General features: G+C 39.6%; 2 protein-coding genes across 14 annotated transcripts; both read right to left on the bottom strand.

Annotated features, from left to right (window-relative positions):
• Window positions 1-13,646: 13,646 nt before the first annotated feature.
• TCAIM (T cell activation inhibitor, mitochondrial) lies at window positions 13,647-52,741 on the bottom strand. Of its 5 annotated transcripts, none has more exons than XM_055557676.1 (11): window positions 52,405-52,741; window positions 43,266-43,338; window positions 37,810-37,945; window positions 35,126-35,279; window positions 29,647-29,899; window positions 24,863-24,985; window positions 23,443-23,540; window positions 23,088-23,179; window positions 19,508-19,740; window positions 18,794-18,925; window positions 13,647-15,649 (listed from the first exon to the last, which is right to left on the bottom strand). In XM_055557676.1, the coding sequence occupies exons 2-11, from the start codon at window positions 43,292-43,294 to the stop codon at window positions 15,409-15,411; spliced, it is 1,491 nt and encodes a 496-aa protein (XP_055413651.1). In that variant the 5' UTR covers window positions 43,295-43,338; window positions 52,405-52,741; the 3' UTR covers window positions 13,647-15,408. The 5 variants fall into 5 exon arrangements, with proteins under 5 accessions (XP_055413651.1, XP_055413650.1, XP_055413653.1 ...); XM_055557675.1 differs by having other exon boundaries at window positions 52,437-52,741; XM_055557678.1 differs by lacking the exon at window positions 52,405-52,741 and adding an exon at window positions 51,935-52,220.
• Window positions 52,742-54,268: 1,527 nt separating this feature from the next.
• Window positions 54,269-115,163, bottom strand: TOPAZ1 (testis and ovary specific TOPAZ 1). Of its 9 annotated transcripts, none has more exons than XM_055558243.1 (21): window positions 114,832-115,150; window positions 113,562-113,623; window positions 111,184-112,679; window positions 100,467-100,528; window positions 99,635-99,762; window positions 92,714-92,778; window positions 90,692-90,834; window positions 89,091-89,176; window positions 88,231-88,356; window positions 85,694-85,757; window positions 79,270-79,421; window positions 78,973-79,065; window positions 76,510-76,625; window positions 73,129-73,195; window positions 71,818-71,992; window positions 70,998-71,098; window positions 67,926-68,091; window positions 61,693-61,857; window positions 59,814-60,017; window positions 57,484-57,667; window positions 54,269-54,569 (listed from the first exon to the last, which is right to left on the bottom strand). In XM_055558243.1, exons 1-21 carry the CDS (start codon window positions 115,034-115,036, stop codon window positions 54,350-54,352), a joined length of 4,080 nt encoding a protein of 1,359 aa, XP_055414218.1. In that variant the 5' UTR covers window positions 115,037-115,150; the 3' UTR covers window positions 54,269-54,349. The 9 variants fall into 9 exon arrangements, with proteins under 9 accessions (XP_055414218.1, XP_055414220.1, XP_055414216.1 ...); XM_055558245.1 differs by having other exon boundaries at window positions 111,184-111,343; window positions 114,832-114,892; XM_055558241.1 differs by having other exon boundaries at window positions 111,184-113,623; window positions 114,832-115,163.
• Window positions 115,164-130,849: the final 15,686 nt, after the last annotated feature.

The raw sequence follows: 130,849 nt of genomic DNA, 5'->3' as shown, positions 1-130,849 counted from the left end.
TTTCCATAGTGGCTGTACCAACTTACTTTCCCATGAACAATATATGAGATTCTTTCTTTCCTACATTTTCTCCAACACATTTCTTTTTCTTTTTGACTGCACCTCGCAGTGTGCAGAACTTCCCTGACCAGAGATCAAACCTGCACTCCTTGCAGTGGAAGCAAAGAGTCTTAAGCATCTATTTTTCTGTTAATACATGCTGTTTTGATTACTAGCCTTGTAGTAAAATCTGACATCAGTGACTGCGACAGCCTGCGTCTTGGTTCTTGTTTCTCAGGACTGCTTTGGCTCTCTGGATCCTTTGTGGTTTCATACAGATTTTAGGATTTTTTACTTCTACCTCTGTGAAAAATATCATTGGGATTTTGATAGGGATTGCACTGAATCTGTAGATTTCTTTAGGTAATATGGACATTTTAACAATGTTACTTCTTCCAATCAATGAGCATGAAATATTTTTCCATTTCTTTGTGTCTTCAATTTCTTTCAACAGTCTCTTAGAGTTCTCAGTTTTTTACTCCTTGGTTAAATTTATTCCTGAAAGTGAAAGTGAAGTCGCTCAGTCCTGTCCGACTCTTTGCGACCCCATGGACTGTAGCCTACCAGGCTTCTCAGTCCATGGGATTTTCCAGGCAAGAGTACTGGAGTGGGTTGCCATTTTTATTTTATTCTTTTTGTTGTGATTGTAAATGAAATTGCTTTCTTAATGTGTCTTTTTGCTGATTCATTGTTACTGTACAAAAATGCAACAGATTTTTATATGTTAATTTGTACCTAGCAACTTTACTGTATTTTTTTTTAATGCTTTATTTATTTATGGCTGCGGTGGGTGTCTATTGCTGCATGTAGGCTTTTTCTAGTTGTGGGGAGTGGGGGTTACTCTCTATTGTCGTATGTGGGCTTTGCACTGTGGTGGCTTCCCTTGTTGCAGATCAGGGTCTCTAGAGCTAGCAGGCTTCAGTAGTCGTGGCATACAGGCTCAGTTGCCCCTCGGCATGTGGAATCTTCCCAGACCAGGGATTGAACCCGTGTCCCTTGGATTGGAAGGTGGATTCTTAACCACTGGACTGCCAGGGAAGGCCTTGTATTTGTTTATTTTTTTAGTAGGTTTTTTTTTTTTTTTTTGTCTGTATGGAGTCTTTAGTGTTTTCTGTATACAAAAATGGTATCAGCAAATAGTGAAAGTTTTACTTGTTTCTTTTCAATTTGAGTGCCTTTTCCTTCTTTTTCCTTGCCTAATTTCCCTGGCTAGGACTCCCAATGCCACGTTGAATAAGAATGGGGAGAGTAGGGCCCTTGTCTTATTCCTGATCTTAGAGGGATAGTTCTCAGGTTTTCACCATTGAATATGATATTTGATGTGATTTTAGTTTTCTTAAGTTTACTGAATAACTTTTTGTGTCCTAACACATGGTCTATTCTTAAGAATGTTCCATATACACTTGAGAAGAACGTATTCTGCAGCTTTTGGGTGGAATGTTTTCTATATAGTTTTAGGTCTGTTTGGTTCCATGTTTCACTTAAGGCCAGTGTTTCCCTGTTGATTTTCTGTCTGAAGTATCTATCCATTGATGTAAGTGAGGTGTAGAAGTCCCTTAAAATTACTGTGTTGCTGTCAATTTCTCCTTTCCTCCCTTTAAACAATTATATTAATTGCTTCATATTTTTTGGTGTTTCCAGGTTATGTACCTATATGTTAATACATGTCGTGCCTTTTTGATGAATCATTCCTTTTATCATTATATTTGTCTCTTGTTAACCTTTTATGGTTTGAAGTCTGTTTTGTCTGATATGAGTATGGCCACACTTTTTCTTTTGGCTGCCATTTGCTTGGAGTATCCCATCCTTTCACATTGAGCCTACATTTGTCTCTAGAGCTGAGTTTCTTGGGAGCACCATATAATGGGATCTTGTGTTTTAACCCATCTAGCCACCCTGTCTTTTGGTTGGTGAATTTAATTCACCTAAAATTTAGGATAATTACTGATATATGAAGACTTATGACTGCCATTTTATCTTTTGTTTTTTGGTTGCTTTATATTTCTGTTGTTTCTTCTCCCTTGTGTTTCTGTCTCCAACTCTCTGAAAGATTCCATATGCAATTGGTATGGCGGCTGCTGCTGCTGCTAAGTCGCTTCAGTCGTGTCCGACTCTGTGCGACCCCAGAGACGGCAGCCCACCAGGCTCCCCCGTCCCTGGGATTCTCCAGGCAAGAACACTGGAGTGGGTTGCCATTTCCTTCTCCAATGCGTGAAAGTGAAAAGTGAAAGTGAAGTCGCTCAGGCGTGTCCGACTCTTAGGGACCCCATGGACTGCAGCCCACCAGGCCCCTCCATCCATGGGATTTTCCAGGCAAGAGGACTGGAGTGGGGTGCCATCGCCTTCTCCGATTGGTGTGGCAGAGGCCACTAAATGTTCCCTATGGTTTGGATTCCTTTCATTTTCAATAGTAGAAGGCTTATCTCTTTATAGGACCACTGAAATGAAAGACTCTAGGTCCCAGCCTTTTTTCAGTGTATATCCTCATCATTTTCCTAATAATCATATATATTTTTTTGAAACAGGAAACACGTAGTAGCACAAAGACTAACACACAGGACATTATTTTTTTAATTATCTAAAATAATTATATGTATATAAAACGATAAAAAGAATTGAAGAAAGCCTACAAAACTAGATTTTGAGACATTTTAAAGATCAAACCAGGTCATGATTTGTGTCCGGCTGGAGGCCTCTGAGGATCCTGTGGAGCATCCTGTGAGTAAGGCTAACCACCTGGAAGATGACTTTCTCGGGGCTGAAGGATGTCAGCTTTAGGGACAAATCATGAAAGTAGGAAAGCCTCTGCGCTGGGACAGTGCCTTGTGGGGAGGGGAGCGTAGCAGGCAGTGGCTGGGGGGGCAGTATGGATGGCCTGCAAAGTGGAGGAGGGCCTGTATCTGGCAGCGATGCAGGTCTGTTGAGAGTAGCAGGCACCTGGTCAGCACCTGGAGAGTAGCCAGGGCTCTTTGGGCCACTTTTTCTTGGAGAGGCAGAAGCGGGGGATGCTACTGGACCCCATGTCTGTGTAGGGACAATAGGTGGGCCTCTGGGACAGGGGGGAACCACATCCCCAGCCCCACATCCAGATGGGGGTTCACATGTCAGGTTCAGCAGACAAGCAGAAGACAGTGCTGGCGGATCTGTCTTCCACATGGGGTAGGTGACTTGTGCTGTGACTTCATTTACCCACATAAATGTGGGCAGAGGCCTGTTCTTTGACCCCACCTGACTTCTAGACATCTACAGGAGGGGAGAGAAAACCTCAGTGAGTTCTCCATCAGTGGGCAATGGAGGCATCCACCCCTCACACAGCAAGGAACCCCATGGTCCCTGGGCTTCAATGAACTAACCCCATACCCTGTGGGGGTACAGCTTTTCAGAAGCTTTGCCAGAAACAAGAGAGGTCTCCTAAACTGTCCAAAATTCATTTTTAGGTTTGATCAGACCTTCAGTCCAATGTGTCTCCACTCCTGGTCTAAATAACTGACACCCTTGTTTGCCAAAGGCTATTTCCTATGCATTTGTAAGTTCTATTTCTTTTAGGAGGTATGAAGTGACCATCCTTCCTGGTGAAATCTGAAAGCCCCTACCTTCTAGGTTGGAGTATGTTTCAAGATCTGAGCAGCTATTCAGCTGTTCGATGCTGGGTGAAAAAGGTGGGTCCGATTGAGGGGCAGTGAGAAGACTTCAGGCCTGGGACTGGAATGCTACGTGCGTTCCAAGGCCATGTTCAGTGGGTCTGAGGGAAGGAGGACTTCCAAGGAAAGGACCAGGAGGAGGAGTGGCTGAAGTCTGGTTATCCCCTCCCTGCCCCACGGCCATCTTCTTTTATTCTCTGGCGCCGGCAGCTGGCCTTTATGACATCAAGGTCTTCAGCCAGTCACAGCGCTCGCCCTGTCCTGACACCATGGACCCTCCAAGGCAATTTGTGGAGGAAAGCACCTTTGCGACCAGTGTAGATATGTACCTCTCTGCTTTTGCCGCTGAAAGTGCCTGGGCAAGGGCAATTGTTTTAGTCCTGTGAACTTTAATTTCTGGGAAATTTAATTTTGAGGGGCGGTCTTTATTTTTAAGGGTGAATTTATTTCTGCAATCTTTAAAAACATGAACATTTTGTAAAGATGTCTTTTTGAAAAAAAAAAAGAAAACTAGATCTATGCAAGGGAATTGCGAACAACAGGATTTAAGTGTATGCTGAAAGGACTGGGAGCAGAATAGTTTGGTGACAAAAAAGGAACCTCTACTAATGTAGTCATTTAAAAAGACTCTATTAGGGTTGTCCAGATAAATGGAGCCAACATATGTGTGTACGTGTGTGTGTGTATGTAGAGAGAGAGAGAGTGTGTATAAGGAACTGGCTTACATTATTATGAAGGCTGAGAAGTCCAGACTCAGGCGAGCTGGTACTGCACTCCAGTCTAAGATGGAGGCCAAAGGCATGAGAAGACTGGTATTACAGGCTGAAGACAGTCACGAGAGCTTTTTTTTCCCTTCAGGTCTTCAATGGATTGGATGAAGCCTACTTTCCACTAAGTTATAGAATGGAATATAATGGATACAGATTTAACTAATGAAACCAGTATGAGAAATATAGGAAGTTTGAATCATGAGAAATCTAATTTTGGTCTTAGACAAACCAAAATATTGTGTTAACATGTTTTTAAATGATAAATTAATGAAGACTGAATCATACCAGATTTTCTTTTAAATTGATTTTAAATTATTTTAAATTATTTTTCTTTTAAATAGATTTTCTTTTAAATTCTTATTATCTCATAATAGTTACAAAGGCTATTAAGTATATATACTTCCCCCCCCCCCACTAGATTACTGGTTTATTATAGAAGGATATAACCCAGGAACAGCCAGATGGAAGAGGCTCACAGGGTAGCATCCATGCCCCGTCTGAGTGATCAATGTGCCAGCATTTCTACGTGTCCACCAGCCCGGAAACTCCCAAGTATACTTTCTAATGTTTATAAGTAGAAATACTTTAGTAACATTTCTTTCCTTTTTCTTAGACAATTTTGGCTTCATCCAACCTAAATGTTCATAGAATATATATATATATATATATATATATATATATATATATATATATATATATAAAATATCCAAATGTGTTTTTTTGATGAGTAAATCCTTCACATATTCAGGAGAGGGAAAAGAGATAAAATGTGACAGGAAAAAATAAGAGGGAATTGACTTTAGACAGCTAATTGTTCTTCTCTGTAAGGAAAGAGGAAAAGTTTAGACATGCACATATACAACAAAAGAGTGTCTGATTCTGACATAATTTGGTCCTTGAATTTTTTTTTTTCTCCTTCATAGGGCATGTGGGATCTTCGTTTCCTGACCAGGGATCAAACCCATGCCCCAATATTGGGAGCTCAGTGTCTTAACCATTGGACTGCCAGGAAGCCCCTGGTCCTTGAAAATTATATTTAGCCAAAAGATATTTAAAGCCAGCACTTATTAATGCCTGATGTATGGAAGGGAAGGAAGCGATGTGTCCTGCTTGAAACAAAATGATATGTTGCTCCGGCAAACAAGACACCATGGGGAACAGGTCTAGTTCTCAGGGAGCTGAGGCCATGGAGAGAGTTTGGGTCCAAGGGTGAGCCACGAGTAGGGAGTAGATCTGAGAAATTTCTAGCCTGGCATCCACTACGCTAAACATGAACTAACCCTGCCAGGGGAGGACATGCCCCTTGTCTATAGGCTTATATCCTAGAGAAAACAGATGCTGCTTTGAGGAGCCATGCAGTGGAGCTGGCACAAGTTGGCAACTATGGGAAAGGGAAGGGCAGGTGTCAGGGACACCTCTAGGTTGGGATTCCAGGTGCTATGACAGAGGGGACCAGAGAAGGGGTGAGGTGTGTGTATGGCTTTGCTGGAAAGAGTTGAGGTTACTAGGTAGAATCTGGACTGGGATAGGATGGGAAGCACTTGACACAATAATCAGGTTGCTAGGAGCCCCCAGTCTTCTATGGCCCTTTCTCTCTGAAGCTCCTTCCATAGACGACTCCCTCCAGCACCTTCTGACAGGTGAGCTTCAAATCTTTCCCAGCTTTTAGTCCCCTAGTTCCTGGCCAGCCCCTACCTATTCAACCCATGGTGTGCCCTTGCTACAAGCAACCCTGACTCTGGGAATTCTGCCCAGTGTGCTGACTTCTCCATGGCCTTGTGGACCACTGGGGAAGGTGGAGAAACCCTCTCTGCCTGAGAGCAAATCAGAGCTTCATACAGGATGTAGGTGTCAGGATCTTGAAAGCTCGCTGACGTTCTCAGTAGTGTAACTTGATGTGTCTCAGGGGTGGCAGTCCCTGTCCATTCCAACGAAAGTAAAGCAATTATCAGTATTGACAAGGAAAGTGAGAGGAGTCCCCAGACTGGCCAAGAGGCCCACACCAAGGCAGGCTTACCCTGAGCTCAGAAAGAACCAGCTGGGAAGCCTCTCTTGCAGTGTTCCTGGAAAAGGGTTCCCATGGTGAGTTTGTTTCTACAGTAACAAATGACCACAAATGTAGCTGCTTGGAACAAGAGCCATTTACTATCTCACAGAGCCTGAGACTGGCAAGTGTTGCTTGTTTCTCTGCCTAGGGTCTCAGAAGACTGCCTTCAAGGCTTTGTCTGTCTTTGGCTCTTACCTGGAGACTGAGGAAAATCTACTTCTAGGCTCATTTGTTTTGTTGACAGAATTGATTTCCTTCTCATGGTTTTCACTTGGTCCCTGCCATCATCAAGCCAGCAATGGCAGTAGAACCATTCTCATACTTAGTCTGTCTTCTGCTTCTTCTGTTCTCTCTCTCTCTGACCCCAGTGAGAAAAAGTTCTCTATTTTTCAGAGCCCAAGTGATTAGATTGGGGCACCCAGGTGATACAGGATAGTATGCCCTAGATTTAGGTCCATAATTTTAATTACATCTGCAAAGTTCCCTTGGCCATACAATAAAACATAATCGCAGGTTCTGGTGATTAGGGCAAGGACATCTTTAGGGGGCCTTTCCACTGACTACACATGGTCATGTGTTTGTAAAATTTGTAAGTGATTTTTTTTTTGTCTTTTGTAAAAGGTCCAGCATTCTCCATTCTCTTGTTAATCTAAGACAGTGTTTTTGAAGCTATCATTCTTTAATCATTGTTGCTTCCTTTATAAAATAAGTTTCAGGAATGGCAACGAGCATTTTCTTAAAGATTATGGGGGAACCCAATTGCATAGAAAATATCAGAGACCATGGCACACAACCATTGACATTATGAAACTATTACTATTCATTCACACACACACACACGCATTCACACAAACATATACACACAAGTATATTTGAACTAGATAAAGATGTAAAGTATACTTAAAAAAAAAAAGATTTATTTTTACTTATTTCTTTTTGACTGCACTGGGTCTTCCTTGCTGCAGGCTTTCTCTGGTTGCAGTGACTGGGGTTTACTCTTCACTGCAGTGCATGGGCTTCTCATTGCCGGGACTTCTCTTGGTGCAGAGCACAAGCTCAGTAGTTGTGGCTTGCAGGTTTAGTTGCCCCGCAGCATATGGGATCTTCCAGGACCAAGGATTGAACCGGTGTCCCCTGAATTGGCAGGTGGATTCTTAACCACTGCACCAGGAAAGCCCCCAAAGTATACTTTTTAGTATACTTCATTAAAATTTTAAAATTTGAAAAGCTAATTAAGAAACAAAAGAACCTATAAAAGTCCCTGTGGTCCAGTGGTTAGGGCTCTATGCTTTCATTGCTGGGCAGGAGTTCAATCCTTGGTCTGGGGATTAAGATCCCATAAGACCCACGGGTACTACCAAAAAAAAAAAAAAAAGGTCCTAGAATTCATTGGAGCCGCCAGGTAGGTCTATTCTTGGTCCTGGAAGGATTTCTGGAGCATACTGGATGACAGAGGGCTAGCACAGGTGGTTTATAGAAGCCCAGTGGCTGATGGTTCCCTTTGATGCCGTAGGTGGAGCCCTCCGTCCTCAGTATGGAAGACTGAGGACGCTCCCGTGTTGTCTCCATTTTCTCCTTTGTAGCTATGTCAAAGAGTCAATTTGGACACGGGAAGAAAACTCTAGATACATTTTTCTGGATAAACGAGGTAACTGGAGAAATCACCTACCCCCAGCAGAAGACAGACGCACCCGCAACGTCGCCAGCTCCTCTCCAGAAGCCAGGAGAGGGACCCAGATCTCAGCGCGGGACCGTGCAGGGTGCTCCTCCCAGCACCCAGGGCGCGGCCGGCACACTTGCGCAGAAGGCCGCCCCTCCACCCCCTCCTAAAGCTGCACTGAAAGACGTTGGCTCCCGAAACTCCTTCCCAGCTCCGCCGCCCTTTCTCCTGACCAAAGATGGAGCCCTGAGCCCCTCGCCGTTCTCTGCAGTTCCTGTCACCATCTCACCGCCAGGAGGCGCTCGGCCACCGTTCAGCCCCCTTGGGCCAGCCCTTCTGCCGCAAACCTCTGCCTTTCCTCCCAGCCCTTCAGCCCTCTGGGGCTTCACCTGCAAGCTGAAAAACATCCTTACTGGGAATAACCGATTTTCCTTTTGAGCCTGAGCAAATACGCCTGACCACGCCCTCTAAGCACCTTGCTTCTATTGTCGCCTGGCACCAGTACTCCTTCACGCCATAAAAGACCAGCCTGCCTCCCCTAGAAGCACTAAGGAGTTCTTATAAGAATATGCCCAGTGCTTTCAAACCCCATATAAATTTAACTTTGATTTTGACACTTTTTTTTTTTTTTTTTTTTTAAGAACTTCCTTTACCTCTCAAGACATCTTGGTATTTTTAACTCTGGGATTCAAGAATTTGGTTCTACTCTCAGCTGCAGAGTAATATGCCTAGTTCCCAGTCAGAGCCTGAAGGATCCCGGCCTTGGCTGAGATAGGAACAAGCTGGGCTTAGTGGGACTCGAAGGCCTGGTGTCTTTGGGCACAATCTAGGGCCACTGGGGCTTTGGGGCTGCATTGAGGACCAGCCTGGGCTCTAATCAGAAAGGGGTTAAAACTGGATCTGGGTGGTGGGGGGCAGCCTGGGGCCAGGGAGACTTTGGGCAAAGAGCCTCCCCAGTTGGAATAGGGGCTGGGCGAAGCTCTGGTGGGACAGTGGGCAGCCTCTGGGCCCTCGCAGGAGTGGAGTGACTCCTGCCTACTGACGTGATCATGCTGGGCAGGAGGTGGTAAATGGAGGCTCTGAAACACCTTGTCCCAGCCTGAGGACCCCAGGAAACCCCAGTTCTCTGGGCTGGAGAAGAAAGGCCTGGGATCCAGCCTCGATCCTCTGGCCAATGACCCTCTGATACCGCCAGGACCCCACCTCTCTTGCCCTCAGTTTCCCTTCCCTGTGATGTGGGAGTGAGCCAGCCTGTCTGCACGTCTGCTCAACTGCACAGTCTGTGACTGTGTCCCCAGAAACCAGGACTGGGTGAGGCCCCAGGACACAAGGCTTGGAGGTCAGGTCTCAGGTGGGGTCAGCTGATGCCAAGGGCATGGCTGAGCATGGCAGAGGGCAGGGGCCATGAGCTCCACAGGGTTGGGGGGGATGACCAATGTACACTCTCCAGGATCCCTGATGGATGGCCTTGACAAAGACCTCATTGTCATGGTTAGGGGTGCTGGCCTTTCAGGCAGAGTTGTGGCCAGGCCCCTAGTCCTGACTTTGCAGGAGCTTCTTAGCCTCGCTCTATCTAGCCCCTAAGAGTCCCAGCAAGTATCCTAGGGATGCCCAGAGAGGTTCAAGCTCAGCCTGGGACACGGATCAGGGCTCAGTCTATACCAGCAGAGTCCCCAGGGGAACAGTGACTATTACTCATCCTGTGGACAAACCACCCAGAGCCCTTGGAGCATATAGCATGGCTTGGTCTTTTGCTTCATGACCTAGCAGGGCCTCTTCTGCTGACCGTGTTCATGTGACAAAAGCTTGGCAGAAATTTCCTGTCCAGGTTGGTCTGACTGTCCATAGGGTGTCTAATCTGGAAAGTTAGCCAGCAGTGAGTGTAACCGTTATCCCCACACCTCTTCAAGCAAGGGCCCTACAATTAACAAGACCACATACTTCACCCAAGGTCTGCACTGTGGGCTAGTGTGTGTGTGTGCACATGTGCACACACGTACATTAGGGGACATGAAATGGGGGAAGGAAAAATAGAGATCTGTGGGTGGAGCAGTTCACTGGAGGTCCAGTGGTTAGGACTCCGCACTTCCACAGCAGGGGGTCAGGTTCCATCCCTGGTCAGGGAACTAAGATTCAGCAACATGACCAAAAAAAAAAAAAAAGATTTGTGGGTGGTTCTCAAGTCAGAGTGGAGTGAGGATCACAGAGCTGTGAAGGCAGGGGCTTCTAGTTTCTATTTCCTTGTTACAGTGATCTGCATTTCTACTGATGGCTTTTCTTAATTCCTTCAGTATTTTTATGACCTCTATGACCTCCTTTTTGATCTCGGGGTCTCTTGAGATCAGAGAGGTCTCTTTCATCATTTGGTCTTTCAGGGAAATTCTCTTGTTCTTTTAATCAGTTCTTAGTTTCTTCCTTTTCCTTCCTACTTGTCTGTGAATTTAGAAATACCAGTTATCTACTCTGGTCTTGAAGGGCTGTTTTTATGTGGGCCCGTCCCTGCGTAGCCTGTGTGAGTCTAATATTTTTGGCGTGAGCGCTGTTTTTAGTATGTCTGCCTGTCGCATCTTTCCTCAGTGTGTGCTAGCCATTATCCCCCGGATAGGAGGTGTGGTTGTGGTTGGTGGTACAATGACTGGAGCCTGCCCTGGATGTGGAGTGGGGCCTCCTTTTTGCTCTCACAGCCCTGTCCGGGAGCAGGATCTGCTTCCTACTTGTTAGGACAGAGGCCTCCAGGTCCGGTTCTAAGCTGTGGTGTGAGGGAGGTGGGGCTGGAATGCTCCTGCTGGGAGTGTGTGATCAGTCATGTCCGACTCTTTGCGACCCCATGGACTATAGCCCACCAGGCTTCTCCGGCCATGGAATTTCCCAGGCAAGACTACTGGAGTGGGTTGCCATTCCCTTCTCCAAGGATCTATCTTCCGGACCCAGGGATCGAACCCCGGTCTCCCGCCCTGCAGGCAGACTCTCTAACCGTCTGAGCCTGCCGAGAGAGGAGCTGCTGAATACTCCTCTGCAGGATGTGTCTACTGGGAAGTGTCTCCACAGTGTCGCCCATCATCCGTTGTGCCCGCTCACAAAGTACACTGTTGTTGGCACTGCCCTCAGCCCCGCCTCATTTGTGGGACTGCCCGTTCTCACTCATGGGAACACTAACAGTTGGCCCAGGTGTTTCTCAGGCACTGTGGTTGCAGAACTGCAGGTGCAGATGTGCTCGAGTCTGGCACCGGACCTGCTGGAGTCAGACACCTGGACCTGCTGTGGGAGCTATGGAATAAGCCCAGAACCTGCTCGCCTCTGTGTGTGTGCCCGCAAAGCCCACGGCTGCTAGTGTGGGACCTGCCCCAGCATGGGAGCACCAGGAATGTCCCACAGCCGCTGTGCCTACAAAGACAAACAGCCCCTGGGAACTGGCTCAGATTTCAGCCCCTCCTCCACGTGTGGGCAGCCTGCTGGCTCGAGTGCTCCCAGAGCTGCTGGCAGCAGAGCTGTGTCCACTGAGCACACGGAGCGTGAGGCTGATGTGGGGACGCGCCCCTCTCTTCGCGCGTGTGTTAACAGCGAGGCTTTTATGGCAGACTCGGGCTCTGTCCTCTGCACCCCGAATTGTGGCCCAGACCACGTTCTAGTGTCAGCAGGCAGCAAACCTCAGTCCTCTCCCCGGGTCTGTCTGCAGAAAACGGAGTTTCTGCACCTCAGCCCCCTTGTGCAACAGTAGATGAGTGACTTGGGTTGGGGAGTGCAGAGTTGGCCAGGACTGCCTGCTGATCGGTCTCTCTGTCCTGCCTGCCACATGCTGGCTGTTCTGCTCTCTTCTAAGACTCAAATTTTGCAGTCCCAACTGATCTCCCTGCCAGTGAAGGGGCTTCCCAGAGTGAGGGAACCTTTCCTCTTCCACAGCTTTCTCCTAGGGGTGCAAGTCCTGTCCTTTCTTCCCCCTTCGTTCATCCTACTTGTCTTGGAGGTGCAGATAAAGCAAGTTCCCAGGGCCACTGTCTCCATGGGTGGTGTCGTGTGTCTCTGTCACACCTTCTGACGCCTTCCTGCTGTTCATCCTGCTCACCCGGAAACCCTGCCTTATGCCTGCTGACACCTGGTCTAGGCCAGTGCCTGAGGTGGTGACAGAAAGAAAAACTGACCTCCACCCAAAGACTCTGAGGGTGAAATCCAATGGCTCCTTCCCGCATGGCCATGCCCTGTGCTGAGCCAGTTCCCCCGGCATGAGCTGCTATGGTGGACTTTGGGGCAGGGGTATACAGATGTTGCTTCCAGAATGACACTGTAGCCACTGGTAGGGCCCAGTGCACGGCCTGGCCCAGCTAGAGCAGGGACAGTGGGGCTGCCTGAGCAGTCTGGACTGAGGGGCAAGGCCAAGGCCACTGCCAAGGTCACTCAGGAGGAGCAGAGGGGCACCACCTCTCCTGGTCCTCACAATGGTCGCCCAGGGCCGGGTAAAGTCAGCCCTGACCCCCCACTGACCTGTGTGCACCATTGTGGCCAGGACTGACACGACTGACCCCAAGGCTGTCCACCCTCACAGGACCATCGTATTGCTGGATGTGTGGGGGTCCTGCCAACGCCTGGTACTGACCTGGGGGTGGACGCTCCCAGAGCTGGGGGTGCTCCCGCACGCGTGGACGCCTCACAGCCCTTGGGGTGCCTGGGTTCTAATCCCACGTCTCCTGCCTGCTGCAGACAGAAGGGCCTGGTGCCAAGTCTTCACCCTATAGTTTCCCCATATGAAACACGTCAGCTTAGAGAAAAAAGCCCCTAAAGTGCTCTTTAACAGGGAAGGGTTTGGAGTGACCAGTAGAACCAGGTTGCAGTAGCTGGGATGTAGGGGGGAAGAGGGTCCCCTCGTGTCAACTCAGGTCTGCTCTGGCCACTTCCTCCTCTTCCAACTGCTAAGGAGCAAGAGGCACCTGGGCTGGTGGCCAAGGACCATCCAAGGGAGAGCTCTTTTCCAGGGTCAGACTCACTCAGGGTGAGGAGGAGCTCCAAGAACATGCCCTGGGCCTCCTTTCACAGATGGGGACACTGAGGCCAAGGGTTTGCAGTTTCTAAAGGTAAGCTGGCTCCTGAGGCAGCCATGGTTCCTCTTGCCCAACTGTCCACGCCTCAAGGGCCACAGCCCTCTCATGACTCGGGGAAGCTGCCTGGAGGAGGAGGATTTGAGGAGAGAGGAAGAAGCAGGGCCTCGGGAGACTTGTCCTGTGGACAGTAGTCATGCCTCTGGATGAACACTTCCCTGATGGGACGGCCCGGGCAGAGGGTGCACCCCTGGATGAGCTCAGGGCTCAGGTCCCTATGGAGAGCTGAGGATTCAAGGTTAGAGGGGTCTGATCCTGTCCTAGCTTTCAGTGGCGGGAGAGAATTTTCCAGAACTTTTTTGTTAGATTGGGAGAGGAAGTCAAACAGGCATAAACAGGCAACGATTTTTTGGTAAATTCCTTTATGTTGAAATAGTTGCAAACCATTAATGAATAATGAGAAAGCAATGATCTGGTTAACGTATTATTTATTATATAACACTTCTGAGACAAAGTGCAATTCAAAACATATTACTGAGGATTCTGTATTAGTTGATCTTAGAAATGGCATAATCTGAACTTGTTTTTCCAATTTTTTTTTTTTTTTTTTGGCCATGCAGTTTGCTAGATCTTAGCTCCCCAACCAGGGATCGAACCTGTGCCCTCAGTGGTGAAAGCACTGAGCCCCAACCACTGTGCCACCACTGAAGCCCCTCCAGTAAATCTTCCTGTGTAACCTCTGAAGAATGTTTCACTCCTATTGTTTGGTTCTGGAAAACTTTCATAGGCAGCAACATTTTTACATTAGAAAAAAAATAAGTACAGTTGTTAAGCACAGGTTAAAAGGGGTGGTATGCACAAACTATACTAAATACAAATCAATACTTATTCAAACACACATTTGTACTTTAACCGTTCAAATAATCAATTTTAGATAAATTTAAAACATGCTTCTAGAATCGATTTTAACATCTCTTTGCCTTTCTAATACTCTATGGAAAATTTCCTTTATTTCTTGGCAGCAGGAGCCTCAAAAATGGGTGTTACAGACCTGGATTCACCTTGTCCTTTTGAGAAATAAGCAGAAGAGGTTTGGGATCTGGTAAAAAAACATATTATCCTAAGGGAAATATCTGCAGAGGAGCCCTGTGTCTACAGAGCTTGGGGCTGGGTTATCGGTTCAGCGAAGTCCACGCAACTGTGGACAGGAGGTAACTCGGGCGTTTCAATCTGTGTTCCAGCCACTGGAAGACCAGGGTTGAGAGGGTGACAGATCCTGAGTGGTCTAAATCATTTTAAACTGGACCCTACTTGGTGGAACTCTTTGAGAAACAAGGATTTTTCTGGGTAGTGTCTGTCCATGAAAACAAATAAATCACCTCATTCAATGATTCAAAAAAATTCACTGTCTCTTGGTTACAGGCTGCCGACAGTTACAGTATCTTAACGGGTAGGAAAACTTTATTTTTAACAAACTTTTTATTTTGTATTGGGGTACAGCCGATTAACAATGTTGTGATAGTGTCAGGAGAACAGAGAAGGGACTCAGTCATACATATACATGTACCTGTTGAAAACTTTAAATCCTCTGTCACTGGATGTGCTTTAACAAACTGCTGCAGATGGCTTATGATAACGGCAATATCATATATTCATTCAACAACTTTTTCCCATCTACTCTGTCTTTAGGCAAAATTTGGTTCATGAATTTGTGCTACCCATGTCACCTGTTTTGGACTCAAGAGGGTGCATAATTGGCTACAAAGTCAGGTATGTGTATTGATACCATGTGATATAATCATTAAGTTGCACGTTGAATTGCTGCATGTGGAAATGAGTTCCACGACTTCAGAGCTATACTGAATGAGACCTGTTTATACTTACCAGTGTTCACTCATATAAAAAAAAAAAGAATATATATATATATCTCTTTCATGGAGGTAGAATCCTCCATTTTCATACCACTACAAATATGTTCTTTCTAACATCTTTTCTGCCAATCAGATAAACACTATCTGGGGGGGAATAAGAAACCATTGGCAGGTAAAACCTTTTAAAAACAAATTTCCTAATAGAAATTAATTTAAAAAGTCTACTTCCAAAGCAGCAATTAGAAACTCTGTTCCTGTAACATGTAAATAATACTGTTATATCAAGTTGTGGATTTTAAATAAGTATAACAGTTTCTTATCTCTTTAAAAAATAATAATAGATTTCTGTATTATTTAATGGCTTCTCCATTCTTCCAATTCCAAGGAATACAAAGGTCTCCATCCTGCATGACAGAGTAGAAATGTGAAACGCAAAGGTGCATCCCTTGTAGGTAAGGCAGTGATTGTTCTAGAAGTCTCCTACAGCAATCCACCATTTGTATACTAGAAACGCTGGACTCTTTGTAAAACTTTTCCAGAGAGAATTTCTTCGTGGAAGCCTGCATCAATTCATTTTCAATGACTTTCAACCTGTTATGTCAAAAACAAAACATACAATTGCTACAAGCTATAACCAAATAAAACAACATAAAATGTAGAACCCATTTTTCGTATATTGGGCTGTTAGTTTCTACTCTCAACACTGAAAATGGTCCTCCCATTTTTTTTTTTTTTTTGAATATTTACTTATTTGACTGCACTGGGTCTCAGCTGTGGCATGTGGGATCTTGTTCCCCAACCAGGGATTGAACCTGGGCCCCTGCATTGAGGGCACACAGTCTCAGCCAGTGGACACCGGGGAATTCCCATTTCTTAAAAAAAATCTTTGGAGTATACTTGATTTACAACGTTGTGTTTGCAGTAGCTATAGGGCAACTAAACTGAGTTATACATACACTTGTATACTCTTTTTTGGATAATTTCCCCATATGGCTTATGACAAAGAGTGTTGAGTATTGTGCTCTACATTAGGTCCTGGTTGATTATATAAATTAGTGTGTATATCTTAATCCTAACCACCTAATTTATCCTCTCCCTTCAGTTCAGTTCAGTCGCTCAGTCGTGTCCAACTCTTTGGGACCCCATGAATCGCAGCACACCAGGCCTCCCTGTCCATCACCAACTCCCGGAGTTCACTCAAACTCATGTCCATTGAGTCGGTGATGCCATCCAGCCATCTCATCCTCTGTCGTCCCCTTCTCCTCCTGCCCACAATCCCTCCCAGCATCAGTCTTTTCCAATGAGTCAACTCTTTGCATGAGGTGGCCAAAGTATTGGAGCTTCAGCATCAGTCTTTCCAAAGAACACCCAGGACTGGTCTCCTTTAGGATGGACTGGTTGGGTCTCCTTGCAGTCCAAGGGACTCTCAAGAGTCTTCTCCAACCCCACAGTTCAAAAGCATCAATTCTTCAGCGCTCAGCTTTCTTCACAGTCCAACTCTCACATCCATACATAACCACTGGAAAAACCATAGCCTTGACTAGACGGACCTTTGTTGGCAAAGTAATGTCTCTGCTTTTCAATATGCTATCTAGGTTGGTCATAACTTTCCTTCCAAGGAGTAAGCATCTTTTAAGTTCATGGCTGCAATCACCATCTACAGTGATTTTGGAGCCCCAAAAAATAAAGTCTGACACTGTTTCCACTGTTTCCCCATCTATTTCCCATGAAGTGATGGGACCAGATGCCATGATCTTAGTTTCCTAAATGTTGAGCTTTAAGCCAACTTTTTCTCTCTCCTCTTTCACTTTCATCAAGAGGCTTTTGAGTTCCTCTTCACTTTCTGCCATAAGGGTGGTGTCATCTGCATATCTGAGGTTATTGATATTTCTCCCGGCAATCTTGATTCCAGCTTGTGCTTCTTCCAGCCCAGCGTTTCTCATGATGTACTCTGCATAAAAGTTAAATAAGCAGGGTAACAATATACAGCCTTGACGTACTCCTTTTCCTTTCCCCTTTTGCCATAACTTTATATTCGAGGTCTATGAGTCTGTTTTGCAAATTACTTTATTTGTATCAATTTTTAGATTCCACCTGATTATCAGATTCCACCTGATAGCCTATGATACTTGTCTTTGTCTCTCTGACTTACTTCACTTTCTCTGATCATCTCTAGGTCATCCATGTTGCTGCAGATGGCATTTTTTCATTTTCTTTTATGCCTGAGTAATATTCCATTGCTACATGTACTGCATCTTCTTTATCCATTCCTCTATTGATGGGACATTTTGGTGGCCTCCATGTTTTGGCTATTGTAAACAGTGCTGCAATGAACGCTGGGGTGCATTCATTCCTTTTTGAAGGATGGTTTTCTCTGGATATGTAGGTTTCTTCTGGGTGATTCCAGGAGTGGCACTGTTGGATCATATGCTAGCTCTAGTTTTATTTTTTAAAGAACCTCCATACTGTTCTCCACAGCGGCTGTTACCAATTTCCATTCCCACCAATGGTGGGTGGAGGAGGTTTCCTTTTACTCCACATTCTCTCCAGCATTTATGGTTTGTAGGTTTTTTGATGATGGCCATTCTGACAGGTGCGAGGAGATACCTTGTAGTTTTGATTTGCTTTTCTCTAGTATTTCGCGATGTTCAGCATCTTTTCATGTACTTTTTTCTTAAATAGTTTGAGACTGGCTTCTTGAAAGTCTGCCCTGTTTTGCCATCTGTTTCAACTACCTACTGCAGGACATTTCTTGCAGGCAGGTGTCATTTACAGCCCTGCAGGCCCTGTGCATATTAAGTGTCCATCAGCACTGGCTGGAAGCTGTTGTTATGAGAAGTGGCCACACAAGGCCGCAGCATTTTTCACGCCCAATTCTGCTTCCTCGGGCAACCAGAGCCCTAGAAGTTGTGTTTCTAGGCTCTAAATTGGAGTGGAAAGTGCCTGAACCAACACGGAAGGGCTTGTGTCCCATTACTTTTTTCCCTTACCTATCACTCTCCGAACAAATCTTACCCCCGGCAAATCGCTGATGCTGAGGCCGTTGTCCTGTGTAGGTGGAGCGACTCTAAGGAAGGCGCTTGGAAGTGGAAGCCCTACCACCAGGCAACATGGAGACGGTGACTTTCCAAAGCTCTTCCAGCACAGAGCCGTCCAGCATTCGTGGGCAACAATAGGCTTAGTGTGGGTGGAGGAGGGCCAGCCTGGATCTGAAGGTTGAGGTCCCATGCACTAAGGACGAGGCCCTGCAGATCCTGGGAAGGGCTCATTTGCATACCCATCCTCCCACCTCCCCCAGCCAGGAACAGTCCACCCTGGGGACCCACGGCTGCTCAGGCCCATGGGATGTGACAGCAGCGTAGCCCATCAGGATAGAGGGGTCGAGGATGGGCATTTGTATTTTTCTTACCATGGAATTCGTATTTTCTACTGGAGTATAGTTTATTTACAATGTGTTTCTATTATGTCACACAAGTTGATTCAGTTTTACATACACATACACCTTATTCTTTTTTGGGTTCTTTTCCCATATACGTTATTACTGAGTGTTGAGTAGGGTTCCCAGTGCTGTACAGTAGGTGTGTGTTAATGATCTATTTCATATGTATACTAATGTATACGTTAACTCCAGCCCCCTAATTTATCCCTCCACCCCACCTTTCTGAATACCTAAATATTTTAAAATGTTAGACGAGATTAGAATGGTAAGACAGGAAGAGGGCTAAGAGTACTCACTCTTCTTTCTTCTTCATGTTCTCTCTTGCCTGCTGGGCTCTGGTGAGAATAAACCACTGGAGGTTTGCTGGATCACAAAGGACTGGGATGTTAAAATGCCCGAGTTCATGCAAGCTTGGGGCATATCTGTCACTGTAATAAAGTATACATAAAAGGAAAAATCAACCATCTCTCCATCCCCTAAGTTCCATCTCTGAAGGAACGGTTTTATTAGTCTGATTAATGGAAAAAGAATTCATTAAGAAAATCCACCTTAAAGGTAGAGCAAAACTGCCTTGAAGTTTTGCTGTCCCCAAAGAGACACATTTTATCAGGATGACCATATCCTTCCTGCGGCCTTTCTCATCTGTAAGATGGGGGCAGAAACCCACTCCATGGTGAGGTTCCGAGAGCTAAAGAGAGAGAATGCATTTAAGTTCCAAGCACAGTGCCGGAAATGCACACTGCTGATTTCACATTGGTTTAATCCTATAGTTTTCCACAGGACTGACTTGCCCTGTAAGTGGCAATGTATTTACAGAATGTTCAAGAAACTCAATCTTTCTAATCCTCTCATATTGACTTTTCTCATGTGTAAAAAGTGTTGCCAATGGAGGTAGTAACATTCCTTTCTTTAACTCCTAAGAATCACACACGGAAATACAAAACAATTTCATCCAATACATATACAAGTGGTATGAGTAAATGAATGAAGTAATTGTTTTAGATACTAACCTGTTAAGGATCATTTGTAAACCACGCAGACTTCGAGGGTGAAAAGGTATTCGACTTTTCAAGAGTCTATTATAGAACACGTCAAGAAGAGAGTAATATTCTTCAAGTGTCAACACTGGCTGTAATTCTTCAATATAAACAACTTGGATGCCACCGAGAAGATAGCTTATTTGGTCCTCCAAATGTGTCAGCCTCCTCTGCAGGTCAAAATAACTCGGTAATCTTTCAAAAAGCTACAGTATTTAAAAAAGGAAAAGGAAGGAATATTTAGTTTTGTTACTTTAAGAGTCCAAATTTAGGACTCCAATCAATGGTATGAGAAATTCTAACATGAAAATTTTTTTCTTATAGGGAAAGTTCAAGTAAGTGATAAAAAGACTATGGAATGCTGTAAATATTAATATTCAAAACAAACCACTGTAAATCTTAGGGACTTTTAGATAGGAACTGAAGGGATTGCAAAAGAAAATAAATACGTTCCAAATAAAAATAAGTCCTAAGTACTAATATGTAAATATTCAGGTAGAAATCTTAGTTTATACAAATTAAATGGTATAATGAAGGTATAATGAAATAAAGTCTATGTATTTCAACTCCAAGTCTATTTCTTCAGAATTTACTTTAGTTCAACTGAATTCACTTTGAATGAAGCATCTGTAAGTGAATTAAAGCACTAAAATGGGCCCTTGGAGTGTAGAGATTAAGAGTTTGTGCCCCTGTTTGTCAGGGGCTCATTGTCAGGGTGCAGGGAAACAAAACAGGAATCAGAATTCAGCGTAACAAATGCCACATCAGGGTGAAGGGACAGTTAAGCAAAGGTTCCTAAGGACATCTGACGTGACCGATAAAAGATAAAGAGGATTTAGAGAAGGTCAGATGCATTGCTAATTACTGGAGAAATGCAAGTCCTAACTATTACAACGAGGCATCACCTTACACCGGTCAGCATGGCCACCATCAGAAAGTCTACAAATAACAAGTGCTGGAGACGGTGTGCAGAGAAGGGAACCCTCCTACACTGTTGGTGCGAATGTAACTTGGTGCCGCCACTATGGAAAACATCATGGAAATTCCTTCAAAAACTATAAAAAAGATACATGTACCCCAATGTTCACAGCAGCACTATTTACGACAGCCAAGACACAGAAACAACCTAAATGTCTCCTGACAGATGAATGGATAGAGAAGATGTGGTACATATATACACACAATGGGATATTACTTGGCCACAGTAAAGAATGAAATAATGCCATTTGCAGCAACAAGGATGGAGCTAGAGATGATTATACTAAGCGAAGTAAGACAAAGACAAATACTACAAATACCATATGGTATCACTTATATATGGGATCAATAATATGATGGAAATAAACTTTTTTATGAAGCAGAAACAGACCCTCAGACATAGAAGACAAACAAGAGTCTGTCTAAGGAAAAGGAGGTGGGGTGGGAGGATAAATTAGCAGTTTGGGGTTAGTATGATAAACCGCTGTATAAAATATCAACAAGGTCCTACTGTTTAGCACAGGGAACTATATTCAGTATGCTGTAATAAACCATAATGAGAAAGAATAGGAAAAAGAATACATATATGTATATATGACTGAATCACTTTCCTGTATGCCAGAAATGAACACAATGTTGTAAATCAAATGTATTTCAATTAAAAAAAAAAAAGAGCAGAGAAGGTCAGTTGCATGTGGGAAAGTTTCAGAAGAAAAAAGCCTGTGCAAACTTGGAAGCATCACAAGGGTCCCCTCGGCTGCACTTCCATAGCCACCAACACCTCTGCTCCCTGCACTCCTGACCCCTGGCAACAACTGATCTGTTCTTTAGTTTTATTGTTTGAAGAATGTTATATAAATGGAATCATACAGCATGTAATCCTGTGAGATTGACTTTTTTCATATCGCACAATGGCCCTGAGATCCACCCAAGATCCTGACTGTATCTTGCGTAAGAGGAAGAGGGCAGCAGCCAAACCACATGGTAAGCATGTGTTTATTAGTATTGTAAGAAACTGCCAGACTCGTTTCCAGAGTGCCTGGGCCATTTCACATTCTCAACAGGAATGGATGAGGGATCGTTTCTCTGCATCCCTGCCAGCATGTGGTGGTCATTATTTTTCACTTTGGCCATTCTGACAGTGTGCAGTGGTACTTCGTTGTAGTTTTGATTTGCATCTCTCTGTGGCTCTTTATGAGCTTATTTGTCATGTGTATGTCCTCTTCTGTGACATGCGTGTTCATGTCTTCAGCCCCTTTTCTAACTGAATTATGTTTTATTTTTTTATCTGTTGAGTTTTGAGAGTTCTTTGTATATTTAGATACAAAGGGTTAGGGTTAGACTTTGTCAGATAGGTGGTTTGCAAATACCTTCTGTCAGATATGTGATACGAACAGATATTTCACACAATGGCAGATGTACATGAAAAGATGCTCACTGCCATTCATCATGAGAGAAATGTAAAAACCAACAATGAAATAAGACCACACACCTCTTAGAATGGCTAAAAATAAAAAGATGACCATAGCAGGGACTTCCCTGGTAGTCCAGGGCCTGGGACTCCATCCTTCCAATGTAGGGACTTCCCTGGTGGTCCAGGGCCTGAGACTCCATGCTTCTAATGTAGGGGGCATGGGTTTGATCCCTGGTCAGAGAACTAAGATCCTACATGCCATGCAGTGAGATTAAAATAAATAAATAAAAAGATCACCAAAGGAAGTATTGGCAGTTTCTTGAAAAGTTAAAATACCCCAACACATCTGGCCGTTCCACTTTTAGGTTATTTACCCAATAGAAAAGGAAATATATGTTCATTTAAACTTTGTAGATAAATGTTTATAGCAGCTTTATTTTTAAGTGGCCAAATGCTGACATAACCCAATATCCATCAATAAGTGAAAGGAAAAACAAACTGGTATATATCCACCGGACAGAATACTTTGGGGAAATAAAAAAAATAATTCTTGATACATGCAATAGCATGAATGAATCTCAAAATAATTATGCCGACTGAAAGAAATCAGATCCTCCCCAACATACTCTGTGATTCTACTCAGATACAAGTCTAGAAATGTAAACTAACCTATAGTCACAGAAAGCAGACCAGTGGCTGCTTTGGGAGGAGGTGGTGGGATGGAGGAGAGTGTTTACACAGGGACACGCACATAATTTTGTGGGTAATGGATGTATTCACGCTCTTGATTATGGTAATGGTTTCACAGGTATTTACATACGTCATGTCTCATCAAATTATACCCACCAAATATGTACAGCCTATTGTGTCAATTATATACAGTAAATCTGTTAAAAAGAAAACCAAAAAGCCCAATAGAATGTAGGCCTTTAGGCTGTGCTTTAGAAAAGACTGTAAAATTTTCCAAATAAAAATGGACTTAAAAATCAGTCATCTAAGAATTTAAACTACTAAATATAAGACATCTGCTCTGCAAACAGCTGAAACTATGATTCAAAGTTTTTTTTAGTTTGCTGACATATTAGCAGTTTTCTGAAACAAAAGTATGTTGAAGACAAATCTTTTTTTGTTTGTTTGTTTTGCTTTTAAGCTTTTTCTTACTTTTGTCCAGTGGTGATGGACATCCATTGTTCCTAGCATCACATGGCCCACTGCACTCATCCCGGACCGGTCTGTAAATATTACTGTACATCCTGATGATAAAACACAAACCCTTTGGTCACTGTCCAGAGAGGCTTCATTTTTTTAGCACTGTGCAAATAATTACTTACATTTCATGTATCAATTCAGGAGTAAACTTGGTAGAAGTTACTGTTTCATTCAAAGGAGGAGACCTAACAATTCAGCTGAGATCAAGTCACATCTACAAAGACTTTCAACAGTTTTCCTCTAGAATTTACAGATTTGTATAGCTGTTAAGGGATATGGATTTCAGAAGTGAATGGAAATTGTTTACCTTTTGCATTTTTAAGGGTTTCCAAGTTCTGCTGGGCTAAGCGGCCTAAACTGTGTAGTTGGCTGCAGCGGTGGGCGATGCCCCAGCTCCTCTGCCACCTGGTCCAACAGAGCACACAGGCCCGTTATCACCCGTGTCCCCCCAGAGGGAGGCGCATACTCACCCCCACCTGCCTGACTCCTGTGAAAGCTCCAAGTGTAAACACTTTCCTTATAAATCTGAGTTATCTTCAACAATTACAATTTAAATATAGAAGAATATATAAGTACTATGTGATTCTGCAAGCACAGGATAAAGGTGCTATTACTGTATCCAAATAGTCATTTGGTTCAATATAAGAAAACAGTTCTCATAGTGAAGGTTGAAAGCAAAACAGGCTGCAGCAAAATGGTCATAGAAGTTGAAGCACCAAGCCAGACGACAATACCGCAGGGAGTCCCATGAATGAATCACACCACCCTCTCCTTAGGGCTGTAGCTGTTAAATCTATTTCATAATAAACTTCAGCAAATAATTACTAAGTTTGTGAAAACTTTTTAAAAAGTCATATGGTGATTATAGTTAATAAAAATACTGTAATGCATTTTGAAAATTGCTTAAAGAGTAGATCTTAAAAGTTCTCATCACAAGAAAAAAATTTTCCTAGCTATGTATGATGACAGATGTCAACTAGACTTATTGTGGTCATCGTTTTATAATGACTATGAATAATGAATTATTATGTAAAACACTTTGAACTAGTATAACGCTATATATCAACTATATCTCAACTAAAAAAATTTTAAAAAGTCATGCTATATAACATAGAACCAAAGAATACAACATTTTTTTTTCTTTCCCTTTTTTTTTTTTTAGTTGTTCAGTCAGATGTGTCCAACTCTTTGTGACCCTATAGACTGTAACCCACCAGGCCCCTCTGTCCATGGAATTCTCCAGGCAAAAATACTGAAGTGGGTTTCCATTTCCTTCTCCAGGGGATCTCCCCTCCCCAGGGATCAAACCTGTATTTCCTGTGTCTCCTGCATTGCAGGTGGATTCCTTACCTGCTGAGCCATCAAGGAAGTCCTCCTTTTCTCTTTTTAAACTCAAATACCAAATTTATATGATGGAGAAATACTGATTTTTTTATACATTATATGCATATGGAAAAGTATATTTTTCTTATAAGCCCATTATGTTATTATGCTAAAACAAATTATTATGCTAAAAATGTCAGTATCTAAGCCTTACTTCACCTTTTTAAATAAGAAATTCATAATGGTTTTCTTAGATAAACATTTGATTAGTTTCATAAAAAGATAATTGAAAATTTAGTGAACAGAATAATTAAAGATGCAAATATTTAACGGTCAGAAACCTTTACCAATAGGTAACACATGTTTATTTTAATCTATAAATCACGTTTTCTCATCTTCATTACCTGATATCTGACAGCTGCAATTGATGAGACAGTTCATCTTTTAAACGATCCAGTTCTTTTCTAAGTGGCAAACTATTCTTCAGCTTTTTAACAGCACTTTCCCCATTGTTATCTAACCAGGATCTAGAAAGAAAAAAAAAACAGAGATGTACACTTTGCAATACTAACTATAATGCAAACATTTCTACTATTGAAAGATGTGTTCATTACCTTAAAGCAGTCCCAATGTTAAAGTGAGTTTCCCATCAAACGTTTACCAAGTTATAAGTACTCCTGCCAAGTCTACTTTTAGAGTAAACTCCTACTTCTAAAACAGGCTTCTTGGAGAACTGCCAGTACCTGTTAATCATATTTTAGTTATGACAACTTCCTTAGCCTATCAAAAAATTAAACTTTCATTACAACAAGCTTGTTACTAGATTTTCAGAGATGGGATGATTTTTTAAAAATCAAAGATGCTTCAAGGACTTCTCTGGTGGTCCAGGGGTTAAGACTCCATGCTTCCAAAGCAGGGGGTGCAGGTTTGATCCCTTGCTGGGGAACTTAAATCCTGCATGTGCCAACCCCCTTTCCCCCAAAAGGCTGAATATTTAGGAATTCCCTGGTGATCAAGTGGTTGGGACTCTGTGCTTCTGCTGCAGGGGGCATGGGTTTGATCCTGGGTTTGGGGATTAAGATACTGCATGCCCTGCAGTGTGGCCAAAAAATAAAGACTAATAATTTTTAAAAAAGCATTAAAAATAAATAAGTTAAAAAAAATTAAACCTCCATTATGTTTATCACACTTTTCAGAAGGCTCCACTAGGCCTTCACTTACATCAGTCATCTCCACACGAGGGCAGGACTATCCCCTTCTCCAACTAGAGCAAATGATGTGGTCGCGCAGCTAGACGGTGAAAAAGTCAACTCAGAAGACATACCGAATGGCACTGGTGCCATTTAAAAGGCACTATTTCCTGATGAAGGAACTTGCGAAGGTTACTCTATGGATTCTAACTGGGTAGATCCAGCTTCTTCCTTGGTTTTCATCCTGTCTATTAGCACCCTGAGTTCTCTCTGCTCACCGCAGACCCTGCCCCCTGCCCACCTCTCTGTCCAAAGGCTCCCACTGCTCAGACCTTACCAGTCAGTGCCCACCTCCTCCTCCCAAGTGGGTCAGCTGGCCCCTTAGTTTCTTCCCACCCAACTGAGCGGCCTGCTCAATTCTCACCTCTCCCAACCTTGATCTTTCTCCTATCATGGGCTCAGCAGAAAGATATTCTCTTAAATCTGCATTTCTGAGAACATTTACCTCAGTAAGTTAAAAGAGAAAATGAACATCAAAGTCTGCCTAGGGATTAGAGGGGGACAGCTTTCAGAACAGAGCTGCAGGCAGCCGAGGTGGCCTTGTGCAGAACAGCACGCTCCACCCGCTCCCCGCTCTCAGGCTGTCTCTCCCTCAGTGTTATAACGGCCACAGCACAGGCATGCTGGCTCTGGCGCAGGGTTTCTCTTTCTCAAGGGAGGTCTGCACAAACAGGGCCTGGGTTGTGCCTGGGAGTGCAAGAGTGGCCGTGGTAGAATAGCAAGCAGACTCCAGGACCAGAGGAATATTTTGGGTGGAGGTGGAGTGGGCCCTGGGTACAGCTGAGAAAGAGAACGCTCCAGGGAGGCTGGGGGAAGATGGTCTAAAGTGCCCCACCCTCAGGACATCTGACACCCCACTGGACACCTGTCAGTGAGTCCAGGTGTTATGATAATGGTGTAGAAAGGCTCATTTGTCCATCTCAAAAATGCCTGCCAAGTAAACTTTTTTTGGGTTCTTTTTAATAGTCACTTTAAAGGTTTTAGATGTTGTGATCTACAATATTTAAAAACTAATCAAGTTGAGGGGATTCCCTGGTGGTCCAGTGGTTAGGACTCCACACAGGGCACAGGTTTGATCCCTAGTTGGGGAACTAAGATCCTGAAAGACATGTGGTGTGGCCAAAAAAAAAAGTCAAGTTGAAACTCTCAGAACCAGACAAATATTTATCCTGAAGGCCTAACAGTATAAGGAAGACACATCTAGCAAGGAGTAGAGAGATAAGCAACTAGAAGAGAATATATGAGCTTCTATGAGAACAAAGCAAGAATGAATTACTTCTGCCTGGAAGGTTCTACAGAGCAGGTGTAAGTGACCTGGAACCTGAGAGATGGATCAGGTTTTCCCAGGCAGATTAGTGAGAGGGAAGGGCGTGCCCACCAGGCTAGTACACAGGAACTGTGAGATGAACCAGATCACACAATGCTTGGGGGTGGGGTGGGGCGTGAATGAGACTGGAGAGGGATGTGTGTGTGTGCGTGTGTGTGACAGAGAGAGAGAGAGAGATCATAAAATGTCTTGCACACTGGGATAAGGAACTGGGACCTTGCACTCTTAAGTAAAGGTGTCCTACGTTGTTGTTTTTTTTTGGCCGCTGCAGGGATCTTAGTTCCTGGACAGAGGTGAACTTGGACCCCGCAGTGGAAGTGCAGAGTCCTCATCACGGGACCGCCAGGGGAGTCTCTACATTCCACATATTTTTGATTCACTAATTGTGCACAGTTGTTAATAATTCTTCCTACTCCCCTTTTAAGAATATTGGTAAAGACTTTGTCATTTCTGCATGGTGTGTGAGAAATAAGAAAAGTAAAAATATCTTACTTTATGTCATGATTATTAGCTATTACAATTTTTCCATTTTCCCTCATTTATTAAGTAATACATATTAATTTACTTTAAATTAGGTAAGAAAAAGGATGATTTGTAGACAAATGAATTATCAAGCAAATACCATGTTTCCTTTTGGGACCAAATGTCTTAAAATGTGGACTGAAATAGAATCTTATGATTATATATTCATGACCTGATTTTTTGAATTCTTACATTTAATGTATAAAATTTAAGTGGCCTAGTTTAACAATTTTTGTGTTTTGCTTCTAAACCCTGAGACAAAAATGAAGGTTCTACAGTTGGCATTTATCTATCTATGTAGGCATTAGGTCTATGTGATAGCTTCAGGTGAACCACGAAGGGACTCAGCCATACATATACATGCAGTCATTCTTCCCCATTAAATCAGTTTTAAGGGGACTGCAAGGTCTGTTATAAGCAAGACTAAAACATGTTAAAACATGTAATGCTGTATCATTAATTTCATTTGCCAAAACTAAGAAAAGCTATATAGCTAATAATGGGGTTTACTTCATTGTCTGACAAGATACATAGCAGTGGACACTGCATTTTGTCAATAAATTAGAATGTTAAATTTCCACCAACTTCAATTTCTAAAACAATGGTTTACTCAATTTATGTTATCTTCTTTGAGAGGAGACAAGTCAAAATGACATGATTTGAGCTAGTGCTGGTAATTATTGGGCTTTCCTGGTGGCGCAGATGGTAAAGAATCCATGACAGCATCAATTAAAAAAAAAGTACACCTATGGAGAAAATCAAGAATTCATAGTAACACAACTCATCTACACTCAGGAATTTTCCTTTAAGACAATGTTTCTCCTACTAAAACAGCAGATACTTTTATTAAGTCAACACTAGTGAAATTAACAGAGGCACTGTTCAAAAAAAAAAACACCCCCCAAAAAACAGGCCCTTTACATTCATTGCTGAGCCACTTCTACTGCTATCATCTGTATTAAGCTACTTTACATTTCCATATTAAACCTTGAGTTCTCCATACTGCGCCTACAGCACTTTACAGTCACACTTATTTAACGGTTCTTTAATTCAGTGTTAATAAAAATGCTGGATAGGTTTTATGAATCTGTGAAGCAGATTAGTATTAGAGAGAGAGATGATTAAAACATAGTCCCTACTCTTAAAAACTCTATCTATTAATAGTATAATATAATATAACGTAAGAGCGTCTTTTATTAAAGACTCAAGAATTTTACTGGATGAACTACATACAAGGAAGGAAATCGTACTTGGCTTGGACAAGGAACCAGTAAAAGAGCAGTTATCTTGGGGAACTGGCTTTTCCCAGTTCCAATCTTTTTTCATTAGTTTGCCAGCTGACTAACTCTGAGTTCAGGGTCCCTGGAACAGTCTTTTCACAATGGTTACACATGTAGCACCAGGCCAAAACTGTACCCTATGAAACACTCAACTGAACCACAGGCTAACTGCTTCTCTGAATTTCTTTAATAGGTTATCTTAAGCCTCTTGACTTAACGGTGCAACAAATCTTATTCTTGCTCTTTTGCCCTGACTTATCCAATCCCACTTTTTTCTATACTGAAAGGTATAGGTAACACATTCCCAAGCTTTGGTTCATCTGGACACACTGTGAGGAATACCCTCTTAAGGGCGTAAGCAGAGCAATACCCTCTTAACGGTGTAAGCAGAAGCCTCATGGGCTGGAATCCAGTGCATGTAAGGCTGAGACACTCTCTTCTAGCTCACACTCAAAACAAAACAATTTTCAGTGTTTGGTATCAAAAGGCCAAAAAAAAAATCAAATACCATTAGAAGTATTCTGGCCACTTTGAGTAGGAAGTATGAAATATCTTTTTTGTAATGGTTACTGGGTTAACTATATTGATTGCATTACTTTTCCTGGAAAATTAAACTTTTATTTTTATTTTTTCAATTAAAATTTTTTTCTTTTGGATTCACCACACAGCATGCAGGATCTCAGTTCCCCAAGCAGGGATTGCATCTGTGCCCCCTGCAGTGAAAGCTCAGAGCCTTAACCAGTGGATCACCAGGACCTTAGACTATAATTTTAAACAAAAACAACAGGTAAGTAAAAACTCTTACATACGTTAGGGTTGTTTCTGTTCTCCAGACTTGCTCGAGGTCTTCATCAGGGTCCTTGAATCCAGTAAAGGAGTAGTAAGACTTGTCCCATTTGATGGGCCTGTCAGATGTCCTTTTGGCCTCTTTGAGAGGCTGGGAATGCACGTTAGTATTCAAGCTTTGGACATGTTCAATAGATAAACTACAGGAGTTGAGAATATACAATACTGTGCTTAGCAGATCTCTGGTGTGCAAAGTAAATTTGACTGCTCGAAATCCTAGAGAATATAATTCCCCCAAACAGTTAATACAGATGATTATTTGCTTTACTTTAAAAACATTTTTTTATACAACATTTATAGAATCAAAATCTTTTAAAACACTCCATTACCAATTAAAATTCACCCTATTGAAAAATCATCTGTAAATGGAAAATGATGTCCCTTCTTCAGAACTGTACCATACTATCTTGATCTTTATGAAGTTCTCTGTCAGCTCCCTTTTCTAGTTTGGCACCAGTGACCCCGGGCCAAGAAGAGGATTGAGAATATTTTTCAATGCTGTTCATAAATTGTATCTCTACAGTCTAAGGAATGGGAAAGTTCTATAAGCAAGTGTCCACCAAAGAGAGTCTCCAGGGCTAAGGCCCAGGGGAAGGGCAGAGGCAGGGGAGGCTGCCCAGGGACAGTGGTTCATGAAGGGGGCCAATCCAGTCTCAGTGGTCACAGAAACTCATCTCAAATTTTCTCTATGATTAAAGAGTATGTGCTTATACTCCCCTATCCCCATCTTGTGACTCAGTATTTTCAGAAGTGACTCAAAATTCCCTAATTTTTTAAAAGTCAGCACTTCACAATCTGATTTTAATACAGGTAGCCACTGTGCTCAGACTAGTAATCTAACTTGTTAAGTCAACAACAGGAAATCTACTGGATTCCCTCGCTACTTATTGGTTATTAAACTTGGCAGTAGTTGAAAGTGTATCACTTTTCAATCAACATTCGCATCGGGTACCATTATTATCTCCTTTGAAATGTGAAGAAGCACAGGCTCAAGGGGTTAAGAATAGTGAGTGAGGGTTTACATCTGAGCTGACACCATGCCAAGCATTTTCCCCACTATAAATAATGTGCTGAACCCTTTTTCTTTAAAATTTTTTAAAAATTGGTTTTAAAAATTATATAAGTATTATATAAGTACATCCTTATTGTAAAATGATACATATAAAGTAAAAGTCTCCTGTTGACAGGCACACAATTTTACTAAATACAATCCTAGTCAAGTACACACTGCCTTATATGGTAGCTACTAGGCATAGGTGGCTATTTAAAATTAAATTGATGAAAATGAAGTTAAATTTAAAATTCAGTTCCTGGTCACACTAGCTCCACTTCAAGTGCTCAGGAGCCACACAGGGCCAGGGTCGCTGTACCAGACACGCGCACACACACACACACGAGTGACACGGGGCCGTGCCGCTGTACCAGACACGCGCACACGCACACACACACACACGAGTGACACGGGGCCAGTGCCGCTGTACCAGACACGTGCGCACACACACACACACACACACGAGTGACACGGGGCCAGTGCCGCTGTACCAGACACGCGCACACACACACACACGCACGAGTGACACGGGGCCAGTGCCGCTGTACCAGACACGTGCGCACACACACACACGAGTGACACGGGGCCGTGCCGCTGTACCAGACACGCGCGCACACACACACACGAGTGACACGGGGCCGTGCCGCTGTACCAGACACGCGCACACACACACACGACTGACACGGGGCCAGTGCCGCTGTACCAGACACGCGCACACACACACACACACACACGAGTGACACGGGGCCGTGCCGCTGTACCAGACACGCGCACACACACACACACACGAGTGACACGGGGCCAGTGCCGCTGTACCAGACACGCGCGCACACACACACACGAGTGACACGGGGCCGTGCCGCTGTACCAGACACGCGCGCGCACACACACACACACGAGTGACACGGGGCCAGTGCCGCTGTACCAGACACGCGCACACACACACACACACACACGAGTGACACGGGGCCAGTGCCGCTGTACCAGACACGCGCACACACACACACACGAGTGACACGGGGCCGTGCCGCTGTACCAGACACGCGCACACACACACACGAGTGACACGGGGCCAGTGCCGCTGTACCAGACACGTGCACACACACACACACACACGAGTGACACGGGGCCAGTGCCGCTGTACCAGACACGCGCACACACACACACACGAGTGACACAGGGCCGTGCCGCTGTACCAGACACGCGCACACACACACACGAGTGACACGGGGCCAGTGCCTCTGTACCAGACACGTGCACACACACACACACACACGAGTGACACGGGGCCAGTGCCGCTGTACCAGACACGCGCACACACACACACACACGAGTGACACGGGGCCAGTGCCGCTGTACCAGACACGCGCACACACACACACACACACGAGTGACACGGGGCTGTGCCGCTGTACCAGACACGCGCGCACACACACACACACACGAGTGACACGGGGCCAGTGCCGCTGTACCAGACACGCGCGCACACACACACACACACGAGTGACACGGGGCCAGTGCCGCTGTACCAGACATGCGCACACACACACACACACACACGAGTGACACGGGGCCGTGCCGCTGTACCAGACACGCGCGCGCACACACACACACACGAGTGACACGGGGCCAGTGCCGCTGTACCAGACACGCACACACACACACACACGACTGACACGGGGCCAGGGCCGCTGTACCAGACACGCGCGCGCACGCGCACACACACACACACACACACGAGTGACACGGGGCCAGTGCCGCTGTACCAGACACGCGCACACACACACACACACACGAGTGACACGGGGCCAGTGCCGCTGTACCAGACACGCACGCACACACACACACGAGTGACATCACTGCAGAAGGTTCTCTGACACAGCACTGCTCTAGGCCTTTCCTCTGTGCTTTGTGTGCATGTTACACATGACATACACACTTATGTCTTTGCACACACACCCCCCTATGGCATGAACTGCTCCACTTAAACATATAAACTCAGCTGTGTCTGACTCTTTGAAACCCCATAGATGGTAGCCTGAAGGTTCCTCTGTCCATGGAATTCTCTAGGCAAGATACTGCAGTGGGTTGCCATTCCCTTCTCCAGGAGATCTTTCTGAGCCAGGGATCAAACCCAGGTCTCCTGAATTGCAGGCAGATTCTTTACTGTCTAATCTACCAGGGAAGCCCCATATAAACTACACCATTCTGCATGTATTACTTTGAACTTACTTCTGTTATATAACCTGGGGGACTCCTCCATATCTGTATGTATATGTCAACCTCTTTCGTTTTAGTAGTGCTATGCTAATCCACATAATGAATGTAGCATAATTTATTTTACACTTCTGAAACTGATGGGCATAAAAATTGTTCTTAATTATTCACCACTCCATTCAAGGCTGAAATGTGCTTTTTTCGTGCCTTTGCCACTGATGACAGTCATCACAATCTAGATTGTTCTCAGAGATACCTATTCTGCCTGCCACACAGATTTACAGAGTCTAGAACATGCAAACTAAGAGTTTTTAGTTGAATCATTGATGGTAATGTGAGAGAAATACTGGTAGAATTATTCTAGGCGGTGAAAGAGGAAAGGGAAATCCAAATTCCTGCAGTTGAGGTTCGGAAGAAATAGTTTATCCTCAGAAGAGATGAGTCAAGGAATAAATCTCAACTTCTCTCCTAATTTATCAACTCCATTAATCACTTAATTCAATGTAAGAGCTGCTACATAGTTTGGAATGCCTGTGCCAGACTGCATGCATCCTTTATTGGGAATATTATCTAATTAACTCAGTTTACATTGATTACTAAGGCTAAACATTTTTACATGCTTATTGGCTACTTGTTGTTCAGTCACTTAGTTGTGTCCGACTCTTTGCAACCCCATGGACTACTGTAGCCCACAAGGCTCCTCTATCCATGGGATTTCCCAGGCAAGAATATTGGAGTGGGTTGCCATTTCTTTCTCCAGGGGATCTTCCCAACCCAGGGATGGAACCCTCATCTCCTGCTTGGCAGGTGGATTCTCTGCCACTGAGCCATTTGGGAAGACCCATTGGCTATTTATGGGTATTATTTCTTGAAGTGCCTAGACACTGTTTGCCAATCTTTGTAACTGAGCTACTCTTTTCTTTCTGACACCTAAAAACTCCTTATATACTTACATTATCTTTTTCTCACTTATGCTACATTTTCTCTCATCTCTTAATTATTTTTCACAATCTATTTTTATTTAGTAAATGGTTCAAAGTTAACCATTAACTGCAAGTAGAGGATTTTTCTCTTTACTTAGCCAAAGCTGACTACAGCTATTTGTTTTAGCATTAATTCACAGAAAACTCTTAGTAAATCTTTAAATTGTTTTAAAGTTCATTCCAAAAAAGTTATTTCCTCAAGAATGACAAAAAGGATGGATGTTTAGAGAAGAATGGACCCACATTTACCCTTAGTTTTAAGTATTACTGGGACTTCTCTGGTGGTTCAGAAGGTAAAGATTCTGCCTACTGTGCAGGAGACCTGGGTTCAATCCCTGGGTGGGGAAGATCCCCTGGAGCAGGAAATGACAAACCACGCCAGTATTCTTGCCTGAGAAATCCCATGGATAGAGGAGCTTGGTGGGCTAGAGTCCATGGGTCGAAAAGAGCTGGACATGCAAAGCAGTGGCAAAGGACCAAACAGAACGCTGTATGTTAAGACTGATCAGATTTTAGAAATAGTATGAGGCTGGGGTTAGAGAGCTCAAAGACCCTTATTCTGTCTCCATGGTCCTGGGGCATTACTAAGTTACAGTTGGGCAAACACTAGGTACCTTACAGGGTACTCTGAGGACTAGATGAGAAAAGGTAAGCTATACTTTAAAAAATGTATAAATTATCATATACACATTTAATACTTAAAACCAGCACTGAAATAGGAAGGGGACAAACAGAAACATTTTCGGTTTCTAGTCAAAAAAGTTTAAACATTAAAAGAGGCTCATCCATATATACACTGCCATATACAAAACGGCCAGTGGGAAGCCGCGCATAGCACAGGGAGCTCAGCTCTGTGCTCCGTGATGACTTAGAGCAGTGGGATGGGGATGGGGTGGGCAGAGTTCAAGGGGGAGGGGGTGTCTGTGTACATATAACTTGTTCACTCTGTTGTACAGCAGAAACTAATACAACATTGTAAAGCAACTATCCTTAAGGGAAAAAAAAAGAGGCTCATCAAACAGAAGTAGCCAGGAATAAAATCTAACTCCAGGAAAACACCTGATTAAATGATATTACTTTCTACAACAAGGCTTCACTCCAAAGGTCTTCTAGCAACTTTTAGACAGGTTGAACTCATACCAAATGAAGCCTGCAAGGGTGCGAGGGACACATGAGAAATAAGAAATGTACCCGAAGCGCTGAAGTGTTCCTGGCCGTCAGAGGGATTCTGATCTGTTTCTCTTACATAAAACACAAGCTGGGTTGGTTTCAAAGACTTGAAGCCTGGTTTCTGAAGGTTTTCTAAGTAGGCACTTAATCTCTTAAGGGAATTTTCATTGACTTCCTGGAAAGAAAAAATTGAGACATTTATGTACAAAATAGACAAGGAAACATCAGAAATTATATCCCAACCTTTTAAACACACTACTGAGTGTATTAAAGAATTTAGTATTAAAAATTTCATAGCTCCTCGGTACAGGATAAAATTGAATCCATACTTCACAACATGTAACTCCACACAGAAGAGATGAAAAAAAAAAAATGTAGCTACAAAGGTATTAGAAGAAAACATGGCTGAGTTCCTTTATAAATGAGATGTAGAAAAAGCCTGCTGCTGCTGCTAAGTCACTTCAGTCATGTCCGACTCTGTGCGACCCCATAGACGGCAGCCCACCAGGCTCCCCCGTCCCTGGGATTCTTGAGGCAAGAACACTGGAGTGGGTTGCCATTTCCTTCTTCAATGCATGAAAGTGAAAAGTGAAAGTGAAGTCGATCAGTCGTGTCCAACTCTTAGCGGCCCCATGGACTGCAGCCCACCAGGCTCCTCTGTCCATGGGATTTTCCAGGCAAGAATACTGCAGTGGGGTGCCATTGCCTTCTCCTAGAAAAAGTCTAACTATGACTAAATATCTCAAGTAATAAATGATTTATAAATCCAATTACATAATTAAAACAATATAGTACAAGGGACTATATTCAATATCTTGTGATAAACCATAATGAAAAAGAATATAAAATACATATATATGTATAACCGAATCATTGTGCTATATAGCAGAAATCAACACACTGTAAATCAACTATACTTCAATTTTAAAACAAGCTTAAAAAAAGAACACATAAAAAACCACACACACACACAAACAATTCTATAGACATAAACTGACTCTCAGCTATATTGTGTTGGGGGGTGTGATGATTTACTAACTAGAAGGATTTACAGAGCTCAGAAAAGCTGTTATACTCATGGTTACACTTTATTACAGCAAAAGGATACAGATTAAAATCAGCAAAGGGAAAATGTGTGTAGGGTGGAGTCCAGGAGGGACCAAGTGCAAGGTTCCAGTTGTTCTCTCCCAAGGACGTTGTACAGACAGTGCTTAAGCTCCCAGCAAGGACATGTGACAACATCAGAAGCACTGCCAACCACAAAAGCTCATTCAAGCCTTGGGGGCCAGGGCTTTTACTGGGGCACTATGTGCCCATGTGACTGACCTTAGTTATTTGTCTCCAGCCTCCCCACAGGGTCTCAGGCATGAGAAATTATGCCTTTTACCATAACCCACATTGTTAGGATAAACTGTCTGGTGTGGCCCAAGGCTTTGGGCACCCAGAAATATTCTTATCAGGCAAGGATATCCCGGGGCTCAGAGCTCATCTCCCAGGAGGCAGTGAAGAGCCAGGACTGAAGCCAGGCATTTCTTTGTAACCCAAGCCTGCCGAGTTTACGTTTTACGGCACATAAAAGTTTTAGTTAAAAAAAAAAAGTATATTGGTAGAGGATGGAAATCATCACCTAGTACTAAGCTTAATTTTTCCACACACGTTGAATTTAAAAACTGTAAATTGTGAAACATTAAACTGTATTCATGTATGACATTCCCAATAATTTGTATTACTTTATTACATCTCCAAGGTAGTAGTTATTTTGCTGTTGATTCAATTTACTAATTAGTTAAAAAGGATCTAATTTCTAACAACCAATATAACAACCATCATAATCAGAGTATTTTCCTAAAGCAAAGAAGTAAAACTGATTTATCTTCCATGGTAAGTAGAAAAAGGCAATACAGTATGGTTCTAATTTTCAAGAGTTTTAAATTCCTTTTCATGTTAAACCAGTTATCAGTGTAAGGAAGATAAAAGGAACCAATGAGATAATTTCAAAGCATTTGGTTCTGTAATATTTTATCTAATGTTAAAAAATACTAGTGTTCCTAATTAAGTTTATCATGAGTTATTTTTCACATCAGTTTGTGTTCCTTGAGCACACATGAGCTGATGGCACAGGGAAGTGGACCAACAGCAGGCAACTATTCAGCCACTGAAAAACCTTCCTTATATCAACCTTAAAAAAGGGACTGATTGTAGTAACAGAGGCCAGAAGTGGTCTTTCTGACCCTCAATTTTACTTTCAAAACTGGTACAGAACACATGATTACTCACATACAGAGTTTACACAGTATCTTTTTTTTTTTTAGATTTTTTTAATGTGGACCATTTTTAAAGTCTTTATTCAATCTGTTACAATATTGTTTCTACTTTTATGTTTTGGTTTCTTGGTTGTGAGGCATGTGGGATCTAAGATCCCCCACCAGGGATCAAACCCACACCCTCTGCATTAGAAGGTGAAGTCTTAACCCCTGGACTACCAGGGAAGTTCCTAAATGGTATCTTTATTGTCTGCCAGAAACATGACAGCTTTCATAAAAAAACAATAGTCTAAGTTTCAGTTTCCAGTGCCTACAGTTCAAAGCACTGATTATACCACTATGACAAAACAAACCCAATTTATAGAACACTCTGTATTACACTGTAGCAAAGGTAAATAAATAAACGTAGACTGAACGTTAAACATAAAGAAAAATATTTACCCTTTCCCTGGGGTGCTGTCCAAAGAAATCTGGATGTACAGCAAAATAAAATGGCCTCAAGGCATTGACTGCTTCAGCTCCTGATAAAGCTCTTGATAACAGAAAGCAGTATGGAAGTATCTTTCCTGGACATAACCTTTTTAAAAGATATGGATTTATTACTCACTGGATCACTGACATAGACACAAATCCCCCATGAATAAAGTAACAGTAACAATAAGATTACTATGTATGGAAAATATCATAGAAACAATATAGAAACCAGAGTGTAAAACTTTGTGGTTTTCTGAAATCTACAGAAGAGTAGATTTCATTGAGTGCTACATGATTTCTATAAACATTGGTTATAAATTTCTCTGATGTAATATCATAATATTTAATAATAATAAAACTTCCTCTCAAAAGCCTACCTTGAAATGTAAACTGGCTTTACTGCAAATGACAACAATTTTCAGTATCATTTTTCTTTTTCAGATTTAAAAAAAGCCCCGATATCCAAAAGAATAATCTTTATTTTAAAGTGAAAATAGTTTGAGAATTGTAATGCTTCATAAGAGATATAAAATATCTTTTAGTTCATTTCATCATTACCAGCATGCTAAAAATTTTCCAGTTAGATACCTTGACATCTTACTCTCAAATTTTGGCATAACTCACCTGGGAGTGTTTTTAAAAAAAAATAGTTTTAAATTCAAGTGAGATTATTTGCAATTTCTGGGAAGCACTTTCATGACTACTATTTTTGAATGTAATAATTTACGTTTTTCACTCTATAATGGGCTGTGAAGTGAAGTGAAATGAAAGTTGCTCAGTTATGTCTGACTCTTTGCAACCCCAGGGACTGTAGCCTGCCAGGCTCCTCTGTCCATGGGATTTTCCAGGCAAGACTACTGGAGTGGGTTGCCATTCTCTTCTCCAGGGGATCTTCCCAACCCAGGGATTGAACTCAGATCTCCCGCACTGCAGACGGATTCTTTACCATCTGAGTCACTAGGGAAGTCCCAGTGGGCTGTGAAGAAATCTCTAAATACTGTGCCCATTTTGGTCTGCTACATTAGGTGCACTGAGTCTTTGGGGAAGTTTTCTACTTTTACAGTAATTGAGGGACTTCCCTGGTGGTCCAGTGGCTAGGACTTAGCATAGACCTCAATGCAAGGGGTCCGGGTTTGTTCCCTGATCAGGGAAGTAGATCCCACATGCACAACTAAGATTCCGTGTGCAGCAAGGAAGACCTGGCACAGCCAAATAAATATATATTTTCAAAAAATAAAATGCTATTATAGAATCATTTCTGGAGATTAAAAAAAAAAATCTGAGCACCACCATCATATTTTCAGATTACCTTTCTTTTTTCCAACCTGTACTTGAACCTTCTATAAATTAACATACAGGCTGTGTATTAAGGATTATATAACAGGAGTTTGGACAGTAAAGGAAAAGCTGAAACTCCTCAATAGGAGGCAGGATAAGTAAATGTTAGCGACAGCTCCATTTCCTCTCTATCTGAGTTTAAGCCCCCATTTCCAAATGTGTGATGGACACTTTAGCTATCCTGCCAGCCTCTCAAATTTTACATGTCTTAAAAAACGGAGCCGAGGTCACTACTTTTCTTCTAAACTCAGCTTGGATACAAAAGGCAAGGAAGCAGTTGGACAGTGCCATCCAGGATTACATTCTTTATTTCTGTTACTGAGGTCCTCTTTTCTTCCTGTTGCCAGTGCAGAACCTCTCAGATCTACTGTTGCCTGAATCAGCTCACCATTCCCACCTCATTTTTAGTCCTGAAGTCTTACTTCTCACTTTACAGTGTCCTTTGAAACCATTCCTTCTTTCCAGCAATGATCACCACAAAACTGGACTGCACTGCCTCCGAATCAGTATTCTCCTGTTTCTTTTCCCTAACCATGCTGTATACAGGTTAATTTTCCTAAAATCCCACTATCCTTGGATTCCTTACTTAAACACCTTTGATGGTGTTTCAACTCCTGCAGAGTAAAATCCACTCCTTAGTCTGGTATTTATAACTTCCAATCTATCTTTCCAACTTGATCTTCAAGCACCCCTGACAGAAACCCTCAGTTTCAGCCCCACTGGTGATCTGCCTTGTCCTTCCCTTTCTTCTCATGATTTCTAAGCTCTCAGACATCCTCTCTGCTCCCCACTTCTGTCTGTCCAAATTGTACTTACTCATTCACTAATTACTGCAGTCCTAGCGATGTGCCAAGAGGCAACGTGCCCAGTCCCCCAGAACCTTCCCTCTTGTATCCTCATTATAAAGTCTTTCCCTCTTCTAAGCTTTAATAAAACAAACTGTGTGCCCCAAATACGTGGAACAGAATACCATAAAGTAGAAATGATATATTTTCATCCTCCTCAACTACCATGGCATCCTTGAGGGCAGGAAAAACATTTCACAGGTATTTACTGTTGTTCGTTATGCTAGTTTGGGTCTGCTGAAAAGCAGAAGTCAAGACAGAAGTAGACATGCAAGAGAATGACTGGGAAAGAAAGGAAGTAGGGAGACTTTTCAGACCATGGTTCAGGCCAGACACCTACAGAAGGAGAAAGGGAAGGGACGAACCTTGGGGAGGATGTCTGGGGCTGCTGTCCAGTCTCAAGAAGGGTTCAGTCCGGCCAGTGGGAAGTCTTCCAGCCAGTTACCCACTGGGGGCATCCTGTGTCCTGCTGGAGTGAGCCTGACTTGATATTCCTCTTCCTCTCAGCCACTGATGGCCTCAGGGCAAACGCTGAGGTAGACCCAGAGGGGCAGGAGAGCGCAGAGGCTCCCACTACAGGGTCTGGCTAATGTATAGTAAATGACTGTGCAGCAGGTATTTAACGCAAGGAAATAAGAGCAAGAAAAACCAGAGACACGCTGGGCTGGAAGAAGCACAAGCTGGAATCAAGAGCGCCGGGAGAAATATCAATAACCTCAGATATGCAGATGATACCACCCTTATGGCAGAAAGTGAAGAAGAACCAAAGAGCCTCTTGATGAAAGTGAAAGAGGAGAGTGAAAAAGTTGGCGTAAAGCTCAACATTCAGAAAACTAAGATCATGGCATCCGGTCCCATCACTTCATGGGAAATAGATGGCAAAACAGTGGAAACAGTGGCTGACTTTATTTTTCTGGGCTCCAAAATCACTGCAGATGGTGATTGCAGCCATGAAATTAAAAGATGCTTACTCCTTGGAAGGAAAGTTATGACCAACCTAGACAGCATATTAAAAACCAGAGATATTACTTTACCAGTAAAGGTCTGTTTAGTCAAGGGTAAGGTTTTTCCAGTAGTCATGTATATATGTGAGAGTTGGACTATAAAGAAAGCTGAGTGCAGAAGAATTGATGCTTTTGAACTGTGGTGTTGGAGAAGACTCTTGAGAGTCCCTTGGACCGCAAGGAGATCCAACCAGTCCATCCTAAAGGAGATCAGTCCTGGGTGTTCATTGGAAGGACTGATGCTGAAGCTGAAACTCCAATACTTTGGCTACCTGATGTGAAGAGGTGACTCATTTGAAAAGACCCTGATGCTGGGAAAGATTGAGGGCAGGAGGAGAAGGGGATGACAGAGGATAAGATGGTTGGATGGCATCACCGACTCAATGGACATGGGTTTAGGTAAACTCTAGGAGTTGGTGATGGACAGGGAGGCCTGGCGTGCTACGGTTCATGGGGTCACAAAGAGTGGGACACAACTGAGCAACTGAACTGAACTGAACTGAAAGCAATATTGTGTTGCTTTATTTTGTGTGTGTGTTGCTTTAGATTGAGCAAAACTGGTACATGAAACTTCTTTTGTAAAGGCCCAGAGAGGAAATATTTTAGGCTTTCAGGGCCATCTGGTTTGTGATGCAACTCTGCAACTCCACTGCTGTAGTAGGAAACGAGCCACAAGCAAGAAATAAGGAGGTGGCTGGGGGCGAATGAAGCTTCAATTACACACACACAGACTGTACAGTCAACTTAGTTGTGAAATCAATTTAGTAATCCATGACCTACATGAAAAACATACAAAAAAACAACCCAGAAAATATATCTCAGAACAGAAAATATTCTGGGATATTATATATGGCAAGGTTAACTACTGTTATGAAACTTTTATTTTTATGGGTTAGAGTTAAAATATAGTTTTCTAAGGACTGAGATCAAAAAAGCCAGAAAACTGTGTCTCTATCCACGACAACTAGCGCTCACTGCCATCAGTGGCATGGGGGTGAAGGAGCGGGTATCACTGAAGGAAACAGCCCAGGAAGTGTTGTAAATCCCATCCTTCCAAGCTCCTACAGCCTCTCTTTGTATCAGAGCAAGAGGACACAGCACGTTAGCCTGGTTTTCTACAGCTGAACACTACCATCAGATACCACAACATACAGAATGTCTCAACATCTGCCCAACAACTTTTGGGGATGCTGTCCAGTATCTCACAGCTTCTTTTGTTTCTCTTTTCTTCTTCTTTTAAACCATTTATGTCATAAATTCAGTGAGAGAAAGTCTCCCTTTATTGGATAATCCTCATCATAAACTGATTTGGTGGGAACAGTCTGTTGCCCCTAAAGACACTGCTTTTAACCGTGACTATTGGCTGAGATAGTCACGTATCAACGCATAATTATTTAAAAGTGCTAATTAGTGCCAAATGTGTTTTAGTAATCTAAAACTTGACATGTCATTTTTTGGGGGGAGAGTGTGCCCTGAGGCATGTAGGATCTTAGTTCCCTGACCAGGGATTGAACTCATGTCTCCTGCATTCAAAGTGTGGAGTCTTAACCACTGAACCACCAGAGAAGTCCCCGACATTATTTTTATGGAACAGATCAAATTTTATTTTGGTTATATACTTTGAGCCAAATAAATTTACCTTTTTTGACTTGGCTACCAAGAAGCCAGAAATCTGATATTTGAATACTTGTCTAATCAGTTCTACTTTTTAAACAAATGATCTTTTTTCTCTAGAGGGCATCTGGTTTTCATTTTGGTTAACTGTATATGTGCCTATTACTATGCCAATTAAATTTTATTGAGCTCCTTAAATTCTTTCCTGAAATAGGTAGCATTTAGACTATACACATATAAATAGCAAATATAATAATCAAATGATCTTATTATACAATTTCAATATAAAGTGGTTTTCTTTATGACAGCAACAGACTTGGGGGCAACACAGTAAGATCTATTCCAAGGACAGACTATCTTCTTTTCTTCTTAAACTTTTCATACTGAACTGTTTTGAAAGATGGTATCTATTCTTTTCACCTTTTACTCTGAATAGATACTTGGGAGAAAGACATGGATGTTTACATGAATTTTCTTTTTCTTACTCCTGACCTCTACCATAATACAGACAAAATAGTTAGAATTTGATAAATTATAATAAATTGAAATTCAACACCTAACAGCTTCCACATACTCCCTCCACCTCCCAAATACTAATAACAGATTGAACCACAAAGCTTACCTCCTCACAGGTCTCAGGTGGCAAAACATTTCTGAATATATATGTAGGTCAAGTTCCAGGCATCCATTAATCACTTAAAAAGTTAAGCAGATACCAGTAATGAAAAAATGGAATTTGAAATTAAAAGCACATTACCATTTACATTAGCAACCCCCAAAATGAAATACTTAAATTATAAATCTAAAAAAATATGTAGAAGATGTATGAGGAAACTGTAAAACTCAGATTAAAAAAAATCAGAGAATGAAATGGAGAGATATTCCATGTTCATGGACAGCAAGACTCAATTTTGTCAAGATGTCAGTTCTTTCCAACTTGATTTACAGATTCAATGCAATCCCAATCAAAATCTCAGCAAATTATCATTTGGAAATAACATATAATAGTTTATATGTAGAATAAATAGAATAGCCAACTCAACACTGAAGAAGAAAAAAGTTGGAAGACTGACACTAGTGGACTTCAAGACTTACTGTAAAGTTATAGTAAGTAACTGGTGAAAGAATACACAAATAGATTAATGGGACAGTAAGAGAGCCCAGGAACAGATCTCAAAAGTATAGCCAACTGATCTTTGACAAAGGCACTACTATGGAGCAATGATAATCTTTTCAATAAATGGTACTGGGACAACTGGACATCAGCATGCAAAAATATTAATCCAGTCATACAACTTACACACTTCACAAAAATTAACTCAAGCTGGATCTCAAAGACCTAAATATAAAACACAAAACTACAAAATTCATAGACAAGCACCTAGGAGAACACCTAGATGACCTTAGGTATGTCAGTGACTTTTCAGATATAACACCAAAGGTTCAGTCTGTGAAGGAAAGAACTGATACGCTGAATTTCATTAAAATGAAATATTTTGCTCTGTGAAAGACAATGTAGAGGGAAAGAAAGGACAAACCACAGACTGGGAGAAAATATTTGCAAAGGATATACATATCTGACAAAGGACTGCTATCCAACATACACCAAAAATATCTTTAAAACTCAGCAACAGGAAAATGGACAACCTGTTAAAACATGGGCCAAAGATTTGAACAGATACCTCATGGAAGAAGATATACAGATGGCAAAAAAGCATATAAAAATACGTTTCACATCACAGGTCTTCAGGGAAATGCAAATTAAGACAACGATATACTACAACACACCTATTGGAATGGCCAAATCCAAAACACTGACAACAAATGCTGGTGAGGATGTGGAGCAACAGAAACTCTCATTCATTGCTGGCGGGAATGCAAAATGATATAGCCATGTTGGAAGGCAGTTTGGAAACTTCTTACAAAACTAAACAGACTCTTACCATATGATCCAGTAACCACACTCCTTAGTATTTATTCAAATGAACTGAAAACATGTCTACACACAAACCTGCACACGGATGTTTATTGCAGTTTTATTCATAATTGCCGGATCCTGGAAGCAACCAAGATATCCTTCAGTAGGTAAGCGGATAAACTGTAGTCCATCCAGCTAATTGAATATTACTCAGTACTGAAACAAAGGAGCTCTGAAGCTATGAGGAGACATGGAAGAAATTTAAATGCGTATACCTACGTGAAAGAAGCAACCTGGGAAGATTATACACTGTATGATTCCAACTATATGCCATTTTGGAAAAGGCAAAACTATGGTGATAGTAAAAAGATCAGTGGTTGGCAGGGAGGGAGGGATGAATAGGTGAAGTACACAGGATTTTTTGGGCAGTGGAAGTACTCTGTATAATACTACTACATGGTAGATATATATCATTATACATTTGCCCAAATCTATGAAATGTACAACACTAAGAGTGAACCCTAATGTAAACTGTGGACTCTGGGTGATTATCATGTGTCAATATAGGTTCATCGATTGTAATACATGTACAACTCAGTTGTGGGAGGCTATGTGTGTGTAGGGATGAAGTGGGAATCTGTACTTTGCTCACTTTTGTTGTGAACCTAATATTGCTCTAAAAAACAAACCTTTTTTTTTTTTTAAGTTTAAGCAGATAAAGGGGAAACATGATTTTAATCACATGAACTTTTCCAATAATTCAGAGCTTCAGCAAGAATTTCAACTATACTATTGTTCCCGTGTCAACTGATGGAGTGACTTTAAAAACTCTGAGCAGTCTCTTATTTAAGTCTTGAAATGACTTATTATTCATATGATAATTACCAGGTTAAAAAAAAGCCTTTCTCCTTTCTTCCCCTGGCTTATGAAGCTTGGAGCTTTCTACACTATTCCATTCTTAATAGCCATGTGGAGCAGAATATTCCCTCAAAACAAACCACCACATGGCTCAAGTCCTATTCTGTCAAAATCTTAAGCACTAAAATGGTTTAAAAATTTTCAGTTGATGTTTGGTAGAAACCAACACAATTCTGTAAAGCAATAGTCCTTCAATTAAAAAATAATAAATTAATTTAAAATAAAAAATGTTTTCATAATGCAGTTAATGTCTCTGAACCAACGGAATGTAATGAAGCATAAGTGCCACTAACAGAAGATGTAGTTTAAAGAAAAGTCAAGAATTACCCACTTAAAAAGTGTATTTGCAGACAACAGTCGATGCTTCCATTTATTTTCTGGTTGACTGGTGTGGCAAGACCCTTTTGGATACAGAATGTGTTTATAGGCATTCATTTAAATGTTTAAAAAGGTTTTACTTAACCATTCACCTTGCTATTTTGTTTGTAATAAATTCAGATACTAGAAATATTCCTACCATTTGGAAGATTTCTGAGATTAAATGGAGACATAATGAGGGAAGAAGAATCGTTTTTATTCAAGTTTCAGTGCTGTCCATGATGGACTGAATTCTTACCAAACGTCATCACAAAATTAACTGAACAGGACTTTGCTGGTGGTACAGTGGATAAGAATCTGCCTGCTGATGCAGGGGGCATAGGTTCAATCCCTGGTCTTGGAAGATGCCACAAGCCCTGAAACAACTAAGCCCTGTGCCACAACTACTGAGCCTGTGCAGCTAGAGCTCATGCTCCACAAGAGAGGCCACTGCAATGAGAAGCCTGTGCACAGCAGAGAAGAGCAGCCCCCGTGCCACAACTAGAAAGAACCTGTGCGCAGCAGTGACGGCCCAGTGCAACCGAAAATAAACAAGTAACTGAACAATCGCGACTTAGTTAAGAGAGAACAGGTACAAGGCTTAAAGTTTGCAAAGAAGAGACCAGAAGACTATACATATCCAACCCCAAACTGGCTCTCTCTAGGTGTAGGCTAGGAAGCCCTTTACTTTTTATATTTCCTAGTTTATTTACCATAAACATGCAAAGTATGCTCTTAAAATTAAAAACAAAAACAGTGCTGGCATACAAAATTAAACAACAAAAATGACAGGTGTGTTGTTCACTGAGTATTTAAGACAGGCCCCTGGCCCTGGGAAACCTGTCCAGTGATTGCCCTGGACTGGGGTCCCAGTGGAGTTCAAGAAGAAAAGAGTCCTTCACATTCACACATGACGATATTTCATTCTTCATATTAAGAACATTTATGCCACTTAACTGCAAAGATGATAAAATGAGCTAAAACTGTGGATAAGAAATGAGGAATAATACTCTAGAGGCATATGGTCACCCAAGAACACGAATGGGAAACAGATGAAAACACTAAGCAGCCACACTCTAACCACTATGCTTTTTCTTGAAAAGTCCTAAGTACTAAACAATGGAAAGCACATAGGCCTCCCGCTGCAACAACAACATGCCTGTTTTAACAGTCTGCGGCAGCAGTGTAAGTTCAAGAAATCACAATGCCTCCATCTGATGTGCAACATAGGTGATCCAAGTTATGCTCCACAGCCCACTTTCCAAAACAAGACAACAAAACAAACAAAACAGGGACTTCCCAGGGTCCAGTGGTTATGAATATGACTTCTAGGGGAAGGCAGGGGGCACAGAGAGAAAATGCCAAGTATCACATTAAGAATTTTAGATTCTGATGAGCTGTTGAAACGATAATTTATTGATTTCACTTGTTTCTATTTTAAAAGCAAAACACAATCTGGTTTTAACTGTGTTTTGTGGTTTACCACTAGAAAAATTTAAATTACATCTGGGGCTCATACTGTATTTTTATTGGATGGTGCTGATTTAGGCCAACTCAAGGCAAATTTAAGTGAACATGACGCTGCTGGGGAAGGCAGTCTGCACGATGGTTAGGGAGGCTGGAGTCTCCGAGCACGCATGCTCAGTTGTGTCCCTCTCTTTGCAGTCCCATGGACTGCAGCCTGCCAGGTTCCGTCCATGGAATTTTCCAGGCAAGAATACTGGAGTGGGGTGCTGACCTAGGGATCAAACCTGTGTCTCCTGCATTTCTTGCATTGGCAGGTGGATTCTTAACCACTAGCACCACCTGGGAAGCCCGGAGTCTCTGCAACCCATATTCAAATCCTGACTTCATCACTGACTAGCTGTGTGAGAACAGACAAGTTGTTTCACCTCCCTGAGTCTGCTCCTCATCTAATAAACAAGACAGATGATCTAAGAGCAGTCTGTTCTGCTACAAAAAAAAAAAAAAAGTTTCTTTAATGTGAATTAACGTAGCTTATGTGCATCTGGTCAGCAGAGGTAAGATGTTACATCACATGCATTTTCCCCACCATGTTAATGATTTGAGATCATCAGTGGTGGGCTTTCTGCTATTACAAAGAAAGTTTTAGCTATAAACAAAACCCTGAAAAAAAACCCCTGAAAATCCTCCAGTAGTTCCTTCCTTTCGTTTAAGAAGCAGATGGTTAGTCGCTTCAAGTACCTTTGCATTTTCCACTTCATCAAGCAACCTGGGGAGCTGCAATAGCACAAATGAAACAGCTAGAGATTCCCACGTCTTGTTTTTTGAGAGGTGTATATTTTTTCCGATGAACCTTGATTAGTATATTATCTTAAAGAATGTCTAGGTTTCCAGGAATGTGTTTATGTCATAGCAGAAACACCTGCATAACATGTACTGTCATGTCAAACTGAAATAGAAAAATTTTTTATTAACTGAGAGAATATTGTGAGCTAACACAATACTTTAGTCTGCTAGGCAGGAGTAGTTAAGTCAGAAACTTTATCTTCATTGTAGAAAATGTCAAGTCACAGAGAAAGACAAATACCATATAATATCACTTATATGTAGAATCTTAAAAAAAGACAAATGAACTTATTTACAAAACTGAAACAGACCCACAGACATAGAAAACAAACTTACAGTTAACAAGGGAGAAGTGGGGGGTAGAGATAAATTAGGAGTTGGGATTAACATATACACACTGCTGCTGCTGCTAAGTCGCTTCAGTCGTGTCCGACTCTGTGCAACCCCACAGACAGCAGCCCATCAGGCTCCCCCATCCCTGGGATTCTCCAGGCAAGAACACTGGAGTGGGTTGCCATTTCCTTCTCCAATGCACGAAAGTGAAAAGTGAAAGTGAAGTCGCTCAGTCGTGTCCAACTCTTAGTGACCCCATGGACTGCAGCCCACCAGGCTCCTCCGTCCATGGGATTTTCCAGGCAAGAGTACTGGAGTGGGGTGCCATCGCCTTCTCCGATATACACACTACCATATATAAAACAGATAAACAACAAGGACCCACTGTATGGCACAGGGAACCATACTTAGTATTTTTTAAACAACTTATAAATGAAAAGAATCTGAAAAAGAATCACTTTTCTGTACATCTGAAACACAACACTGTAAATCAACTATAGTTCAATTTTAAAAAGTCTATTCAATGACTAAATATTTTACTGAAATTTGTCTCCCTTTTATGAAAAGGAAAAATTACAATTCTAATACTAATAAATAAAAAATAATTGTAATAAATTACAATTCTAATACTACCAATAATAAGTTTAATACAAATGAAACAACAACAAATATATGTAGCATTGTTGAGCTTTATCTGATGCTCACTAGGCTGAAGTTATCTGTGCTGTGTATTTAAGAAAAAATGTTGAAAGACACATTTAAAATGCTGGAAAGCACTTGCTTAGTATAAAAATATAAGTTTGCATGTTAGTAGCATTTCTCTCTTCAAAATGCAAAGGAACTGATGGGGTAAAGTCAAGTGTATTGTGCTGTGGCAATTGCCTTTTCAATGAATGAACATGGCTTTTTAAAGACAGTGTTCCGCAACTAGGAGGTGCAGAGGCATTATGAGAGGGAACGTGACTTCTTTTCCTTTTGCCAACATTCCTTCCCTTCCCCAAAGGTGGCCATTCATATTTTTACAGGAAAAAGGCCATGTACATAAGAAAGATTTTTACTTAATAATTCTGATAGACACTCAACCAAACTACAATTCTAAGATGTTCATTTCCTATTTAATTTACTGGAAAAAATTATTTCCCATTAGCCCTCCTTTAAGAGCAGGCTCTGACAACTAAGTGATAGGGAAGGCGTGATCAGATCAGGACCCATTTTTTGAAAAAACAGGAAGAATAAGAAGGGAAGAAGAGGCTTTCCTGGTGGCTCAGATGGTAAAGCATCTGCCCACCATGCAGGAGACCTGGTTCTATCCCTGGGTCAGGAAGATCCCCTGGAGAAGAGAACGGCAACCCATTCCAGCATTCTTGCTTGGAAAATCCCACGCACAGAGGAGTTCATGGGGTCTCAAAGAATCGAACACAACTGAGTGGCTAACACACACAAGGGAAGAAAGAGAAGAAAAAGAAAACAGGGAATATCCTTTAGGGCAGTGGTTCTCCAAATTCAGGGTCAAGAATCACTGCCTTTAGGCATTCTATCATTTTACAGGATTGAGGGGTCTGTTAGGAAACTTTTAAGCTTTAATTCTTTAAATATACCTGTTCAGTACAATTTGAGGGAAAGTTTTTTATATGGTCAATTGTATGCTCAAAATCAAATGAAGATTCTAAGTTTTGCTTGACCTTGTTCTTTGTTTCCTGTATGGTTAACCTACTTCTTGAGATAAAAAAAAAAAAAAACAACTAAGTGGAAATAAGGTTATAGGCCAGCAGGTTGGTACACAGGGCTGGCTGCTTGCCTTTTTGCGTGGCATAGATCTTGGATCAGTTCTCATCTTTTCAAGACCAAACACCCAATTTTATCACTTCAGCCAGAAATAAACAGGCCCTGGGAAAATGAAACATAAGAGGCTGACAACTCCCATGATCCATTTTTAAATTTATTATGAGAAATATAATTGCTAAGAAGACTAGAAGATTCAGATCTACAGGACCAGCTACACAGAAAATCAAATCACTATCAGCTGACTGAAGGGCAGAGCTGGGCGCTCCCGTTTGCAAGTGAGAAATAAGTCCAGAAGGCGGAGGCACCCAGGTCAGCGGCAGGATTATGGTCTTCAAATTCATACCTGGGCCGATCTTGCACGCATTCCACCTGGCCCACTAGTCCTCCATTTGGAAAAGGCCTCAGGAATTTTCCAAAATGACTAAAACATCCCTCTCTCTTACCACACTTGGGAGAAACTCAGGGCCTTAATTACCTAGCTCATCAACAGGTATTTACCCAAACACTTATGTACCAGGCTCTATCTAAACACTGGGGATAGAAAAATACCAAGATAACTCCACCACTCCAAAAGTGTACAGTCTAGGAGAGAGGGAGGAATTGGAAAAACAGACATAAGCAGATGATTATAAAACACTGCAGTAAATGAAATGACATAGCAATGCACAAAGTGCCAAGGGGAATTCCCAGGGGCTACACTTAGAAAGGCGGGTTTCTGGAAAGCTTTTCCACTGAGCCTGCATCCTCTGCATGGTGGGAGGAAGACCAGGAAAGATGCAATTCAATTAGAAACCATAGTAAATGGCTGCTGTAATACACGTAATAGTGACAACACCAGCTTCTATGTCTATTTCATAACACGAGAATTTCTGATTTTAACCCAAATTCTGTGCTCTTTAAAGTGAGGCATTAAATCTGGGCAGTTTCAAATCAAATTGGGTAGAAATAGATTATCTAAATAGGTGGAAAAGTCAAATTATGGGTAGTTTAAAATTTTTGTTTAAATTACTTTTGACAGAAACCATGTTTGCCACATAGAAGTTTTAGTACTGATCTTTAGTCAGCATAATTTTTATTTGAAAGTCATTTCCTTTAACGAGGTTAATATCCTTAGGTTTACTCTCATTTAAACTGTGGCTTTCCTTAGTAACTATCTTCTACGGTTTTAAAAAGTAGTATGTTCTATCAAGGAGAGATAAAAGCAGGCAATTTTTCATCGCTCTTCAGTTTAATACTTCTTAGGGAAGGGGAAAAGCAAAGAAAAAGCAAAAGCAGGAAGCCTTTTAGATAAATTAATAAACTGTAGTAAAATATCTAGGTTTTTAAAGCTTTCCTTTCGTATATCTTATGCTCTGAGATTTGAATCATAACATTTTTCTATGATAAGTCAAAGACTTCGGGGAAATACGATAGCGGAAACAAAATATAAATCGTCTCAAGTTTCTCATTTCAAACAATTAACACAGATGCGACGCGTACGCTGGCCGCTGGCATTGCCTGAGTTCAAAAGTTAGCACGTCGAGCTAAGGTGACTCTGACTGCTGCTCAGCCGCCCCGCCCCGCCCCGCCACCCCGCTTCTGCCCCGAGCAGCCTGAAAGTACAAACGGAGTCCCTTCGGTCCTGCAGCTTACAGTTCTAGCAAGTCTCCTCCGCGAAGGCTTGCTCTGACCTGCTCCACTTCCACTAGGTATCAGGTGGAAGGACGGTCTCTCCTCCAGGACTGTGCGGGACGCGCTGGGCCACGCGGGGGCGCATGCGCACCGGGGCGTCAGCCCGCCCAACGAGCTCGCGCCTCTCCCGCCTGCTCTTGCCCCACCTGGCGACTGGCTCTGACAGGCTCCTACCCCCGGGGCTCTGTGAGCCCCCACCCCTGAAATCTCATCTGGGCGCGTACTGCTCTGCCAGTCCGTCAGCACCCTGCGCCGAGGCTCGCTCGAGAGGAGCCGGGGCTCGGGGACAGGCCGCAGGTCGCGCTCTCATTGGCTGAAGCGCGCCAGGCCTTCCTCTCTGGGGCGCCTGCGCGCAGCCCGGGACGCGGGTTAAAACCCTAGCGGTTCTCAGCCCCGCGGTGACGTCGGCGACCCGGTGATCGCTTGCCTTCCCGCAGCGTAGAAGCCCCCAGTCCCTCCGTTTTCTTACCTCCTGGCCTGGAGGGGGCTGTGCGCACTCACCGGAAAGCTTTAGGAGGCGCGAATGAGCGCTAACGGATATGAAGGACTAGGTGGTAGGGAGTCGGAAGGTGACTGGGCGGTAGGTAGCCAGGCTTGGCCCGAGGGTCGCCGGAGAGGGCAAGGAGGGAAGGGCGACCGAGCGCGCGCATGCGCTGGCTCTGCTCTCCGCCCCGGCCCGGGTCCCCTCAACCTGGGAGGGGAGGAGGCTGGCTTGGCGGATCAGTCCGCAGAGCGCGCGGGTCTGTCGCCTTAGGACGACTCTCACTTGACAGCTCCAGATTTAAAGGTCTTGCTGAGTATCCGTTGACTTCCTTTACACAAATACCAATGAAAACAATTTATTGTCTCCGATTTGCATTTTTTACTTTGGCCCCTTCGGTATCTAGATGTTTTGAAACCTTGAGCATTCTCCACCATCAGTTTGGGGTTTTTACTGTTAGCTGTATTTCGCTTCTATGGCTTTGGTTATTCCCATAAACTGCCACAGATGAAATAAAGCAAATACTATAACCGCTCTCCTCTTTCTCCTATCTTTTGGTACTGTTGACCGATGTAGGGGAAAAAAAACAAAAACCCAAGCCCTCCCTTTGTTTCAGCCCTAAGGGTTCTTGACTACTCATTCGTTAGAAACAATCTGGTCAATTTGTGGTCCGTTCCATCCAATCCCCTTTTCCCTAAAAGCTTAATTTACCATCTTCTGCATCTTCATCCTTTCAAGTCCAACCTTGCCACCAGCATTGAAATGGCTTCATATTTCTTTCTTTTCTCTGGGTTTTAGTTACCAGCTATACAAAAAACAAGTTTCTAACTGTCCACTTACTGTTCTTCACTTGTCCTCAAAAGTACTTCAAACTGATGGTAGTAATCTCCAAACCCAATTTATTTCCTAGGTGCTGAATTTCAGTGATGGCAATTAGTCACCCAGTTTGTTCATATTGGAAAACTGGGCTTCTTTCTGGTCATCTTCTGCCTCACTTCCCATATACCATTCACGAGGGTATTCATTCTACATTTTATCATAGTAAGGCATTTTGCTAAGTGCTAGGTTTTATCTTTTTTATTCTTGTGAGGTTATAGACTTATTTCAGTAATGCTGCCATTACATATTCTGGGAACTCCTTTAAGAAATACTTTCAGTCCCCCTAGTCACCACTTATTCTTTTTAAATCAGTCCCCTTACTCAAACATTTCTCTAAATGATTTAAATTATGGTTTGAAGTATCAAATCAAGGATTGAGGATGACTACCTTGGAGAATGACTGCTGCAGATTCTGCAGATGGCTTCAGAAAAGGAGTTTAAACTTCCTAAAGTAGTTTGAAAGGTACAATTCTTGTTTGGATATTTAAGTTCTGGCATATTTGTTTAAAATACTGTTGTCTTTAGTCATACCTAATGTACATAAATTACAAATCTTCAAGAAACAGTATTTTAAGATACACTGAAAGAAAATTTAGAGAATAAAATTTTTGGTATAACTCAGAAGGTATTCTGGAATTTTAGTGTTTTAAGTCATTTTCCAGTATTATTTTTACTACTCTAGAGTAAAAATGTAGAACAGGCTTTAGACACTGGACTGAGTGTTCACCAAATTTACTTCAGACCCCTAATGGTTGTTCTGAAAGCTCCAGACACCTGCTTGCATATTTGCTCCTTTATGTCTCCGTCTTATTAAATGCTGCACCATTCTTGAGTTTACCTAAAGAGAAGTCAAGAAGTAATTTCAAAAATCATTTGCAGTATGGGAAAACTTCTAAATTGCATACATCAATCAAAATTTTTAATGTCTGAACACTACTGACATACTACACATCAATAAAGAGCAAAAGCCGAATATAGTGAAAACTATCTATTTTTATTGCCTTTTATTTTCAACAATGATTACTTGAACTTAAAAAAAAAAAAGCCTTAATAACTAATGGTTATTGAAAAGCCAAACCTTTCCGGCCCACTTCATATTCTCTTTCAACCATTTCAGGGCAGAACAATGTTCCAAACTATAAACCTGTTCCTTATTAACATTGACGGTCATGTGCTTAATGAAAAGCTTTGGATCTGATATACGAGCAGCCATAATTAATCTTTCCACTGCAGCTTGATAATCATCCTTGCTCCGAGATTTGTTTTCTTCAGATCTACAAAGTGAACACTTCACAAAGTCAGAAACTCTAAAAGGAAGCTATACAGTTTCTTTAAAAGATAGTAATTTAAGTGTATTAGTTCTAAGCTGTGACAATCTTTTACTATATTCTATCAGTGGCTTTCATACTTGTTTGACTATGATGTACAGTAATAAAGACACTTTATATTGTGACCCAGTATAAACCTGCTACATAAAAACTTAAATAAAAGTTTTACAGAACAAGACTTACCCTTATGACCCTATATTCTATTCTAGTTTATTTTTTAAAATAAAATGGTTACAACCCCCTAAATTGATTTCACTACCCAAACAGGCTACAACCTGCAGTCTGGAAACAATGATCTAGAACACAACTTATTACTTCTCTCTTTGTCATTAATAACTGTATAATTAATTATTATAATGCATAAAGTAATATCAAATTTAATCAAGTTTGGAGATACTAACATTCCATGTTTTACCTTGATACAACTATTTTCAATTGTAAGTATATACTTAATATGAAGCTCACATTTGGTAACAGAAATAGTTGCTGTATGCCTTTACTCAATTTCCAGTTATTTTCTTCAGTCCTGATTAAAGGTATTTCACTAAAGTGCTATAATTTACTTTTTTTTCCAGAATTTACTTTTAAACTAACTTTTCTACCAGTCTCCAAATTAAAAAAAACTCATACATTATAGCTATTTCTCCTGTGGGATAGGGAGAAAGAGTATATAAAATAAGAGATACAGCTGTTACTAGGCATCACCTTTTCCTCTGTGTTCCCTGCATCCTGCCCTGGGCACACAGAGGGTCCGGCAGTAAAGCCCAAGTGTAAGTGTACCTGCATTAGCACCAAGTGTGACCCACACAGTGGGGGGAGTGAGGACTTCCACTTGGAACAGGAATCAGTGATCACAGGGAGCAAAGATTGGTCAGGCAGCTTCTAGTACATTCTAGCTTAGGATTAGTGTCTGAAATCTGGGCATATGCCAACTACGTGCAGTTTTTGACAGTATGAAGATGAATTAAATTCTCTCTCAGAGGTTAATGTAACAAAGCAGGGCTCAGTATGATAATAGAGAAAACAATATTGGTTTGGACAAAACAGAGGCTCTAGGCATGTCACTAGTTATGGACTGGTGTCACAAATACCATCCCCCTCTACATTCAGTAATGAATAGAGACTGCATATGTGTGGGGAATGGAAAGTTATGAGAAAACCAAACCCTCATTAGGATAATGGGGAATGCGAATAACTCATGCTACTGTAGTGCACAGTCATAAATACAAGGCCCTCAGAAAAGAGCTCTAGCAAAAAACTAATTTTAGTGAGTTTAAAATGTTTCAGGTCTCTTGCATTTCTGGAAATTTTGACAGCAGAGACTGATTATTCCCTTGTTCCAGATTTTAAGGATGTTTACTACAGTGAGCAACTTTGAAAGACAAAGATAGCTTCTCCTTTGGGAGCCAAAGACAGGTTTGCTTACAGCCTTACAAGGTGGAGACAGCCTTTCTACCTGAGGAGCAAAGGGGCAGGCATGCTGATAATCCATTAGAAAAGATCTGGGACCCTAAGTTCAGAATTCCTCTCCTGTAATGGAACTCACTTCATGTACAGGTATCTATGAGGGTTCGAGTGTGGGACTTGGGAACAAGAGGAAGAGATGCAAATCTGCAGATAATCCTGCTGCTTGCTGTGCCATGAGTGATCAAGTCCTGTCTCCAACCCACAAGTCTTGTGTCTTATGCCAGGACCTGTGAAACTGCGGCAGGCTCACTGATAGCCTGCAAATAGGTGAAATGTCAGAGTCTTCACAGATCTGGTCACAAAGGTCAAAAAGGGCACTGTAGCTTCCTCCTTGTTTTCTCCTGGACTACTCACTCTGAAAGAAGTTAGCTGTCATGCCATGAAGACACTTGAGGAACTTATGGAGGGGCCTGTGTGGTGAGGAGCTGAGGCTTCCTGCTGACAGGCATGAGTAAGCCAGCTGGGAGATGGATCCTCCCACCTCAGTGAAGTCATCAGGTGGCAGACTGCAGGTCCTGACCACATCCTGACTCCAGGATGTGAGAGACTCTGAGCCAGAACCATCTGGCTAAGGCCCCCCAACATTCCTGACCCACAGGAACTAAGATAATTTCTGCCATTTTAAGCCACTAAGTTTTGGGATAACATGCACTGTTAAGAGATAGCTAACAGAATATTCAGTCTGAAGATCTGGTTTCTAACACCAGTAAACTGAAGTAAAATTCTTGTTAAGATACTCTCAAACAGGAGCCCTGTGAGGCCCTTATCTTACAAGCTTCCTGGATAAAGCTGACAAGAAATTGGAATGGTGCACAACTACATCCTGGGACTTTGAACAAAATGATCGGAAAGGATGCCACTCTGGTCCAACAGCCACACAGTAATATTCATGCACTTCTTACAACATTTTAAAATATTGAAACTAGGCTGATGGCTTTATTTTCAACAGGATTCTTGATTGAATCTAATAAATGATCATGTATTTCCCTTTTGGACCTGGTTCTTACATCTTTTGTGTTGACCAAAAAAAAAAATAACTTTCAGGTACCTATCTGAAAACCACCAGTAAAGGACAAAGGTCCATATCTAAAAAAGACCCATTTCTTTGGCTATCTAACAAGATCTTTGAAACTGTTTAAATGTTTATTGAAAGGTACTTAATTTAGTTTTAAATCTCAAATCCTTTCTCAACATGTTACCAAAGTTTGGCAATACACACATGCATAAGTATATAAACATATATACACACACACACACACACACACACACACACACACACACACACATATGTAAATGCTTTATATATATACACAAATAGATAAAACGTTTACATCCTAGGGCAGGTGTAGGGATGACCTACTGTCAGGATGCAGTTAGAAATATTTCAACCAACCTTTTTAAAACTATCTGCAGCATCTGTGTAGAAGTTCCAGGACTCTGAATACTACTAGCATTAGATACCAGGAAGATTTCAATAGCTAAAAGCATTTCAATTTCAGACAAATAGGATGGAATCAGTAGAAGTTTTCGGTACAAATTTCCTTCCAATGGTGGGTAGCAACCCAGTGAAAGAGCACCTGAAAATCAAGTAATAGATCAAACTTTACTAAAACTCCAACAGGTGAAAACATAGGCTTCCAAAATATCTATAGGTGATAATTATTTTTGTTTCAGAATAAATCTTCATATTAGAGGCAGATTTATCACATTAAATTATATGGTAGTAAGCTTATCCTAGTACATTTGAGATCATTCTTTGTAAAATGTTTTTGAAATATTAAGTATGAAGCGAGAAATTTTCAAAACTGCCCATTTACTTTAAGCCATAGTCAATACAACATAATAAAATATTTCCACTAGATGTGATTATAAGTGTTTGTTAACCTGTGTGTGAAGATAAATCCAAAGAGAGTTCCATCGATATTTTAAATGTCAACAGTGTTGGGAAATGTGATGCTCTGAAGACCAACCAGTGACTATAAATTACTCATTTCATTTTATAACTCAGGTACATTAGGAAAAAAAACAACAAAAATACTCTTTATAACCTCACTTGTTTAAGTCCCTAAAGCTTCACTGCATATGAAAATCAGGCATAGCTGTGTTTACATAAGAGGAAAAGTACTAATAAGAAAAGTACTGAATTGTACTCAGGCATTAATTGCTTTAACACGCTGCTTAAAAAAATGTCTTTAAAAATAAATTATTACCAGGGTTGAAAGAATCTGGGGGGATGGGGGGTGAATCAATGCATATGGGGTTTCTTTTTGGCTTGATAAAAATGTTCTAAAATTGATTGTGGTGATGGTTGCACAATTCTGTATATACACTAAAATTACTGAATTGTACATGTTTAAATGGGTAAACTGTGTGGTATTTGAATTTTATCTTAATAAAGCTATTAATTAAAATTTTTTAATGGTTAAGTTTAGCTGTTTTAATACAAAATTTCATCTTCAGCTAAAAAACATAAAGATCATAGAAATCTCAGTTAAATGTTTCCAAGTTAATAATTTGTTTCTGTGGCATATATAAATGCCTTCTGATGGTACTTTCCCCAAATCAAACAGTTATTTGGAAAAAAGGAAAAAAATAATCTCATTAACATCAATTCTAAAAACTAAAATCAAGAAGTTATAGCTAATAGTAACTTATATACTTTGTGGTGTGATTTCTAGCATTCTGCAGAGAGAGTATGAGGAGTTGAAACATAACCACAAAATTGAAATGAGGTGTTATGAACAAACAGTTCCACCTTGCCTCTAGATTTCTGATCATCCTTTTAAAAAAATTCAGTTTTCAAAACTTTTTATTGTAACTGGCAATAAGAAATACATTTTACATAATGACCTAACACACATATAAGAATATCAAATAATATATGATCTTACTATCTGCAATGCATACTAATATTTTCTTTCACATCTCATTGGGGAAATAAAAGTTACCACTTGCTAAACTGATCCCAGCTGGCAACATGAGAAACATGTCCAGTTCCGAGAGGTTTCTGTTGGCGCCGATGGGGTGGCTGGGATGTTTGACATGTACGGCACAATAGTGACAGAGTAGGTACTCAAATGTTTTTTATACAGATGGTAGTGGTAGAATTGGACATTTATGACAAATCACTGCATGAAGGCATAAAAGAATTCCTTTGTAGATCACAGAATTGTTTTCTAATTAAAATACCTGTGAGGAGGTTGGGACTGGAGGAAGTATTCCTTTTCTAGGCTTACTTGTTAGAAAAGAACAACTGTTAACAGATGAACAAAGTTCTATTACTGAGAGCCATGTGAAAACCCATTACATATCATGTTGCACAGTAATGACAGCCTCTGTACTTCCTGTGTTCCTGTTTTAAAATATTCTAACCAAAAAGGTCAGGGATAAGTACACATTCCTGAAACTTCATTTTACCAACTGTTTTACTCCTATATATTTATAAAATATGCCAAACTGGTTCAAATTCTGTCATCTATTTCCTTTTCATAACCTCCAGTGGACATGCCAATATGCAAAGAAATAAAAATATAGTAATTAGAAATAAGGGACATAACAGGTTTCAAAAGAGCACAAATCTGTGTAGACCACTGTTTTTAAACATGTATAAACCGACCTTTTCATACATTTAATGTCACATTGTGAATATTATACATAGATGTCAGGTTAGAAAATCAAATTCAAAAGCAATATATCAAAATTAAAGTTTAAAATGTAACTTACTTTTGTAGTGGGCTCTGGCTTTGAGCCATAAACAACTCCTTCCTAAAGAAGTAATTAATCTTCTAAGAAAGGAAAAATCAATAGGGATGCTCTTTGAAATCATGAATTCTGCTACAGAGGATGACATACCAAGGCTGTTGCTTTCTATACAGGCATCTAGAAGTTTATTAAAAAGTAGGCTATACTGTGAGACCTCCACAGTTTCTGGAAAAAAAAAAAAATTGATAAAATGAAACTGATCTACTTTCATCTCTCAAACTTCTCTTCTACTCCCTTCGTTTCCTCTCTTCTCTCCTTGGCCCATTCCTACCTACTGTAGGAGACACAGTCACCAAAATGCAATCATCTTATACACTAAGTTAACAAAAAAAAGCATTCAACAAAAGCAAAATGGTGTGTCCACTTTGTAATGGAGGATGTGAAAGGAATGTGACCATAGAGGCTGCATTAACATCCCTGTCCATGGTTTCCCATGTGACTGCATCTGTACGGTTCTGTCTGCATTCTATCTATAGCGTGGACCTCAGACTTATATCTCCTGTTACTAAAAATAAAACAACCACTCACAAATATTCACTCTCAAATTAAAAAAAACAACAACCTTCCTTTCTTGGGTATGTCTACTCCTTTCTGCCTTTCATTCAGAAGAAAGTGAAGTCACCTTGGAGACTTCTAACTCTTTTATTCGCTAAATTCAATTAGGTAGGTCTATGTCTCAGCTGGTAAAGAATCTGCCTGCAATGCAGGAGACCTGGGTTCAACCCCTGGGCTGGAAGATCCCCTGGAGAAGGGTAAGGCTACCCACTCCAGTATTCTGGCCTAGAGAATTCCATGGACTGTTATAGTGCATGGGGTCACAAAGAGTTGGACATGACTGAGTGACTTTCACTTTCACGGTCTTTATCACTTTTGGATTTTTCAGTGGTCCAGGCCTTATCAGGAAATTTATCTTCCTACCTTATACCAGAGGAACTTTCCTAAAATACCAACTTCATTATGTCATTCCCTGACCCCAAAACTCAGGGGATCCCCAACTACACATAGAAAAGTAAATTCTTTTAGCCTGCCATTCAGGGTCTTCCAAAATCTGGCACAACTATCTGATCAATCTCACTATTATTACTTTGTTTCATTATTAAGATAACTGTATATCAAAAGCTAGTTCTACAGCAACCATTGTACCAGAGATACTAAAATAAAGAAAACCTCATTGACTTTAAGAACCTTACTATCTAGAGGGAGAAAAGGATAAGAATGTTAATGACAATACAGAATCTCAGTGGAATACATGGGAAAATGGAGACTGACAAAGCACTGAGAGGAGAGGTCAACGTTTTCATTAAAACATGAACCCATGCCCTGAACCCACTGCTCAGCTCATTCCTGGCCCAAAGCTTCTGCTGTTTCCCTTGACATGGACTCTCTCCTGCTACTGACCTATGACCTGCAAGCATTCAGCACTACCTGCCACTGCCCACGTGGGCATCTATTTCTTTGAACTTGTCATCTGCTGTATTTCCTCCATTTATTCCATGTTTTTCTATGTTACAATGGAGACTAAGTTCCATCTTTGTTACGTGATTAATTTACTTGTTTGCTGATGACTTGACAGAGGAAGGAAAAGGGGAATGATGAAATGCTGCTTTCAGGAACTGCTGACAGACAACCCAAAGATAAACATTTCTGTTTTTTTTTTTTTTTTTTTTTTTTTAACCATCAGGAAAGCATATTCAATTTGCAGAGAGCACATTTTACAAAAACAAATATCATTAAAAATATATGCTGGAATATAAAATTCAACCAAGACAGGTGGAGAACTGTTTCTTATTAAATACCAGATGGGCCAGAGATAATTAATCTAGACTTTGACAAAACATACCTTGAGAATTTTGAAAACCTGGTAGATTTTGCAAAACTTCAAATGTCTGTCTGTAAAGACTCTTCGCTAAGATTTCGTGTGCGATTGTACAGAGCAGATTATGCCGATTGAGCACATCCAGTCGATCGCAAGGCCATACTGGTGTATTAATGATCCACTCAGACTCTTACAAGAAGGAAAAGTACAAGTACTTTACACCATGAAAGTTACTTACCAGTATAATCACAACTAATGTTTTTAAATATCTTTTGGAGAAAGTGGCAAAACTGAAATATGCATACTCAGAAAGATAACCACAGCTCAGATTTATTAGAAACAATGTATATAGTGATGATTAGCATCCTAAGAAGATGCAAACTAATGACCACTGTTATTTTAATCTTTTTATTAATTCTTCATTTTTCTAAATGTACTAATCAGTTATTGATTCTGAAGTTAATGATTACTTTTATATGATGTTTAAGATTATAATGTGTATATGTTATACTGTAAAATATTATTTGTGTGGACAAATTGAACAATTTTACAGTAAAGAATACATAATTTAATTAGTTTTGGTATTCTTGGGGAACAGCTTTTCCCCACAATATCTGCCTATTTAAAATTTTTAAAATAAAATATTTGCTATGTACAAGTTAACATCTAACATATATAAATAATAAAAGCATAATAATAAAAAGAACACTTAGGTAGCCAACACATAGCTTAAAAAAAAAAAGAGAGTATTACCTATACTGAAGTTCCTTAATTTCTGCCAATTTTCACATTGAGAAAAACAATGGCAGACTGTAGTACAGAACACCGAGGTGCTAACATGGTAGAAATGTCAGTATTTTACTATTTACCTAATCCCTCAATCATTATACAGGTGATGGGACTCATAATGAAATGCTGTTATGTAACAGTCAAATCACATTTCTGCATTATTTTTCAACTGGACTAAGAACAGGAGTTATGCTTTTGTGCCCTTTCCAGCATGATAAATACAGAAAGTATTACAGAAATATTTGGTAATTCAAGTATACAATGCCGAAATAAAGCCTTAAGTATGGAGAAGAAAACTTTAAACCAGGAGCTTGTTTTAAAATTACTAGAGCCCACTTGACTGGAAGACTTGATTTATACTACCTACGAGGCAACATTTTACAAATATTCAGTTCAGTCGCTCAGTCGTGTCCGACTCTTTGTGATTCCATAAATCACAGCACGCCAGGCCTCCCTGTCCATCACCAACTCCTAGAGTTTACCCAAACTCATGTCCATCCAGCCATCTCATCCTCTGTCATCCCATTCTCCTCCTGCCCCCAATCCCTCCCAGCATCAGGGTCCCTTCCAGTGAGTCAACTCTTCGCATGAGGTGGCCAAAGTATTGGAGTTTCAGCTTCAGCATCAGTCCTTCCAATGAACACCCAGGACTGATCTCCTTTAGGATGGACTGGTTGCATCTCCTTGCGGTCCAAGGGACTCTCAAGTCTTCTCCAACACCACAGTTCAAAAACATCAATTCTTCAGCACTGAGCTTTCTTCACAGTCCAACTCTCACATCCATACATGACCGCTGGAAAAATCACAGCCTTGACTAGACGGACCTTTGTTGGCAAAGTAATGTCTCTGTTTTTGAATATGCTATCTAGGTTGGTCATAACTTTCCTTCCAAGGAGTAAGCAAATATTAGTGCTCTACTATTACGAATTCATTTACACAGATACTTTCATTAACCTACTTGTAAAGTGATTAAATCAATAATGAAGAGAAATACTGAAGAGACTAAGAACATGAACTAGTAATTCACAAAAGAGTTAAGTAAAAATGGAAACAAAAAGAAAAATAGTTAAATTCTGTAATAAGCAATTAAATGCAAAATCAAACAGTGACTATCACTTTTATCCTATCAAACTAGCAAAGAGATAGGAAAAATAATAATATTCAAAGGTGCCAAGGTTGTTTCATAACTTAAACGCTGGTAAGATGACTATAATTAGCAAATTTCTAAAGGTGTAGAGTGCTTCTGAATTCTAGTCACATATTTAAAACCTAGAATGGAATATTCAGAACAGCCAGATTAGGGTTTACCTAAACTAACATGCACCAGTTTGTCAGATAACTAAAAACCATGAAATTGGGGAGTAACATCTGTATTGTCAATGTACACCCATGGCCCTAACAGGACAGGCTGTATAGATGGTACCTATGCAATAGTTTTCTAAGGATTTTCTCACAAAGGGAAGCTTTCTAATAAACTCAAAATAATTTGTTGCAAATCTGAATGGCACTAAGGGCAAATATGCCAACATTTACCAAATAGCTTTAAACTGCCCTTACCTTTGCCCAGCAATTCCATCAGAATTTACCCCAAGGGCATAATAAAGATTTAGCAGGGATGTTTAGAAGGGATTATTGTTTATCATAGCAATTTAAAAACCAGCTAGTTCAAGAAAAGTGGATGCATGGACATATCTATATATCTGTGTTTATCTATATTTGTTCATAAGATGGAAAACTATGCAGCCCATTAAGTGATGTTGGAGAGGAACATTTCCTTTCACAGAAAAATGTCCAAGGAAAGACTTCTGCCTAAACAAAATGCAAGATACAAAAGAGTCTGTATAGCAACACTATGGTGTTATTTATAACATCGGATGGGTGGCTAAATAAGAATTTTTTTTATCATCAGTTTTGCTTATCTATCCCTTATTATTTCTCTATAATGACTAAGTATTACTTATATAAAGGCAATAAAAGAAAGAAAAAGAAAAAGTGAAGTTGCTCAGTCGTGTCTGACTCTTTGTGACCCCATGGACTGTAGTCTACCAGGCTCCTCAGTCCATGGAATTTTCCAGGCAAGAGTATTGGAGTGGGTTGCCATTTCCTTCTCCAAAGGATCTTCCCAAACCAGGGATTGAACCCTGTCTCCTGCACTGCAGGCAGACGCTTTACCGTCTGAGCCATCAGGGAAGCCCAATAAAGGCAATAAAAGTTACTTTAAAATTTAAGAGCAGTTTCTCAACAAATAGCATAACTTTTTCTAAGCAAAAATTTGTATTCTAGAATGTTAAAAGATACTTATTTTTCAGCCTCCAAACCTTGATTATAAAATTGTGGTTTTAACGGGTTTTTTTCCCCTTTTTTTAAATGCTGGTAAGGGTATAAGGCAAGGTAGGAATTTGTTGCTCATTTGCCAGGAAACAAGGTGCTGAGCAAGAGTTCAAAATGTGAGAGTGAACACATGAAAAGTCAAAACAATGGAGTACTTCTCACCAAAAAGTCTGCTGCACAATAAATAAAAACGTGTAAAATATTCTACAGTTCTCAAACGAAGTGTATGTAAACCCCTTCTTTAAAAAGTTTAGTAGGTAATAATTGCACATGTTTTTAAAAGGGAAAAATATGGGAAAAATATGTAAGCTAATCTGCTGCTCATCGCTGTCCTCCAAACATTCAATTCTTCTTCCCAGAAGCAACCACCATCAACAGTTTCTTATGCATCCTTCTGCAACTATTTTAAGGGTATAAAGCAAATATGAACATATCCATTAAATTTTTTTTTTTTACACAAATGGTAGCATACTGTGTACACCATTCAGGACATTCCTTTTTTTATTTGGTAATAAATCCTGGAGATCATTCCAGTGAGTGTGGCTCTAACTCATTCTACTCCATCATATGGCTGTTACACAGCTTCACTAACTGTTACATCCTTAATGAAAACTTAAGTTATCTGGAATTCTTTGTTATCATTGTTGATGGTAAAAAAAAAGAGATTTCATATAACTTACAGTGCATACCTTCAAATATAGAAATAAATGTGTTTGTAGGACAAATTCCTAGAAATGGAGTTAATAGATTAAAGGAAATATGCATTACTAAATTTTGACAGATATGTTGTCAAAAAGCCCCTAAAGACAATCTGTGTGAAGGTTCATTCCTTTATACCCTCACAAATAGCATATCACTAAACTCTAATCTTTGCTGGTCTGACAGGTGCTTAGGATTTTAATATTTATTTCTCAGTTATTACAAGTGAGATCAAGCCACTTGTATTTCCTTTCTTGACAACGGCCTGTTCACTGCAGAACTCTTTGAAGAACAAAAAAGTTCTGGCGACAACTTAACATACTTCTGTGGATCCTTTTTTAGAAGAAATAAAATTTTACTTATGAAAAATGACTTTCAATTGAAAAGGTCACTGCAAAAGAAAATCTTGTGTTGATAACTGACAGAATTTAAAAATATAATCTCAAAATTGAAACATCAAATTTGTAAAAATTCTAAATCTCCATAGCCCATTCCATACCCTTCCCACAAACTCTCCCAGAATCTCCAGTTAAAGACTGGTTTTGCCATAAACTTTTAGGCAGATGATCACCTATACCCATTTTTACCAACTATTTTACCCTTTCCATTTCTTAACACATTTTTTCTTTCTCATGGAGCTTGTGAACTCTGGCTTGCATTTTTCTACTTCCTCTTTTTATAAACATTCTATTTTGTATTTGTATATTTGTATTTTGTGTTGTACCCTTCTATTTTTGTTAATCTTTCTCCCAGGAAACTTCACTGGCTACATTTGTTAAGTTGAAGAAAACCTTTTCCAACAAGCTTTTGATCACAAAGTCTAATCACAACCTCTATATTCCATAAAATCTCAGCATTTGATAAATGCAGGTGTTTTATATATAGATAAATATGTACATATGCTAGTTTTGTGTCTAAGTGCAAAAGCTTTCAATTTTATTTATTTATGGGTTTATTCTGTCTTCTACCTAAACTCTGAGATTCTTGAGGTTTCTTCATTCTTTTTTTTTTTTTTTAAACAAGAGGGTTTATTTCTCTCTCGTGTATAAGAAGTGCAAAAGCTGGCACCAGCTCTGGTGTGCACAGCACTGAGTGGTTCATCAAGGACTTCATCTGCTTCATGTCATTAGATCCTTGTAAAAACGCTTGCTTGTGACACTCATCCCAGGTGCTCTTCCTTCCAAAGCACCAGCTTCTTTGTAGTAACTGTTTCCATTCTATGTTGCCGTTCCTGGTCACCAAATGGGCTTCTCTCCCCTCGTACCTTTTCTTAACGATCCAGACCCTTATTGGCTTCATTTACATATACAGCAACTCTGAACACTGGGGAAAATACGTCATAGACACAGGGTTAATATCCATAATACACTGAAAGTCCTGTGAACAAGAGCCAGGGATATCACTCTGGGACCCAGTGGGCTGCGATGAATTGGAAATTACCTCCAGTTGTCAGTCATCTTGTTATAGACTTGTGAATGGTGGCTTCCACGTTCCTGCGCCAAGAGTAGCTGTGTGTGGCATCATGGGTCCTTGTCACCACTCACTGGTCCTATGTTGCCACTGAATCGCACACCAGCCGCTCTCGCTTTCCTTCAGGTGGTTGCTCGCTCAGTCGTTCAGTCGTGTTCGACTGTTTGCGACCCCATGGACTGTGCAGCCCACCAGGCTCCTCTGTCCATGGAATTTTCCAGGCAAGAATACTGGAGTGGGTTGTCATTTCCTTCTCCATCTTCATTCTTATTTATCCCATTTTATCAAATAAAATCTGCTTGATGGTCTAAGTAGCCAAAGCTATATTAGATGCTGTGCTACTACTTTGCTCTCTAAATTACCTCATGCCCAACTGACCTTAGTTGCTTCTGCTGGCTTAACTGCATTGTAATTTCTGTTAGATGAATTGACTTACTAGGGAAAACAAGTTTTATTGTCTTGGTTTGGAGCCAGCTTGTTGGCACATGCAAAGATAGGGTTTACACAGATTGCAATCAGGATTTCCCTCTGTCAGCAGCTGAAGCTTGGGCTCTGAAGCTGGGCTTTCTGGGATTAAACCTGGCCTCCAGATCTTACTTGTTATGTCATTTTGGGCAAGCTGCTTATTGTTTCTAACAAGATTTTCTTATCAGTAACATGGGGATTATAATAATTTCAAACTCATAGGGTTTCCATGAAGGTTAACTGAGATAATCAGGTAAAGCATTTCTATGGTGCTGAGGCCAAAGTAACAACTAACTTCTCAACAAAGGTTCAAACAGTTTCTCTTTAAAGCTAGGTTAACATTCTCCTTTCATTTTACACAACAACCTTTCCTACCCACATGAACACTAGAGGCTTAGGCCAAATTATCACCCACCACTTAATATCAACTTGAGGTAATTACAAATCCAAGAATTTATAATAAGCTTACAAAATATTCCATGCTGGTATGTATCGAAACTTACCCCTTAATACCCAAATGGCACCATCTAGGCTTCCACTTTTTAGAAAAATTTCTGCTGCAATATTCACAATTTGACATCTTGATGCTAACTTCTCAGGCCCTATAAGTCCTTTTAAACTTGTAAAATGTATTTTTAATTCATATAGTTTATCTAAGACCTTCCTTCCCTAGAGTAAAAAAAAAAAGAACACTGATTGTTAATCATTTAGAATATTATAGAGATACAAAGTCACTGAAGATTATATAGAAGGTAATTATGCAATTTGAATCATTCGAGACTGATGGCTATCAAACTGCTTCAAGACGCTCTCCTTAAGCCCTTTCCAGCTCAGCCATGAAACGGAAAAGGAAGGGGAGCAAGCAGGACTTTGCCTCATTAACCACTGGGCATCCTTTCAGTGGATCTCCCTTCATCTGTTTTAGTCAGTGAGCTTCCTTTTTAAAGACCTCATTTGGCAAAAAGATTTCATGCCTTAAAGTGGAAAACTACCCATTATATGTTCTTGCTCTTCTTATGTTGATCACCCTGAGACCCAGGAGGGAGACTGAATGAAAAGATAACTTAATATAAAATTGAGAAAAAGAATGATAGTGGGGAAAAAAGGGGATAAGATTGTTGGCTTAAAATTGTTTTTCTGAGTCAATAGGCTAATAGTTTCACATAGTCTACATAAAGACTGTCTCTAGGGTAGACATTAGAAATTGGATATGTGTTATTATTTCTATTAGGGTCAGCAAAATTTTTCTATAAAAAGCCAGATAGAAAATGCTTTGGGCTTTGCAAGTCACATTTGGTCAGCTGCATATTCTTTTTGGTTGTTTTTAAATTTCTAAGCCTTTAAAAATGTAAGAAACATTCTTACATTTTTAAAGCTCATGAGTAGTATAAAAATAGGCTGTGGGCCAGATCTGGCTTTTAGTTTACAGACTCTTGTTTCATATTATATTATACGCTATTTTGAGTCAGGTCCATATTATGATGTCAAAGCACTTTCAATCTGACTGCATTAAATGAGTGCATTTTTCAAGGGATACCTTAAGTTTAATTCCAATGGTTTTACTTTATGTTCATAAAGGAAGCTTTATTAAAAATTTTCATTTACATTTCATTAAAAATTCAGCTAAGTAAGATAACAAATAAAATACTCATTCTGAATAAGATAGTGAACATTTAAAATTAAAATATAGGCACAAATTCACCAACCACTTATATCTTAAATAAAAACAACCAAATAAAATTAAAATATACTCTGAAATTAAAGCAGAATCATTCTGAGTTTTAAAAACAACTTCCCTACTAGGTAGTCCTCAAATTCTCAAGCATTAAATACCCAAGAAATTAATGCTATGATAGACCTTAAGCTAGACTGTGAGAAGGGGGACAAAGTACATTTTGTCCAGTCCAGGTGCTCTTGAAGAGCTTGGAAACTGGAGATCTTCTGTACAATGATTATTTTAAAATGTTCTTCTTTAAAAAAATTTTGAATTTTGTATATGTACATGAGTGACCATGTACATATTTAATGTCCTTAAATATTATTTCAATTGTGAAACAACCTCTTCATAAAAAAGAAGGAAGGGGGGAGGGAGATAGGAGGGAGGTTCAAAAGGGAGAGGATATATGTATACCTATGGCTGATTCATGTTGAGGTTTGACAGAAAACAACAAAATTCTATAAAGCAATTATCCGTCAATTAAAAAAACAAATTAAAAAAAAAAGAAATGGAAAAACTAGAGAATCGAAAGCGAGGAAACAACCTGCATTTGACTTCATAGAAATAAACCAGTATAAGAATTTTTTAAAAAAAGAAGGAATAAAAGTTATGTTTTAATAGTTGATTCAATAGCAACCTCACTCTCAACTATCCTACTCTCCATATCTCAGCACTTCTCTCCCTACTTTGGATTTTCCTGTCCTTTACTTCACTTTATTGAATCTCTCACTCTACCCGCACCTCAGGGAAGTATACCTCAGGTAGTACAATATGGTCTAGAGTTGCTATACTGCTTCTATGATGAGCTAAATCTCAAAGGTAGACATGAAGATACCAACAGTGTTCCAGGGAATCCTAGGAAGTAATTTTAAAGTAGTTCTATTAATTGTATCTTGGGCTCATCTTAAGAGAGGTCTTCAAAAACTGTAATAGTACCAATACTCAGGAGTTGGCAAAATATACTGAATTGACAGGTGCTTCAAGTAAAAATGATATTTAGCACAGCTTCTTAAGTATTCCCTATACTGAGATTCTTCTTAGTAGTCAGTCTCATGCCACCTCCTTTCCACATGTTCCTAATACACCACCTAAGTGAAGTGAAGTGAAAGTCGCTCAGTCGTGTCTGACTCTTTGCGACATCATGAACTATACAGTCCATAGAATTCTCCAGGCCAGAATACTGGAGTGGGTAGCCTTTCCTTCTCCAGGGGATCTTCCCCACCCAGGGATCGAACCCAGGTCTCCCGTATTGCAGGTGGATTCTTTACCAGCTAAGCCACAAGGGAAGCCCAAGAATACTGGAGAGGATAGCCTATCCCTTCTCCAGGGGATCTTCCCAACCCAGGAATTGAACTGGGGTCTCCTGTATTGCAGGTGGACTCTTTACTAATTGCTGCTGCTGCTGCTGCTAAGTCGCTTCAGTCGTGTCCAACTCTGTGCGACCCCGGAGACGGAAGCCCACCAGGCTCCCCTGTCCCTGGGATTCTCCAGGCAAGAACACTGGAGTGGATTGCCATTTCCTTCTCCAATGCATGAAAGTGAAAAGTGAAAGGGAAGTCTCTCAGTCGTGTCCAATTCTTCACGACCCCATGGACTGCAGCCTACCAGGCTCCTCTGTCCATGAGATTTTCCAGGCAAGAGTACTGGAGTGGGGTGCCATCGCCTTCTCTGCTTTACCAACTGAGCTATCAGGAAAACCCAAAATATCACCTAATAATTAATTTACTGTCTGAGGCTCAATTTGCCCCTGTAGTGATAATCAGCAAAATTTTAACATTCAGGGTTAACTTATATTCTATACAAAAATGTAAAATGAACACTCTACAGACCAAGCCCAAACAAAAATTTAGTGAAGTACCTTGGACCACTGCAACAGCTTGTGATAGAAGTACACAGCACTGATTCCGATTCTTCCCAGCAAAGTTTTATCTACTTCACTATTCTGCAGATCTTTGCTAACTGAAACACAAAGTAGATACACGGAAGAAAATGAAATAGTCACTTTGAATGATGGAAAAGGCAAATTTAATATGGAATTAGTGATACTACCACAAAGACCAGGTGTCAGCAAACTACAGCTCATGGGCCGAATCTGGCCCGTGGCCCGTTTCTGTATAGCCTGTGAGCTTCTAAGAACAGTTTTTATTTTTAAAGGGTTGTTTGAAAAGAACACTATGTGACACAGATCATATGCTGTGTGTGCAACACCTAAAATATTTACTATCTGCTCCTTTACAGAGTTTGCCAACCCTGATAGAGAATATAGCAGTGAAGGGCTCACACACACACACACAGAAAAGTCTCAAAAACACATGAATTTTATTGACTTGCAACAGTGAAGATAGTAACAATGATCTCAAAATTCAGATTCTCCACTATAATTTGCTAGCAATAGTTTTACCAATCTGAATGAAAAGAAAAATAAGAACATGAAACATGTGATATACTGACCTTTTATCACTTTTTTATCATTATAATCTAAATTAATAATAAATAGATGGAAAAATTTATAAAGAAGAAATAGTATCTAAATCCTGCAATATTAATTTATCTTCAACATGGAGACTATTAGGAGCTTTATATGTTTTGAACACTGTCCCAGTCAATCTATCAATCAGTAAGAAAGAACACTGTATCACCCTAACATGCAGTACTCTGACCAAAACAGCAACATTTACCTGTTTCAGCAAATTCACAAAATGGAACACCTGGTTGCTCTTCTTTACAGTCTTTTGTTAGTGTTTCAGCAATACAAGCACAAAACCTCTGGAAATCTGCAAATTTTTCACAGCTCATTTTTATGTTAAGGTATACATTTCCCAATTTGGTCCAGTCACCTTTTTCTTTACAATGCTATGAGAATTATTCAAAACAAAACAAAAAATGTAAGCTGTTATTTATGCAAACATATTATGGGGCAGGCACATGTAGGCATTACAGAAATTAATAAGACATGATCTCTGCAAATCTTATATAAGCTTCCTGGCAAGTGTTATAATAGCAGTAACATGTTACTGTACAATTTGCTTTTCTGACCATGGCAAAGCCTATAAAAGTTTCAGATGTCAACGTACACTTGTTTTAATTATTTAGTTCCTAATGTCCTTAATGACATCATCCCCAAACCTGGAATACACAGTGGAGATAGATTTTTGGAGAAGAGATGACTAGCAGCACGATTTGAGCTGCCTCCACAGTAATACATTATTTTATTACTGTTAGAGATTGCATTTTACGATTATTTGGCCATTTGTGATTTGGGGACCATACACAATTTTGGGCATTACACTTCTTCTACAAAAGGACCAAGAAAGTAAATTTCAGTAAACTTACTATGTTTCTATTATTTTCTAAAGTAAAAGTTTTCTATACCAACAAAATATACTGTTTCAAGGATATAAATATTAATTTAGACTAGATCAACAATTACTAGAATGAGTATAAAAATGATCTTCAATTAAAAAGTCAAGTCATCCTGAAAGTCCTCTATTTCTTATTCAGACTTTAAATGCTTGGAGAGCACACAGTGACCATGGCTTTGCCCTGTCAGGTCACATACTGTCCATTTAATATGATCACCCATGGATCATGACAAGAAAGCCAACTCACTCATGCACTGAAGGAGTCTACCTAGTTATAAGAATTAAAAGCCAAGCTATAGATTACTATAGCCTAACATACGTTAATTTTAAACTGAACAACTATGTCTAGAATGATTTTTAGAATAGGTCAAACTCTAGAAATTATGTTTGCAGTTGAAAGGATTAACTTGTAAGAAATTAAACTTCTTTTCCTTCTCTTCTCTGTGAAACAGCTGCATTTGTAAACCTTTTTCTAAAATTGGGTTACTATTCAAAGTTTCTTTGTTGTTACTGGTTTTCAGAGTTCCCAGCTATGTATTTAAAAGATAAGCATCAATGGCAACTCACTCCAGTATTCTTGCCACCAACCCTCCCCCAAAAATAAATAAATAAAAGATAAGCATGTACCTCTATTTCATTCAAGGCTGCCTCTAAGTCACATTTCCAGTTCTTTTTAAATTGCCTCATGTGTAACCTTTAACAACAGAAAAGGGCTAATTACGTTCACTCCCCCAAAGTCAATATTGCTCCTAATTCATTTGTTAACTTATACCTAAAAGACTGGAGAAAGAGAGAGTAATATGCTATAAAAATTCTTTAGTGCTAAATAAAATGGTAATTGCAGTTACCTTACTTAAACTATTTCCTCCTGAACCACAGGCAATGAGAAGGAAAAACAATTTCATATGAAACCGTACTTTCACCCAACTTGAAGACAGAGAATGTCAAAGCTTCAAAATAATTGTGAATACAAAGAGGAAAAAAAAAAAGGCAAAACCAATCCTAGCACTTGCTCTCTGCGGCTCTCACTCCACCCTCACTGCTCCAGAAGGACATGAGGCAAGCAAACACTAACCACAACAAACCAAAGCAAGCAAACCAAAAGTATCTGTAGGGGAGAACCATAGCAGGAAACTAGCAGAAGGACCTAACAGTGACTAAAAATTACCATTACAAAGTCCACACCAAGCTTGAAAATGCTAAGTAGAAAACGTGGGTAGATGAGAACATAAATGACACAGAAGGAATTTATAAGTGTGTGTGATCTGAACAAAGCAAATGTGAAATGCATAGATAGCTTCAGGGAGAGGGAAAAAAAAAAAAATGAAAGACGTAGGCTTTGGCAACTGGGAAGAGAAGAAAAGGTGCAAAGAGCAGGGTGCCAATAAACTAATAACACTGTAGAAGAGCCAACTAGGGGGTCAATTTTGGTAATTAGTCCCAATGTTTCATAAACTATTCCAGAGCATTAAAAAGGAAGGACAAGTTCCTAACTTTTATCCATTCATCTGCTGATGGTCACTTAGGTTGTTTCCGCTGTCTTGGCTATTATAAACGGTGTTCCATGAACACTGTGGTGCACATATCTTTTCAAATTAGAGGTTTCATCTTTTCTGGATTAATGCCCAGGGATAGCACTGCTGATCATATGGCAACTCTATTTTTGGCTTCTTAAGGAATCTCTACACTAGACTCCACAGTGGCTGCAAGAATTTCCATTCTCTCCAACAGCGTAGGGGGGCACCCTGTTCTTCACGCCCTCTCTAGCATTTATTGTTTGTAGACTTTCTGATGATGGCCATCGTGACTGGTGTGAGGTGGTACCTCACTGCAGATTTGCATGTCTCTGATGATCAGCAATATTGGACATCTTTTCATGTGGGCCATCTATATGTCTTCTTTGGAGAAATGGCTAATTAGGTCTTCTGTCATTTATTGACTGGGTGGGTTTTTTTTTTTTTTTTTGGTGTTTTTTTGGTATTGAGTTATATGATCTGTTTATATACTTTGGAAATTAAGCCCTTGTTGGATGCCTCATTCTACAAATATTTTCCCCCAGTCTGTAAGTTGTCTTTCATTTTGTTCATGGTTTCCTTTGTTGTACAAAAGTTTTTAAGTCTGATTAGGTCTCATTTGTTTATTTTTGTTTTTATTTCTTTTGCCTTGGAAGACTGGTCTAAGCAAATATTGCTACATTTTATGTCAGAAAATGTTTTGCCTATGTTTTCTTCAAAGATTTTTACAGTGTCATGTCTTATATTTAGGTCTTTGAATCTTTTTGAGTTTATTTTTGTACATTTTGTGAGGTAATGTTCTAACTTCACTGATTTACATGAAGCTGTCCAACTTTCTCAACACCACTTGCTGAAGAGACTGTCTTTTCTCCATTGAATATTCTTGACTCCTTCACTGAAGATTCTTTTGTGATTCTATATAAATTTTAGGATTATTTGTTCTAGTTCTGTGAAAAGTGTCATGGTTAACTTGATTGACAACGCATTAAATCTAGATTGCTTTGGGTAGTATGGCTATTTTAACAATATTAATTTTTCCAATCCAAGATTAGTAGTATTGTTTTAAATTGCAAAATATTGGGGACAACTTAAATACCCACACATTGACTGAATAACCAGAAGTACGTTCAAACAATGGAGTACGTTTGTCTTTATTAAAAAACAACAAATTTCTCTCCAAACTGATTTAGACTGATCTCCAGGATATACTGTTTGAGTGAAAAGAGCAAATTTGAAATTCGTTATATGCTACACTGTGTATAACAAAGAAGTTGGTATAAGAAAATATATAAATATCTGCTCATTATAAGAGGATAACCCCCAAAACTGAAAGATTGGTTACCTCTAGTATGTAGGTGGAAAAGGGGTGAAGAGGAGGGGGAAACAGAAATGGTAGAGTAGGGATAAGGGGGAGCAACATTTCTCATCGTATCTGTTTATACTGATGGTTACAACCAACAGTAGTATTTCACATACTTTCCCAAATCAAACAGACTACGATGTGGGATAACTGAAAATATACTACAAACAGTAATAAATCAATCTAAATGCTCTATAAATGAATAATCACACTGAATGGGTATGGGGGAAAAAAGGGAACGGATAAAACGGCACTAGAGCAAATTCACAGGGGCTCCTCAGGTAATTTTGATATTTTCACGACATCTGTCAGACACCCTCAAACTACTATTAATTTGTTTGGATCTAACCTCTTAATAAATGCTACTGTTAATGTATTTCTTTTGGCCTCTGGATACTAGTGTGGAAACTTCTGTATTAGAGGATTATGAGAAATGAAATAAATGTGGAAGTGCCTCTGAAGGAACTTTCTGGGCTTTCTCAAGGAGTTTTCTGGTTGGCATCATTTGCACTTTATCAAATCTGCCTTTGTTAAAATGTTATGGTTCATTTAAACACCTAAAATTTGTATACTTTTCTCTATGTATGTGACACTTTAATACAATTTTTATCAAAGTCATGGCTTTCCTTTTTCTCAATACAAGTATGTTATGCTACTACCCTTGTAATTATTATAGGTTTTTTTTTTTTTTTTTTTTTTTTTAAGGCCTTTTGAGGCTCATAAGCGAAACAGAGAAAGCAAACAAGTCAGAGAAAGAATGAAGTAGAGACCTTAAAATATTTTACCTAGTTAACATGACAAGAAGTGAGTGAAAGAGAAAGAAGGATTAAAGTAATTTGAATACATGTAAGAGAGTGCATTAAGTAGAATTAAGTAAGTTGTAAAACAGAGCAAGAGAGTCTTTACATTTGATCTGCCAGGTAGCGAGATGAAATCAGGTGATGAAAAAGATTTGGTGAGGCTGGCCAGGAGGGTTAGCTAGAGGCAGATGATGACAACGTGACCAGGCCATAGCCAAGAGGGCGAGAAGGACTTTGGTGGGCATATGAAGAATGATAAGTACTTTGTCTTCATCCTTTTTAAGTCCCCACCAAAATACATATATTTTAGTCCTAATTATAGTGGTTTTCTTACCTGGATTTCATTTCCAGAACTGCAGTTATTTCTTGCTTGGAAGCCTGTACTTGGTATAAAAGCTTAACAATATAGTTAAAGTGTTCTGGGTCAAGTACCATCCCAGCTTCAATGAGCTGTGGAAGAGGGTAAACAGTAGTCATTCTTTTAAAAATGTGAAACCAATGTGTGTGGGAAAAACTAAGAGACTGATGGAAGAAGTGAAACATGGAGACAGAATTAAAATTCATTAAAAAATCTGAAGCATATTTTTCTTCAAATATTTGAGAACCACCATAAGACACCTTACATCAAGAATTTAAAGCAAAAATGAAAATAATACTTCTGAATTTAAACTTGAACATTAGTCCTTTTCTTCAAGTTATGTCAACTACTTTATCAATAGAACCTCTTGCTTGGTACTAATTCTGTCTTTTATTAAGTATAGCACTGTTGTTATACTGTATACCTGATGATAAAATCCCTGAGACATAACAAGTTGAGGTTTTCTACAATGACTTTAGGTGATCAGTAATTTCTTCTTTTTTTTAAAAAAAAATTATCTATCTTCAATTTTACTGTGCTATATCAATAACTGACATACAGCAACTATATAAGTTTCAGGTATACAGCATAATGATTTGATTTACATATATCATGAAAAGATTACAATAATTTTAGTGAACATCTACCACCTCATATACACACAAAATAAAAGAAAAAGGAAAAAATTTTTCCTTGTGTTAAAAACTCTTAGGATTTACTCTCTTACCAACTTTCATATATAACATACAGCAGTGTTAATTATATTCATCATGTTGTATAATACATAGGGATTCCCTGTGGCTCAGTCAGTAAAGAATCTGCTTGCCATGCAGGAGACCCCGCTTTGATCCCTGGGTTGGGAAGTTCCCCTGGAGAAGGGAATGGCAACCCTCTCCAAAATTTGTGCCTTGAGAATTCCATGGACAGAGGAACCAAGTGGGCTGAAGTCCATGGGGTCACAAAGGGTCCGACACGACTGAGTGACACACACACAGTTCTTATTTCTCTTATAACTGGAAGTTTGTACCTTTTACCACCTTCGTCCAATTTCCAATTTCCTTTATGCTTCTGGTAACCAGAAACCTTATTTCCTTTTTTGCAAGTTTGTTTTTTGAAGTATAATTAACTTATAACACGATGTTAGTTACTGGTGCACAACATGGTGATTTGACATTTCTATACATTACAAAATGATAACCATGATAAGTTTAGTTACCATCTGTCACCATACAAAGATATTACATTATTACTAACTATACCATGCCATACATTTCATCCCTGTTACTCAATTCTTATGTAACTGGACGTTTGAGTAATTCCTGATTCAAAAAATTTCCAGGCAAGTAATTTTGTCAAGTTTTGTAATGTGAAACTAGAGGTATTCACTGAAATATCTGTTCATCTGCTAAAATGGTTCCAATGCTGCTTCCTAAAGAGAATGGGCGGGAAGTGGGGTGTTTTCCTGCTACAGGCCTACTCTGAAATGAAATGCTGAGTAGTACCAAATACTAAGAAATATTCAACAACAGTAAAAATTTTAATATACTTTAAAAAATGTAAAAAGAGATGTGGTTTTGATTCCTGTGTCTTCAGGATCCCCTGAAGCAGGAAATGGCCACCCTCTCCCGTATTCTTGCCTGGAGAATTCCATGGACAGAGGAGCCTGGTAGGCTACAGTCCATGGGGTCACAAAGAGTTGGACATGACTTAGTGACCACCACTTAGTAAACAACCACCACCACCATATTCTTATCCATCTACCATGTTTGGTAACAGTGTCCTATTTATACATCGATTTGTGTACTTATTTTTGTTATATATGACCTCAAATCTTTTTGAAAAAGAAAATTTTCTTCAATCATTCTTAAGAAGTAGAGATGAGGATGGTTCATGAATTTGTAAGAAGTCACCTGGCATGCTTGCTGCTGCTGCTAAGTCACTTCAGTCATGTCCGACTCTGTGCGACCCCATAGACAGCAGCCCACCAGGCTCCCCCGTCACTGGGATTCTCCAGGCAAGAACACTGGAGTGGGTTGCCATTTCCTTCTCCAATGCATGAAAGTGAAAAGTGAAAGTGAAGTTGCTCAGTCGTGTCCAACTCTTCGTGACCCCATGGACTGCAGCCTACCAGGCTCCTCTGTCCATGGGATTTTCCAGGCAAGAGTACTGGAGTGGGTTGCCATTGCCTTCTTCAACCTGGCATGCTTAGAACTATTCAATTAAGGGCAAGGCCTGTTAGTCACTGGAGTCTGTTACTAAGTCCTACTTCAGGAGAAAAAGAACATTTCTGAAAATATAATTCTTTGGTATAAAAAATGTGAGTTAAAGGCAACTTAAGAGTAAGCAGAAATAAAAAAAAAAAAAAGAGTAAGCAGAAATCACTATTTTATTGGTTATTCACTATTAGAGAATAAAATGGATAAAACAAAAAAATCATACCTTGCAAAAGATATTAATTAAAGCAGGTACAGCATTCCTTAATTTCATAGTTGCCACATACTCAAATATTTTTAGTAATATTTTCAGAGCAGGCTGGATAAAACAAAAATATTACACTCATTTTCATGTCTTACTTCAGTATACTTTAAGTTTCTCAAATTTGTTTATGCTGAAAAACACAAGTGTTCTCTAGAAGTATTTAACAAATAGGAATTTAACTGCTAAATTATACATATAAGAAATGTATCAGAGAAATTAACTTAAAATATTAGAAAAATGTATTTTCAGGTTACTTACCAGCATCTTAATCATTATGCAGAGGTTCATGACCTGAAATACTTCTTTCAATAAACAGTGTTTGAGTAAAGAACTTAGAAGGTCATTTAATACTTGTAAATCAAAGTGTATACCTGGAAGAAACTTTCTGTAGTACTCCATAAACATGCTTGCTGAAAATGATGAAATACATAATAAAGTCATTTGCTGCTTTTAAGATTCATCTCTCCTAAATTAGACAATTTTTCTATATTTAAAGATCAAGTAGCATTAACTCAATTTCTTAAAAGATACACTTCCAGTATCAGAAATATTTGATGAAAATACATTAAAGCAAAAGTTAAATGGCAACAACATGTCAACCAGGATGTTAGGTACTAGATTGGGATCTAACTCATGTGCTATCCACAAAAAATAGGACCAAACTGCCTCATACATCATGGTTTCAATATGAACTCTGAGGGAGCCACACTCTCAGGGGGACTTCAGGTAGTGGCCTGTTTAAGAGTGGAAGCAGACTATTTTGACAAATACCCCTTCTTTCTGTTTTAACCCCATCAACATGTTGACCCTGGGGATATTTTTAGTCTAGTTTATGATATGAACATTCTCCTAAAAATTATAACACTGATTGATTTTCACTGAAAAAGTGTTTCTTTAAAATTTATTTTTAAGAAATTATTTATTTTGGCTGTGCTGGGGCTGGGTCTTTGTTGCTGCATAGGCTTTTCTCTAGTTATGGCAAGTGGAGGTTACTATCCAGTTGTGGTGCGTGGGCTTCTCATTGCAGTGGCCTCTCTTATTGTGGAGCATGGGCTCTAGGTACCGAGGCTTCAGTAGTTGTGGCACATGGGCTCAGAAGTTGCAGTTCTTGGGCTCAAGAGCAGACTCAACAGTTCGGCTCATGCGCTTAGCTACTCTGTGGCGTGTGGGATCTTCCCAGACCACAGATCCAACCTGTGTCTCCTGCATTGGCAAGTGGATTCTTTACCACTGGGCCATCAGGGAAGCTCTGAAAAGTCATTTCTTAATGGACTCTTGCATTGCCTCACATTTTAGCTACTGTGAATAATGCTGCTATAAATATGGGTGTGCAAGTATCTTTCAAGACCCTGCTGTCAATTCTTTTGTGTATATACCAGGAGAAGAATTGCTGGATCATATGGTAATTCTATTTTTAATTTTTGGGACAACTGTCATACTGTTTTTCTACAGTACTGTACAATTTTACATTCCTTCCCATAGTGCATGAGGGTTTTAATTTCTCCACATCCTAACACTTTTTTCTTTTTTTGATAGCAGTCATTCTAATGGGTGTGAGGTGGTATCTCAATGTACTTTTGATATGCATTTCCATTAGGTCTGGTGATGTTGAGCATCATTTTACATGCTTATTGGCCATTTGTGTTTCTTCTTTGGAGAAATGTCTCTTCAAATACTTCGTCTATTTTTGAATCAGGTTTTGTTGTTGAGTTTTAAGGGTTCTCTATATATTCTGGATACTAATCCCTTATCAGATATATGATTTACAAATATTTTCTCCCATTCTGTGGGCTGCTGTTTCATCTTGCTGATACTGTCTTTTAACACACAAAATTTTCAAATTTTCATAAAGTTCAATTTATCTATTTTTTCTTTGTTGCCTCTGTCTTTGGTGTCATATCCAAGAAATCATTGCCAAATCCAATGATGTGATGTTTTTGTCCTCATGCTTTCTTCTCAGAGTTTTATTGTTGTAGGTCTTACATTAAGGTCTTCAATCCATTTGAACTAACTTTTGTATACAGTGTTAGTTAAGGGTTCAATTTTACTGTTTTGAATTGTGTATATTTAGTTTTCCCAGCATTATTTGCTGAAAAAAATCTATCTATTGCTGGTGAATGATCTAACATCCTTTTAAAAAACCATTTGATCATATATGTGAGGGTTTATGTCCAGGCTCTCTATTCAATTCCATTGATTTATATGTCTGCCTTTATGCTAGCACCACACTTTTGATTACTATAGCTCTGGAGTAAGTTTTCAAGTTACGAAGTATGAGTCCTCCAGCTTTTTCTTTTTCAAGATTATTTCAGGACTTCTTGAGATACCATATGGGTTTTTGGATGGGTTTTTCTATTTATACTGAGTTATTGGCATTTTGATAGAGATTGCATTGACTCTGCAGATCTCTTGGGAGTAATGACATTCTAATAATACTGAGTCTCCCAATCTATGACATGGGTTGTTGTTGTTTGGTTGCTTAGTTGTGTCTGACTCTTTGTGAACCCATGGATGCTTCCCTGTCCTTCACTTCTTCCTGGAGTTTGCTCAAACTCATGTCCACTGAATTGGTGATGCCATCCAACAATCTCATCCTGTGTCATCCCCTTCTGTTCCTGCCTTCTATTTTTCCCAGCATCAGGGTCTTTTCCAATGAGCTGGCTCTTCTCATCAGGTGGCAAAAGTACTGGACTTTTAGCTTCAGCATCAGTCCTTTCAATGAATATTCCAGTTTGATTTCCTTTAGGACTGACTGGTTTGATCTCCTTGCAATCCAACAGACTCTCAAGAGTCATCTGCAACACCACAGTTCAAAAGCATCAATTCTTTGACATTCAGCCTTCTTTATGGTCCAACTCTCACATATATACATGACTACTGGAAAAACCATAGCTTTGACTATACAGACCTTTGCTGGCAAAGTAATGTTTCTGCTTTTCAATATGCCATCTAGGTTTTGTCATAGTTTTTCTTCCAAGGAGCAAGTGTCTTTTAATTTCATGGCTGCAGTCAACCATCTGCAGTGATTTTGGAACCCAAGAAAATACAGTCTGTCAGTGTTTCCACAGTTTCCCCATCTATATGCCATAAAGTGATGGGACTGGATGCCATGATCTTAGTAATGACATTTTAATATTACGGAGTCTTCCAATCTGTGAACATGGGAGGTGTGTCTTTAATTTCTCTTTCAGCAATGTTGTGTAGATTTCATTGTACAAGTCTTTCACTTTCTTCGTTAAATTAGTTTTTAAGTATTTTATTCTTTCAAGTTATTGTAAATGCAATTGTTTTTGTAATTACCTTTTCAGGGTGCTCAATTTCAGTATATAGAAATGCAAATGATTTTTGCATGTTGACTTGGTCACTTATTAACCCTAACAGCTTTTCTCCCCTCAGAATCTTAAGTATTTTCTACATATAAGGTCATATCATCTGCACACAGGCCACTGACTTCTTCCTTTCTGAAATGGATGCCTTGTCTAATTGCTCTTGTGAGAACTTCCATCTCTGTGTTGAACTGAAGTGGTGAAAGCAGGCATCCTTGCCTTGTTCCTAATCTTAGGGGAAAAGCTTCCAGTTTTTTGCCACCGAGTATGGTAAAGTAATGATCAAAATTCTCCAAGCCAGGCTTCAGCAATATGTGAACTGTGAACTTCCAGATGTTCAAGCTGGTTTTAGAAAAGGCAGAGGAATCAGAGATCAAATTGCCAACATCCACTGGGTCATGGAAAAAGCAAGAGAGTTCCAGAAAAACATCTATTTCTGCTTTATTGACTATGCCAAAGCCTTTGACTGTGTGGATCACAATAAACTGTGGGAAATTCTGAAAGAGATGGGAATACCAGACCACCTGACCTGCCTCTTGAGAAACCTATATGCAGGTCAGGAAGCAACAGTTAGAAGTGGACATGGAACAACAGACTGGTTCCAAATAGGAAAAGGAGTACGTCAAGGCTGTATATTGTCCCCCTGCTTATTTAACTTATATGCAGAGTACATCATGAGAAATGCTGGGCTGGAAGAAGCACAAGCTGAAATCAAGATTGCCGGGAGACATATCAATAACTTCAGATATGCAGATGGCACCACCCTTATGGCAGAAAGTGAAGAGAAACTAAAAAGCCTCTTGATGAAAGTGAAAGAGGAGAGCGAAAAGGTTGGCTTAAAGCTCAACATTCAGAAAACGAAGATCATGGCATCTGGTCCCATCACTTCACGGGAAATAGATGGGGCAACAGTGGAAACAGTGTCAGACTTTATTTTTCTGGGCTCCAAAATCACTGCGGATGGTGACTGCAGCCATGAAATTAACAGAGGCTTACTCCTTGGAAGGAAACTTATGACCAACCTAGATAGTATATTCAAAAGCAGAGACATTACTTTGCCAACAAATGTCCGTCTAGTCAAGGCTGTGATTTTTCCAGTGGTCATGTATGGATGTGAGAGTTGGACTGTGAAGAAAGCTGAGCGCTGAAGAATTGATGCCTTTGAACTGTAGTGTTAGAGAAGACTCTTGAGAGTCCCTTGGACTGAAAGGAGATCCAACCAGTCCATTCTAAAGGAGATCAGTCCTGGGTGTTCATTGGAAGGACTGATGCTGAAGCTGAAACTCCAATACTTTGGCCACCTCATGCGAAGAGTTGACTCATTGGAAAAGACTCTGATGCTGGGAGGGATTGGGGGCAGGAGGAGAAGGGGACAACAGAGGATGAGATGGCTGGATGGTATCACCGACTCGATGGACATGAGTTGGAGTAAACTCCGGGAGTTGGTGATGGACAGGGAGGCCTGGCGTGCTGCGATTCATGGGGTTGCAAAGAGTCGGACATGACTGAGTGACTGAACTGAACTGAACTGACTGATGGTGTTTACTGTGAGGTTTTTCAGATGTGGCTTTTTAAATGTTGAGGTAGTTTCCTTTTATTCCTAGTCTGTTGAGTGTTTCTTTTTTTTAATCAATGAAAGGGTACTGAATTTTGTCAAATGCTTTTTCTGCATCAACTGAGATGATCATGTGTTTTTTTCCATTCATTCTGTTTATGTGGTTACTTGGACTGATTTTTGTATGTTAAACTACACTGTACTCTAAGAACAAATTCTACTTGGTCCTGGTCTATGATCCTTCCAATTCTGGTTGCTAGTTTTTGTTGAGGAATTTTATATCAATGTGTTCCCTCCTCTTCAATTTCTGGGAAAAGACTGAGAATTGATATTAGTTCTTTAAATGTTTGGTACAACTCAACAGTGAAGAGTTCCTTCTGGTATATGCCAAGCAGCAGTAGTTTTACACAATGGTTTTAATCAGACAACTTCTGGAAACAGGATTTTATGTGGAAATTCAAATATCAAACAGATAAAAATGAACCTATGGTTAAATAGTGTAATGGGGAGTCCCACCTTCTCAGTACTTCCCCCTTGTGAACTTGTCAACTTGACAAATATTAAAGCTTGGTTCCTTCCTTGTGGGACTCACAATATAGTAGGGGGAGATGGGAGCAGAGAATGGGATGAGGCTGTGGAGTCAGATAAGGGTGTAATGGAGGAGATAATCCTATTTTCTATGACTAGGCTTTGAAAGATGAATAGGTCTTTGCTATGGGGAAGTGGGATAAAAGAAAGGCATCCTAGGTAGAAGAGCAGCGCCTTTTCTATTATAGCAGAGCTTGGCCTGTTTACCATCTGAGCCACCAGGGAAGCTTCCCTGATAGCTCAGTTGGTAAAGAATCTGTCTGCAATGCAGGAGACCCTGGTTCGATTCCTGGGTACGGAAGATCCACTGGAGAAGGGATAAACTACCTCCTCCAGTATTTTTGGCCTTACCTTGTGGCTCAGCTGGTAAAGAATCCACCTGCAATGTGGAAGACCTGGGTTCGATCCCTGGGTTGGGAAAATCCCCTGAAGGGAAAGGCTACCCACTCCAGTATTCTGGCCTGGAGAAATTCCACGGACTGTACAGTCCATGGGGTCACAAAGACTCAGACACGACTGAGCAACTTTCATTTTGGCCTGTTTAGGGAACTGCAGAGAATGATTGATATGCATTAGCAATAAGCTGCTGCTGTGGCTGCTAAGTTGCTTCAGTCATGTCTGACTCTATGCAACCCCATAGACAGCAGCCTACCAGGCTTCTCTGTCCCTGGGATTCTCCAGGCAAGAATACTGGAGTGGGTTGCCATTTCCTTCTCCAATGCATGCATGCATGCTAAGTCGCTTCAGTCATGTCCGACTCTGTGCGACCCTATGAACAGCAGCCCACAAGGCTCTCTGTCCACAGGATTCTCTAGGCAAGAATACTGGAGTGGGTTGCCATTTCTTTCTCCTCAGCTTACAAGGGACATGTGTAAAAGGATGAAGATGTAGGGAAGATCCAGTTTCTGACAGATCCCTTCAGAAAGATTTTAAGCTAATTAATGACATCCTTTTTTCTGTCTTACACCTGTAAATAAAATTTATACATCATGAAAATACTAGTATGTAAGTGAATTACAATGTTACATGGATTAAAATTAACCAAAATGCCACACTTATTATTAACCCTTTCTAAGACCAACAGAACTAATCTAAGACACTCAGTTTTCATACTCAAAAGTATTGAATTTACTTTTAAACCATGAGGACAAAAGCACATTGTTTGAAACACTTGCATTAATGATTTTATAGTAATCATTCTATTATCTCATACCTGCACGTTGTAGCAAACACAGCTCATTGATACTTATATATTTCTTAAACACATCCATACAAACCTGTAAAAGTTATGAAAAATGTAAAATTACCTTTTCATATTTCACAAAAACTATACAAATTTCAGTCCTATCTTTTTGCTTATTCTATTTTTTTTAAGTCAATTTAAGGCAATGGAATAAAGAAGCTGATGTTAGGTTAACTAAGATGGGAAATGCATACTGAATTTGTTACAAAACCCTTATTCAGAGAAGCTGTTCAGAGAAAGAGTCAAGGAAACAAAGTCAAGATTAGAAATCAACTGGAGAAGGGAGGGATTCTTTTACTGGTATAAGGAAAAACACATTGACCAATGATTAGAAAATAGATCCTATAAAGAGACTCACTCATACACAATTAGCAGATTTATGACACAGTGATACTGTAACACAGTGGGGGAAAGGATGGTGTTTGGTCAACTGGAGATCCACATGGGAAAAAATATGTATCTAGACCTTCTTCTCACATCCTAAACAAAAATTAATTCTAGATAGCTTAGATTTCTAAATGTGAAAGATAAGACAACAGATTTTTTAAAGGAAAAACACAGAAGACCATCTTCATGATCATGTTGTTGTTTATTTGTTAAGTTGTGTCTGACTCTTTTGTGACCCCATGAACTGCAGCCTTCCAGGCTTGTGTCCACTGGATTTCCCAAGCAAGAATACTGGAGTGGGTTACCATTTCCTTTTCCAGGGGATCTTCCCAACCCAGGGACAGAACCTGGGTCTCCTGCATTGCAGGCAGATTCTTCACTACTGAGCCACCAGGGAAGCCCCTTCACGATCTAGAAAATTTTTTTCAGTAGTGTATAAAAAGTCTTGAGTTTAAGCAAGCTCCAGGAGTTGGTGATGGACGGGGAAGTCTGGTGTGCTGTGGTCCATGGGGTCACAAAGAGTCAGACATGACTGAGTGACTGAACTGAACTGATGTAAAAAGTCAACACCATAAAAGGAAAAAAAAAAAAAATTAAAAGGTAAGATTGGACTATATAAAGATTAATAATTTTATCTACCGAAAGACACTTCTAAAAGGGTAAAAAGGCTTGTTGGTGGGAATATAAATTGGTACAATCATTATGGAGAAAAATATGGAGGTTCCTTAAAAAACTAAACCCAGAACTACCAGATGCTCCAGCAACCCACTCCTGGGCATATATCTAGAGAAAACTATCACTCTAAAAGATACATGGATCCCAACATTCACTGCAGCTTTATTTACAATAGCTAAGACATGGAAACAACCTAAATGTCCACTGATAGAGGACTGGATAAAGAAGATGTGGTACATATATATAATGGAATATTATGCAGCCATAAAAAGGATGAAATAATGTCATCTACAGGAGGATGCATGCACTAGAGATAATGATCATACTAAGTGAAGTAATTCAGACACAGAATGACAAATATTATATCGCTTGTATGTGGAATCTGAAAAAATGGTACAAGTGAATTTATTTACAAAACAGGAAGGGGAGAAGATTGGGATTGACATATATTCACTAACTAACAAGGACCTCCTGTATAGCACAGGGAACTCTACTCAGTACTCTGTAATGACCTATATGTGAATAGAATCTAAAAAAGAGTGGTTATAAATATATATTACTGATTTATTTTGCTGTACACCTGAAACTAACACAATATTGCAAATCAACTATATTCCAATAAAAATTTAAAAACTAAAAAATTAAAGTATGAAAAGGCAACTTGCAAAGTAGAAAAAATTATTTGCAATACACATATTCAACAAAGAGCTTGTATTCAGAATATAAAAAGAATTCTTGAGATGGATAAGAAAAAGACATCCTCTAGAATACAGATGAAATATTTAGATACTTACAAGAAGGGAATATTCAAATACCCAACAAACATTCTGAAAAATGCTCAATTTCATCAATCATGAGGGAAAGCATCACTGCCCACACACTAGAATGGCTTAAAATGGCTGATAACACCAAGAGCTGGTGAAAATGTAAAGCACCCAGAACTCTCAGACCAAATTAAAAATGTAATTTGTTAAACCACTTTGGAAATTTATCTGGCAGTATCTAACTAAAGTTGAACATATGCAAACTCTATGACACAATAATTCCAGTTTCAAGTATAACCCATAAGAATGGCTATATATGTTCACCAAAAGACATGCACAACACTGATGGCATTACTACTGTATTTACCAAATTTAGAAGCCATCCATCAAAGTAGTATTTATCAACAAAATAAATTTTTCTATACTCTACAATGGTATAGTCAACATTATACAGTAATGAGAAAGAAACATCTACAATTAAGTAAAAAAATACAGATGAATTTCAAACATGTTGAACAAAAGAAGCTAGAAACAAAAGCATACGGAGTGTATGATTCCATTTACATAAAGCTCAAAATCAGGCAAAGCTCTTATATTAGGATTTGATGCAAATCTGAATTAAAACCATATGACTGAAATGGTTATTAAAACAATCTCTACTTCAGACTTAACACATTTTACCTTTTCATCCCCTTGCTCAGGCACGTGACCAAACTTGCACTGTGATCGCTCACAGCCACGTAACGTATTAAAATGAAATTTGCAATATCTGTGGGGTATCATCAACCCTAGTGGCTTCTGGAACACCTAGAAAATTAGGCAAATTCCCCTTCTGTGTTAATTGTAAAACACTTGCTGCAATCAAGTGAGAAAGCATTTGAAACAATCAGAGATGATAATATATGTCCAAAAAAAGTATCAAGATAAATTGTTTGCTAACGTGATTAAAAAATAATTCCAAACAATTTATATTTTAAAAAATTATGATACAATCAATTTAAAGTTATTTGTCTGAATTTCTGCAATTTCATTTAGTGTAAAACTTATAGTCCACCAGTTACTACTGTTTCACTATACATGGCTTTAAATGTTTATACTTTCCCTCCTTGTCATGTGCCTGCCCTTTTTAGTTTTATAAAAAGTTACTTCTACTTTTATATATGCTTATTTCAGATGCATTTGTTAGAACTGAAAATTTCCTTAGCTTTTTTAATTAACAGAAAAAAGGTAATGAGTGAAAGTTATTTACAACAAGCTTTTCCTATCAACTGCTTTTTATTAATAGCTTTCTCCTTCACCATAGAAAACTATTCATTCTATTATTTTCTGTTTTGGATATCCCATCCCTTCCCCGCTCCCCCAGTCTTAAACGTCTTATATTGTTTCTGAACATTCTCTAAATTGCTACTCATTTTCTGTTCCTTTTCACTAAAATCAACAAAATGTCCAGAACTGCTTAAATGATAATAAGGAAATAAAACCAGAAAGCCCCAAAGTATATGCTTATAAGATCATCATTATTTTTTAAGTAACGTACTTACCCCTACATTTTTTTCCCTCTTAAATATTTCACAAATTTCAGGATTCTGCAGCTTTAGGAGAGAATGTTTCCCTGGTAATCTGAAATCTAGAAATGATTAAGAATGACATTACATTCCAATATGTTATAACTTATGCCTTTCATAAAGTGAAATAGACTACTACTATATGTTTTAATATTTCACTTTGGACTTCTTTTGTTCAATTCACAGGCTGTTGCCAGTGGTATAGTTCTGTGAAATATACAATAATTTACATCTTAGGTGTTCCTTAAGGATGTCTAGATCTGAAATTAACATTTTAAATTCATTATAAGCTAAAGATACTTTCTTAAAAGCCTCACATAGCAGCATTGAGTACTATATTCAAATGATTGTTAAGTTAAACACATAATAAACTTTTTGTAGGGATGAAAACTACTGATAAACCTAGGTGTTATGGACTAAATTGTGTCTCTTCCAATTCATATGTTGAACCTTAACCCCCAATGTGCCTTTGTGGAAGTAATTAAAATTAAATGGGGTTATAAAAATGAGGCTGTGATCTGACAGAATCAGTGTCCTTACAGAGACATCAAGAGTGAGCTTTCCCTCTCTCTTTCCAAGCACATGCACCAAGCAAAGGCCGTGTAAGGACTTAGTGAAAAGGCTGCCGTCTGTAAGCCAGGAAGAGAGCCAGAAACTGAACCCTACCAGAAACTTGATCTTGGACTTCTAGCCTCCAGAACTGTGTGAAATGAGTATCTGTTGTTTAAGCCACCCAGTCTGTGGAATTTTGTTATGGCAGCCCAGGCTGACTACTATACCAGGCATCATTATTCCTTAATGTTAGTCTTTTAAAATGAGAATTATGACATTTAGAAATTATTTTTTCTAAAGATAACATAGAAATGTTTTTTATCTTAAGTCATCTCAATTTTTACTTTGGCTGCATCCAGATATAATTTGAGACAAGTTGAAGTTTTTGCTGTATAGCTTTGCAGTACGTTTTACTGGGACACCTGTAAAGCTTTTAAAAACGTGATAATCATGGGCTTGCTGCTACAGGACACAAAAGCAGGCAGCATGAGGGCAGAGATGGGAGGTATGGAAGAGTTAGGTGTGAACTACATACACAAGAGGATTTTATTGTTTCTAAATTAATTCTTCAATCTAGCTTATTTTGTTCACATACATCACTATGAATTATTAAAAATGACACAAAGTATAAAGTACATTCTAAATTTCTAAAACACTCAAATTATGAATATTTTAGGTATAAACTGTAATCTACCTGTACTGCCACTATTGTGTGAATACAGATAACCCAGAAGTTGTTTAATCAAAAGTACTAACTAAAGGTACACAAACCTTCTGATCTTAACACATCCTATGCTTGTTTCCACTTTCTTTTTATGGCCCCACCCTGCGGCTTGCAGGATCTTACTTCCCTGATCAGGGATCAAACCTGTGCCCCCTGCAGTGGAAGCACAAAGTCCTAACCACTGAACCATTAGGGAGTTTCCTCAATTATTTTCCTTAGCTTTTTTGTTTTGGGTGGAAAAATCTCCTGTATCATTTCTATATTGTCAAAAGTCAATAGAATTTTATTAAGAAAATTGTACCATTCATCCATGGATTCAGTAATGTGTCTTCCTGATGAGCATTAAGATTCAAAGGCGGCAATGGCACTGGTAAGCACAGAGGTTTGGAGACCAGTGCTGCTAAGTGACATTCACCAACCATAATCTCTGTATTTTTAGAATCGCTGTTGTGTGAGCAGAAAAACCAAAATCAGAATTTAAATTTATTCTAAAAACATTACAGTAATGAGAATCAAATAAGTAGAAACACATCCTAATGATATATATGTTCTACATACTATGCTATATACTACTATTATATACTATGATTCTTCAGTATTTTCAATAGGTTGTTCCTGCCTTAATTAGAAAACCAACACTTGTTAAATGGCTAGGGTATGGGGAGAAGTGGGGTGGTGGGGTTGAAACTATAGCAAAACATTTTTGATCACGCTAGCCAAAACGTTAGAGGAAGACCTAGATCAATGTCCAGATCCAGAAAAGACCATTCAATGATTCTAGTGACAGTGCAGTGAAACAAATGAATTAAAAGTTATTCTTCAGGACAAGTATATATGATAAATTCATACATGTACTTGAGATCTTCCTTTGAGAAGAAGGCATAAGAAATATATAGTTTGAGGCTTCTGATTTAAACAGCTTTGATTATATTCTAATTAGTGAGATCCTATATAACCAATTAAAGAAACCACTCTAATCTTGAGGTCACTTACCTAGAAAAATAAGTAACTTAAGCAGGCGGAAGGGTGCAAAGTACCTCAGAGCTAACAGATATAAATGAATTTACTTTCTCAGAGAAAGACTCATGTCCTTATTCAGATACTAAAACATTTTACTTTAAATACAATTCTAATAAGCCATAGGCGAGTAAAAATAGTAAGAGGGGACAATGCTTATACCAGTTGAAACCTAGTGGCATTGATAGAGTTTAATCATTTCAAACAAAATAAAAATTTCTGCTTCTCTCCCCAACTAGGGATATCCCTGAGATGTGCCATCTTCATAACTCTCCTCCAAATAAAACAAAATGAACCAGGTAACACAAAACAAAGAAATACGAATTATGGAATTTTATAGATGGAAAAGATTTTCTAGTAAACTTCTTTTATTCTGAGTAGATGATGAAATCCAGGGTAAGGTGGTCACTTGCCCAATATCACACGCCTGGTCATTATGGCAGAGCCAAGGTGATGACAAAACTCTGCAGGTTGCAACTCTTTAGCTTGTAAACATAATGTTTTTTATAGGAAAAAAAGTTGACCTTGTCACATTTTCTTTTTAAGATCTTCAAGCGGTAATGAATCATACTGTGCCAATCTAATTCTTACCTAGGCTTTTCTTTAACATAAAGATTCTCAGACTTGAGCATGTATCAGGGTTAGCTGGTGATCTTGCTGAAACACAGATTGATGGGCCCTATTTCTGGAGTTTCTGATTCAGTAGGTCAGGGATGGGAACCAATAATTCTCATTTCTGGCAAGTTCCCACACAACGCTGCTACTGTAAGGCTCACACTTGGAAAAACACTGTCTTAACACAAAAGAACTTGAACAGATTTGTCACCTGACCTGACTCTGCCTTGCCTCATAGCAAAGTGGGTGTGAGAGGTGAATCAAATGATCTCCCAGGTACCCTCCAAACCTAAATGTGGCATCTGTAATATGTCCCAGTGAGTGTACTGTACCTCTCAGTACTAATCACTGCAGACATGGAAGATACCCGCAAGCTGCAATGCTCATCTGATTTCAGCTATTCTTACCTTCATAACAATCACATCCACATCTTTTTTTTTTCTTTTATTGTATCACCATTCCTCATTCCTTTCTCAAAAAATAATTTACGGCTGAAAACAGTTAGTGACAGCTTTAAAGTAACTTATAATATCCTTGACTCTGTAAATACCTGACACGTTAAATAATACCCGCATACTGTTTATGACATAGTAGCCCAACTACATACAATGGAGAATGAAAAACAGGCTCAAGACACAAATTACATGGATGACTATTTTAACATTATGTAATTAAAAATTATGTTACAAACCTTCTGCAAACTTCAGAAATAGTTTCTTTTTCTTCTCGAATAGCTACCTTGTCTGAAAATCTACACTGCGGAGAGATTATGGTTAAAAAATGTAAGTGAATATCTCTACATTCTATACTAGGCTACGAGGCTTACCAGATCAGAATGTATTAGATATTAATTAAACAACTAGCTTATGGCCAAGCCAGGAAGTAATTCTACTCTACATTATTTAAAACACTGAACACTGACTTCAAAATTTCCAGTGTTCAGAAAAATATAAATCAACACATTTACCCTAGTTTTGATATCACCTTTAATTATGCAAACTACCATTTCTAATTATTTTGAACAATTATAGCCATGTTTCCTTTTATTTAGAAAGAACAGCTTTGAGTGATTTTTATTTATAGGTGGTATTTATGAACATAAATGTATTTTTCATTAGGAATATTTATATCTATTTAAAATGTTGGTATACTTAAAGCTCTTTACAATTACTATCTTGGGAATTGTGATCCTCTAATTATGAGAAAGTTATATATGCTCAAATACTAGGCTTTTGAAAAACAGACAACAAAATAAACCCCCCAAATCACCCATCATTTGGGTAGCCAGAGCTAACCACTTAATATCTTACTTTATATCTTTCTAGTCTTTCTAAAATTACACAAGAATATTTTATAATAACAGTACACATTATATATGCTATTATAACCTTTAGGAAGAACACTATAAAAATCAACTGAGAAACATGAAATATTAGGATATAACATGTTCCTGGATGAGAATGTTAAATGTAAAAAATGCTAATTCTCTCCAAATTAATTTATACACTTAAAAAATTACAACATGAGTTTAAAAGAAAAGAATATATATTTCTTTCTTAGAAAAAAAGAATATAAGAACAGCCAAAAATTTTTAGATTTATAAAACATTTTGATATCTTTTAAAGCAAACCTTCCTTACTGTTTTTATTTTTCAAGTAATTGACAGTATGGAATTGGTACAGACCTGAGCAATTAATGAAATAAAAGAGAAGGAGTCATTCTATACATAAAAACTGAAAATATTAAAGATGGCACTTGAAATTTGTGAGGAAATGATTCAATAAATAATAACAGAACAACTAACAGGTAGTTAAGTTGGATGGAAAATAAGCTTGGCACCAATTCACCATATTCCAAAATGCATTCAATAAATATTTAAATATAAAAAATACTGAAAGCATTGAAAATAAAAGATGAGTAGTTATGTAATTTGGAGGGTAGAGAAAGCCTAAGATAACACCAAAGGCAGAAACCATGAATTATGGATCAATAGGTCTGAATACAAACATTTAAAGTATTTTCATATGCTAAGATGACAAAATCAACTGTCAAAATAAGAATAGAAAGGTTACATTGTTTCTACATTCTTTCTTCCAAGATAAAATTTAGATTTATATTGATAAATTTAAATATAATAAATAACACCAAAAAATACTAGAAAAAGATACAGGTGAAAAATTTTAACTCCAAAACAGGGAAGTCTTTCTCTAAATACAACTTACAACTCAAATATCATAAAATAAAACTGATACATTGGACTAAATAAAAATAAAAAGCTCCTTCAAGGTAAAAAGTTCCTATACTAAGTCGAATACAAATGAAAAATAGGAAAAACTAGGGCAACATATGACAGAGAACCAATATGTTTAATATATGAAAATTTCTTACAAATAAAAAAAGATCAAAATCCGAAAAGAAAAATGGGCAAAGGACATAAAAGAAGTTCACAGAAGAAAATGTAAATGGCTTTTACACATACTAAAAGATGCTTAACTAGACTCATAAGAGGAAAGCAAATGAAAAGTCATTTGTAAAAATACACAGATGGACAAAAAATAAAAAAAAATTTTAATACTGAGTTGGTGAGTGTATGGGGAAGAAAACTGTCATTCCCATACAATGTTGATGGAAGCATAAATCAAAGCAATCTTTATGTAGGGCAATCTGAAAATTCTACTTCTAAGAATCAATCCAAAAATGCTTGCACATATGCAAAATGCCTTATGCTCAAGGATGCATAATGCAACAATGTTAAAATAGCAAAAAAATGGGAACAAACCAAGTGCCCATCAATAGTGGAACTTGTTGAACAGAGTATATCCATATAGTGGATAATTATATAATTGTAAAGAGAAAGCATCCTTACATATATGGAAAGGAAACACTCTCTATTATATAGTAAGTTTAAAAAAGATAAAGAATGGTATGCTATCGTTTGTATAAAATTAAAACGAATACACAATAGGTCCAGTTAGAGAAACGGCAAGTATCTCTTACTGGACTAATCCTTCTTCAGGTAACAACTATAAACCTTAGACAAGATATTAAAAAAAAAATGGATGCAGCCTGGATGGGATTGGGGGAGAATGGATACATGTATATGTATGGCTGAGTCCCTTAGCTGTTCACCTGAAACTACCACAACATTGTTAATGGCCTATATCCCACAATAAAATGAAAAGTTTAACATTTGAAACAAAAAATAAAAAGAATACACAATAGGTCCAGTTTAAGAAATGGCAAGTAAGTATCTCTTACTGGGCTAATCCTTCTTTAAGTAACAACTATAAACCCTAGAAAAAATACAAAAACAAACAAACAAACAAACTAACTAACTGCCTGAAGACACCGGAGAGATACGAAAAGCAGACACAGTCTGGAGAGAAAGAGGGAATGACACCGGGTAACAGTCCTGTTTTTATGACACTTGTTTTTATGAATTTATTCTTAAAGGGAGAACTCAGTTGTAACCATGTGGAAGGCTATAAATTTGCCCTTCTGAATGAAACAAAGAACCAGAAGACAGAGTTGAGGCAAAGTCAGAAACTGGGATGTGAGGTTGGGGACCCTGGAAAGGAGAGAGCCTAAGAGAGGAAGTCCCTAAATGTGCTTTAAATTTGGTCCAAACCTCCAGCTGACCCTTGAGCTATACCTTTGTAAGGCAGACTCCAAACAACCCAGGTGACACTAAAAGAACTGAAGAAACATTTCAACTGCCTACTACCCTGGGAAATAACCTGGAGGATGAGCCCACCAAAGTTGTTGAAGAAACCTAAGCATGCCATCACCAGAGAGCCCAGCAAGTGCAAACCTGGGAGCTTCTTTCAAAATACCAAATTACAGAGACGGAAAACATTAATGGTTGCTAAGCTTAACAGATGTTAGGGGTAGGGAGGGAGGTGTGACAAAGAGGTAGTATAAGGAGGGTTTTTGTAATGATGTAATTATCATCTTGATTGCACTACAGGCTACAAACATCTGCACACTTGATAAAATACACAGAACTGCACACCCTCATTATACTAACACCAAATTTCTGCTTCTGATACCGGGCGTTAAGATGAAATCATGCGGGGAAACTACTTTTGCAACTTCTTGTGAATTTACAATTGTTTCCAAATAAAAATTAAGGACACTAGCATTTTGACTATCTGGGGCTCAAAACTAGAATCACTAAGCAATTACCACCATGGTAAACCTAAAAATTGTTGTATATGGATTCTGAGTATAACTGATACATAAAAGTAAGAAAAAACAAGGCCTATAGGTGAAAAAGACATAAATATATACAGATATATAAGATCAATAAGGAAGCATTTCTAAAAATTCACAGAAAACCATACATAAAAGCAGAAAAAATGGTAATCTAGACCTATGCCCTATAAATCAACTTATTTACCCTCTAAAATTCCTAAAATGTAAGGTGATAGATAGTTAAAGTTTGTTAATCCCCAAATCTGGGGGCCAGATATCTTAGAGACAAATATTATTGACAGGGTCATGTATTTTCTAAAGGGTTGATACTTTGAAGCTTACCATGGTATCAGAAGGATAAAAGCATCATTTCTCTTCTCTTAAATCCAAAAAATAGCATCACTCTAGGAAGCAGCTAAATGCTTTTGTGGATTATTTTTAAAAGAGCTAATATTGAAAACAGTCTACATCTTTAAAATATTTAGCGTTAAGAACTCAGTGAATTCTGGCAAACATCTCTTAAAATCTATCCTTGCAGAAGAGAATGCATTAAGTCTTCTCTCTGCTTTAAGTAGAACAGGATACAAACTGTTTATTTTTTAATGTTTTAGAGCAAAGGTTGGCAAGCAATAGCCTGCAGGCTGCCTGTTTTTGTAAATAAAGATTTATTTGAATGCAGCAATTGACATTTGTTTTCATACTGTCTATGGCTTCTTTCTTGTTATAGCGACAGAGTTAAGTAGCTGTGACAGCAACCATAGGGATCACAAAGCCAGAGAAGTGTTACTATCTAGTCTAAATTTTAAAGTAAAGGTTTGCTGACCCCTGCTATAGAGTCAAGGGACTCTACTGTGTGACCCTGGATAAGATACTAAGTCTCAGTGTTTTCATCTGTGAAGGGAAATAATAGTACACATTTCATGTACAGTAAAGTATTAACTCAGTAAATCTGGGTTGTCCATATGTTATCTGTTAAAGGCTTGGCCCATGACCTGCCATGCAAGGTGGCCAAAACAAACAAAAACACATACAAGAAACAAAAACCTACAATCATTTGTATTATTATTCTCTATCAGCCACTGCTCTAGGCGTGAAAGATTCATTTGTGAGCAAAATGGACAAAAATCTTTGCCTTTACGGAGTTTCATTCTAGCAGGAGGAGACAGAGATAAACATAAATAAGTAAATGTAAAGGATGTTATATTATGACAAGTACAAGAAAGGGGGATATGAAATGTTGACAGCAAGGAGAACATTGCAATTTTAGACTGGACGGCCACGGGAGGTCTGAGAACATGAAATCTGAGTAAAGATGTGAAGGAAATAAGAAAGTCAGCTATATAGTTTTTATTTTTTTTAGGAGATAAAATGCCAAAATCAAAGGCCCTGAAGTGGGAGAAAGCCTGGTTTGTTCCAAGAACAGCAGGAGGCTAAGGGGGTCAGGGTGCAAGAGCTAAGGAGAGTAGGCAGATCAGAGAGGAATCAAGGTTGGGGAGGAGGAGGAGGGGACAGATAAAGGGTCAAGTAGGTCATAGTAAGGACTGTGGCTTTGAGCCTGAATATTAAAAGCCACTGGAAAATTTGAAGGGGAAGAGTAACATGATCTAACCTATGCTGTGTTGACAATAAACTATAAGATAATAATATTAGAAGCTGGAGAAATGTTAAGAGGCCCCTGCAGTAATTCAGGCAGGAGATGATACAAGGCTGGGCCTGGGTGTGATGTGGTGTGGGTGGGAGTGAAGAAAAGAGGACAATTTCCAGACATCATCTGAAGCTGAGGCCAGCAGGATTTCCTTACAGTCTGCATATGGAGTGAGAGAAAAAGAAAGGAAGAAAATCCAAGGTTTCAAGCCTAAGTGATTTATCAAGGATGGGGTTGCCATTAATAGAAAAGGGGAAAAATGACAGGAAAGGCTGGTGTGTGGCAGGGGAGGGGACATACAACAGGAGTTCAGTTTGGAACATGTTAGGTTTGAGAAGCCCAATTGGACATCCCAGTGGAAAAGTCAAGCAGGCAACTAGATACAAAGCTCTGCAGCTCAGAGAAGAAGTTCAAGCTGGAGATGTGAATTTGAGAGTCTTAGCACACAGGTGGCATTCAGTGCAATGAGGTTGCATGAGATCATCTAAGGAGCAAATCTAGACAGAATAAAGAACAGATTCCTGGTCTAGGTGCTGGGTTGCTCCAACATATAGAGGTCAGGGAGATTAGGAAAGACCAGCAAAACCAACTGGGAAGTTGCAGACAGAAATGACACCAGGCAGGTTATATTTATCCTGAAAGTCATGTGAAAAAAATGTTTCAACAAAAGTGTAATTAACTGCTAAATACTAGTGACAGTTTCAGTAAGATTAAGACTGAACTATGTCCATTAGATTCAGCAACGAGGAGGTGGCTGGGGAGTGTAAGAACGGTAGTTTTGGTGGAGGTGAAGGCGAGTATCTTTGGAACTGGAGGAAAAAGACTGGAGATGGTGAGTCTAGACAAGCTTTTGGAGAAACAGGATGACTGCTAAAAAGGAAAAAGGAACCTTGAAAGTGCTTTTTTTGTGGTTTTGTTTGAAGATGGGAGAAAAGAATGCTGATGTCAAACAGAATGATCCAGTAATGAAAGGAGAATTGCTGCAGCGTATTTTAAGAGAGAGAAGAGGTGGATTTTAGCACACAGGTGGAAGGAACAGCCTTGGCCTGTTCACCCATTGTAACAGGAAAAACCAGAGTTTTGGGAACAGATGCAGGTAGGTGGTCTAACATGTTGGTGGGAACTTAAGTTCCTTTCCAATTGTTTCAATTTTGTTGGTGAAGCAGGAAATAAAGTCGCTAGCTGTGAGGACAAATCAGGAGGAATAAGGAGAAAGAAGAAACCATGAAATAGTTGTTGAAGTGTCAATTAAATTATTCAACAGGTTAAGGCAATCATACACTTTATCTGGCAGATAACTGATATCCTGTTTTCCCCATATCATACACCAGTGGTGTGTTTCAACATCAAATTAGGTTTATATTCAATTCCTAGGCCTTCTGCATCTGTGGTTGAATAACTGATGCTTGCATTCATAGCACTCAGGCACTGTGATATTCCAAAATTTCAAAGAATATCAAATGATATTCAGTACTTTGTGTTTACTGAGGCAGGAAGATATGTAACAATTTTGAAAGATTCATATAGGTTTGAGAAGAACCTTAAAAGCTAAATATGTAATTAAATAGTACACCCCATTTTCTCAGACAAGTGAGACTCTGTTAATACTGTGCTTATGCCAAGTACCAAACTATATAGTCCATGGCCAGAATGATGTGACTTTTATTCAAAAAAAGGCATTATCCTGTTGCGTGAGTGCACGGCTAAGATGAACTTCTATATTTACCACCATCTGGACCAAGAAATAAGGAAATGCAAAAAATTCTCTAGTACCTTTTCGTCCAAGTCTGAACTTTTTGTCTGTTCACTTAGGCCTCTTGGTTTTTCATTTGAAGAAGTTTCATGAGTAACTTCTCCTAAGGAAATGTTTGCATCTTTGGAATCATGTTTTATCTCACTTGCTGAAAAGAAATAATATTCAACTGTAGAAACTTTAAATGGCAAAATAACCAAGTCATTTAGAGATTGTTCTAAAAGTGAGTTAGAATTCAGAGACTCTTTTAAAGTCCAATGTGACAAATATGAAATAGCATTTTCAGCAAATTATACATTTATTCCTCCCTCTCTATCAAAATAACTCCATTACATGGTATAAAAAGATATGGCAGTAACACAAAATTAAGACATAAAGATAAATTTAAGAATCTTTCTTGATCATGTCCAGTTATTTTCAATGTATTTTTAAAACTTGGAAGTTTCTGAAATTAACTTTCCAATTAAATTATTTCCTGCAAAGATCTGGTTATTTAAACTTATGATTAACTGTTAATTACAAAAAATATTAAAAAGGACTCATTTAAAATATGATTAAGCTTAAATACATATTTCGGCTTCAAAATAAGACTACAAAAATTGCTAAGTTCAATTATCTTTTGTAGATAAAGCCTAACAAAGTTATTTATTAAATAATCAAATGGAAAACTTCTCAAAATCTGATCTGCCAACCAGGTAGGTAAAACTGAGAAAAACTGACAAAGTGTGTACAACAGGGTTGACAGACTCTGAAATGAAAAGCCTCCTTTTTAAATGAATTCATTCTGACTGTGCCTAAACAGAGATACAAAAACACTTCAATGCTATACATTATGAAAATGTCAAGTTTTACCTGCTGACAAGGAAGCACAGATCTCTGACTTCATTGATCCAGGATCCGGTACAGGCAGTTCTCTATTACAAAGCAAACAGGGCTTAAACATTATCACATATTCTTGCAGAACTATCCACTTCTCTAAACATTATATAACACTAGCTTTAGCAGCTGGTGAACATCAGCTCAAGTCCTCCAAGGTCAGAGTACTATTCAGGGACACACACCTAAGTCAATTCTGAATTTGATTCTTTAATCACATTCACCACAATGGTTAGGAAGTGCTGCCATTCAAACTTTGTTACCCAAAGAGAACTGAGAACATACACCAAGCATTTGAAACATTTTTTTAAGTATTACACCAATGCAAGATAATGACTAACTCCTACTCTCAAGCATGCATATATATGTCTTACTGTCAATGTAAAAGGATGAGTTTGTGAGCAGTCTGAGTCTTTTTTTTGGTAGTCTCTGAATACAACCTAAGATCTAAAGTAACAGCTATGGAGATGACAGTTAAGCCAACCTGGGTTCGAATATTGTTCTGCCACTTACTATGTCAATTGTGGTAAAATTATTAAACTTCTTTGAGTCTAACCACATCTATAAAATGAGAATACCACCCACTCAGGAGGTTACTGTGAGGATTAAATGAGATAAAATGTTCTTAAAGCCTATGGCATAGGCTCAACAAATGAAAACTACATTTACAGGAGCCACTCAAAAAATGGCTTAATATTCCACTTTTAAAAACTTAAGACAAAAAATAAATAAAAGTACACCAAATACAATATAGTAAACACCCATGACCTCACTACTTATTCCTTTAATAAATGAGTTTTATTAAACTTGTCCTACAGTTCTATGACTGCCCATTGGTTCAGGGATACTTCCTAGCCAAGAAAGAAGAAAACATATTTTATATACACCATTCTTTGAAGGCTTTGGAAAACATGAAGTAATTTTCCCCCAACATAAATACTAGAAACAGAAGTTGTTAGAGGAGGTAACTGCTGACCGACCTGTGAGCTGGACCCAGGTAATCTGGGACTCCTCATTCCTTCATGTGTCCTTGGAATGTGTGTTCTGCTTGCCTTTCCCACACTGGCAGGTGCCCAAGGACACTGCCTTGGGATGGTAGGTGCTGTTGAGACCATCTGGATGCTATATGTGACTGAACTCAGTTAAGGTTTCTATGTAATCTTAAAATATTCTGGAGGGTCTTCCCTGGTGGCTCAGTGCTAAAGAATCTCCTGCCAACACAGGAGACAGGTTTGATCCCTGATTCAGGAAGATCCCATTATGTCGTGGAACAATTAAGCCCATGTGTTACAACTATTGAGCCTGTGCTCTAGAGCTTGAGAACTGCAACTAATGAGCCCACGAGCCACAACTACTGAAGCCCGTGTGCTCTAGAGCCTGTGCTCCGCAACAAGAAAAGCCACCGCTACAAGAAGCCCACGCACCATGGCTAGTAAATAGCCCCTGCTCATTGGAACTAGAGAAAAGCCCGCACAAGCAACAAAGACCCAGCACAGTCCAAAGAAAAAAGGGTTCTGGTGGACTGGAGTGAAGATCTGCTCATCATGCAGCTGCCCAAGACAAGCCTCGAAAGTAAGTTCCTTTGCTTATTAAGTGAAGTGAAAGTGAAGTCGCTCAGTCGTGTCCGACTCTTTGCGACCCCATGGATTGTAGCCCACCAGGCTCCCCAGATCCGTGGGATTTTCCAGGCATGAATACTGGAGTGGGTTGCCGTTTCCTTCTCCAAGGAATCTTACTGACCTAGAGATTGAACCTGGGTCTCCCTCATTGTAGGCAGATGCTTTACCATCTGAGCTACCAGGGAAGGACTTGCTTATTAAACCTGTTACCTATTAATCTGGAGTGATTTGCCTCTTTCTCTGGTTTCCCTCTGCCTTGTGTGTGTGTGAGTGTGTGTGTGTGTGTGTTGGGGGGACAGTTTCAGATTACACCTAGAAAACTCATGAGGCTGCAAATTATAAGTATACAGTTTAAAGAAAGGAAAAATAAAATTACAAACAAGACAGAAACATATACAAATCTCCCCCACTCCATCTTGACTCATGTCTATCTACTAGAGTATCTCCATTTCAATATTTCAAAGGTCTCTTCAACTCAACATGTCTAAATTTGAGCTCATAACCAGCACTGTTCCACAGTCCTGACTGTTCTGATCAGGGAATTGTAAATGCCCTTCTTTGAAACAAGAGAAACCAGGTATCATCCTTAACTCCTACCTTGGACCTTGCCACCATTTGATGAATAGATCTGCACTTCCTAAAATCTCTCTTAAATCCACCCCCACTTCTGGCTGAAGTCACCATGTGCTTTGATCTAGTTATTACAACAGCTCCTTGCCAATTTATTTTCCACACCAAAGTTATTATGATTTTTAAACTGTAAATCTGATCAAATTTTCTACTTAAAAAGTCCTTCAGTGAATCCTGATATGTTCTTAGGATAAAGTTCAAACTCACCATGGATTCTAGTTTATCTAGGATGATTTGTGTATGCCTCTTAACCTGGTGTATTAATTATTAATACCTCCCCATGTCCCTCTCAAAATAGCTTCATTTCCTACCACCTGAACACTAAGCCGTGGCATGTTATTTCTGTCTCTCAGTTGTAACATGCTCTTCCCTGTGGGCCTGTCTATAGACTCGTGCTTCCCTCTCACTTTTCTACTCACTTTTCTTTGCCTATTGCCTTGTTTCTGCTTATTCTTTAGTGTTTATCTTAAATGTCATGAGGACCAGGAAGCCTTCAACATCTTGTATTTTTCCTATCATATTTTATTGTATTTGTTTAATCATTTGCAGCCCTTGATAGACTAAACACTCTATGAAAATAAGGTCCATAGGCATCTAGTTGCTCTCTGTACACTCAGCCCCTAACATCTTCCTGGCCAGACATGAGGGAGACTCAAATGAATATTCCTGTTTAGGAACTTCCCATATAGGAGAAGGCACACATACATAATATCCTGAGATACAGGCCAAGAGAACTATTGGAACAAATCCCTAGAATAACATCTCAAATGTGATTTAAAGGACAACTGAATGAAAAGAAAGGAATTTGCAGATAAAGAAACATATGTAAAAGGATTCAAATATCTGACATTGTGGAAACAGTGAGCTGCCTGCGCTGCTCATCTTTTATTAGCCTCTCCTTGCACTTTTCCTCTCAACAGCCCCATAGCTGCCAAAGAGAGAATGGATGCAGATCCACCAAAGAGCCATAAAAAGCCACGCCAAGCAATTTAGACTCTGACCTTAGATGGCTGAAAGCCACTGGAGCATTGCCAGCAGTCACTGGAAGATCAATTTCTATTTCCGAAAATTACTGAAGAGGAGGATACACCAAAAGAGCTCAGGAAGATTAACTAGGAGCTAATTGTAATAATATAGAAAAAATATGAATAAGATAATAACAGTGAGAATTGAGAGAAAGGAAAAACCATGAGAGAGATTTAAGGTAATAGCATGAAAAAGATGAACTGACTCAATAAATAAGAGAATTGAAGGATGTTTCAAATTATCCTGAAAGTTATATGCACAAAGAGGTATGGCTCCAGACACATAAGAGATTACTCCTTAAAAAAATCCAAACCCCAAAAGGCAAATAGGTATAGCAAGTGTACTGCTTTTATATCCAAGTATTACAAGAGTACTTTTAATACTGCTGGTATAGTTCATAAGGGTGAGAAACTTTTCACTATGAATAACTAACTTACAAGGAAGGTAAGATTGCACATGCCAGTCTTGTTAGTAGTAATTTTGTTTCGAATTTGTGAGACACAAAGAGATGTAAAATTTTTAACTTTACCTAGAGTAGAAAAAACAAAACTGTAACTCCCATAAATATATTACAACTTTGTGTCAGTGGAGCAGAAAGGGAGAAAAATGAAAGGAAGGAGGAGGAAAGGAGAGAAGCAGACTTGGTTGAGGCTACAGAATACAGGGAATCAAAAGAGAAGATCTGAGAAAAAAGGAGAGGAGACTTAGGGAAGCTTCTGAAGAACAACACAGATCACATGAAGTTTATCCTCTAACAGAGCATTTTTCAAGGGAGTGATAAAATTTAATGGGTTCCAACCAGGATTTTTAAGTAAAACAGAATAAAATAAAAATATGATACTACACCACTTGTAGTAAGGAAAATATTATTTTTATAAATCTAGTGTCTTACATATTCATAAGTATGTACCAGATTGTAATGTAAAATGTATCGTTAGTATGGGTAACTGACAAAAAGGTTTGAAGATGACAGCTCTAGAATAATTATTAACAGAAGAAACTTGAAAACTATTGCCCAAGAAAAATTCAGAATGTTATTGCTTCCTTTCGAGATGCTAACTATAGCTGAATGCAGTCGATGTTCACTTTTATTTATATATTCACATCCTGATTGTGAAAAAGACTACCGTAAACTTACTGGGGCAATTATTCTGTAGATAGTAGTGGCCAAAAGCAGATAAGTTATTACAGTATCCAATTCACTGGGCCAGAGGTTCCCAAGCCTGATGCCATGATATGCAGTGCTCGGTTTCCTGACATTACAAATAACTCCATCAAGTACAATACTATTTATTCTAGCAAAAACAAACAATGGTTTATGTGGTCCAAAAGACAAAAAAGTAAAAATCAGAAAGATGCTTCTTTATACCTGATACTTTAAAGAGGAAGATGAGATGAGAGAGGAAAGGGGCCAAAAGAAAACAATGTTTGCTGGCAAGTCTATAGAGTAGTGGATTTGAAGCCATAGAGATAGCCAAAATGCCACTCTTCCAGCATGCTGTTTTGGGGAGGGGAGACAGATTTTGGAGCAGGTGGGCCTGGGTCCAGATCTCAGCTCTGATACTGACTGAGCTGAGTGTTCTTTGGAAAGTTAGTGACTTTGAGTCAGTTTTAAAGATAGGGCCAGTTTCAATCTCTGAATGGTTCTACTTGCTGAAATAATATATGTAGCTAGCACAGGACAGACACAAAATGTCAGTTCTTACAATTAAGTGTAAAATTGTGTACTAGAATTAGAGTGCCTCAGACACTCAGTGAAAAGGGAGAATGGACCAAAGTGAGCTTCTTGAAAGACAGGCCAAGGAGTCTATATACAATACATGAGAGAGAGAGAGAGAGAATGACCTTTACTTTTGCTGGAAACTGGTTTTTCTTTTTTTTTTTTTTTTTTTGGAATTTGGCATGGTAAACCTGGTGACAGAAGGCCAATCTCTTGGGGGAAAAAAACTAATTTTCTAAGATTCTGGGGAAGTAAGTGGGGTGGGTTTCTTGAGATGATATAGTTTACCCAGGGTACATTCATGCTAGGCATGGGTCGAATGGGACTCAAACTTTTTTCCCTTTGTTAATCTAAATCAATCCAATCGCTAAGGAGCAGTACAAATTTTGGTTTTTCTCAACCCTCTTATCTGGGCTTCCCAGGTGGTAAAGAATCCACCTGCCAATGCAGGAGATATAAGAGATGTGGGTTCAACTGAGCATCAAACATACAAGAGCATACATACACAACCCTCTTTTCTAACCTAATTAAAAGACGCTTACTCCTTGAAAGGAAAGTTATGACCAACCTAGACAGCATATTAAAAAGCAGAGACATTACTTTGCCGACAAAGGTCCATCTAGTCAAAGCTATGGTTTTTCCAGTAGTCATGTATGGATGTGAGAGTTGGACTATAAAGAAAGCTGAGTGCCAAAGAATTGATGCTTTTGAACTGTGATGTTGGAGAAGACTCTTGAGAGTCCCTTGGACTGCAAGGAGACCCAACCAGTCAGTTATGAAGGAAATCAGTCCTGAATATTCATTGGAAGGACTGATGCTGAAGCTGAAACTCCAATACTTTGGCCACCTGATGCGAAAAGCTGACTCATTTGACCCTGGTGCTGGGAAAGATTGAGGGAAGGAGGAGAAGGGGATGACAGAGGATGAGATGATTGGATGGCATCACCGACTCAATGGACATGAGTTTGGGTAGGCTCTGGGAGTTGGTGGTGTACAGGGAGGCCTGGCGTGCTGCAGCTCATGGGGCTGCAGAGAGTCAGACATGACTGAGCAACTGAACTGAACTGAGTGTTCTTGTACCTCAGTTTACATATTTTCATTTCAAACACTTTAGTTCCCAATTCCCTAGTTATATAGTTGTTGTGTAGTCACTAATTCACGTCTGACCCTTTGTGATTTGATGGACTGCAGCTTGCCAGGATCCTCTGTTCATGAGATTTCCCAGGCAAGAATACTGGAGTGACTTGCCATTTCCTTCTCCAGGGGATGTTCCTGACCCATGGATCAAACTTGTGTCTCCTGCACTGGCAGGCAGATTCTTCACTACTGAGCCACCAGGGAAGCCCCAGCTATATATTAATAGTAATTCCCTTGAATATTTGGCAGATTTTAAAAATCTCAATGATCCACTGTATAATATCACTCAACTGAAATTTCAGTATTTGTGACTGAAGATAATGCTGTGTCCTAGTACAGATTAACAACATTGACTATTACAGACATTTTCAGGTCGCTATACTCACAGGCTAACTTAAAAGTTTTACCAATTTTACTCATTATCCATTTATAAGTTCATCAGTTCAAGTCTTTAGGAATTAGTTCTAACATGCTAATGCTTTGAAATTTAATATGGACTTCCAACACTGTGGAGATCGACAATGAATACGTATTCTAACATAACTGAAATACCTTACAAATTCTCCTTAACAAGGTCTGAGACTACTTCCCCCAACCATTAAATTAACTCAGGTTTGTCCACCTATTTTACCAAGAAGAGATAGTCTAGAGCTTCTGAAAATTTCCAGGCTTAGCCATCTTCAATTTTTATTTCTGTAAAACAGGAACTCTTTGCTTTCTGCCATTAGAGTGGTATCATTTGCATATCTGAAGTTGTTGATGTTTCTTCCTTGACTCTAATGGCAGAAAGGGAAGAGGAATTAAAGAGCCTCTTGATGAGGGTGAAGGAGGAAAGTGAAAGAGATGCTTAAAACTAAAATATTAAAAAAAACTAAGATCATGGCATCTGGCCCCATTCAGTTCAGTTCAGTCACTTAGTTGTGTCCGACTCTTTGCGACCCCATGGACTGCAGCACGCCAGGCCTCCCTGTCCATCACCAACTCCTGGAATTTACTCAAACTCATGTCCATTGAGTCAGTGTCCCATTACTTCACGGCAAATAGAGGGGGAGAAGGTGGAAGTAGTGACAGAGTTCCTCTTCTTGGGCTCTAAAATCACTGCGGATGGTGACTGAAGCCATGAAATCAGAAGACACTTGCTTCTTGGCAGGAAAGCTATGACAAACTTAGACAGTGTGCTGCAAAGCAGAGACATTACTGTGCCGTCAAAGGTCTGTATAGTCAAAGCTATGGTCCTCCCGGTGGTCATATATGGTTGTGAGATCTGGACCGTAAAAAAGAGTGCGGAAGAATTGATGCCTTCAAACTACAGTGCTGGAGAAGACTCCTGAAATTCCTATGGAAGCAAGGAGACCCAACCAGTCAATCTTAAGGGAAATCAACCCTGAATACTTGTTGGAAGGACTGATGCTGAAGCTGAAGCTCCAATACTTTGGTCACCTGATGCGAAGAGCTGACTCATTAGAAAAGACCCTGATGCTGGGAAAAACTGAAGGCAGGAGGAGAGTGGGGAGACAGAGGATAAGATGGCTGGATGGCATCACTGATGCAATGGACATGAACTTGGACAAACTTCAGGTGATGGTGAGGGACAGAGAGGCCTAGTGTGCTCCAGCCCACGGGGTCACAAAGAATTGGACAGGACTGGAAAACTGAACAGCAATAACACAGAAACTCAGAATCTAACAGGTTTCAAACTCTTAGTGTCACAGATTGAGGACAAAAGAATGTATTAATTAGCAACTGGTTGGTAAAAGGGAGAGAGTTGACATTAGAAATTATATTTTAAGCTTCATCTAGTTCTAGAACCATTCATTAACAATTTTCTGTACAACTATTACACCCTCTGGTGATCAGGCCTCCATTTTTTCCTGTTAAAGTTTATTCTAGCACTGTGGATAACTGTAAAACTGGTATTTCCAATGTAGAAAAAGGAAAATACTAAAATAACTACTAAGGAAATTTTCAAGTTTATTTAAAAATCCAAACTTTAGAAGCAGAAATGAAAGAAAAAGAAGAGCTAATACAAGTATCATTGATGTTTCTGCCATGAAGGAAAATGAAGTTAAAATAACAGAATAACTATCTGAAGTAAATTTGATACTGCAAACCAAAATGGTTCAGCTTGGGCAGGAAAATCTGATATATAATTTGATACAATACATAATCCTAAAACAGAAAGCAAGAAGTGAAAAAAAAAAAAAAAGAAGGCAGTTTAGAGACGGGCAATGCAGAATTAGTTTGGCCTCAGACTTTTCCACTATAACACTCAAAGCCAGAAAGCCGGGATGAATAACTATATAGTTGTGAGAAGAAAAAATACAAACTAAGAATTTTTTACCCAATTTGTTCACAGACAATAGGCATTCTTATGTGCCCAAGATCTTAGGAAACACAACAATCAAGATCCATTGAAAAAAAATTGCTCTGAAATCTAGTCAACTAAGAAATAAATCAAAATAGTCAAGATTAAAGGAGAGTAAAAAGAATTGATGGTAAAGACTGAATCAACTTAAATATAGAATGAAGTCTTTGGAAATTCAGATTATTGATGAGAATGTAAACGTCACAAGCCTTAACAAGAAAAAACAAGAAATTTTAAGAAAAATGTAAGGGGCAAGATTGGGAGAAAAAGTGAATATGTTCGTCTTTTATCAGGAAAGCAAATGTTACTGTCTGAAGTTAGAACACAATTTTTAAATGTCATGATAACAAAACTCAAACTTTAAAATAATCTTTCATATTAGCTTGGGACCAACTGTTAGGAACTAATTTCTTGTGGTAAAGAGGTTTTTGATTCAGCAATTCCTTTAGTTTTACTTCAGTCTCTCCTTCCCCAAGTTAAGTGTAAGTAAAATTAAATGTTTTTACTAAAAAGTGGCATGATCTAATTTTTCTGAAATTATATCCCCATACATGCCTAGGCAGAAGTCTGGAATGACGCACACAAATTTTGAGTAATTAATTTGTTATTTTGGGTGGTAGGATTCCCTCCCTTTTACACTTCTATTGTAATGAACATGTGTCATTTTAATGCAATCAGCCATTATTCTAAGAAAGGGAAAAAAAAGTATAAAAAACAAACTTTATGCCCACTTCATAACACTTCTCTCTTTCTCGCTTCAATTGCAGTTCATTGTCAACATCCTGTTAACTAACAGATGTTTGCTTCTGAATGCCAGATTTGCTCTGATTTCTCTTTGCATTCCTCAAAGGAAGCATGGTAGAGGAAGAGTTAAAAGCATCTTTAATAACTACCCTTTACTGAGCTCTCACTATTCATCTAGTGTCAAACTAATACCTGTCCCGTCCATTCATTGATTTGATTCTTACAACCCTGAGGCAAGTACCTCCCCTTTTAACAAATAAGGTAAAATAATTTGCCTAAAAGGTCACAGAGCTATTAGGGCAAGGAGAAGACTCAGAAACTTAGGTCGGGCTATAAGGTAGTTCAAGTTCAGATTCTCTTACTAGTAGTGTCAACCTGCACAAGTGACAACTTGTCACCCTCATTTTTTCCACTTCAAAATGGCAGATTACCATCCTCATTACATGGTTTTAAAAATAATAATTAGTATTATCTATAGATAATAGAGCTCTTGGTTCTTCCTTTGGGATATAAAAAGTACTCTATTGGGTGATAGGTTACAAATTCTTGTAACACTAAGAACATCAAGAAGAATGTAGTATCACTAAATTTATAAATACCAGAGAAATTTAAGTCATGTACCCTTGAATCTTAGTGAAATGTGTTTTCTTATTTTGACTCTGTCCACAAAACATTCCAATATTCAAGTATTATACAAAAACAAATTAGAGCTTCAAAATTATGAAACTTAGTAAAATATAATATTAAATAAAATTCGGGCCAATCAGATAGATCAAGTTCCTGAACATGAAGGTTATTACTTGGCTCTGTTTAAAGATGATTCAGGCAAACTCACCCTCTTTGGGGACTAAACTATCATTTAAAACCATCTCCCTAAAAATAAAACCATGAAAAAAAATTTTAAGCTTTTTCCCTCTGAAAAGTAGTTTAACTTTTGATTTACTTTTAAGTTTTAATTCAAATAAACTTTTCCAAGACTTCTCTGACAAGTGAAAAATAAATTTTTTTATCTAACAAGGAAGCCACAGAAAATGGGTTAAAATATATATACAGCACTTTTCTTAATAAGTAACTTGACTGAAATGAAAGTATATCTGTATATTTACAATGATTAAAAAACATAGAGATCAATTTAAGTGACTTTTGAAAGAAGAAATCTCAGTAATTTAAAAAGCCACTTTATAAACCACCATTTAAAATTCTGAACAGCTGATCTGCTCCATTATAATTTCAAATATAATAATCATTTTATTTCAAGTCTAAGTTTCAGGATAATGACACTTCCAGGTCTCAGCAATAATACACTATATTACATTTAATAAATAACTGGGTTGAAAAAATAATGGAGCATCAATATGATCACTGAATAAATTAGTGACATCTAAGACCAAAAAGTGCTTTTGAAACCTGCAACAATAATCTGCACAAAAAGGCATATTTGAACATGCATACCTCAAGTCATTGCTTGGTTCTTTTTTTTCTGGAAGTTTCATGTGCTTGGAGTCTGTCGATTGATGCTCTTCAGCAACGTTGGGCTCCTGGCTTATCATGGGAACCTCTGAAGGAAATGAGAGTTCCCCTTCATTGGAGACTCCAAAGAGGTCTGGGTCATCTTGAATTACATCAATTAAGAGGACATCATCTTCATATGCTTTCAGAATATCTGGAAACCCCACTTTAATTTCTGAAAAGTTCTTAGTCATTTTTCTACCACTAACTTCAGAGGAAACTGCTTTGAATGGTTCTTGTTCATTGGAATAGAAGGTGGGATTTTTCTCTATACATCCAGGATCACAAGAAAATGTATTATTTTCAACTGTGAGAGAACCAGCTGCCTTATTAGAAATGACATGGCCTGATGCAGAGATGTGGTTAGATGGTTGTTTATTATTACCTTGCTTTAAAAAGCTCGGAGCAATAATACAGGAATTCTTACTGCAGAATGAGTCAGAACTAGCTTGCACTGGAATCACACTACGTTGTATACTCAAAGATTGAGGTCCTGAAGTTACTGTGACAGCATTTTCTTTAGTCCTACTCTGCCTTACCTCTGCTCCAGATAAACTGTCAAGAAGTTCTAGGGGACTATATACTTCTCTCTCTGATGACTTGGCATTAATTTCTTTTCTTTTTTCTGTTTTGTTCTTAAGTAAAGGAATTTTAAAATTAGTCAGCCGTCCTGTGTTCAGTATCTTAACTAGGTCTGGAACAACCAGTGCTTGCTTAGTAATGCATGCTTTTCGATGAACAGTTTTGCTTGTAGAGTTATTTGTTTCCTGACCATCCTGGGAAGCCACCGTCAAATTCAGTTTTGTTAAATTCCCTCTATCTTTTTTTTTACTTCCTGTTAAGTTGTGAGTCCTATTAGTCAATGGAGTATCTTCAGGAGTATTAGAAACTACCTCTGATGCACTTCTGCTTAGTTCCTCTGACTTCATTTTTTCGTCATCATTGACTATAGGTTCCTTTATAACCACTGAAGTAGGTTCCACTGTAGAGACTGAAGGTAAACAATTTAAATTAGAATCCAATTTTTCTATACTTAAAGATGCACTGTTTGTTTCTGTTACAGAACTTTGTAGCATTAATTTGGAGTCAGTTAAGTGAGTTTGATTCGTTTGATGTTTAAGAAAATCATCTTGCCTAGAACTTTGTCGCAAGGAAGCTTTTTTCCAACACTGGGCAGATATTCTAGCACATGAATAACAAGGCCAAGTTCTTTTGCCAGTCATTGGTATTGTTCTCTGACAGCTATATTTAGATTCTTCAGCTTCATTCTTCAAGCCTTCCCTAGAAGACCTCTTTTCAATAGGAAAGCAATCACTAAGTGACTTCACTAATGAATTTTTCATTGACTTAAAATAATCTTCTGGTGGATCCATGCTGGTACATCCTAAAGGCTGTGAAACATTCTTTGTTTCTTCTTTTGAAAGTTGCTCAAGGGCTTTCTGAAACACAGCATTTGCACAATGTTCAGGACTTGTTTTTTCCCCCGTTTCTGGAAGACTTAATAAAGGATCCATTGGTGACAGCGTATTATTATTTACTTTTCTCAAAACTTTCAAAGAACTTTTTTTAGCTTCTAAAATCTCTGTTTCTTTACCATCAGCACCTGTTTGGTTTCCTTGTAACATCAGCTCAGATTTGTTACACATATTAGAAAACTTCATCTCAATAACCATTCCATTTCCTTTTTCAGACACCTTCATCCTTTTTCTGGATTTTCTCCCAATACTGCTCTCCTCTATTGAATGTTTATTTTTTTCACTTTGAAGGCAGGAAAACAAGCCATTATTTTTACTTAGGTATGAATCATTTTCTTCAAGCAATAACTGACTTACTCGCATTACATTTTCTTCAGTTTGTAAAAGCTGAGGAATATTGCTTGGATCAGTCTTATCTATGAGACTCCTAGGGTTTTCTTTCTTTGACTTTGAGGAATTTTCTGGTACATGCATACATCCTCCATCAGGTTTATAAGCAAGGTTATTTTCATCATTACAATCCTTGGAATGGGAGAGACAACTGCAATCATGTAATTTTAAAATGGAATTATTTTCTACTCCAGGTGACAAGCTGTTACAAGAATATTTCAGAGTATTCTTGTACAGTTCATCTTGGAATTCAACCTTACTGTTTTGTGTAGCCTTATTTTCAGTCATTTTGAGAGCTGGGCTTTCTAAGCTTTTACATTTTTTAATTCGAATTCTTCTTTTAATACCTTCTACCAACCTTTCCTTACCCAAAGACTGCAAGAAAGCCATACTTTGAAATTCACTGCATTCCACTGTTGGGAAATATTCGGAACTGGTTAATGATTCCTTTCTTACCAGGTCAATCCCTGGCTGTGGATCATCACTTGAGGCTTCAGTAACTTTTCCTTTTTCCTTGGCTGATCAAAACAACAAAACATACCAGAGAAGATTTTATATTGAGGGGGGAAAAGCAATACAAATTAAAATTAAAAAAAAAAAAGTGAAGTCATCCATTTTTATTTCCCTGAATAGCTCTAGGAAAACATAGGTTTGTTTTTAAAATCAAAGACCTAATTTCTATTAAGGAACTACATACGAACCTGTATAAATTCTAAGGTAACTGAATAACCTCTAGCATCATCACTCCACACTAGCCAAAGCGGCTCACTGGTAGGAGTCCCTTTTTTAGTGCTGTGCTGTGCTTAGTTGCTCAGCTGTATCCGACTCTTTGTGACCCTATCGGCTGTAGCCCGCCAGGCTCCTCTGTCCATGGGGATTCTCCAGGCAAGAATACTTGAGTGGGTCGCCATGCCCTTCTCCAGGGGATCCTCCCAACCCAGGTCTCCTGTATTGCAGGCGGATTCTTTATTGTCTGAGCCACCAGGCTGCTGCTAAGTCGCTTCAGTCATATCCGACTCTGTGCGACACCATAGACGGTAGCCCACCAGCCTCCCCCGTCCCTGGGATTCTCCAGGCAAGAACACTGGAGTGGATTGCCATTTCCTTCTCCAATGCATGAAAGTGAAAAGTGAAAGTGAAGTCGCTCATTCGTCTCCGACTCTTAGCGACCCCATGGACTGCAGCCTACCAGGCTCCTCCGTCCATGGGATTTTCCAGGCAAGAGTACTGGAGTGGGGTGCCATTGCCCTCTCCAAAGCCACCAGGGAAACCCAACAATTCTGGAGTGGGTAGCCTATCCCTTCTCCAGGGGATCTTCCCCACCGAGGAATGGAAGCGAGGTCTCTTGTATTACAGGAGCATTCTTTACCAGGAGAGCTACCAGGGAAGCCCTCCTTTTATAGTACTTCTGACCAAGGCACCCTAACGGGACAAATATCTTTGTTTTCCCCCTTTCTGGTCAACTGTGCGCATCAGTAAAGTCCATGCAGATTCAAGTGAAAAGCTACCGATAAAACACGGGTGAAGGAGAATGGGTGAAAAGGCTAGAAAGGGAGTGACCCCTAAGTGCTCTCTTTCGGCGTCCTCCCGCTTGCAATGGGAGCTCCGCCTCCTTCGCCGCTTCTAAAGTGGACCTGTCAGATGGGTCTGAAAGGCCCCCATGTTCCCCCAGCCCCTCCGCTCGCCGCCTCGCTAAGTAAGGCCTTCCCAGTCCCGGATGCCTCACCTGACTTGTCACTTTCCACCTCTTCTCTCCCAGGCGCCCGAGCCACCATCCTCCTCTTTTGCCTGCTCTCCTCGCGCCCCTCCGCCTCAGGGCCGCAGCCTCCTGCCTCGCCTAGCCCTGGCCGCCGGCTTCTCTTCCTCAGGCCTCGAGCGTCGCCTTCACGCCCTGGGGCCGTCGTGGGGCCCGAGGGTGGAGCCCGCGGCATCCGCCCGGGGCTGCCAGTCTCCCCGCCAACGCAGGCCGCTTCCGCTCGCAGGAGCCCACACCAGCCGCGGGAAGGCTGCTCCTTCCGCCAGGTACCTGAGGCTCCGCCCCGCGTCTCTCGCCGCCAAGACCCCGGGACCGGAAGCGGAAGTGGGGCCCGCGCGGCCTGGCAGTGGCAAATACGATGAGGCTCAACGGGCGGAAGGACCGTGAGGGTCTGTGGCTGTCGCTTCTGGAGTTCACTGCGCGACCGTGAAGCCTCCACGTCGGTCGGGTCGAACCTTCCACTAGGCTGGACTCTCCTGGGACCATTCGGGGCCCCTCTCTCACCTGCCACCTCTCATGCCTGGTTGCTTTGAAAGACCGAGTGACTTCTAACTCTACCCCTGACTTCTTGGGGTCCCGTTCCATCTGCCTTCCTGACGTTGTGTAGGCACCTCAGCCTCCTGTTATGCAAAACTGAACTTATTTTTCCTCACAGAGTTGCTCCTTTTGTACTGGTGGAAGCGCCGCTGTCTACCCAGCTGTCTGAGTAAGGAACCTGGAAACTTTCAGAAATACCCTTTCGACTTGATCCCTCACATCTGCATTGAGGACATCTGCTGGATTCAACCGGAGAAGGCAATGGCACCCCACTCCAATACTCTTGCCTGGAAAATCCCATGGACGGAGGAGCCTGGTGGGCTGCAGTCCATGGGGTCCCTAAGAGTCGGACACGACTGAGCGACTTCATTTAAACTTTTCACTTTCATGCATTGGAGAAGGAAATGGCAACCCACTCCAGTGTTCTTGCCTGGAGAATCCCAGGGACGGGGGAGGCTGGTGGGTTGCCGTCTATGGGGTCGCACAGAGTTGGACACGACTGAAGCGACTTAGCAGCAGTAGCAGCAGCTGGATTCAACTTTCTGTGTTTGTCAGCCACTCACCTTGGCTCCAGCTTGCAGACTCTGACTGACCTACTGCATCAGCCTACTGGATGTTACTCGTGCTTCCATCCTTGTGCTTTTTCAGTCAGCTTCCACCTGCCGCCAGGCCATGCCCTTCCATTGAAAGGGTATCTTGGCATTTCCCACCTTGGCCTTTCTTGAACCTCCTTTGCTCAAAGACTGAAACTAACAGAAAGTGTGTTATTTGCTCTTTCAGGTATGGCCCCTGAATATTTGATTTTTGTCTCTCACTGCCACTGTGGGGGAGAAGGTGTGCTTCATTGGAAATCTATGCACAGAAGTTACCTTTCTGCATTACCTGACTCTAATTCTGTTGGAGCTATTTTACAGCTGTGTAAGTTGTAAATGAGTGGTAGCAGTGCAAAATGGTGGTCTGTGGAAACACAAATTCTCTCCCGAAGTTCAATCGATTTTTGCACTCCCTGTGAAAGAAGATGGTTTTGCCTCCATTTATTTCAATATATCTGGTCTATAAATGTGTCTATTCTTTGGTCTTGTCCTTTAAGCAGATGGTTATAAAATCTGCCTGATACAAGAAACAAAATCTTTAACATGTTCATTTTTATATCTATATGACAGTCATAATTTTGAAACTGAGCAGGACTCAGAGTTTGGGTCTTCTGAGCATGAACTGCCAATACTCCTTGTTTGGTGCCCTGCAGATATTTACTGTGCCTTCCTTCACAACTGGTGATAGTAAATTGGCTTTCTTGTGCTGCAGGCAAAAGGACTCAAGTTCAGTTGGGTAAGAATTTTATCTTTTTGGGGGATGGAGGGTGGCTGTTTGTTAACACCACACATACCCTTGCCTGCATTTACCTCACGTTGGGCTACTGCTGGAGTTCCCTAGATTCCATGTGATCCAGCTTGCTGATAGAAATAGAGTAGGGCAGTGACACAGATAATTTTAGAAATCCCACTAGGGAATTATGTATAGAGAATTAACTTTGGGAGACCATTATACATTAATCATTGCTCAAGAAAGGAATCAGAATATCATGAAACAAAACAGGCCTGCTTAACAATGTACCCATGTAATAAAAGCACAAGATATCCTCCAGGTCATTAGGTAAAAAAATGAGACCTGTATGCCTCATGCTGGCCGAGGTCAGCAAGATAATGATCCTTAAGACAAAGACCTCTGCACACCAAGTACAGGACATAGGGCAAAGATGACATTCCAAAGTAGAAGACCTCAAACTCTAATCTGAGATGATTTAACCACTTCTCTGCTGATTTGAATAGCACCATGACATTCCTGGTTTAACCATATAGGGTCAATAACCTGCCATGAAGGAGGAGCTAATGATATAAGCCTACTCTCTACTCAAAAAATGAGGAGGAAGGTGGTCTTCTCCTCCTCCCCACTTTTCCATTGACTACAAAAATGAAGCCCTCTTTGTTCTCAGGGAAGAGCTATCTTGCCTGCCCTCATATCCTTCACAAGCATCCTATACTAATAAACCCACTTTTTACTTACCACTTTGTCCCTCAATGAATTCCTTCTGTGCTTAGACACAAAGAACCTGAGCTTCATTAATTCCTGAGAAAAGTTGTTCAATACCTGTGCTGGTTCAATATATGCTGGTCCTGGAAATTCTTTTGCTTGTCTGCTTGATGAAGTACAAATTTCCCTTCAAGATTCAGTAAGGATCACCCCTCAAGGATGCTTCCCAGCTGCCTTTCTCCTTATACTTGGAGGAGTGAGATGTTCCTGCCTGTCAACACATCATTTTCAACTGTTTACTTGTATAGTAAGTCCCCTACATACAAACCTTCAAGTTGTGAACTTTCAAAGGTAAGACTACATGTTTGCCTGTCCATTTACGTAGTAAGTTAGTTCACATGTCTGGTGTACATTGTCATGTGTGTGCATTCTCTACAGGTGGTTGTGTTTTTGTGTACTTTACAGAATAGCAGTATTTTTTGTGTTTGTTTTTTATGTATTTGTGTGAAAAGTATAAACCTGTAGAGTGCTATGTACTAATCAGCTACATACAGTACTGTATAGCTGATTGTGTTAGTTGGGTACCTAGGCTAACTTTGTTGGACTTATAAACAAACTGGGCTTATGAATATGCTCTCAGAATGGAACTCATTCATATGTAGGGGACTTACTGTATGTTCCCCTCAGGGCAGGTACTTTATTTTTTTAAAATTAATTTTGGAGTATAGTTAATTTACAATGTTGTGTTTCTGCTGTACAACAAAGTAAATCAGCTATATATACATTGGCATGTGTCCACTCTTGTTTAGATTCTTTTCCAGGTATCTTCTTTTATCTTTGCATGTTTGTTTGTTTAATCTTTGTATGTTAAAAGAGGAGATTGATGATATTGAACACAATGTATATTACGCATTAAAAAATAGTAGGTTTCGTTTAGAGTACTGTGGCAGTTTGGATGAGTGAAATATCCTTAGGAGCTTCTAGAAAATAGAGCTTGGGTAAAGGAGGTGTAAAGAACCTAGAATTTTTTTTTTTTTTCCTGCTTGGAAATATCCCCAGTAAAAGGAAAACCAGTTGAAGAATAGCAGAATTTAGAAAAAGTAATTTTAGGGATTTCAGGCTACATGCTTATTCCAAGTTCACTTTGTGCACCAGTTTCCTTATCTGTGAAATGAAATAAGAGCACATCCTGAAGGAAACCAGAATCTGTCATCCCAAAATATGTCTCTTTGACATAAACATTTTTTTGAGCTGAAGGCAATTAAACAGCAGGAAATGCAGGGAAAACTCTCTACCCCCCCCCCCCCCCCATTTCTACCTAGAGGCAAGATATAAATTCTCCTTTACTGGAGATGACTCTCAACTCTCTGCAGCTGAGAAATGGTACTAGAGGAATCTGCAAATAAAATTTCCTCAATTAGCGTCTTCCCATATATTTACCTTCCTGCAGTTTGCCACTCTTAGAAACCTCAAGATACTTTCCCTTGTCCTGTAATTTCTGTGTGGGTTTATTGTTCCTTGTTGAAGATGATAGAGAAGGTGAGTTCTAAAGAGTTCTCATGAGAATGAAATTTGCTAATATTTGTAAAGCACTTAGAACAATGCCTAGCAGATTGTAAACACTAAGATTTGTTAAATAAAAACCTCTATATTGAAAGATAAATCCTATATAATTCTAATATTTACTATCTTCAAAATAAACATTGCTACCAAGATCTTAGTAAAATAAAGATAAAAATTCAAGAATCCAGCTTCCTTGGTCTGAATAAAAACAGATGGTCTTAAACTCGGCTATAGGCCCAGGAATTTAAAGACGTATGCTCATAACTGTTGAAATGCATGAAAGAGAAATGGGAAGAGCTTAGTAGCATAGGAAATTGCAAAATCAAGCTCACTGAATGTTCTGCATAAAAAAATTATAATCTTTATTACAGGTTTTAAATTCCTCATACCAAACTGCTTTTATGGAAAACTTAAGGAGATTAGGTATGTTTATACAAGTTTTCTTCTGTCCTCTTCTGTGAAATGATTATCATAATCCTACTATTGTGCTTTGCAGTATCTGGAAAGGGCAGGCACAGTTGTTTACCAGAGAACTCAATTTTCCTGGTGGCAGATCTCACATACTTGGTAGTTCAGAAGATTGAGCAGAATGTTTACCCCGTATTTACCCTTACCTATTGAGCCACATCTCAGTCCATAGACTCAGCCCTTTGTGGGTACCTGGGGGGCTCTTCTCTTCTAGTTCTTTTGTGGAATCTGGAGTCGCAAAACATAGCTCGGAGGACCCTTAAGACAGTGGAGTACAGTTTATTATGCCAGCGGATCCAAGGGGAATCAGTTCCCAACAAGAACCCTGATGTTTCTGAGAGGCCCAGTTTTATACCCCCCTACTATGTGACTGGTTACATGTTAGCAACATCTTTGTTGTATATGATTGAGTTTTACAACAAGTAGATGCTAGGAGAATACACAATTAAGGTTAAAGGTGGGGAACAATGATTACACATCAAGGGGGAATGTCTCCATGGTTAATCTAACGGGCAGCCAGACCTCAACTACAATCTCCGTTTGTCATCTGTAAGGAGGGAAGTCTCCAGGAGACCTGGTTTTCACTAGCAATGGTTTCCTCACTCTTGGGCAGGGTTCAGGCCCAGTTCATATCCTGTCTTTAAGATGGATGACAGGCTTCAAGATGGAGTCTCTCCTGCTTTCCTCACACTGGCGCCAACAGTTCCCCTCCCCACTTTTTATTTTCTACACTTTCCCCCTTGTCTCTGAATCCTGATGGACACTACTGCTTAGCCCTTGAAGTCAACTTTGGGGTCACTGCTTCACCCATGTCCTTTGTGCATGGCAAGGCCTAGGTTTATGCTGGAAAGATGACAGCAAAGTTACATTCTCTGTATTCTCCAACTAAAATTGTAGATGACTTATGCACAGGACTGGCTACACAATTTGTGGGGCTCAGTACAAAATGAAAATGTACTTTTTGGAGACCTTCTGATGAAGATAAAGGATTTTGAGACACAGCAGAGCATTAAACCAAGTGTGGGGCCCTGTGTAACCACACAGATTGTGTGCCCATGAAGCTGGCCCTATAGAAACATGGTCTAACCCTTTAAATGTTAAAAAAAAAAAAGTCAATGAACCTATTATACCTCTAGGGAGAAAAAAAAAATCAAAGATTTCAAAATTGGCCTGTGGTCCCAAATATTTTGCTTCCAGTATTAGAGTCCAGACTTGGAAACTCAATTAACTTTTTTAAAAATTTTAAATTAATTTATTTTAATTGGAGGCTAATTACTTTACAATATTGTAGTGGTTCTTGCAATACATTGACATGAATCAGCCATGGGTGTACATGTGTTCCCCATCCTGACCCTCCCCTTCCCATCCCTCAGTGTCATCCCAGTGCACCAGCCCTGAGCACCCTGTCTCATGCATTGAACCTGTACTGGCAATCTATTTCACATATGGTAATATACATGTTTTAATGCTATTCTCCCAAATCATCCCACCCTCACCTTCTCCCAGAGAGTCCAAAAGTCTGTTCTTTACATCTGTGTCTCTTTTGCTGTCTCACATATAGGGTCATCATTACCATCTTTCTAAATTCCATATATATGCATTAATATACTTATTGGTGTTTTTCTTTCTGACTTACTTCACTCTGTATAATAGGCTCCAGTTTCATCTACCTCATTAGAACTGATTCAAATGCATTCTTTTTAATAGCTGAGTAATGTTCCATTGTGTATATATACCATAGCTTTCTTATTCCATTCGTCTGCCGACGGACATCTAGGTTGCTTCCATGTCCTAGCTATTGTAAACAGTGCTGCGATAAACACTGGGGTACATGTGTCTCTTTCAATTCGAAACTCGATTAACTTTTTATCCACTAGGGGGCCCCAGATCCAGAGCATCCAAGGATGAGGCACCATTCTTTTATCTGGCTTCAGGAACTCTCTGCTCTTTAACCTAAGAGCCTTTGTTTGTTGTTTTTTTTTTTTTTTGGTTGTCTGAAAAGCTTTATTTATTTTTTTTAATTTTATTTTTAAACTTTACATAATTGTATTAGTTTTGCCAAATATCAAAATGAATCCGCCACAGGTATACATGTGTTCCCCATCCTGAACCCTCCTCCCTCCTCCCTCCCCATTCCATCCCTCTGGGTCGTCCCAGTGCACCAGCCCCAAGCATCCAGTATCCTGGACTGGCATCGAACCTGGACTGGCAACTCGTTTCATACATGATATTTTACATGTTTCAATGCGATTCTCCCAAATCTTCCCACCCTCTCCCTCTCTCTCAGAGTCCATAAGACTGTTCTATACATCAGTGTCTCTTTTGCTGTCTCGTACACAGGGTTATTGTTACCATCTTTCTAAATTCCATATATATGCATTAGTATACTGTATTGGTGTTTTTCGTTCTGGCTTACTTCACTCTGTATAATAGGCTCCAGTTTCATCCACCTCATTAGAACTGATTCAAATGTATTCTTTTTAATGGCTGAGTAATACTCCATTGTGTATATGTACCACAGCTTTCTTATCCATTCATCTGCTGATGGACATCTAGGTTGCTTCCATGTCCTGGCTATTATAAACAGTGCTGCGATAAACATTGGGGTACACGTGTCTCTTTCCCTTCTGGTTTCCTCAGTGTGTATGCCCAGCAGTGGGATTGCTGGATCATAAGGCAGTTCTATTTCCAGTTTTTTAAGGAATCTCCACACCTAAGAGCCTTTGATTGTGTCATTGAATCAGATAAAGTCTGTTACTCAATGTAGTAAGTTCAAAATGAAGAACAATGGGAATTTGTCAGCAGAACAGGACCTCAGAAATCATCCAGTCTAACCTCTTCATTTTACTACTGTGAGGTACAAGAAGCTAAGTAATTTAAAAGTGCTGTGAATCAGTCATTTCCTAAGTGTTTCCTCTGTTTGCTGCTGAGTCGCCCACACTTCCAAGTAGCTATTCTTCAGGAGACAATCACCTCTGGTCTGAGAGAGAGTGAAGCAAGCACAAATTTATTCTCCTGCTTCTGCATGTGGCTGCACACCTGTCTAAGGATGTCTGTGGTGCATATACCCATGTTCTAGCATCTCTGTAAAGGATCTTGTATTTATGCCTCTCTAATTTTCCAGTTGAATTAGCACCAGCATTGTTGTCTATTATATCCTTGGTGGAGGAGGGAGTTCCCTTTTCACTTTCCATTGTGGGAAAACCTCAAAGAGGAGGGGGCTATGCCTGTGCTATGGTGTCAAGATCAAGTTTGCCAAGGGATAGAGTGGGTGGTTGTCTAAATGGTTTGATTTGAAGTGTGAGAGGGAAAATTTCCTCCTATTTAGTCTTTTTACCCACTCAAGAGAATGTGTTATGTTTGTATATACACTGATGACTTTGTATCTCCATACCAGTGTCCTGCTTTGTAGTCCCTTGTCCACGCCTTGGATCCAAATGGCTGGGATAAACAGTTCCTTGAAGACTTGGACTCATTTAGCAGAGAGCAGTCACCAAGAGTTTTGCTTTCCTGCTTCAGGGATTCCTCCAGTGCCCCAAGCAGACATCTGGCTTCATTCAGGGAGTGGGCAGCTAGCTAATGCAGTGTTGTTAGCATGCCTGGAGAAACCCTCAACCAGCAGGGGTAGGGAGCTAGCGGATAAATCCTCCTGCCTCCTGCCTTTCAGATAGACAATCCTGGAGGCCTTTGGTATATTTTCTTAGGCATCTCTGAAGATTTGAGCCCTCATTGCTCATGGCAGCAGTCTTCTTAATATCATGCTTTTTTTTTTAGATTAATTTTTGTTGGCGTATAGTTGACTTACAATGTTGTGTTAGTGTCTGATGTATAGCAGAGTGAATCAATTATACATATACATGTATCCACTCTGTTTCAGATTATTTTCCCATATAGGTCATTACAGAGTATTGAGTAGTGTTTCTTGTGCTCTACAGTAGATTCTTATTCGTTATCTATTTTATGTATAGTAGTGGGTAGCATACCTTTTTATTGGTCTCACTGTCCCCATCCTTATCACTGGCCCCTCTAAGTGACTTACACATTGGTGCTTGCCTTGGTCTCTGTCCCAGCTGAGATAAGTATCTGTTTGACATTTTAAATTCCCATGCCCCAAATATGACTGTTGATTTCCCCATTTCTCCCATAGCTTCATCAGCTCAGCTCAGTAAACAATAACTCTATAATTCTAGTTACTTAGATTCATTCTGGAATCCTCTCTCTCACTAGCCCACATCTCTGCTCCCATTCACTCTTCAGTAAACTTGGCCTGTTTTCCTTATAAACATCCCAAATGTCCTCATTTCTTATCATCTCCACCACTTACGTCCATTAGCCAGGCTACCATCTTTCTTATCAAACTACTCATTCCTCTATTTCTAATTTTGTCCCACTATTCTTCACCTGATAGTCATGTTGATTCAGTAAAATCCAAGTTGTCTCTGTCGCTGAACCCTCCAGTGGGTACCCACCCTATTTAAAATAAAATCTCAAGGCCTTCTGAAGTTTCACAGGCTCTACATAATGATGTCTCTGGCATCCCTTCACCATAATTAGATCACATTCTTCTTCCTTGTGGGGCTTTAACCCAGTAGTCTTCTCATTATCACTTGAATATGCTAAGTGTGTTCTCTTCTTGGGGCTTTTGCATTTGCTCCTCCCCTGTCTGGAATGTCTCTTCTCATCAGAATCTATTAGTATATGCTCCATGCCCTGACTTCCCTCAGGTCTTTGCTGAAATGTTCCTGTAGAAAGAGACTCTCCCTGACCAAGCCAAAGAAAAAACAAATCTGGACTTAGCAAGGGGAGACTTCTGTTCAAAAGGATTATTGCAAGGGGGTGGGGCAGGGAGACAACTGCAGGGGAGAAAACACTTTGACCATAAGATTTACAAGTGCCTCCAGAGTTAGGCAAAAAGTTTTTTTTTTTTAAGTTTATTTTTTAAGATTGAAGTATAGCAAGGCAAATGCTCATAGTTTTGCCGAGAGAACACACTGATTATAGCAGACACCCTCTTCCGAAAACACAAGAGAAGACTCTATACATGGACATTACCAGATGGTCAACACCAAAATCAGATTGATTATATTCTTTCCAGCCAAAGATGGAGAAGCTCTATACAGTTAGCAAAAACAAGACCAGGAGCTGTCTCTGGCTCAGATCATGAACTCCTTATTGCCAAATTCTGACTTAAATTGAAGAAAGTAGGAGAAACCAATAGACTGTGGCTCAGATCATGAACTCCTTATTGCCAAATTCAGATTTAAGTGAAGACAGTAGGGAAAACCAGTAGACCATTCAGCTATGAAGTGAAGTGAAGTGAAGTCGCTCAGTCGTGTCCGACTCGTTGCGACCCCATGGACTGTAGCCTACCAGGCTTCTCAGTCCATGGGATTTTCCAGGCAAGAGTACTGGAGTGGGTTGCCATTTCCTTCTCCAGGGGATCTTCCCGACCCAGGGATAGAACCTGGGTCTCCCGCATTGGAGGCAGATGCTTTACCCACTGAGCCACCAGGGAAGCCCATTCAGGTATGACCTAAATCAAATCCCTTAAGATTATACAGTGGAAGTGGGAAATAGATTTAAGGGACTAGATCTGATAGAGTACCTGATGAACTATGGACAGAGGTTCGTGACATTGTACAGAGGACAGGGATCAAGATCATCCCCAAAAAAAAGAAATGTAGAAAAGCAAAATGGCTTTCTGAGGAGGCCTTACAAATAGCTGTGAAAAGAAGAGAAGCCAAAAGCAAAGGAGAAAAGGAAAGATAAACCCATTTGAATGCAGAGTTTCAAAGAATAGCAAGGAGAGATAAGAAAGCCTTCCTCAGCGATCAGTGCAAAGAAATAGAGGAAAACAATAGAATGGGAAAAACTAGAGATCACTTCAAGAAAATTAGAGATACCAAGGGAACATTTCATGCAAAGATGGGCTCAATAAAGGACATAAATGGTATGGACCTAACAGAAGCAGAAGATATTAGGAGGAGGTGGCAAGAATACACAGAAGAACTATACAAAAAAGATCTTCACAACCCAGATAATCATGATGGTGTGATCACTCATCTAGAGCCAGACATCCTGGAATGTGAAGTCAAGTGGACTTTAGGAAGCATCACTATGAACAAAGCTAGTGGAGGAGATGGAATTCCAGTGGAGCTATTTCAAATCCTAAAAGATGATGCTGTGAAAGTGCTGCACTGAATATGCCAGCAAATTTGGAAAACTCAGTAGTGGCCACAGGACTGGAAAAGGTCAGTTTTCATTCCAATCCCAAAGAAAGGCAATGCCAAAGAATGCTCAAACTACTGCACAACTGCACTCATCTCACACGCTAGTAAAGTGATGCTTAAAATTCTCCAAGCCAGGCTTCAGCAATACGTGAACCGTGAACTTCCAGATGTTCAAGTTGGTTTTAGAAAAGGCAGAGGAATCAGAGATCAAATTGCCAACATCCACTGGATCATCAAAAAAGCAAGAGAGTTCCAGAAAAACATCTATTTCTGCTTTATTGACTATGCCAAAGCCTTTGACTATGTGGATCACAATAAACTGTGGAAAATTCTGAAAGAGATAGGAATACCAGACCACCCTACCTGCATCCTGAGAAATCTGTTTGCAGGTCAGGTAGCAAGAGTTAGAACTGGATATGGAACAACCAACTGGTTCCAAATAGGAAAAGGAGTACATCAAGGCTGTATATTGTCACTCTGCTTATTTAACTTATATTCAGAGTACATCATGAGAAACGCTGGGCTGGATGAAGCACAAGCTGGAATCCAGATTGCCGGGAGAAATATCAATCACCTCAGATATGCAGATGACACCACCCTTATGGTAGAAGGTGAAGAAGAATTAAAGAGCCTCTTGATGAAAGTGAAAGAGGAGAGTGAAAAAGTTGGTTTAAAGCTCAGTATTCAGAAAGCGAAGATCATGGCATCCGGTCCATCACTTCATGGGAAATAGATGAGCAAACAGTGGAAACAGTGGCAGACCTTATTTTTTTGGGTTCCAAAATCACTGCAGATTTATGCAGTGACTGCAGTTATGAAATTAAAAGATGCTTAGTCCTTAGAAGGAAAGTTATGACCAACCTAGACAGCATATTAAAAAGCAGAGACATTACTTTGCCAACAAAGGTCCATCTAGTCAAAGCTATGGTTTTTCCAGTAGTCATGTATGGATGTGAGAGTTGGACTATGAAGAAAGCTGAGCACTGAAGAATTGATGTTTTTGAACTGTGGTGTTGGAGAAGACTCTTGAGAGTCCCTTGGACTGCAAGGAGATGCAACCAGTCCATCCTAAAGGAGATCAGTCCTGGGTGTTCATTGGAAGGACTGATGTTGAAGCTGAAGCTCCAATACTTTGGCCACCTATTGCAAAGAACTGACTCATTTGAAAAGACCCTGATGCTGGGAAAGATTTCAGGCAGAAGGAGAAGGGGATGACAGAGGATGAGATGGTTGGATGGCATCACTGACTCAATGGACATGAGTTTGGGTAAACACCCAGAGTTGGTGATGGACAGGGAGGCCTGGTGTGCTGCGCTTCATGGGGTCACAAAGGGTCAGACATGTCTGAGCTACTGAACTGAACTGAACTGAATAGTTGATATACTGTAATTTGAACATACATAATATTTATTGGGTATTTTCTTTATATCAAGTACTGTCCTAAGTGGTTTATATCCACTACATCATTTAACTCTATGAGATAGTTAATAGTATTGTTATTTCTGTCAACTACAAATTGGCACTTACGAAGAGCAATGCCAATGACTGAACAACAAAGGCATTTGCCATCTGCCTCTATGGAGACTGAACCCTGTGCTGCTATAACTGTTGATCTTCAACAACTCCTGAGGGAGTTCAGGGTGGAAGGAGCACTCTGTGTTCCAGGGAATCTTGGTGGGATAGGTCTTTACATAGTTGGATGTTTTTAGGAACAGATTTTATGATCTCAATCCTTGTATCTCCTCATATCTAGAGAAGCAGTAAATCCCTTCATGGTGACATCAGATCCTCATGACTAACAAAAAACCTTTTGTAAAATGAGTGCTTAATGGTATTGAACTGCCCTTTCACCGAAACCTTATATATTGACCTTCCCCCACTGCCACTTTGGAGCAGTGTGTCAGAGCTATCTGAGATGCTGCCTTCCAAGCTGCAATCCTCATTTTGCCCCAAATAAAACTTAACTTGCACCTCTCAAGTTGTGCATCTTTTTTAGTCGACATCTCTTTTTCACAGATGAGAAAATAATACTAAAAGCCGATGAATGCCAAAACACAGTGAACATCAAAGGGAGAGGAAACCACAGTATGTACAATGTATATGCACAGTACCATTATTTATATACACAGTTCAAAAATGAATTATCTGAATCACCAAAAATATTTAATATGGGCAGATGCTATGCAGTATATTTAAATATTTCAATCTAAATGACCTCTCATTCAATATTTAAAGGAATAAAATTCAGTTTTTCTAAAAAATGCTCTTGTCTCAAAGATATACTTCTGGCCACATGTAACTCATGAACATTTGAAAGGTAAGGTGTACAACTGAGAAAATGAACTTTTAATTTTATTTAATTATAGTTTACTATTTTTTTATTGACGTATAGTTGGTTTACAATGTTATGTCAGTTTTAGGTGAACAGCAAAGTGATTCAGTTATATATTTATCTATATATTCTTTTTCAGGTTCTTTTCCATTATAGATTATTACAAAATATTGAGTATAGTTCCCTGTGCTATGTATTATGACATTGTTGATTATCTAATTTATATATATTAGTGTGCATATGTTTATCCCAAACTCCTAATTTACCCCTCTTTTCTTTCCCCTTTGGTAACCATGTTTGTTTTCTATGTCTATGGGTCTATTTTGAACTTTTGGTTTCATATTATCTTCATTAATATAATTTAAATTTTGAAACCAGAAACTGTCTTTGTAGGACACCATCTCACTTTAACCTTTGTGTAGCATAAAGTAGGAGTGTAGTTCACAAACTGGCAAAGTACATCTTTTCACCTATACACATAAACACATCACTGATCTAGTTGGTGGAGAAGGCAATGGCATCCCACTCCAGTACTCTTGCCTGGAAAATCTCATGGACGGCGGAGCCTGGAAGGCTGCAGTCCATGGGGTCGCTGAGGGTTGGACATGACTGAGCAACTTCACTTTCACTTTTCACTTTCATGCATTGGAGGAGGAAATGGCAACCCACTCCAGTGTTCTTGCCTGGAGAATCCCAGGGACGGGGGAGCCTGGTGGGCTGCCGTCTGTGGGGTCACACAGAGTTGGACATGACTGAAGTGACTTAGCAGCAGCAGCAGCAGATCTAGTTGGTGTTAATAGGTTGATTCAGAGAGTTTATTTATAGAGAAGAGTATATAAAGCTAGAAGGAACTGGGTTTTGAGTAGTAGAATGACAGGGTGGCATTGATAGTAGATCAAAGGATGTATGACCCTGAGGCCAGCCTGTTTTCTGGAGGTGGGAGTGTGGTATGCTGGCTCAGGGTGATTTGAAGGTAGGCCAAAGTTCAGGAACCTGGAGGGAGGAGAGAAGCTTAACCAAAGTCTGATAAACAAGCATTTTTTTCCAGTTGATCAGTGGGGACAAACTTCAGCTAATCATTTACAAGGCAAAGAAAGGGAATTTTGAGAGTAGGCAATGGCACCCCACTCCAGTACTTTTGCCTGGAAAATCCCATGGACAGAGGAGCCTGGTAGGCTGCAGTCCATGGGGTCGCTAGAGTCAAGACACGAGTGAGCGACTTCCTTTTCACTTTTCACTTTCATGCATTGGAGAAGAAAATGGCAACCCACTCCAGTGTTCTTGCCTGGAGAATCTCAGGGACAGGGGAGCCTGGTGGGCTGCCGTCTATGGGGTCGCACAGAGTCAGACACGACTGAAGCGACTTAGCAGCAGCAGCAGCAGTCTTATCTGAGTTATGGGAGAAAAGGTAGCTCTTTGCAGTAGCAGTTGTCTAGAACACAAAGGACAGCATGGGGAGGTGGGGGGAGGGGGGGGCGTTCCTTAATCTTCCCTGTTTTTCAGGATCATAGGACCCAGGTAGCTTTAACATGGACACCACTGGAAGATGTGATAATCCTCCACTGCACTTTTCTGGTCTTGTTAGGGGAAGCAAACCACCCACCCTGGCCAGGCACCATAGTACCTATTTGCATGAGTTGTTTTATGACAGGAGGTCCTGGTAAGGAACATGGAACCAGAAGAGTTCAGGAAAGGTCAAAAGGAGACACCACATGTCCAACCACTTCCCAGAATCCTTCTCGCTGGCATTCATCTCAGCCGAACAAGGCATGCACCACCAGGAAGGACTCTGCGTCAGAATGATTGGCTAAAGACAATCTGGAAACCAATCCCATCATCATAAAACCCCGAGACTATGAGCCACATGGCAGAGCACCTTCAAAGTTAGGCTTCAAGATAATTTTATATTCATTTGAACTTTTTAAAAAATTAGGAAATGCAGCACACATACAGAAAAATATTTAGAAATGCAACATATGAAACTGTCTTGGTGGTCCAGTGGTTATAAGACTTTGTCTTTCAAAGCAGGGGATGTAGATTTGATTCCTGGTTGAGAAACTAAAGTCCTACATGCCATGGGGTATGGCCAAAAATTAAATAAAATTTTAATTATATAAACTTGCAATTAATTACATTTCTCAAAAAGACTCATCACTAGTTTTTACACACATGGAAATCAGCAGACACTACAAATCAGGGTTTTCCTTCCAAAGAGCTGACTGTTAAAACATTTAACAGCCCTCAGGGGATGTGTATCCTCAAACTTATCAAATAATTCCAAACCATTTTCAAAGCAGTTGTACCAGTTTACATTCCCATCAGCAATTTCAGAGTCCCTGTACATCTCTGCTAGCTCTTAAAGTGTATTCTGGTGGGCATGCAGGAGTATCTAATTGTTGTAATTTGAATTCCACTTTAGCACTTTTGCTTATTGGCTATTTGGATTTTCTTTTTCTGTGAAGTGCTTCTTAAAGTCTTCTACTAATTTTTCTATTATGTTGACTGTCTTTTTCTTACTAGGAGTCTTTTTCTCTGACAAATGATATGAACCCCATTGGTCACATGTATCTCTTTCTCCCACTACTTTTTTTTTTTTTTTTGGTAAAACAGGAGCAGAAAACCCACATAAAATATAACTTCATAAATTATAAAACAACTAACCTTTCAATCATTACCCAGGTCAAGAAATAGACCTTTGCCATCTATTTTGGCACCACCTTTGCGCCCTGTGCAATCACAGTTCTTCCTTGCTTTTCTTTACAGTTGTTTTTTTTTTTTTTTTTTTAATTTTAAAATTTTATTTGGCCACATGGAGCAGCATGCAGGA

This window comes from Bubalus kerabau, chromosome 20 (genome assembly GCF_029407905.1).
Source record: "Bubalus kerabau isolate K-KA32 ecotype Philippines breed swamp buffalo chromosome 20, PCC_UOA_SB_1v2, whole genome shotgun sequence".
NCBI classification, from domain to species: domain Eukaryota; kingdom Metazoa; phylum Chordata; class Mammalia; order Artiodactyla; family Bovidae; genus Bubalus; species Bubalus kerabau.
This window is presented reverse-complemented; position numbering and strand designations above follow the sequence as displayed.

Bases quoted from the DNA above. Each gene is read 5' to 3' on its own strand.
- TOPAZ1 (XM_055558241.1), bottom strand. From the start codon at position 115,036: ATGCCGCGGGCTCCACCCTCGGGCCCCACGACGGCCCCAGGGCGTGAA. The intron at 85,758-88,230 runs GTAAAATGTGTT...TAACTTTTACAG, and splicing joins CTGAGCAAGGGGATGAAAAG to GTTTGTATGGATGTGTTTAA. The intron at 60,018-61,692 runs GTATGTTTTGTC...TTTTTTTTCCAG, and splicing joins AGGTTTTCAAAATTCTCAAG to AAACTGTGGAGGTCTCACAG.
- TCAIM (XM_055557676.1), bottom strand. From the start codon at position 43,294: ATGTTTTGCCACCTGAGACCTGTGAGGAG. The intron at 37,946-43,265 runs GTAAGCTTTGTG...TCTTTTAAAAAG, and splicing joins CACCTGAGACCTGTGAGGAG to GTTATGTCCAGGAAAGATAC. The intron at 29,900-35,125 runs GTACATTTCTTA...TATATTCTCTAG, and splicing joins GGAACACTTCAGCGCTTCGG to GATTTCGAGCAGTCAAATTT.